This window comes from Hyla sarda, chromosome 5 (genome assembly GCF_029499605.1).
Source record: "Hyla sarda isolate aHylSar1 chromosome 5, aHylSar1.hap1, whole genome shotgun sequence".
In the NCBI taxonomy this organism is placed as follows: domain Eukaryota; kingdom Metazoa; phylum Chordata; class Amphibia; order Anura; family Hylidae; genus Hyla; species Hyla sarda.
The window spans coordinates 185984466-186128644 of record NC_079193.1 but is presented as its reverse complement, the minus strand read 5'-3'; the positions used below and the strand labels follow the sequence as shown (position 1 = coordinate 186128644).

At 44.0% G+C, this 144179-nt stretch overlaps 1 protein-coding gene across 1 annotated transcript; it reads left to right on the top strand.

The window, feature by feature from the left end:
• The first annotated feature begins 46605 nt into the window (after positions 1–46605).
• On the top strand, positions 46606–84004 carry SLC39A6 (solute carrier family 39 member 6). The gene is made up of 9 exons (XM_056520903.1): positions 46606–47242; positions 55721–55904; positions 57576–57745; positions 60825–61013; positions 62519–62618; positions 69789–70172; positions 72089–72169; positions 77373–77563; positions 82027–84004. Exons 1-9 carry the CDS (start codon positions 46802–46804, stop codon positions 82177–82179), a joined length of 1893 nt encoding a protein of 630 aa, XP_056376878.1. The 5' UTR covers positions 46606–46801; the 3' UTR covers positions 82180–84004.
• The last annotated feature ends 60175 nt before the right edge of the window (positions 84005–144179 follow it).

The window sequence follows — 144179 nt, the reverse complement described above, 5'->3', positions numbered from 1 at the left end:
CAAGCAAGCTTGGAACAGGGGGTCTTATCCCGGGCACAAACTGAACAAGATCAGACAAAATCAACGACATCCCGTTTTAGAGTGGGCCACCAATACTGTCGGGCGATGAGCTGTGTGGACTTAAGAATTCCAGCATGTCCAGCCAATAGAGAGGAATGACCCCATTTCAGGACTTTGAGTCTTAAACCGGGAGGTACATAAGTCTTCCCTGGTGGCAAGTGCTGAAGACACGCTAGCACTACTGAGATGAGACGATCAGGGGAAATAATGTCGGAAGATCTGGACAGAGCATCAGCACGAAGATTCTTCTCTGCAAGACGGAAGAGGATTAAGAAGTTAAATCTGGAGAAAAACAGGCACCAACGATCCTGTCGGGGGTTGAGACGATGGGCAGACTGGAAATAGAGCAAGTTCTTGTGGTTGGAATAGATAATAAGCAAGTGTACAGAGCCTTCCAAGGGGTAATGCCATTCTTCTAATGCCAACTTAATGGCCAAGAGCTCGCAATCTCCGATGGTATAATTTCTCTTGGCAGGGGAGAAGGTTTTGGATAAAAATCCGCAGGTTAAAGTTCTCCCCTTAGAAGACTTTTGCGTTAACACTGCACCTGCTCCAACTGAGGAAGCATCCACTTCCAAGATGAATGGCTTGCTAGGATCGGGTCTAGATAGAACAGGAGCCGAAGCGAAGGCAAACTTTAACTGTTGGAAAGCTTCTTCAGCATCAGGAGTCCAAACTCTTGGATTAGCAGTCTTCTTGATAAGGGAGACGATGGGGGCTACCAGAGTGGAGTAGTGAGGAATAAATTGCCGATAGTAATTGTCAAAGCCGAGGAAGTGTTGAATTGCTTTCAAGCCCGAAGGTTGAGGCCAGTCCAGTACTGCAGACAGCTTGTTGGGATCCATTTGTAGACCTTGACTGGTAATAATATACCCCAGAAATGGAAGGCTGTTTTTTTCAAAAGTCCATTTCTCTAGTTTAGCGTAGAGATTATTTTCACTGATACGCTGTAACATTTGGCAGAGGTGAGAACTATGAGACTGTATATTGGGCGAGTAGATGAGTATGTCATCCAAATAAACAACAACACAGGAGTATAGGAGGTCACAAAAAATATCATTGCCAAATTCCTGGAAGACTGCTGGAGCATTGCAGAGTCTGAATGGCATCACTAGATACTCGAAATGACTGTCATGAGTATTAAATGCGGTCTTTCATTCGTCCCCCTCTCGTATAGGAATCAAATTATAGGCTCCATGATGATCCAAATTAGAGAAGATTTTGGCACCTCGCAGGCGATCAAACAACTCAGAGATTAAAGGAAGTGGGTAGCGGTTCTTTACTGTAATTTTATTCAGACCTTGGTAGTCGGTGCAAGGTTGCAAAGACCCGTCTTTTTTTTTTTCCACGAAGAAACCGGCTCCGGCAGGGGAAGAGGATTTCCTGATAAATCCCTTCTGAAGGTTCTCCTGGATGTAATCAGACATGGCCAGAGTTTCTGGAACAGACATAGGGTAGATTCTGCCCCTAGGAGGTGTGGTGCCGGGTAGCAAGTCAGTTGGACAATCGTAGGGACCATGCGGTGGTAACACTTCGGCTTGCTTTTCACTGAAGACATCAGCATAGTCCTGGAGAAAGGAAGGCAGACCGGGCAGTGGACGAGAAGATGGTTCCAAGCATGGAAGCATGGAGTTGCAACCAAGGTAGGCCAAGCAAGAGATTAGAACATAGAAGAACAAGTTTTCCTTATGCGAGACTCCGACCTGCATAGTCAACGGTTCTGTGCAATACAGCACGGTAGAGTCCAGTCTTTCACAATTGACTGTAGAGATGTATAGGCAGGCGATGCCTATGTACTAGGGAAGCATCAATAAAATTTCCTGTGGTGCCAGAGTCCAAAAAGAGATGATCTCTTTGGAGGGTAGGAGGAGCTGGACCTTCATATTTAAGCATGGAGAGGTGATATTCACACCTAGGGAGGTCTCTCCCACAAACCCTAGGTGCATGCTTTTCCCTGTGAGTGGGGACACAGAGGACAATCTCTTAGGAAGTGATCCGCACTGGCGCAGTATAGGCATAGGTTCTCAGTTCGTTGGAGAGTCCTTTCCTGTGGGGTCAGGCAGGACCGATCCACCTGCATAGCCTCCACTGTGGGAGGCAAGGGAGGAGGTTGCGGTGGTTGCTGGAAGACAGGTGCCAGACGAGGAAAGCGCTGAGGTCCTGCAGACTCCCTTTCTTGGCTTAGTTCCTTACGTGGCTCAGAGAAACGAATATCAATCCAGGATGCCAACTGTATAAGCTCATTCAGATTAGATGGCTTTTCTCAGGCAGTGAGGACATCCTTGATTTGACTTGATAATCCTCTCTTGAAGGTGGTACAAAGAGCTTCATGATTCCATGCTAACTCCGATGCCAGGGTACAAAACCGAATGGCATACTCGCCCACAGAGGAGTTGCTCTGAGAAAGATTCAACAATGCCATCTCAGCGGAGGAAGCTCGAGCAGGTTCTTCGAAGACACAGAAATTCCTTCAGAAACGCCTCGAGATTGGTAGTGAGAGCATCACTGCGATCCCAAAGCGAAGTTGCCCAGGCCAAAGCCCTTCCCGTAGGGAACTAATCCGCCATGAGTTCATTGTGCATGGAGCACTGAGTTACGAAACCACGACAAGACTTGGGATGCCCCTCATATTTCTCGGGAAGAGACAGGCGGAGTTTTGATCCGGAGACGACTGCAGGAGCGGGATGTGCCACCGGAGCATGAGGAGGCTGTGGTTGTGGCAGTTGTTGCTGAGCAGTTAGCAACTGCTGCATCATGGCTGATAGCTGGCTCAACTGCTGTGCCTGCTGGGCCAACTGCTGTGACTGGAGCTCCATGATGGAAGCGAGATCCGGACTATCAGGCAGAGGAACCCCAGTGGGATCAATGGCCTGATCTTGCTGTAACAAAGCAGGATGTGGGTACTCTAACCTGTGTGGCTGATGACTCGGAACGTATTGGGGAGCGAAGTCTAAGGTGCTGCTAGTCTTCACCAGAGCAGGCCACAAGGCAGGATGGGCTTGCTGCGGCAGGCGACAACCAGGTCACTACTCCCGACATGGCTCGACCACACAGGTAGCTGGGAAACGGTGAGGTACCAAAGGATATGGCAGTAGCGTAGTCAAACGTAGCAGATGGTCAAGGCAGACTGCAAAGGTGCGAAGTCAAATAACGTAGCGGAAGATCTGGATACACGGGTAAGGCTAACAGGCTATAAGGGTCGCTTAATCTCAGTCTAGGGGCACTGAATATCCGGCAGGGAAGTGTGGGAAGTGCAGGGACTTATAATGTGGTGTCAGGTGCAACAAATAATTATGGGCATACTGGCCCTTTAAATTTCAGAGTTTCGGCACACCCTAGGAGAGTGGGACGCGCACGCCGGAGCTGAGACACAGAGGAAGAGGAGGCAGCAGCGTTGCATCCAAAGAACTCCATAACTACTGTGAAGCATACGGATGGAAACATCATGCTTTGGGGCTGTTTTTCTGCTATGGGGCCAGGACGACTGATCCCTGTAAAGGAAATAATGAATGGAGCCATGTATCCTGAGATTTTGAGTGAAAACCTCCTTCCATCAGCAAGGGCATTGAAGATGAAACATGGCCGATTCTTTCAGCATGACAATGATCCCAAACACACCGCCCGGGCAACGAAGGAGTGGCTTCATAAGAAGCATTTCAAGGTCCTGGAGTGGCCTAGCCAGTTTCCAGATCTCAACCCCATAGAAAACCTTTGGAGGGAGTTGAAAGTCTGTGTTGCCCAGCGACAGCCCAAAAACATCACTCCTGTAGAGGAGATCTGCATGAAGGAATGGGCCAAAATACCAGCAAAAGTGTGTGAAAACCATTTTTTTCTCCTCACCTTTTAAAAATCATAACCCTTTAAATTTTGCACCTAAAAATCCATATGATGGCTTATTGTTTTTGCGTCACCAATTCGACTTTACAGTGACATCAGTCATTTTACCCAAAAATCTACAGCGAAACGGAAAAAAAAAATCATAGTGCGACGAAATTGAAGAAAAACGCCATTTTGTAAATTTTGGGGGCTTCCGTTTCTACGCAGTACATTTTTCGGTAAAAATAACACCTAATCTTTATTCTGTAGGTCCATACGGTTAAATTGATACCCTACTTATATAGGTTTAATTTTGTCGTACTTCTGCAAAAAATCATAACTACATGGAGGAAAATGTATACGTTTAAAATTGTCATCTTCTGACCCTTATAACTTTTTTTATTTTTCCACGTATGGAGCGGTATGGGGGCTCATTTTTTGCGCCGTGATCTGAAGTTTTTATTGGTACCATTTTTGTATTGATCAGACTTTTTGATCGCTTTTTATACATTTTTTCATGATATAAAAAGTGACCAAAAATACGCTATTTTGGACTTTGGAATTGTTTTCCGCGTACGCCATTGACCCTGCGGTTTAATTAATGATATATATATTTTTTTTATAGTTCAGAAATTTACGCACGCGGCGATACCACATATTGTTATATTTATTTAAATTTACATGTTTTTTTTTTCATGGGAAAAGGGGGGTCATTTGGACTTTTATTGGGGGGCTAGAACATTGCATACACTTATTGTCAGCACTGTTCACTGCAAAGCCATCGCTTTGCATTGATCAGTGTTATCGGAGGTTGATTGCTCAAGCCTGAATCTCAGGCTCAGGCTGAGTAACCCTCCGCTCGCATCCTAGCTGATCGGGACACTGCATTTTCACTGCGGTGGTCCCAATCAGCCCCACTGAGCAGCCGGGAAGGTTTCACTTTCGTTTTAGACACAGCGTTCAACTTTGCCGCATCTAAAGGGTTAATAGCGCGCGGCACTGCGATCGCTGCCACGTGCTATTAGCCCTGGGTCCCGGCTTCAGATACTTGCAGAGACCGACCCTATATGACACGCGGTTACGGACGTAAATATGCTGATCACAAGTGTTTAACCATTTTAGCACTTGTTCTATTTCAATATTACATAAATAACACCAACTATTTTATATAACCACAGCTATTTATAGAAATGCCTTATAACTGCACACTTCGTTCATCCTTTTCGGTTCGATCGTTTCTAATTCCTTTATCCAATATTACTCACGTCTCAGTAGTGCTTTTTTATTCTCTTCCTTATTTTTTATTTTTTCTACTTCTTCAATTACTTGCTATCTGAGATCTGTTACTGTATTTCCAAATAATTTAAAATGACGTGCTACACTAGTTTCTCCATAGTGCGTTTCTTTTATTCCTTCTTGTTCCAAGTGTGAACACCTTCTTATCATTGATTTATGTTCACCAAGTCTCACTTTAATTTGTCTTGAAGTTTGGCCCACATAGGCTTTACCGCAAGGACATTTTAAGAGGTAGATCACATTGGAACTTAGACAGGAATAAAAACCTTTATTTTTTATTTTAGTACCTTTTGTAGGATGATAAATACAATCACTTCTTATGATACTATGGCATTGGGAACATGATAAACACGGATAAGTACCATTCTTTTTTTGTTGCTAAAAAATCCTTAACATCGCTTCTTATCAGTCTATCTCCAACAGTTTTACCTTTTTTAAACGCAAACATCTGTGGATCTTTAAATAGTTTACCATATTTTGCATCAGCTCTCAACACACTCCAATATTTTTTAATTATACTTTGTATTGTTTTAGACCGTTAATCATATCTCCCTGTATACATTATTCTGTCTGTTTTTCGTATTTTTTCTGTTCTCTGTCTAAATTTTTCTCTCGGTGCTTTTCCAATTTCTTCTGCTATTTTTTCCACTTCTCTCTTTTTGTTGCCTTTCGCTATGAATTTTTCTATCAACTTTCTTTTATTTTTGGTATATTCTTCATCGTTACTAGATATTCTTCTTACTCTTATGAATTGACTGTTTAGGGAGTCCTTTAAAGGTGGTGGGTGAATGATAAGACTTACGATTCTATCTGTGGTTTTATTATGTAGAGTGGTAATGATATCTGTACCCTTTTTATGAATTTCTACATCTAGAAAATGTATGACTTCTGTATTATATGTTAAAGTGAATTGTCTCATAACACTGATTTAATTTTTTCACAAATGCTAATAAGGATTCTTCATCACTCTCCCATAGCTTAAAGACATCATCCACGTAGCGAAGCCACATGGATGACATTTTCAGGCCACATGTACCAAAGACATGTATTTCTTCATAATTTGCCATAAAGGCATTAGCCAGGCTGGGGGCTACTCACGAGCCCATAGAAACTCCTCCTATTTGGAGAAAAAAATCATCGTCGAAGCGAAAATAATTTTTGGACAGAGTAAGATCCAACAGGGACATCAAAAAATTAAGTTTTTGATTATTAATACTAGTATTCCTTGCCAGAAGTTCCTGTACACATTGCATGCCCTCACTTTGGGTAATGTTTCTGTGCAAGCTTTGTTTTTTGACTTCTGAATCGAGAGAGGCTGTAACAGGGTCGCTGATCCGGAAACGATCGTTCATCCCGGTGGTCACTCTAGATTCTTGTGGATCAAGGTGTAAAAAAACGGCACTCTGGGGTTATCATTTATTAATGTTTTTGCTAATTTTTCAGAAATTATTCCTTCTGTAACACTTTCACTAATAAAACTATCAATGCCTTTATGGCAAATTATGAAGAAATACATGTGGCCTGAAGATGTCATCCACGTGGCTTCGCTACGTAGATGATGTCTTCATGCTATGGGAGAGTGATGAAGAATCCTTATTAGCATTTGTGGAAAAATTAAATCAGTGTCATGAGACTATCAAATTCACTTTAACATATAATACAGAAGTCATACATTTTCTAGATGTAGAAATTCATAAAAAGGGTACAGATATCATTACCACTCTATATAATAAACCCACAGATAGAAATAGTCTTATCATCCACCCACCACCTTTAAAGGACTCCCTAAAAGTCAATTTATAAGAGCAAGAAAAATATCTAGCAATAATGAAGAATATACCAAAAATAAAAGAAAGTTGATGGTAAACTATTTAAAGATCCACCGATGTTTGCGTTTAAAAAAAAATGTAAAACTAATGGGGATAGACTGATAAGAAGCGATGTTAAATCAAAAAAAATTAAAAAACAAGATTTTTTAGCAACAAAAAAGAATGGTACTTATCCATGTTTATCATGTTCCCAGTGCCATAGTATCATAAGAAGTGATTGTATTTATCATCCTACAAAAGGTACTAAAATAAAAAAAAAAAAAAAGGTTTTTATTCCTGTCTAAGTTCCAATGTGATCTACCTCTTAAAATGCCCTTGCGGCAAAGCCTATGTGGGCCAAACTTCAAGACTAATTAAAGTGAGACTTGAACATAAATCAATGATAAGAAGGTGTTCACACTTGGAACAAGAAGGAATGAAAGAAACACACTATGGAGAAACTAGTGTAGCACGTCATTTAAAATTATTTGGACATACAGTAACAGATCTCAGATAGCAAGTATTTGAAAAATAAAGAAGACAATAAAAAAGCACTACTGAGACGTGAGGCACATTGGATAACGGAATTAGAAACGATTGAACCGAAAGGGATGAATGAAGTGTGCAGTTATAAGGCATTTTTATAAATAGCTGTGATTATATAAAATAGTTGGTGTTATTTATTTAATGTTGAAATAGAACCAGCGCTTAAAGGGTTAAACACTTGTGATCAGCATAGTTAAAGGGGTATTCCTGTGGCCAATGTGTTTTTTCAGTTTCTACTTACCCTTGCAGGTGAGTTTTCTTCTTATCTCCTGTCTCATACTTGCTCTTTGATTGTCTTTCTTTTCCTTTCTTTGCACAAGTGTGTCCATGTAGTGTAGCATCTAATTCCGTTTTGCCTTTGCTTCAGAAACTACAGCTCCCAGCATGCCTTGTAGCCTGTCTCCTCATTCAGTGCCCTCCCCAACTTGTATTGCCGTCCAGCCTTGTTTGTGAGCGTTTTTTTTTTCTCTTTTATTTCCCCTTTAGCACTCGCTTTCCCCGCCCTGCTCATTGGTATAGTCCTCCCACCCTCACTGTCAGCTTCTTACTCCACAGTCCCAGCAGCGCGCTGTCCCCACAATGTGACACGCGGGCGCTGCTCTGCTTCCTTAAGCCCCCACCCCCCCAAGCTAAGTCCCCACAAGGGTCAACTGTGTGCAGCAGCAGCGCTGTACATTCTCCCCACGTCGGGGAATGAATGAATTATGAGCGCTGGCGCAGGGCTTCTGATCAGCTTCTGTTCTCTGTCACAGTTAATGGACATCTGTAATAATGAATGTGACATATTCCTGTTTTGACTTACCTTCTTACGTTCCCCCGTTGCTACAGGTAACGGCTTCGCGGTCCTCTGCTGCGATCCTCATGCTGTCACAGAGCTGTCAGCGGCCGCTGGCTCCTTACATGACAGTGTGCAGAGCCTATCACCGGCAGAGGCGGGACATCGCTGCGGCCGGTGATACGCTGACGGCTCTGTGATAGCATGAGGATCACAGCACAGAGGACCGCAAAGCCGTTACCTGTAGCAAAGGGGGAACGTAGGAAGGTAAGTCAAAGCTTATTTTGTTTATTTTTGCAGCCCCGGGCACAGGAATATGTCACATTCATTATTACAGATGTCCCTTAACTGTGACAGAGAACAGAAGCTGATCAGAGACCCTGCGCCCGCGCTCACAATTAATTCACAGTTAACCCTTGTAGGGACATTTCTTTGGGCGGTTATCAGGAAGCAGAGCAGCGCCCGCGGGTCACGTATGACTAGTTCCCTGATGTGGGGACAGCTGCAGCTGGCAATTCATTAATTCCCTGATGTGGGGGCTGCCGCGGGGGGAATCATGATAGCGCTGCGGCTGACATGTTACTAATTCCCCCACCATGTGGACGGTGCGCCCAAGGGGGGAATCATGTTAGCCGATTCCCCCCCGCGGGCGCACGGTCCCCATGGCGGGAAGGGGTTACATGTCAGCTGCAGCACTGATACAGGGTATTCAAGCCAGGTGCAGGGCAGGCTGACAGCGGGAGGAGACATCCATCCTCCTGCAACAATTCAATGAATATTCATTACAGGGGTGTGGAAAAGGGGCAAAACCATTGCAGAAGAAAAGAAAACAGCAACTCCTGCAGCTCTGACGTCTTGTCCACAACAGTGAACAAACATGTCCGCAGGTGTGGACAACAGTCAAAAGCAACCAGAAAAACTACTGAACTTCCTTCACAGAAAAGAGGTCAGTAAAAAACAGATATGCTGTGGACAGATGTATAACATGTGATTTACAAAAGTGCTAAACTCACTACAAGCACGCTAGATAACCATAAAACTGTGATACTGGAGTACCCCTTTCACCTAGCTAGAGCTCCACACCTGTGCACATGATTAAGGGGTTGTTCCCTGTAACGTAGCGTGGCAGGCTGGAGCAGGTATTCGTCATCATACTTGTTTGGGATGTAAACTATTGTACCCCATGATATTATCAAATATGATTGAAAATAAATATCTTACGTGACCAGAAAATAATCATGCAAATAAATAAGAAAATCTGCAAGAAGACCTGACTGTGTGGTCGTGAGTAATTCACTGAATGCATATTCATTTATATAGATATGTGCTCGCCACATGCTATCCAGGTATATCTAACTAAGCTTGTACTGAGGGTGAACGATAGCATCATTTACCTGTGATGGACTTATTACATGCCTAACAATACATCATATATACAAAAGTAACCTGTTGCCATTGAAGGTGACAAGTAACCAGGAAAGTTTGTCACCCTTTTGCACATCTCTCGCTCCCTCCGCACGACTAGAACTTCCAGCATGCCCTTACAGTAAAGACATGCTGGGAGTTGTAGTCATGCAGCCCTGGCAGGTGGGAGATGTTCGAGCGGGTGACAAGTTTGTCACCCGCGCACACATCTCCCGCACCTCTGCATCGCACGACTACAACTCACAGCATGTCCTTACTGTAAGGACATGCTGGGAGTTGTAGTCATGTGGCGAGGGTGGGTGTCAATCGGCATTGCATTGCTCCGCTCCCCAGCTTCCCAGCGGAGTAAATGAAGTTACGGCACTTAAACTTCATATTTTCCACCGGCAGCTGTGATTGGCCAAACATGGCTCCGCCCAGGAAGTATGAAATTACAGTGCTGTAATTTCATATTCCTGTCAGTCATCTGGCTCTGCTCTCCAGCCATCCATCTACCACCCGCCTGCATCTACCACCCGCCTGCAAGCTGTTGGAATTACAACTCCCAGCATGTCCTCACTGTAAGGGCATACTGGGAGTTGTAGTCCTGCAATACCTAGCATGCTGGTGGTAGACGAGGGCGAGTGGCCGGAGAACAGAGCTTTACACTTACACTTTTTAAGGGTGTTTGCGACTTTCTTTTTTTCTGCCTACGTGCAACATTCGCACTTGATAAATTCCTAACCTTCAAAGTGAAAACTGAACATTGTTTAGGTAGGCCTGATAGGTACTTTATGCTTACCCAAAAAAGTCACACCAAAAATTGCTTAAGCGCACATGCAACTTTGTGTGCAACTTTTGTAAGCTAAATCCCTTGATAAATCTCCCACATGATAAATAGATATAATGACAAAATACATTAGAGACTTCATTGTTCGTCTACTGCTTGGAATTTTACCCGTCGTGGGACACTATATGTACCTCATATAATCTGTCAAGCACCAAAGTATTCTTGAGTCATTGGTAGTGTATTTCTATATATAGGGCATTTTTTTGGTAGTGGCAGTAACCTCGGCAGGGTGTACCTGTACGCCCTGCACCCGGTCCCAGTATATAACGCGGGGTCACGCGGCTAATGACAGCCAGGACACCGATCGTTGTGCCGCGCGCTATTAACCCTTTAGACGCTGTGTTCAAAGTTGATCGTCGCGTCTAAAATGAAAGTAAAAGCTTCCCGGCAGCTCAGTCGGGCTGATTGGGACTATTGCGGTGAAATCACGATGTCCCAATCAGCTAGAACGCGAGCGGAGGTCCCCTTACCTTCCTCCATTGAGTCTGATCGGCGACTGATTGCTCCAAGCCTGAAATCCAGGCTTGAGCAATCGACCACCGATAACACTGATCTTTGCCGTGTCAATGCACGGCAATGATCTGTGTATGAGATCGGTATGAGCAGTGTAATAGCCACTAGGGTGGGCTATTACGCTGCAAAAAAAAGTGGGAAAATAAAGTTAATAAAGATCATTTAACCCCTTCCCTAATAAAAGTAAGAATCACCCCCCATTTAAAAAAAAAAAAAAACTGTGTAAATAAAAATAAACATATGTGGTATAGCCGCATGTGGAAATTTCCGAACTATAAAAATATATCATTAATTAAACCACACGGTCAATGGCGCAGAAAAAAAATTCCAATGTCTGAAATCGCGTATTTATGGTCACTTTTTATATCAGGAAAAAAGGAATAAAAAGTGATCAAACAGTCTGATCAATATAAAAATGGTACCAAAAAAAAAACTTCAGAGCTTCAAAAGTGTCAGAATATGACAATTTTAAACATATACATTTTCCTGCATATAGTTATGATTTTTTTTTATAAGTAATACAAAATAAAACCTATATAAGTAGGGTATCATTTTAACCATATGGACTTACAGAATAAAGATAAGGTGTCATTTTTACCAAAAAATGCACTGCGTAGAAACGGAAGTCCCCAAAAGATCCAAAATTGATTTTTTTTCTTCAATTTTGTCGCACAATGAAGTTTTTTTTACGCTTCGCCATAGATATTTTGGTAAAATGACTGTCACTGCAAAGCAGAATTAGTGTCGCAAAAAATAAGCCATAATATGAAATTTTTGGTGCAAAATTTAAAGCGTTATGATTTTTAGAAGGTGATGAGGAAAAAATGAAAATGCAAAAACCGAAAAACCCTGCATACTTAAAGGGGTACTCCGGTGAAAACCTTTTTTCTTTTAAATCAACTGGTGTCAGAAAGTTAAACATATTTGTAAATTACTTCCATTAAAAAATCTTAATCCTTCCAGTACTTATTAGCTGCTGAATGCTACAGAGGAAATTCCTTTCTTTTTGGAACACTGATGACATCACGAGCACAGTGCTCTCTGCTGACATCTCTGTCCATTTTAGCAACCATGCATAGCAGATGTTTGCTAAGGGCAGCATGGTGGCTCAGTGGTTAGCACTGCTGCCTTGCAGTGCTGGGGACTTGGGTTCAAATCCCACTAAGGACAACAATAAATAAAGCGTTATTATTATAATAACATCAGCAGAGAGAACTGTGCTCGTGATGTCATCAGAGAGCATTCCAAAAAGAAAATAATTTCCTCTGTCGTATTCAGCAGCTAATAAGTACAGGAAGGATTAAGATTTTTTAATAGAAGTAATTTACAAATATGTTTAACTTTCTGCCACCAGTTGATTTAAAAGAAAAAAGGTTTTCACCGGAGTACTCCTTTTAAAGGAGTACTCTGGTGCAGAGTATTCCTGCTCTCTCCTGCCCGGGCTGCAAAATAAATGAAAATAAACCATCTCTCACCTCCCTGGGTTCCCGCGGAGCGCCACTACAGCTGATCGGTCCTCTGGTCCATCCTCTTCATACTTCCGGGTGTAACGAAGCGTCACATGGCGCTCAGCCTATTATGGGCCGAGGCAGAACATTGCGGCGGCCGGAGATAGGCTGAGCGCCATGTGACGCTTCGTTACACCCGGAAGTATGAAGAGGATGTACCGGAGGACTGATCAGATGTGGTGGCGCTCCGCGGGAACCCAGGGAGGTGAGAGATGGTTTATTTTCATTTTTTTGCAGGCCGGGCAGGACGGAGCAGGAATACTCTGCACCAGAGTACTCCTTTAAGGGGTTAAAGGGGTATTCCAGGATTTTTTTTATTTGACTATGCCACAGGGGCTATAAAGTAAGTGTAGTTCATAATATAGTGTCCGTACCATAATATAGTGTCTGTACACAATTCTTCTGTGATTTTCACCCCAATATTTATTTTTAACAGCATACAAAATTACTGTTGTCTCAGATTTTTCCCAGGTTGCAATGCGGCCGAGACCTGACTCACTAGTCAGCGGATGACAGGGAGCCTGTCTGCTTCAATAGGTGTAGGGATCACTTGGAGGTAGAGAGATCAATCTGCAACTAATGCAACAGCTGTAGGCACCCTGATTGAAAACCATAGGTCTTTTTGAATGGATGCAACTCATTTATGTTTCAATGGGTGGGGTGGCTGATGTGTGGGAGGGAGGAAAATGGAATTGTGGGATTTGTAATCAGAAAAAGAAAAGTCAAACAGGAAATACCAGGTCACAAAAATCTAGCCACAGTGTTATGGTAATCTCACAACATAGCCATTTAGCCCCAAGACAAGTGCAGATCCTTCCTAAGCATGTCCATTACTGTCTGGCAGGTACGTACTAAAATCACCTTATGGTGGATAACCCCTTTAAGATATTTGATCAGTTTCAGGTGGTAATATTTGCTGATGTATAGGCAACAATGTTATATAATAAGAGTAATTTGTTATGGTCAGCGCTATAGGACTTAATTATATCTCTATATATAACATACCTAATTTGTATATATAGTACCGGTGTATGCTGTAGGTAATGTTCTACTGGATACTATTTATTGCACACTTGTTCAGATTAAGTTGATATCTACAGATAAAAATGGCAATTCTATGAATGCTATATAATGTATATGCTGGCACTAGGTTGTACTGTTTTTTTAGAAGTTTAAATGTACTTGCGTTTTTGGGTGCTGTACGGTATTTGCTGTTTTTGAATCCGGTGTCGCATAGCTTGCTTCTTGAATGGTAAGGCTCAGGGGGAGCTAGATGTGAGGAAAGTCCATAAATCAAACGGGAGCACGCCCCGGCCGGTGGCATCTCTACCGTTTCGTTGTCTCTCACTTCGCAGTTAATCCGGGGGTATGGGATGTGAGTGGTGATGTCACTACTACTGCTGTGGAGGTCCACACTTCTCTCCAACTGTAACACATATGGGATCATTTATGGAATTCAATGCCCCTGTAATAAAATATATATTGGTCGAACAAAGAGACAGTTGAAAACCCGTCTAGGAGAACATGTATATAATATTAAGAGAGGACACAAAGGCCACCCACTGTCACTTCACTATAGAGAAAAACACGATCAACAACTGAAAAATACATAATTTTTTGGCATAGAGAAAATAATACCTAATAAACGGGGAGGAAACTATATAGCCCAATTATCTAGGGCTGAATCCAGATGGATTTTTAATATGAATACCATAATTCCCCACGGTTTGAATTCTGAACTTGAAATTTTTGGATTTCTGTAGCTAACCATACATTTGAAATACAACTATTTATGAAGGAACTATTAACTTATCAGGAAAGTCCAAATCACTCTCAGGTTATATAAGGAATGAGGATCCAACACTTACCATTCCCCATGAAAGAAACAGTGTAAGAGTTTCCGAAACGCGTTGGAGAGAAGTGTGGACCTCCACGGCAGTAGTAGTGACGTCACCACTCACATCCCATACCACCGGATTAACCGCGAAGTGAGAGCCAACGAAACGGTAGAGACGCCACTGGCCGGGGCATGCTCCCGTTGGATTTACGGACTTTACTCACATCTAGCTCCCCCTGAGCCTTACCATTCAAGAAGCAAGCTATCCGACACAGGATTCAAAAACAGCAAATACCGTACCGCACCCAAAAACGCAAGTACATTTAAACTGCTAAAAAAAACAGTACAACCTAGTGCCAGCATATACATTATATAGAATTCATATAATTGCCATTTTTATCTGTAGAAATCAACTTAATCTGAACAAGTGTGCAATAAATAGTATCCAGTAGAACATTACCTACAGCATACACCGGTACTATATATACAAATTAGGTATGTTATATATAGAGATATAATTAAGTCTTATAACATTGACCATAACAAATTACTATTATCTTTTCAACAAATGTGTATGATTTGACGGGATTGCATACGTTTGGTCCAGCAGCTCCACAGGACGCATTTCCATTTCTATTTCCATAATTGTAGCACTCTTGTCATTTTTTGACTAATGTTATATAATAATTGTATGTATGTACAATTTCCCACAGAAAAGGATTGCAGTAACACATGTTTTGCTATACACATGTTTATTCCCTTTGTGTGTATTGGAACTAAACCTAAAAAGGGAGGAAAAAAAGCGAATTGGACATAATGTCACACCAAACACACCAAAATGAGCTGGACAAAATTATTGGCACCCTTAACTTAATATTTGGTTGCACACCCTTTGGAAAAAATAACTGAAATCAGTCGCTTCCTATAACTATCAATAAGCTTCTTACACCAGCCGGAATGTTGGACCACTCTTTCTTGGCAAACTACTCCAGGTTTCTCTTATTGGAAGGATGTCTTTTCCCAACAGCAATTTTAAGATCTCTCCACAGGTGTTCATTGGGATTTAGATCTGGACTCATTACTGGCCACTTCAGAACTCTCCAGCGCTTTGTTGCCATCCATTTCTAGGTGCTTTTTGACATATGTTTGGGGTCATTGTCCTGCTAGAAGACCCAAGATCTCGGATGCAAACCCAGCTTTCGGACACTTGGCTGTACAGTGCGACCCAAAATCCATTGGTAATCCTCAGATTTCATGATGCCTTGCACACATTCAAGGCACCCAGTGCCAGAGGCAGCAAAACAAGCCCAAAACATCATTGAACCTCCACCATATTTCACTCTAGGTACTGTGTTCTTTTCTTTGTAGGCCTCCATTCCATTTTCGGTAAACAGTAGAATGATGTGCTTTACCAAAAAGCTCTATCTTGGTCTCATCTGTCCACAAGACGTTTTCCCAGAAGGATTTTTGGCTTACTCAAGTACATTTTGGCAAAATGTAGTCTTGCTTTTTTATGTCTCTGTGTCAGCAGTGGGGTCCTCCTGGGTCTCCTGCCATAGCGTTTCATTTAATTTAAATGCTGACGGATAGTTTGCGCTGACACTGATGCTCCCTGAGCCTGCAGGACAGCTTGAATATCTTTGGAACTTGTTTGGGGCTGCTTATCAGGCGTTGATACCTTTCATCAAATTTTCTCTTCCGTCCACGCACAGGGAGATTAGCTACAGTGTCATGGGTTGCAAACTTCTTGATAATGTTGCAAACTGTAGACGAAGGCAAATCTAGATCTCTGGAGATGGATTTGTAACCTTGAGATTGTTGATATCCTCAGACAGTTCTCTTCTCCTCTTTCTGTTGTCCATGCTTAGTGGGGCACACACAGACATACAATGGAAAGACTAAGTGAACTTCTCTCCTTTATATCTGCTTTCAGGTGTGATTTTTATATTGCCCACACCTGTTACTTGCTCCAGGTGAGTTTAAAGGAGCATCACATGCTTAAAAAAATCTTATTTTTCCATAATTTTGAAAGGGTGCCAATAATTTTGTCCAGCCCATTTTTGGAGTTTGGTGTGACATTATGTCTAATTTGCTTTTTTTCCTCCCTTTTTTGGTTTAGTTCCAATACACACAAAGGGAATGAACATGTGTATAGCAAAACATGTGTTACTGCACTCCTTTTCTGTGAAAAACACTTAATTTTCTTGAAAAATTTCAAGTTTGCCAACATTTACGGCCTTTACTGTATATGTAACATATTTTCAGGCGTATAAGAAGATTTTTTAACCCAGGAAAATGTTCTCAAAAGTTGAGGGTCGTCTTATACACCGGGTGTCGTCTTATAGGGTGGGTGCTGCAGTCGATCGGGAGGCCCGGGGTATGGATAGAGACAGAACTGGGTGCCCAGGGTGTGGATAGAGAGAGTCTTTCTCTATTCACACCTTGGGCGCCCCGCTCTATCTCTATCCATACCTCGAGCGTCCCGGCCGACTGCAGCACCCGCCCCGTTGCCCCCCCAGAATTATTTCCCCCGTCACATTTGGGACAACCCTGTGTGATCTTTTCGGGACACAAGTTACCTTTCTGCTGCCCTACGTTAACTTTAAAAATGCAGGGGCAAACGGGAGGTAGCGCACGCAGGGACATTACTGACGTCCCGTGTGTGCGCCCATAGAAACAGCAGAGCGGAGCAGCGAGGAAGCGCATGGCAAGTTATCGTCATCTACTAGCGGAACGCAGTTACCAGCAGCATGCACCTCTGATCCGGGGCCATAGCAGTAGATCATGACCCTTGACCGGAGGTGCGGTGGTTGGAGCACTGAAGTGGGGCAGTACACAGACATACAGCCTCCAGTTATACACTGTATATGGCTTAAGGCTGTATGTCTGCGGGAGAACTATACTGCCAACCTAATGTGGGTGAACTATATTGCCAACCTAACGTGGGGGAAACTATACTGCCAATCTAATGTGGGGGAACATACTGCCTACCAAATGAGGAGGGGAACTATACTGCCAGCCTAATGTGTGGGGAAATATACTGCCATCCTAATGTGGGGGGGAACTATACTGCCAACGTTATGTGGGGGAACTATACTGCCAACCTAATCTAGGGGGAACTATACTGACAACCTAATGTGGGGGGGGGGGAACTGTACTGCCAACCTAATGTGGGGGGAACTATGCTGACAACCTAATGTGGGGGAACTATGCTGACAACCTAATGTGAGGGGAACTATAATGCCAACCTAATGTGGGGGGAACTATGCTGACAACCTAATGTGGGGGGGAACTATGCTGACAGCCTAATGTGTGGGGTGAACTATGCTGACAACCTAATGTGGGGGGGAACTATGCTGACAACCTAATGTGGGGGGAACTATGCTGACAACATAATGTGGAGGGAACTATGCTGACAACCTAGAGTGGGGGAACTATGCTGCGTACGTAAAGGGGTACTTCATTGCCCCAGTGTTTTGAACATTTTGTTCCTAACTCTGGGTGCGGGCTGCGGGGGTTGTGACGTCACAGCCAGGCCTCTTATGACATCTCACAGCTCCCCCTCAATGCAAGTCTTTGGGAGGGGGCATGTCGACCACCGCACGATACTCTGATAGTGCCCCTCCCAAGATTAGACTCTGGATCTGCCCCTGGAGAGAGAGCGGCACTGTGCCCAGTAAAACACGCATCTTTCACCCGTCCGGCCCGCCCTTGTATATATCCTATTACTGTACAGTGGTCCCTCAACATACGATGGTAATTCATTCCAAACGAGCCATCGTTTGTCGAATCCATCGTATGTTGAGGGATTCATGCAATGTAAAGTATTGGAAGCTGTATTCACCTGTCCCCGCCGCTCCCGATGGTGTCCCCGCCGCTCCCGATGGTGACCCCGGGCCTCCGCTGGGCTCTCCTGGTCATCTCCGGTCCTCCTCTGTCTTCTCCGGTCCTCTGCTGTCTTCTCCGGTCCTCCGCTGTCTTCCGCAAGGCCTTACTGGGCCTGCGTAGCGACATTATTACGCCACTGCATACGCCATTCCTATTGGATGACGTGTGCAGCAGCGTATTGACGTCATCGGAGAGGGCCGAGAAGACACCGGAAGACCAGCGCTGGACCCGGAGGGGTAATCGTGGAGGGGTAAGTAATACTTACCGCACCACACGGGGAACATTAAGCTGCTATCCGGCAGCAGCTTAAGCATTTTGCGCTGGTGGATAGCACTTAATGCGATGGCCCCGACATAAAAAAGCATTGTATGTCGATGCTGACATCGACATGCGATGGCCTCTGAGAGGCCATCGTATGTCGATTTGATCATATGTCGGGGACATCATAGGTCGGTGGGTCACTGTACCTCTTTCTCTGCCTTTCAGAGGTACGGTATTGGATACAGGGGCGGGCCAGACGGATGAAAGAGGCATGTACCACTCTCATAGTCTTGGAGACAGGGAGGGATGGGCAGGCAGGGAGAGCTGACCAATCCAAGCAGGCTTTGTATACAACAACCAGCCAATTACTGGTAAGGTACCGTACATCGCGGTAGAGGGGTAGTCTTATACGGCGAGTATATCCCAAACTCTATATTTTAGCTGTAAAAGTTGGGGGTCGTCTTATACACCGGAAAATACGGTATACATATTTTTTGTGTGTAGTGGGGAGATGTGTCTTGAGGCACTTGGGGGGCATAATACTGTGTGGGGGCACTAAAGGGGGCATAATACTGTGTGGGAACACTAAAGAAACATGCTGGGCCCCATATTCACTACATGCTTTCAAATCTTTTTTCCCATGATTCTTATTTAATCTCCTTATTCTTCACAGCAGTGATGTGATGGGAATAACCCCTTGGGTAAATAAATACTAAACAATTTCATCTTGCAGACATTATGGATTCAATAAAACACACTCTTTTACCCGTCCAATCCCTTAGCAACATATTTTCTCTTCTTGCAGAAGTGTATACCTTCTTTTAATTTATTCAACAACATATGGGAATAGAGGCGCCTGATTCTTTCTTCTCACTCCAATGTCCGTTGAAATATTATTGAAACGGGCTTCATCCATTTATGGTCTTAAATCAGCAATCTATGCCATACTCATACTCCCTTAGAACTCTCTTCAATCCGTTGCCCTTGGGCTAGGTTTCCACTCAGGTTTTTTTCTGGCATTTTTGGGAAAACAGCAGTTTTTGAGCCAATGTCAGGAGTGGATGAAGGAAGGAGAAGTATAAGTCCTTTTTTATATTTCCCATTCCTTTTAAAGGGGTACTCTGCCACTAGACATCTTACCCCCTATCCAAAAGATAGGAGGTACGATGTCTGATTGCCGGGGCTCAGGCCTCTGGGACCCCCGCGATCTTCCAGCTGGCACCCAGCAACATGTATGTTCATAATGCTAAATAAAAATAGATAGTGTCTAAAATATAGCTTTTAATAAGTATTTACTAAAATACACAAAAAAGAAAAAGTGAACTCATCACTATTAAAACATCTCAAATGACCGGCTATTTAATATCTGAGCTATTCCTACTCAGAATAAACAATGTCCATCAAATAGGTCCATCAGGATGGCAAAGAGCCGTACTGGAAAGTTTACAAGTAAATACAAGTAAATAGACTTTTTTTTCTTTTAAATCAACTGGTGCCAGAAAGTTAAACATATTTGTAAATTACTTCTATTAAAAAAATCTCAATCCTTCCAGTACTTATTAGCTGCTGAATGCTACAGAGGAAATTCCTTTCTTTTTGGAACACTGATGACATCACGAGCACAGTGCTCTCTGCTGACATCTCTGTCCATTTTAGCAACCGTGCATAGCAGATGTATGCTAAGGGCAGCATGGTGGCTTAGTGGTCAGCACTGCTGCCTTGCAGTGCTGTGGCCTTGTGTTCAAATTCCACTAAGGACAACAATAAATAAATAAAGACTTATTATTATTATAATAACATCAGCAGAGAGCACTGTGCTCGTGATGTCATCAGAGAGCATTCCAAAAAGAAAAAAATTTCCTCTGTAGTATTCAGCAGCTAATAAGTATAGGAAGGATTAAGATTTTTTAATAGAAGTAATGTAAAAATCTGTTTAACTTTCCGGAGCCAGTTGATTTAAAAGAAAAAAGGTTTTCACCGGAGTACCCCTTTAAATTGTGTTCTGTAGATACAGTGAATAAAGTATGCCATAAGCTTTATGGCATACTTTATTCACTGTGGGGGACATTTATCATTCAATATAGACGTTTTTTTCCGTCTATCCTTGGTGCTTGAATGTCACAGTCATGTAAATTTAGCAACTTATATGCGACTTTTTGAATAGAAGTTTCCTAGCGTTTGTGTAGCAGTACACCGTTTTCTGGTTTAGACAGCTCTGCACCCTTATTTATCATATGCAACATTTGTAATAAGTCGCAAAATATTGCGCTAATCCCGATTTCTAGGCGCAAAAGTACGTATAACAAAAGCACACGTACAAAACCTCTCTACCCTGCGCAAAACAAACAAACATGCACAGCCGCGGGGAATTCATTATCTAAGGTAGACACAGATGATAAATTACACGCTGCTAAGCAAAAAGTTAGAATGAAAAAAGACCGTTAAAAAAAGAGTAGGGTACACCTTTAATGATAAATGTCTCCCTGTATCTACAGGACACAATTTAAGTCTATTTACTTGTAAACTTTCCAGTACAGCTCTTTGCCATCCTGATGACATTGGTCGTGACAGACCAATTGAAACGCGTTGAAGGTGCGAGCGTTGGAATTTACCTGTCCCAATAGGAACTGACATATATGTGTGCCCATTATCTATAGTCCGAGATTGGACCTATTTGATGGCATTGTTTATTCTGAGTAGGAATAGCTCAGATATTAAATAGCCTGTCATTTGAGATATTTTAATGGTGATGAGTTCACTTTTACTTTTTGGTGTATTTTAGTCCCTATCTATTATTATTTAACAAATTTGATTTATTTGCCGGATAGTTTCCACTGAGTGGAGCGGATGGGACCAGAAACATCCTCTAATTATTTAAGATATGTTCATAATGCTGGCTTTTGGTGGCCGTGGTTGTGATGTCACACCATGCCCCCTTCATTAATGTCTATCGAAGGGGGGGTGACAGCTGTGGTCGCTCGTCATGCCCCCTCCCATAGACATGAATAGAAGGGGCATAGTGTCATGTCAGCCGGACCCTCCACAATCAGACATCATACCCCTATGTACAGTGGGGATCAAAAGTTTGGGCACCCCAGGTAAAAATTTGTATTAATGTGCATAAAGAAGCCAAAGAAAGATGGAAAAATGTCCAAAAGGCATCAAATTACAGATTAGACATTCTCATAATATGTCAACAAAAGTAAGATTTTATTTCCATCATTTACACTTTCAAAATAACAAAAAACAAAAAAATGGCTTCTGCAAAAGTTTGGGCACCCTGCAGAGTTAATATCTTATGCTGCCCCCTTTGGCAAGTATCACAGCTTGTAAACGCTTTTTGTAGCCAGCCAAGAGTCTTTCAACTCTTGTTTGAGGTATCTTTGCCCATTCTTCCTTACAAAAGTCTTCCAGTTCTTTGAGATTTCTGGTCTGTCACGCACTGCTCTTTTAAGGTCTATCCATAGATTTTCAAATATGTTTAGGTCAGGAGATTGTGAAGGCCATGGCGAAACCTTCAGTTTACGCCTCTTGATGTAATCCCCCGAGGATTTCAAGGTGTGTTTAGGATCATTATCCATGTGTAGAAGCCATCCTCTCTTTAACTTCAGCTTTTTCACAGATGGCATCAAGTTAGCATCCAAAATTTGCTGAAATTTTATTGAATCTATTTTTCCTTCTACTTGTGAGATGTTCCCTGTGCCACTGGCTGCAATACAAGCCCAAAGCATGATTGATCCACCCCCATACTTAACAGTTGGACAGAGGTTCTTTTCATTAAATTCTGTTCCCCTTCTTCAAATGTACCTTTGCTCATTCCGGCCAAAAAGTTCAATTTTAACCTCATCGGTCCACAGAACTTGTTTCCAAAGTGCATCAGGCTTGTCTATATGTTCATTTGCAAAGTTCAAACATTGATTTTTGTGGTGAGGACGTAGAAGAGGTTTTCTTCTGAGGACTCTTCCATGAAGACCAAGTATTTCTTTATAGTGGAATAGTGTACCACTATAAATCTTTCTGGAAGGATTGTGCAGTCAAACAAGGGTTTTGAATTGTTTTTCTCACAATCCTGCGAGCTGTTCTGTCTGATATTTTCTTGGTCTTCCAGATCTTGCTTTAACTACCACTGTTCCTGATGACTGCCACTTCTTAATTACATTCCGAACAGAGCATATTGACATCTGAAAATGTTTTGCTATCTTTTTATAGCCTTCTCCAGCTTTGTGAGCATCAACTATTTTCAGATTTCTAGACAACTGCTTAGAAGAACCCATGGTGCTGATTGTTGGGGCAAGGTCAGATGAGTCTGGGCATTTAAAACCTTTGAGATTGACATCACCTGGTCTTCCCAGATGATAATTGAGAACAATCCATGACACTGGCAGGTCTCAGCTTTGCAAAGGGAGGCAGTGCATGCTATAAATTCTGCAGGGTGCCCAAACTTTTGCAGATGCCATTTTTTTATTTTCTGTTACTTTAAAGTGTAAATGATGGAAATAAAATCTAACTTTTGTTGACATATGATAAGAATGTCTAATCTGTAATTTGATGAATTTTGGAGATTTTTCCATCTTTCCTTGGCTTCTTTATGCACATTAATACACATTTTTACCTGGGGTGCCCAAACTTTTGATCCCCACTGTATGCATCGTCAGGTTTCCAATAAAATGCCAGAAAAAAAAACTTATGGGTGAATGAGGCGGATGCCAGAGGTAGTTTAACCCCTTAAGGATATAGCGTTTTTCCACTTTCGTTTTTTCCTCCTTACCTTTTAAAAATCATAACCCTTTCAATTTTGCACCTAAAAACCTTTATCGCAATGTCCCGATCAGCCCGACTGTGCTGCCGGCATTAGCTATGGGACCTGGATGCTGCGGGTATGATGCGAGCTCGGCTCCTGAGCTCGCTTCATAACCCTCCCGTGCGGCAGCGCCATATTAACTCGGCGTTCTGCGGCAAGGGGTTAAATAATAAGACAGGATTACGCATTTCGGGAGGAGCCCTCCCTTCCTCAGATCAGGGTCCTGATCTGAGAAAGGGAGGGCTCCTCCCGAAACGTGTAATCCTGTCTTTTATTATTGGCTACCAATAAATTGTCCTGCTGAGGACTATTTAAACTACCTCTGGCATCCACCTCATTCATCCATTAGAGTCTGCTGCGTCGTACTACAAGGGTTTTTTCTTCGCTTCCACAGTCCTTTTACCATATCTCTCTGGGAATTGGTATTATACACCTGAGGTATTTCACCATTTCTTTTCAAAGTATCCCCACTCTGCTGGAGATGGAGACAAGACTTTTGTTCTTTGCCACATATATTTTGGGACTTTGATAAATGACCCCCTATATCTTTTTTTTTTCAGGTTACATGTGGACTGAGGTTGTAACTCGACCATAGCCTTATTGATGGTGAATTCTTGAAATAAGTCTAGTTTAGAACATACAAACCCTCATGTTGCTTCTTTATTTGCTTTCTATATACAGTGGGGATCAAAAGTTTGGGCACCCCAGGTAAAAATGTGTATTAATGTGCATGAAGAAGCCAAGGAAAGATGGAAAAATCTCCAAAAGGCATCAAATTACAGATTAGACATTCTTATAATATGTCAACAAAAGTTAGATTTTATTACCATCATTTACACTTTCACAATAACAGAAAACAAAAAAATGGCGTCTGCAAAAGTTTGGGCACCCTGCAGAGTTAACCCCTTCCCGACCTATGACATACCTGTACGTCATGAGTGGAAAGGTGTTCCCGACCCATGACGTACCAGGTACGTCATGAACATTTTTGCCGCTACTCGCGGCATCACGCAGCGCCCGGTAAGATGGTGGCTATCACTGATAGCCAGCCATCTTACCATGCGACCACGGGGGGGGGGGGTTTCATCCCCCACCCCCCTCAAATCTGACTAGCTGATAGCAGCGCGGTGTGTGAGTCCCGATCACGGGGATCGGGACACACACCGCTCTGCTAAGTGTCCCTTACCCGTCCCCTGGCATCACTTACCCGGCCATGCGGGGGTCCCGAGCGGTCCCGGCACGAGCGGCGTCCTCCAGGCGGTCCCGGAGGTGATGCGTCCCGGCGATGAGTTTGCAGCAGCAGGGCGGCATCTTCATTGGCAGCAGTGAGATCGCCGCTGCCTCTGGGAGTTTCAAAACTGCAACTCCCAGCATGCCCAGACAGCCTTTGGCTTTCTGTGCATGCTGGGAGTTGTAGTTTTGCAACATTTGGAGGTCCACAGTTTGGAGACCACTGTATGATGGTCTCCAATCTGTGCTCTTCCAGATGTTGCAAAACTACAAATCTCAGCATGCTCAGTCTGTCCAGGCATGCTGGGAGTTGCAGTTCTGAAACATCTGGAAGAGCACAGATTGGAGACCATTATACAGTGGTCTCCAAACTGTGGACCTCCAGATGTTGCAAAACTACAACTCCCAGCATACCAGACTGCCAAAGCATGCTGGAAGTTGTAGTTCAGCAACATCTGATCCTTCAGATATTGCCGAACTACAACTTCCAGCATGCCTGGGCATGCTGGGAGTTGTAGTTTTGCAACAACTGGAGGCACACTGGTTTGGAAACACTAAGTTAAATAATAAACTTTCAAGTGTTTTGCAACCAGTGTGCCTTCAGCTGTTAGATAACTACAACCCCCAGCATGCACGGACAGCCAAAGGGCATGCTGGGAGTTGTAGCAGTATGCCTCTAGCTGTTGCATAACTACAAGTCCCAGCATGCCCTTCTGCTGTAACTGCATGCTGAGATTTGTAGTTTTTGCAACAGCTGAAGGCACACTGGTTGCGAAACACCAGCTTGTTATCTAACTCCGTGTTTCGCAACCAGTGTGCCTCCAGCTGTTGCAAAACTACAACTCCCAGCATGCACGGACAGTCAAAGGGCATGCTCGGAGTTGTAGTTTTGCAACAGCTGGATGTTTGCCCCCTCCCCCCAATGTGAATGTACAGGGTACACTCACATGGGCGGAGGTTTACAGTGAGTGCTGCAAGTTTGAGATGGCGCAAATTTTGCGCTGCAGCTCAAGATCCCAGCGGCAAACTTGCTGTGAACCTCTGCCCGTCGAACTGTAATCTAAAAACACTACACTACACTTACCTAAAATAAAAAGTAAAAAACACTACATACACATACCCCTACACAGCCCCCCTCCCCAATAAAAATGAAAAACATCTGGTACGCTCCTGTTTCCAAAACGGAGCCTCCAGCTGTTGCAAAACAACAACTCCCAGTATTGCCAGACAGCCATTGACTGTCCAGGCATGCTGGGAGTTTTGCAACAGCTGGAGGCACCCTGTTTGGGAATCACTGGCATAGAATACCCCTATGTCCACCCCTATGCAAATCCCTAATTTAGGCCTCAAATGCGCATGGCGCTCTCTCACTTTGCATCTGGGTACTAATAACCTGCATGCATCGTATGTCTTAGGGGGGATTAAACTGGCAGAGTCACTGGTAGAGAAGGATCTGGGTGTACTTGTAGATCACAGACTACAGAATAGCATGCAATGTCAGGCTGCTGCTTCCAAAGCCGGCAGGATATTGTCATATATCAAAAGAGGCATGGACTCAAGGGACAGGGACATAATACTCCCCCTTTATAAAGCATTGGTACGGCCTCACCTGGAATATGCTGTTCAGTTTTGGGCACCTGTCCATAAAAGGGACACTGCGGAGTTGGAAAGGGTGCAGAGACGTGCGACTAAACTAATATGGGGCATGGAACATCTTAGCTATGAGGAGCGATTAAAGGAGTTACAATTGTTTAGTCTTGAGAAGAGACGTTTGAGGGGGCATATGATAAACGTATATAAGTATATTAATGGCCCATACAAAAAATATGGAGAAAAACTGTTCCAGGTTAAACCCCCCCAAAGGACGAGGGGGCACTCCCTCCGTCTGGAGAAGAAAAAGTTTAGTCTCAAGGGGCGACACGCCTTCTTTACCATGAGAACTGTGAATTTATGGAACGGTCTACCTCAGGAACTGGTCACAGAAGGAACAATTAACAGCTTTAAAACAGGATTAGATACATTCCTGGAACAAAATAACATTAATGCTTATGAAGAAATATAAAATCCCATCCCTTCCCCAATATCGCGCCACACCCCTACCCCTTAATTCCCTGGTTGAACTTGATGGACATATGTCTTTTTTCGACCATACTAACTATGTAACTATGTAACTTTGGAGCCCTGTCGTATTTCAGGGCAACAGTTTTGGGACACATATGGGGTATCTCCGTACTCGGGAGAAATTGCCTTACAAATTTTGGGGGGCTTTTTCTTCTTTAACCCCTATGAAAAGGTGAAGTTGGGGTCTACACCAGCATGTTAGTGTATAAAAATAAAATTTTTTACACTGACATGCTGGTGTTGCCGCATACTTTTCATTTTCACAAGAAGTAAAAGGGAAAAAAGACCCCCAAAATTTGTAATGCAATTTCTCCCGAGTACAGAGATACCCCATATGTGGGCGCAAAATGCTCTGGGGGCGCACAACAAAGCTCAGAAGGGAGAGTGCACCATGTACATTTGAGGTGATTTGCACAGGGGTGGCTGATTGTTACAGCGATTCTGACATAAACGCAAAACAATAAATATCCATATGTGACCCCATTTTGGAAACTACACCCCTCATGGAATTTAATAAGGGGTGCAGTGAGCATTTACACCCCACTGGTGTATGACAGATTTTTGGAACAGTGGACTGTGAAAATGAAAAATAAAATTTTTCATTTGCACAGTCCACTGTTTCAAATATCTGTCAAATGCCAGTGGGGTGTAAATGCTCACTGTACCCCTTATTAAATTCAATGAGGGGTGTAGTTTCCAAAATGGGGTCACATGTGGGGGGATCCACTGTTCTGGCACCATAGGGGCTTCCTAAATGGGACATGCCCCCAAAAACCCTCAGAAAAACTCACTCTCCAAAATCCCATTGTCGCTCCTTCCCTTCTGAGCCCTCTACTGCGCCCGCCGAACACTTTACATACGCATATGAGGTATTTACTTACTTCAGAGGAATTGGGTTACAAATTTTAGGGTGACTTATCTCCATTTACCCCTTGTAAAAATAAAAAAAATTGGGTCTACAAGAACATGCGTGTGTAAGAAATGAAGATTTTGAATTTTCTCCTTCACTTTGCTGCTATTCCTGTGAAACACCTAAAGGGTTAAAACACTTACTGAATGTCAGTTTGAACACTTTGGGGGTGCAGTTTTTATAATGGGGTCATTTATGGGGTATTTCTAATATGAAGACCCTTAAAATCCAATTGCAACCTGAACTGGTCCCTGAAAAAGTATGAGTTTGAAAATCTTGAGAAAAATTGGAAAATTGCTGCGGAACTTTGAAGCCCTCTGGTGTCTTCCAAAAGTAAAAACACGTCAATTTTTTTATGCAACATAAAGTAGACATATTATATATGTGAATCAATATGTAATTTATTTGGAATATCCATTTTCCTTACAAGCAGAGAGTTTCAAAGTTAGAAAAATGCAAAATCTTCATGAAATTTTTAGATTTTTTACCAAGAAAGGATGGAAATATCAGTGAAATTTTACCAATAACATAAAGTAGAATATGTCACGAAAAAAACAATCTCGGAGTCATAATGATAAGTAAAAGCATCCCAGAGTTATTAATGTTTAAAGTAACAGTGGTCGGATGTTCAAAAAATGCCCAGGTCCTGAAGGTGAAAAAGGGCTGGGTCATGAAGGGGTTAATATCTTGTACTGCCCCCTTTGGTAAGTATCACAGCTTGTAAATGCTTTTTGTAGCCAGCCAAGAGTCTTTCAGTTCTTGTTTGAGGTATCCTTGCCCATTCTTCCTTACAAAAGTCTTCCAGTTCTTTGAGATTTCTGGTCTGTCTGTCCATTTTTCCTTCTACTCGTGAGATGTTCCCTGTGCCACTGGCTGCAATACAACCCCAAAGCATGATTGATCCACCCCCATGCTTAACAGTTGGACAGAGGTTATTTTCATTAAATTCTGTTCCCCTTCTTCTTCAAACGTACCTTTGCTCATTCCGGCCAAAAAGTTAAATTTTAACCTCATCGGTCCACAGAACTTGTTTCCAAAATGCATCAGGCTTGTCTATATGTTCATTTGCAAAGTTCAAACGCTGATTTTTGTGGTGAGGACGTAGAAGAGGTTTTCATCTGATGACTCTTCCATGAAGACCATATTTGTGCAAGTATCTCTTTATAGTGGAATAGTGCACCACAACTCCAGTGTCTGCCAGATCTTTCTGGAGGGATTGTGCAGTCAAACATGGGTTTTGAGTAGTTTTTCTCACAATCCTGCTTGTGTGTCTTGGAGCTAAACCAAAAAAGGGAGGAAAAAAAGCAAATTGGACATAATGTCACACCAAACTACAATAATGGGCTGGACAAAATTATTGGCACCCTTTCAAAATTGTGGAAAAATAAGATTGTTTTAAGCATGTGATGCTCCTTTAAACTCACCTGGAGCAAGTAACAGGTGTGGGCAATATAAAAAGGAGAGAAGTTCACTTAGTCTTTGCATTGTGTGTCTGTGTGTGCCACACTAAGCATGGCCAACAGAAAGAGGAGAAGAGAACTGTCTGAGAACTTGAGAACCAAAATTGTGGAAAAATATCAACAATCTCAAGGTCACAAGTCCATCTCCAGAGATCTAGATTTGCCTTTGTCCACAGTGCGCAACATTATCAAGAAGTTTGCAACCCATGGCACTGTAGCTAATCTACCTGGGCGTGAACAGAAGAGAAAAATTGATGAAAAGTGTTGACGCAGGATAGTCCGAATGGTGGATATGCAGCCCTAAACAAGTTCCAAAAGATAGTCAAGCTGTCCTGCAGGCTCAGGGAGCATCAGTGTCAGCGCAATCTATCCGTCAACATTTAAATTAAATGAAACCTAATGGCAGGAGACCCAGGAGGACCCAACTGCTGACACAGAGACATAAAAAAGCAAGACTACATTTTGTCAAAATTAACATGAGTAAGCCAAAATCCTTCTGGGAAAACGTCTTGTGGACAGATGAGACCAAGATAGAGCTTTTTGGTAAAGCACATCATTCTACTGTTTACCGAAAATGGAATGAGGCTTACAAAGAAAAGAACACAGTACCTACAGTGAAATATGGTGGAGGTTCAATAATGTTTTGGAGTTGTTTTTCTGCCTCTGGTGCTGGGTGCCTTGAATGTATACAAGGCATCATGAAATCTGAGGATTACCAACAGATTTTGGGTCACACTGTACAGCCCAGTGTCCGAAAGCTGGGTTTGCATCCGAGATCTTGGGTCTTCTAGCAGGACAATGACCCCAAACATACATCCAAAAGCACCCAGAAATGGATGGCAACAAAGCGCTGGAGAGTTCTGAAGTGGCCAGCAATGAGTCCAGATCTAAATCCAATTGAACACCCGTGGAGAGATCTTAAAATTGCTGTTGGGAAAAGGCGCCCTTCCAAAAAGAGAGACCTGGAGCCGTTTGCAAAGGAAGAGTGGTCCAACATTCCGGCTGAGAGGTGTAAGAAGCTTATTGATGGTTATAGGAAGCGACTGATTTCAGTTATTTTTTCCAAAGGGTGTGCAACCAAATATTAAGTAAAGGGTTCCAATAATTTTGTCCAGACCATTTTTGGAGTTTGGTGTGACATTATGTCCAATTTGCTTTTTTTCCTCCCTTTTTTTGTTTAGTTCCAATACACACAAAGGGAATAAACATGTGTCTATCAAAACATGTGTTACTGCAATCCTTTTCTTTGAGAAATACTTCAATTTCTTGAAAAATTTCAGGGGTGCCAACATTTACGGCCATGACTGTATATAGATATATTTAACATTCACATTGTTACATTTTTTTTGGAGACTCTGAAGAAACGCATTTAGCTGACCAATACACAGACCACCTTAACGAAAGACTTGTATTTGCATTTGCAACAGCTGGAAACCCCTTGTTAAGGGACCATTGTCCAGGCACGCTGGATCCAAGAGGACGCCGCCTGCCTGCATCTCCAATCACCGCATCCCACAGCATCCATCTGTTGGCCAGACGCAAGTCTGTTCCACTCCGGAAAGGCATCGTGACTTTACACATTGCGCGGATACCATCCTCGAGCCGTCTGCATAGTTGTGCCAGTCTGCGGAAGCGAAGTTCGGCACTGTACAGCGTCCATCTGTACAGCGGTGCGGTGAGTGGTGCAGAGCACCAAACTATGCTATAAACTATCTACAAAGTTTATTTGTATAAACTACTAAATGGGCCCTGTCTCTCTGAGCGAAGCACCCTCTGGGGATGGCATGCGCTACGGTGGGGCTCCCATAGAGAATAAATACAGCACTGTCTCCAGCACGCGCTCCTGTGGATAGGGGATAAGTTACTTTTCACTGCATAACCCCTTTAAAGGGGTACTCCACTGGAAAACATTTTCTTTTAAATTTACTGGTGCCAGAAAGTTAAACAGATTTGTAAATTACTTCTATTAAAAAATCTTAATGCTTCCAGTACTTATCAGATTCTGTATGCTCTAGAGGTAGTTCTTTCCTTTTTGAATTTCCTTTCTGTCTGACCACAGTGCTCTCTGCTGACAACTCTGTCTGTATCAGGAACTGTCCAGAGCAAGATAGGTTTGCTATGGGGATTTGCTCTTACTCTGGACAGTTCCTGACAAGGACAGAGGTGTCAGCAGAGAAATTCTAAAAGAAAAGAACTTCCTGTGGAGCATACAGCAGCTGTTAAGTACTGGAAGGGTTAAGATTTTTAAATAGAAGTAATTTACAAATCTGTTTAACTTTCTGGCACCAGTTGATTGAAAAAAAAAAATGTTTTCCAGAGTACCCCTTTACCAAAAAACTTATGTGTGTGACACCAACCTTAGGGTATGTTCAACGGCAGATTTTTTGAGGCATAAGGATTTTTTGAGAAATTTCAGTGGACATTCCGCAGACAGTGGGCCCTGTCAGAAAATGTGTAGGAGTAAGCGGTCGGCACTGTAGCTCGGGTGCACGTGGATTGGGTCAATCCAGATATCTGTGAAAGAATCCCTAAACATCAATAGTTCATCCAAAGGTTTTTATTTGTATTTTAAAGGAAATCTGTCATCAGAATCACCCGCACTAAACCTGTTACACAGGCTTGTAGTGCAGGTGATCCTGATTAAAATGCTTCTTACCTGGTTAAAAATGGTTCAGCGGTTCTTAAGATATCTTTATTTTTAGTTTTCTGTTTTTCCCTGGCTTGGGACTCAGTGGGAGGTGTTATCATCTGGGACTCAGCCACACGTTATTCTAGCTGGGCGGAGCTGAATATTCATGAACTTAGACCGAGAAAGAAGAATTAGACCAGGAGGATAATTTCATGAATATTCATGAGCCGGGCGGCAGCTCCGCCCACCTATAATGACGTGTGGCTGAGTCCCAGATGATAACACCTCCCACTGAGTCCCAAGCCAGGGAATAATAGAAAACTAAAAATAAAGATATCTTAAGAACCGCTGAACCATTTTTAACCAGGTAAGGAGCGTTTTAATCAGGATCACCCGCACTACAAGCCTGTGTAACAGGTTTAGTGCGGGTGATTCTGATGACAGATTTCCTTTAACACTGCATTAACAAGCAAGCAGGGTTGCTTGATAATGCAGTCTTAAAACGCAAATAAAAACCTTTGGATGAACTATTGGAGTGCCGGGATTCTTTTACAGATATCAGGCCCTGTCAGAAAAGGCTGACCACAATGACATGCCAATTGACATGTCATGAAAATTCTGCTGTGTGCACATTGCAGCCTAATCCCATTAAAAGCAATGGGTCTCTACTGTAATGGAATTCCCAAGTGGAATCTTTTCACCTTATTAGGCCTTAGGGTTTTTCAGAGATAAAAAATGGCTAATGCAGAGAAATCACAAAAACAATTCCCAAACATTGATTACTTACCTGACCCTACTGCTCAAGCACCGCCATTCCAGAGACCCGGTGTGATCACAACTATTGACATGTCTGACCAACATGTCCAAAGTTGTTTAAAGGTAAATCCAGCTCAGGTGCATGCTGGGAACAGCAGTACACAGACCGTACTGCTGACGTTATGTCTTCAAGAGCCCTTAATGGGGTACTCTAGGGAAGTTAAGAAAAATAAAAAATGCCCCAAAGCCACCACAATACCTGTTCTGTATCTCCTGTAGTTATTCATGTGGTTTTGACAGCTCCTTTGGCCCCTGATGTCTCCTAAATACTTTTTACTCGTTTGCAGCACAGACTACAACTCCCAGAAGTCAGTGCAGCTCTGTGTAATGGCTGCCAGCCAACTGCTTTCACTATCTGTGTGCAGGCTTACACTGCAGCTCACACATACTGTATTTGTCTTTTCTTTCAGACTTTCCTTACCCCAGCAATAAATCGTCCTGTGCTCTGAATACCAGAAGTCAGTGATTAGATTTTCAGCGGAAAAACAGCAGCTATGTGCTCAGTTGTGACTATAAATCTTCACTGCTTTTCTCTCACAGCTCACAAGCTCTCACGCGGGAGGGGAGGTGTGGCTGTACAGCCAGGGCTCTAGACCAAACAGAAATCAGACAGAAATCAGGTGGTGTTGTCCTGAAGGGTGGGGGCTAGTCTCAGTGAGGGGTTTACACGAGGACAAGGCGGATTTGAGAATTACATTTTTCTCTCATTTCCTGCCTGTAAGTGACAGCTGAAAGAGGCAGGGCCAGATCATCATTGGCACTCATGGAGCACCTGCTCCGGGCCCCGTGCCCGCAGGGGGCCCCTGTCACATTTGGGACATCCCTGTGTCCCAAAAAATCTTTTCAGGACACAAGGATGTCGCTGCTACCTCTCTGCGGCCCCGCATTAACTTTATAAATGCAGGGGCTGCCGGGTGGTAGCACATGCAGGGACGTCACTGACATCCCATACGTGCGCCCATAGAAGAGCGGAGCAGTGAGGAGGACACGCAGGTATGGTAAGTCACCACTCACCAGCACAACATCTTCAGTGTTCTGACCACCGCTCCTATCCGGTCCCGAGACCTACTGCTATGGCCCATAGGCTATAGCAGTAGATCGTGACCCCGGACCGGAGGAGTGGTGGTCGGAACACTGGGGCAGTAAACAGGCATACAGCCTCCAGCCATACACTGTATATGGCTGAAGGCTGTATGTCTGTGGGGGAATTGTACTACACCTAATGTGGGAGAACTATACTGCACCTAATGTGGGGAACTATACTGCACCTAATGTGGGGGAACTATACTGCACCTAATGTGCGGAACTGTACTGCACCTAAAGTGGGGGAACTATACTGCCAACCTAATGTGGGGGAACTATACTGCCAACCTAATGTGGGGAACTATACTACACCTAATATGGGGGAGCTATACTGCACCTAATGTGGGGGAGCTATACTGCACCTAATGGGGGGAACTGTGCTACACTTAATGGGGGGAACTGTACTGCACCTAATGGGGGGGGGACTATACTGCACCTAATAGTGGGGAGCTATACTGCACCTAATGTGGGGAACTATACTGCACCCCTAATGTGGGGGAACTGTACTGCACCCCTAATGTGGTGGAACTGTACTGCACCCCTAATGTGGTGGAACTGTACTGCACCCCTAATGTGGGAAAACTGTACTGCACCCCTAATGTGGGGGAACTGTACTGCACCCCTACTGTGCGGGGAACTGTACTGCACACCTAATGTGCGGAGAACTGTACTGCACACCTCATGTACGGGGACTTATACTGCACCTAATGCGGGGGAACTGCACTATACTGCCAACCTCATGCGGGACAACTATACTGCACCTAATGCGGGGGAACCATACTGCACCTAATGTGGGGGAACTGTCGGGGGGGGGGGGGTGGCCCCATCATAATGAAGTGCTCCGTCTTCCATGCAGCCTTAATCTGGCCCTGGAAAGAGGGAAACTGCTGTATATGCTAATGAACGATATTTAGACAAATACATAGGTTGGTGAGAGGGAAAGGATGGGCTATGGGTTTAGTTCCCCGGAGTACCACTTTAAGTTTCATCAAGAAACTGCAAATCGCTCTTGACACTATTCATGGCAAAGTATAAGAGCCTACCATGAAAGAGAGGTGGAACTACCGTAATTAGATCTACAAGGGAGGCAATGTTTTAACTTAAGTTGGGTAAAGGGACTTTTTGACTGCACTCGCAAATCAGAGTTTTCAAGATCACATCTGTTTTTTTTGCTTAAATGTGAATATGGGCAGGCAGCAAAAGCATAATCTCTTCCGGGCATGTTACAGGCAGTGTAAAGAGTGAATCATTTATTTACATGTAAGGTGTGTCCATGATATCAGTTAAACTGTTTTACTTGCCTATTAAATATCCTCATTGTATGCTGGCACCAAGCACTATGGCCCAGATTTATCAAAGAATGTCTACGGTAGAGCTATTTTCCCACGTTTATTTGGGTGGTGGGTTTGACTAGCGTGCATCTTATTTATCAAGAAGGTGCAGCAGGATGATGAATTTTGCGCAGCTCTGCTGTGGTGGGAAAAGCTCTACCACATACACTTTTTCTAGACACTTGTGAGGGAGAGAAGTAATCACTTTCCCGGGTCCTGAATTTGGCAGGTTAGGTGTTTTTACTTACTTTCACAGAGCTGCAGGGACATTTTTACTTGCATTTTAGTGTTACACTCAAATTTGATTGTGGTGTCTAAGGCGTGATCGGTGATGTCTGGCATTCGAGTTGGGTCCTGTTGGCAGATAGCCACCAGGACCACCCAGCTATGACCCCCGCTTAGCTCCTGAGCGTGTGTCATAGAAGGGGAATGGGACGCTGTCGTCCACAAGAGGTTAAAGGTTGAATTGCGGAAGGGAGAAGTGATTCTCACGCCTACTGGTAGGGGGTGTAGCTTTGCGCCTAAAAAAGTACCTTTGCACACAAAATAGCGACTTTTGTCAAAAGTCGCAAATGATAAATACGTGACCACTGCATGGTCAAAAAGAAAAAGTTCTAGGCAGAGGCAAAAAGAGTAAAACTGTCTATATCAAAAGGCGCATAAAAGTCTCAAAATATGTTGCTTGCACCTGAACTGCGCCAAAACATAGACAAAAAAAATGCTCTAGGAGCAATGATAAATCTCCCCCTATATGTAACATAATTGGTGTAATTTCCAGACCATTCTGTTTGTTGGATTAGATCCATAGTATGAATTCTACTATGTATATCTGTCCTATATACAGTCATGGCCATAAATGTTGGCACCCCTGAAATTTTTCTATAAAATTAAGTATTGCTCACGGAAAAGGATTGCAGTAACACATGAAGTAAGGTTTGCAGTAACACATGTTTTGCTATACACATGTTTATTCCCTTTGTGAGTATTGAAACTAAACTAAAAAAAGGAAGGAAAAAAAGCTAATTGGACATAATGTCACCAAACTCCAAAAATCAGCTGGAGAAAATTATTGGCACCCTTTCAAAATTGTGGAAAAATAAGATTGTTTCAAGCATGTGATGCTCCTTTAACCCCTTAAGGACGGCAAGCGTATCCATACGCCCCCGTTTTAGAGTACTTAAGGACTGAGGGCGTCTGGGTACGCCCGTGGGAATTTCGGTCCCTGACACTAGCCGTGGGGGACCGGACCAGGATGACTGCTGATATCAGCAGGCATACCGTGCATATGGGCAGGGGGGGTCCTGAGATCGTCAATCTGCGGCGATTCCGGGTCAAACGGGTCTCCGGTGACACGGAAAATAAGGTACCCCTGAAGGAATAGGAGTGAGGTGGCAGGGGTGCCACCCCTTCTATCCCTGCTATTGGTAGTGTAGAAGCGACGACCAATAGCAGATCGGGGACGGGGGGGGGGGGGGGGGGTTAACGTTCGGTTCCCCCGGTCTGCCCACCCACTGTGGTCCGGACAGAGTGGGCGAACCGACGGGGACCGGCTCCGAAGGTCACTTACCCATCGGCGGGGGCAGCGGGCGGCGATTGGTGGGCGGCGATGACATGCAGCTGGCTCCCTGCTGTAGATGGAAGCCGGTGAGTTGCCTAGCAACATCTGGAGGGCTACAATTTGAGACCACTATACAGTGGTCTCTAAACTGTAGCCTTCCAGATGTTGCAAAACTTCTGTGTGGGCATGCTGGGATTTGTAGTTTAGCAACAGCTGGAGGGCTACAGTTTGGAGATCACTGTGTGGTGGTTTCTAAACCGTGGCCCTCTAAATCTTGCAAAACTACAACTCCCAGCATGCACGAACAGCAAACAGCTTTCTCGCCATGCTGGGAGTTCTAGTTGCGTACCTCCAGCTGTTGCATAACTACATCTCCCAGCATGCCCTTCGGCAATCAGTACATGCTGGGAGCTGTAGTTTTGCAACAGCTGGAGGCACACTGGTTGGAAAATACTGAGTTAGGTAACAGAACCTAACTGAAGGTTTTCCAACCAGTGTGCCTCCAGCTGTTTCAAAAGTACAACTACTAGCATGCACGGTCTGTCAGTGCATGATGGGAGTTGTAGCTTTGCAACAGCTGGAGGTTTGCAACCCCCCCCCCCCCCCCCCCCCAATGTGAATTACAGGGTACATTCACCCGGGCGGATTTACAGTGAGTTTCCTGCTTCAAGTTTGAGCTGCGGTAAATTTTCTGCTGCAGCTCAAACTCCTAGCGTGAAACTCACCATAAACAGCGCCAGTGCGAATGTGCCATAAAAACACTACACTTCACTACACATAATAAAGGGTAAAACACTACATACAATAGAAATTGCACTCGTACAACCAAAATTGTGTTCAAAGTTTCAACACTTTTACTTCCCATGTTTTTCTTCATACAAAAAACTTCTTTTACAAGGAAACAGTGTACAAGAACACACAAATATTCACCCAGTGCTCGTTCGCTGATGCGGTTTTGCAGCCTTGGTTTAACTTCTTACGTTCCTGCCGGAGCTCTATGTTGGAGTGTCCATATTAACCTGTTCAGGACACAGGGCGTATGCATCTGGAGGGTCACAGTTTGGAAATCACTGTATAGTGGTCTCAAACTGTAGCCCTCCAGCTGTTGAAAAACTACACATCCCAGCATGACCAAACAGCTGTCTGGGCATGCTGGGAGTTGTAGTTTTGCAACATCTGGAGGGTCACAGTTTGGAGATCACTGTATAGTGTTCTCAAACTGTAGCCCTCCAGATGTTGCTAAGCAACTCACCGGCTTCCGTAGGATACAGGGAGCCAGCCACACGACATCGCCGCCCGCCGATCTCCACCGTCGATTGACGCCTCCGCCGCCGGTCCTCTATCGTTTCCCCGTTCTGCCCTGCCTATTGTGGGTGGGCAGAACGGGGAAACCAAAAGTAAGCCCCCCCCCCCGATCTGCTATTGGTCATTTAGTCTATAGGACCAATAGCAGGGATAGGAGGGGTGGCATCCCTGCCACCTCACTCCTATCCCTTCAGGGGGGTCGTAAGTGTCTTGGACAACCCCGATCCCCCTGATTTTCAGGGTCACCAGGTCACCATAGACCCGTATGACCCAGAATTGCGCAAATCGCAGGTGTGAATTCACCTGCGATTTGCCGCGATCACCGACATGGGGGGGGGTCATCCCTGTCCGACCCCGGCGGGGACCGGAATTGCCCATGACGTACATGTACGTCATGGGTCCTGTAGGGGTTAAGGACCATGGGTTTTTCCGTATTTGCACTTTCGTTTTTTCCTCCTCACCTTTTAAAAATCATAACCCTTTCAATTTTGCACCTAAAAATTCATATGATGGCTTAGTTTTTGCATCACCAATTCTACTTTGCAGTGAAATCAGTCATTTTACCCAAAATTCAACGGCGGAATGGAAAAAAAATCATAGTGCGACAAAATTCAAGAAAAAACTCCATTTTGTACATTTTGGGGGCTTCCATTTCTACGCAGTACATTTTTCAGTAAAAATGATACATTCTCTTTATTCTGTAGGTCCATACGATTAAAATGATACCCTACTTATGTAGGTTTGATTTTGTCGTACTTCTGGAAAAAATCATAACTGCATGCAGGAAAATTTATACGTTTAAAATTGTCATCTTCTGACTATAACTTTTTTATTTTACCGCATATGGAGCGGATTGAGGCCTACTTTTTTGCGCCGTGATCTGAAGTTTTTAGCGGTACCATTTTTGTATTGATCGGACTTTTTGATCGCTTTTTATTCATTTTTCCATTATATAAAAAGTGACCAAAAATATGTTATTTTGGACTTTGGAATTTTTTTGCACGTACGTCATTGACCGTGCGGTTTAATTAATTATATATTTACCACATATGTTTATATTTATTTACATGTTTTTTTTTTTTATTGGAAAAGGGGGGTAATTTGGACTTTTATTAGGGAAAGGGTTAAATGACATTTATTAACTTTTTTTTTTTACATTTTTTTTTTGCAGAGTTATAGCTCCCATAGGGGGCTATAACACTGCACACACTGATCTTTTACACTGTTCACTGCAAAGCCATAGCTTTGCATTGATCAGTGTTATTGGCAGTCGATTGCTCAAGCTTGCATCTCAGGCTTTGAGGAATCAATCGCCGAAGGGACGCGCCGGAGGAAGGTAAGAGGACCTCCGCTTGTGTCCCAGCTGATTGGGACACCGCATTTTCACTGCGATGGTCCCGATCAGCCCCATTGAGCAGCCGGGAAGCTTCTACTTTCGTTTTAGACTCGGCGTTCAACTTTGAACGCCGCGTCTAAAGGGTTAATAGCGCGCGGCACCGCGATCGCTGCCGCACGCTTTAGCCCTGGGTCCCAGCTTCAGATACATGCAGGGACCGACCCAATATGACACGGGGTCACCGCGTGACCCCGCGTTATATCGCGGGAGCCGGCCAAGGACGTAAATATACGTCTTTGGTCCTTAAGGGGTTAAGGTAAGACTATATTGGTAATAATTTACTAATAAACTTGTACACTAGGGATCGACCGATTATCGGTATGGCCGATATTATCGGCCGATAATCACGATTTTTGGCATTATTGGTATCAGCAATTATCTTGCCGATAAGCCGATAATGCCCCGCCCCCGCACCACGACCGCCACCCCCTCGACCCGCCGCACCGCACCTCCGACCCACCGCACCGCGTCGCACCCCCCACCGTGATGCTAGGCGGTATACCGGTATGGATTTTTTCCCATACCGCTATACCGGTCGGGCCCCTCCCCCACCCTCCGAGTGAATAAAAAAATTAAACTTACCCGTAATGGGGGTGGTTCAGGCCATCCTTCCTTTATGTAGTGTCCGGGGGCGTTCCGGGTGGAGGGTGGTCCGGTCCGGGCTGTCCTTCTTCTCCCACGGTCTTCTTCTCCACTCCGGGCAGGCTCCGGCCTAGTACGCTGCATAGACGCCGCTACGCCGTGACTTCAGGTGCGTCGCTGCACACGGGCGTCACTGCGCAGCGACGTCTATGCAGCGTACTAGGCCGGAGCCTGCCCGGAGTGGAGAAGAGGCCCGCCGGAGAAGAAGGACAGCCCGGACCGGACCACCCTCCACCCGGAACGCCCCCGGACACTACAGGAACGATGGATGGATGGCCCAGAGCACCCTGGCAGGTAGGGGAGAGAAGCGGGTGGTGGCGGCGGCGGCCTATGGCCCCGCAAAAGCCACTGCAGATCATTGATTTAAAGCGCCCGCTTTAAATCAATGATCTGAAGCGGTGTCGCAGGGGGTTAAATAGCCGATAACTTATACCGGAATATCGGTATAAGTTATTGGCTATCGGCCCTAACCTGCACCGATTATCGGTATCGGCCCTAAAAAAACGATATCGGTCGATCCCTATTGTACACTATATGCATCAATCATAATAGAAGTCGCAATTGATAAATCTATTACCACTTTATGACTACTAAGGTACATATGGGACCTAAACTTATGTAAATCAAAAGTCGCATGAAAAGTCGCAAATTTTACATTGCGATAAATTCAGCAACAAATCAACACAAAAAAATGTAAATCCAATAATAAATTCATGCCAATATTCTCACATACATTCACCGTATGGGTATGTTCACATGGGCATATTTCCTTTCAAACTCGCAGCGTGTTTCCCACTGCGAGTTTGAAAGGAGGCAGGATCTCCGCTGGCTGTCTGCAGGAGTTGTTCGGCAGCAGAATCTCCACTGCGGACAATCTGACACATACTCTATTGAAGTCAATAGGGTCTGTGGCGGATTTTCAACAGCATAAATCCGCAGCTAAAAATCTGCTGCTGACAGCCTGTGGAGACTCTGCCCCCTTTCAAACTCGCAGTGGGAAATAAGCCCGTGTATAGGTATATACCAGCTGTGTTAAGGATTTGTATACCATATAAGTGATTATATACAGTACTATATAGAGGTAGATACCAGCTGTACACAGGATCTACGGACCATAGAAGTGATTACAGTTACATATAGTGACTCACATTTGACGTCTTTTCCTCTCCATCCAAATCCCACCACCATGTCAACTTCTTCCAGCCAAAACTCATCTGCAAAACAAATATTTTACAATCTCCCCTTTTATAGGCCCTGGACTGTAATAATGCCCCTCTTTGTGTCCTGTACAGTAAAAGGCAGGTAGGTAGGTAGTCAGGTAGGTAGCTAACTAGGTAGTTCGGTAGCAAGGGAAGTAGGTAGGTATCTAGCCAGGTAGTTAAGTACCGTATATACTCGAGTATAAGCCGACCCGAATATAAGCAGAGGCCCCTAATTTCACCCCAAAAACCCAGGAAAAAGTTACTGACTCGACTATAAGCCTAGGGTGGGAAATACATCATCCCCCCATGTAATCATCCAGACCCCCGTCATTAACACCCTCATCATCATCACCCTGTCATCATCACCGCTTGTCATAATCCCCCCTTCATCATTACCCTGTCATCATCCCACACCCCCCCTTCATCATCCCCCTGTCATCATCCCACACTCCCCTTCATCATCACCGCCTGTCATCATCCCCGTCATCATCCCACATTCCCCTTCATCATTACCGCCTGTCATCATCCCACCCCCCCTTCATCATCACCGCCTGTCAATATGCAGTGGTCTTCAACCTGCGGACCTCCAGATGTTTCAAAGCTACAACTCCCAGCATGCCCGGACAGCCGATTGCTGTCTGGGCATGCTGGGAGTTGTAGTTTTGAAACATCTGGAGGTCCGCAGGTTGAAGACCACTGAGGGCGGAGCGTTCACTCGAGTATAAGCCGAGGGGGGTGTTTTCAGCACGAAAAATCGTGCTGAAAAACTCGGCTTATACTCGAGTATATACGGTAGCCAGGTACGTAGCCACCCTGTTCCAAATTATTATGCAAATTCTATTTAAGTGTCACAAAGATTTAATATTTTAGTTTTCAGTTTAACTCATGGATGGCAGTGTGTCTCAGGGCTCTTTTGATCACTGAAAATAATCTCGGACACCTGTGATAATTAGATTGCCAGGTGAGCCCAATTTAAGGAAAAACTACTAAAAGTGGGTGTACCACATTATTAAGCAGGGCACTAGTTTCAAGCAATATGGGGAAGAAAAGGGATCTCTCTGCTGCCAAAAAGAGTGATATAGTTCAATGCCTTGGCCGAGGTATGAAAATATTAGATATTTCATGAAAACTTAAAAGGGGTACTCCTGTGGAAAACTTTTTTTTTTTTTTTTTTTTAAATCAACTGGTGCCAGAAAGTTAAACAGATTTGTAAAATATATATATCCTATAGAATAAGTCAAAATAATTTACAACACAATTTATTATAAAAAAAATAAATTTTTATTTTAACAAAGTTTTACCCAAAATTATCCCATGAAAACACATACACATAAGACTATTAAAATATTTTCTGTAGGATGGAAGGGTACAGTGCAGGGCAATTCATCAAGATAATTATTCTATATACACATATCAAAAATAAATAGATAATTCATCAACTGAAATAATAGATGTGTATATATACAAAAATGGAGGAGCTACATTAATCAATTATTCAATATCCATGGCATGTAAACAAATGATATTGCACTGTACATAAAGTGCTTACCTAGGACAGCCATATATATTGCACTATCCCCAAAGACTTAGAGACAAAGCTGCAAGGTCCATAGTTAAATTGCACAACAAGCTATATTGCACTAAAGATGTAATATTATTGCACTGAATGTAAAGTGCAACAAATAAATACATAAGCAGCTTTGTCAAATAACAAAGTTAGAATGCCATGCAGGTCACACGTACCTATATTGGTGCCTACAAATAAAGGCTCATAACAGACAATAAGAGTGTACTCAGCTACTGCACCGGACCCAGTAGATGACCAGTAGAAACACAGCGGTCGCCATTATATAATGAATATAAGGATGATGTGATAAAGAAAGGTGTGTGTGTATAATAAGAATGATGTGATACTAGTATAGTATAGTGTAGTATCACATCATTCTTATTATACACACACACCTTTCTTTATCACATCATCCTTATATTCATTATATTATGGCAAGGGCAACTTTTCCCTTGCGTAAGATGGCGGCGAGTGGCTGTGCGCTTCGGTGCGCATGCGCATCGCGGCCCTGCAGGATGTCGCGTCACCGGGCTCCCGCAACGGCGCTTCCTGCGCATTTGCTGGCGCTCTAGTGACGTGTGTCCGGTGGGGCAGCGATGTGTGGCATGCGCGAAGCGCCCAATAATGGTGACCGCTGTGTTTCTACTGGTCATCTATTATTGGATCAAGGTATTTAAACCCCCTGGCATCCCCCCACCTCACCGCTCCTGGATAAAGCAGCAGTGAAACGCGTTGGAGGGTGAGGTGGGGGGGGGGGGGGGGGGGGGTCCAGTGCAGTATCTGAGTACACTCTTATTGTCTGTTGTGAGCCTTTATTTGTAGGTACCAATATAGGTACGTGTGACCTGCATGGCATTCTAACTTTGTTATTTGACAAAGCTGCCTATGTATTTATTTGTTGCACTTTACATTCAGTGCAATAATATTACATCTTTAGTGCAATATAACTTGTTGTGCAATTTAACTATGGACCTTGCAGCTTTGTCTCTAAGTCTTTGGGGATACTGCAATATGTGTATATAGAATAATTATCTTGATGAATTGCCCTGCACTGTACCCTTCCATGCTACAGAAAATATTTTAATAGTCTTATGTGTATGTGTTTTTATGGGATAATTTGGGGTAAAACTTTGTTAAAATAAAAATTATTTTTTTATAATAAATTGTGTTTTAAATTATTTTGACTTATTCTATAGGGTATATGTATGATCTTTAAGTCTTGTTTTGTTTAACTTTGAGGTGTATTAACCTACCTTTTTTTGGGTATAGATTTGTAAATTACTTACAAAAAATCTTAATCCTTCCAATACATTTTATGGGCTGTATACTACAGAGGAAATGCTTTTCTTTTTGGATTTCTCTGATGTCATGACCACAGTGCTCTCTGCTGACCTCTGCTGTCCATTTTAGGAACTGTCCAGAGCAGCATATATTTGCTATGGGGATTTTCTCCTGCTCTGGACAGTTCCAAAAATGGACAGCAGAGGTCAGCAGAGAGCACTGTGGTCGTGACATCAGAGAAATACAAAAAGAAAAGCATTTCTTCTCTAGTATACAGCCCCTAAAAAGTACTGAAAGGATTAAGATTTTTAAATAGAAGTAATTTACAAATCTGTTTAACTTTCTGGCACCAGTTGATTTAAATAATAAAGTTTTTCACGGGAGTACCCCATTAAGCATTATCATCGCACTATTAAGATAATTGTGGCTGATTTAGAGCACAGACGGGTTCATGCAGAGGCACATTGAGGAAGAATTCTGCCAGATCCATGCATCGGATCAAGAGAGAAGCTGCTAAAATACCAATTAAATAGCTGCAAACATTTGACTGGAGTCCCACAGACATCAAAGTGTAGCGTCCTCAGAGTCTTGCAACTGTGCATAAACCACACTGCTCACAAGCAGAAACGGCTGGAATGGGCAGAAAAATAAACGATGAGTGCCGTGCAACCCTGGATGGTCCAGATGGATGAAGTAGTGGATGGTTGGTGGACGGCCACCCTGTTCCAACAAGGCTGCGACTTCAGCAAGAAGGTGGTGGAGTCAGGTTTTGGGCCAATCAAGGGAATGCAGCAGGTCGGCCCCTTTAGGATCCCCAAAGGTGTAAAGACGACCTCTGCAAAGTATGTGGAGTTTCTGACTGAACACTTTCTTCCCTGGTACAGAAGGAAGAACTATGCTTTCCGTAGTAAAATCATCTTCATGCATGACAATGCACCATCTCATGCTGCAAAGAATACCTCTGCATCAATGGCTGCTATGGGGATAAAAGGAGAGAAAGTCATGTGTGGCCTCCATCCTCCCCTGACCTCAATCCTATTGAGAACCTTTGGAGCATCCTCAAGTAAAAGATCTACGAGGGTGGGAGGCAGTTTACATCCAAACAGCAGCGCTAAGAGGCTATTCTGACATTGTGCAAACAGATTCAAGCAGAAACTGTCCAAAAAGTCACAAGTTCAATAAATGCAAGACTTGTGAAGCTGCCATCAAATAAGGGGTCCTATGTTAAAATGTAACGTGACCTGTTAAAATGTTTAAAAAGTTAAAATGTTAAAAGTTTGATTTCAGTAAATTTGCTTCAAACACAACAAATGACAATTTTCAGTCCATTACAACCTATAAAGTGTTTTGAAACTTACTGTGCATAATAATTTGGAACAGTGCATTGTAAGTTTTTATGTTTAAAAAAAATACTGTTATCATCAGGAGGTTTGTTCAATAAAATTTCAATTGTACTCTTAATAGTTGATAACATGAGAATTATTCTGACTGTTATTTACATCAATTATTTAGGTAAATGAGAAAAATATAATTTGCATAATAATTTGGAACAGGGTGTATGTAGGTAGGCAGGAGGTAGTTAGGTAGCTGGATATGTAGGTAGGTAGCCAGGTACGTAGCATGGTAGTTAGGTAGCCATGTATGCAGGTAGGTAGTTATGTAGGTGGGTAGATAAGTAGTTAGGTAACCAGGTATGTAGTTAGCTATCCAACTACCTGCATACCTATTTATAGAGGTATTTAGGTAGCCAGGTATATATGCTAATTAATTAGGTAGCCAGGTAAGTTGTTAAATTGCCAGGTATGTAGGCTAGGTAGCTATGTATGGAGGTATCCACATAGAGTTGTAGTTGGCAGCACAACCCAAGATAAAAAAAATGTGGAGTGGGTGCCGGCGGAACAGACCCGGTCACGGTCTGCCCAGACAATGCATACACAGAAACTCCGCAGCACTCCAGGAACAGTTCAAGTGTGATTTATTGTCCCATGCAACAAAAAGTGATATGACGTTTCACTGGTCTCTCACCGGCTTTTTCAAGCATGCTTGAAAAAGCCGGTGAGAGACCAGTGAAACGTTGGATCACTTTTTGTTGCATGGAACAATAAATCACTCTTGAACTGTTCCTGGAGTGATGCGGATTTTCTGTGTATGTATGTATGGAGGTAGTTAGGTAGCCAGATATGTAGGTAGGTAATTAGATACTAGGTATGTAGGTAGGTAGCCAAGTAGTTAGGCAGGTAATTAGGTAGCCCGGTATGTAGCTAGGTAGTTAGGTAGACTTCAGCTACCCCATCCCCTTGTTCCAAGTAAAAAAAAAAGTAAAAAACAAAACAAAAACAGTACTTACCTAATATCAAGCAGCACAGAAGCCCAGCTGCGTCCTTCTTCCTCCACTGCGCAGGCGGCGATGAGTGACATCATCACTGCTTGGGGGCATTGGTTACAGGTAAGACTGACAGACAGATTTCACCTGTATACACGTGTGCACATCCGGGGCAAATGTTCCTGGATGGCCACTACCTATTCGTTTTGTCATACTACTACTATCACCCCCTTTACACTATATACTAGTGCAGCAGTGCTATATGTGTCGTCATATTACTACCACCTTTATATTATAAACAGTGCCATATGTCAGTAGGGGCCGTGCATAGTAAGGGGAGTCCTGATCCAAAACGGTTTGGAAACCTCTGGCTTTTAGAATAGTATATACGCAGACAGCTTGTGTATGACGTCACTATAGAGCTTCAGGCATTAAATAAATATAGCTGCAGCCAAGGCGCTGATATACCACGAGCCGGTTGGAGGGGTGTGGTCAGGGGAGGCCACGCCTCTACCCCGTGACGTTCCCGTTTGTGCGGGTTCATCCCATGTAGTGCGGCAGAGAAAGAGCTGCACGAGGGTAGGATGGGGCCCGTCTACGTGGTACTTGTGGCCGCCATTCTCTACCGACCGAGCACCGGGAGCGAGGCGACCATTACCGTCACACTACCTCCGCAGGCCAGCGACCGGTTCAGCCCGAGCAGCGCTGCCTCCAGCACGGTCCTTTCCGGGGCAGACCCGGTACTGGCGCGGAGGACTCAGCGCCACAATCTACTTCTTCTTTTCCATCGCTACGGCGAGAATAACCAGAGCCTGACCGTGGACGGATTGCGGCAACTGCTGCACAACCTCGGGGTGGAGAGACTAAAGAGCATCGCCAGCGAACACCCGCCACACCCCCAGCATCATGATCACCATCCGCATCATCACCCCCATCATCCGCACAACCAGCGGACGGCTGCTACTTGTCCGGAGAGCAGGAAGAGGCGGCATGTCACCTCTGCCGACACATCTACCGGGACGGAGGTGAGTATTGCCCTGGAGAAGGCTGTGGGCTTGGAGGGTGCACCGGGTACTGCTGGGCACAGGCCTGGTTTCGTGTTGCAGAGAGGAGCTGGCACTTCCCTACACATCATCACTGCTGTCACTACAGCTGCCAGGCATCAGCAGAGGTCACCGGGGTGTCACCAGATCTGTGCACTGCTGCACATGCATTGGAATCCCAGTGTTTCTGATCATTAGGATCCAATGTGTGTATAGAGGATACCCAGCCCAGGACCCCCTCTCCTCTTCTGTAATGATTGTTATTGAGGATACCCAGCCCAGGACCCCCTCTCCTCTTCTGTATGTATGATTGTTATAGAGGATACCCAGCCCAGGACCCCCTCTCCTCTTCTGTATGTATGATTGTTATAGAGGATACCCAGCCCAGGACCCCCTCTCCTCTTCTGTATGTATGATTGTTATAGAGGATACCCAGCCCAGGACCCCCTCTCCTCTTCTGTATGTATGATTGTTATAGAGGATACCCAGCCCAGGACCCCCTCTCCTCTTCTGTGTGTATGATTGTTATAGAGGATACCCAGCCCAGGACCCCCTCTCCTCTTCTGTGTGTATGTTATAGAGGATACCCAGCCCAGGACCCCCTCTCCTCTTCTGTATGTATGATTGTTATAGAGGATACCCAGCCCAGGACCCCCTCTCCTCTTCTGTGTGTATGTTATAGAGGATACCCAGCCCAGGACCCCCTCTCCTCTTCTGTGTGTATGATTGTTATAGAGGATACCCAGCCCAGGACCCCCTCTCCTCTTCTGTATGTATGATTGTTATAGAGGATACCCAACCTAGGACCCCCTCTCCTCTTCTGTATGTATGATTGTTATAGAGGATACCCAGCTCAGGACCCCCCTCTCCTCTTCTGTAATGATTGTTATGGAGGATACCCAGCCCAGGACCCCCTCTCCTCTTCTGTATGTATGATTGTTATAGAGGATACCCAGCCCAGGACCCCCTCTCCTCTTCTGTGTGTATGATTGTTATAGAGGATACCCAACCTAGGACCCCCTCTCCTCTTCTGTATGTATGATTGTTATGGAGGATACCCAGCTCAGGACCCCCCTCTCCTCTTCTGTAATGATTGTTATGGAGGATACCCAGCCCAGGACCCCCTCTCCTCTTCTGTGTGTATGATTGTTATGGAGGATACCCAGCCCAGGACCCCCCTCTCCTCTTCTGTGTGTATGATTGTTATGGAGGATACCCAGCCCAGGACCCCCTCTCCTCTTCTGTGTGTATGGATGTTATAGAGGATACACAGCCCAGGACCCCCTCTCCTCTTCTGTAATGATTGTTATGGAGGATACCCAGCCCAGGACCCCCTCTCCTCTTCTGTAATGATTGTTATGGAGGATACCCAGCCCAGGACCCCCTCTCCTCTTCTGTGTGTATGATTGTTATAGAGGATACCCAACCTAGGACCCCCTCTCCTCTTCTGTAATGATTGTTATTGAGGATACCCAGCCCAGGACCCCCTCTCCTCTTCTGTATGTATGATTGTTATAGAGGATACCCAACCCAGGAGGACCCCCTCTCCTCTTCTGTGTGTATGGATGTTATAGAGGATACCCAACCCAGGATCCCCTCTCCTCTTCTGTAATGATTGTTATTGAGGATACCCAGCCCAGGACCCCCTCTCATCTTCTATGTGTATGATTGTTATAGAGGATACCCAATCCAGGACCCCCTCTCCTCTTCTGTATGTATGATTGTTATAGAGGATACCCAGCCCAGGACCCCCTCTCCTCTTCTGTATGTATGATTGTTATAGAGGATACCCAGCCCAGGACCCCCTCTCCTCTTCTGTGTGTATGTTATAGAGGATACCCAGCCCAGGACCCCCTCTCCTCTTCTGTATGTATGATTGTTATAGAGGATACCCAGCCCAGGACCCCCTCTCCTCTTCTGTGTGTATGTTATAGAGGATACCCAGCCCAGGACCCCCTCTCCTCTTCTGTGTGTATGATTGTTATAGAGGATACCCAGCCCAGGACCCCCTCTCCTCTTCTGTATGTATGATTGTTATAGAGGATACCCAACCTAGGACCCCCTCTCCTCTTCTGTATGTATGATTGTTATAGAGGATACCCAACCTAGGACCCCCTCTCCTCTTCTGTATGTATGATTGTTATAGAGGATACCCAGCTCAGGACCCCCCTCTCCTCTTCTGTAATGATTGTTATGGAGGATACCCAGCCCAGGACCCCCTCTCCTCTTCTGTGTGTATGATTGTTATGGAGGATACCCAGCCCAGGACCCCCCTCTCCTCTTCTGTGTGTATGATTGTTATGGAGGATACCCAGCCCAGGACCCCCCTCTCCTCTTCTGTGTGTATGATTGTTATGGAGGATACCCAGCCCAGGACCCCCCTCTCCTCTTCTGTGTGTATGATTGTTATGGAGGATACCCAGCCCAGGACCCCCTCTCCTCTTCTGTGTGTATGGATGTTATAGAGGATACACAGCCCAGGACCCCCTCTCCTCTTCTGTAATGATTGTTATAGAGGTTACCCAGCCCAGGACCCCCTCTCCTCTTCTGTAATGATTGTTATGGAGGATACCCAGCCCAGGACCCCCTCTCCTCTTCTGTAATGATTGTTATGGAGGATACCCAGCCCAGGACCCCCTCTCCTCTTCTGTGTGTATGATTGTTATAGAGGATACCCAACCTAGGACCCCCTCTCCTCTTCTGTATGTATGATTGTTATTGAGGATACCCAGCCCAGGACCCCCTCTCCTCTTCTGTATGTATGATTGTTATAGAGGATACCCAACCCAGGAGGACCCCCTCTCCTCTTCTGTGTGTATGGATGTTATAGAGGATACCCAACCCAGGATCCCCTCTCCTCTTCTGTAATGATTGTTATGGAGGATACCCAGCCCAGGACCCCCTCTCCTCTTCTATGTGTATGATTGTTATAGAGGATACCCAATCCAGGACCCCCTCTCTTCTTCTGTATGTATGATTGTTATAGAGGATACCCAGCCCAGGACCCCCTCTCCTCTTCTGTATGTATGATTGTTATAGAGGATACCCAACCCAGGAGGACCCCCTCTCCTCTTCTGTGTGTATGGATGTTATAGAGGATACCCAACCCAGGATCCCCTCTCCTCTTCTGTAATGATTGTTATAGAGGATACCCTGCCCAGGACCCCCTCTCCTCTTCTGTGTGTGTGTATGGATGTTATAGAGGATACCCAGCCCAGGACCCCCTCTCCTCTTCTGTGTGTATGATTGTTATAGAGGATACCCAACCCAGGATCCCCTCTCCTCTTCTGTAATGATTGTTATTGAGGATACCCAGCCCAGGACCCCCCTCTCCTCTTCTGTAATGATTGTTATAGAGGATACCCAGCCCATGACCCCCTCTCTTCTGTATGTAATGATTGTTATAGAGGATACCCAGCCCAGGACCCCCTCTCCTCTTTTGTATGTATGATTGTTATAGAGGATACCCAACCTAGGACCCCCTCTCCTCTTCTGTAATGATTTTTATTAAGGATACCCAGCCCAGGACCCCCTCTCCTCTTCTATGTGTATGATTGTTATAGAGGATACCCAATCCAGGACCCCCTCTCTTCTTCTGTATGTATGATTGTTATAGAGGATACCCAGCCCAGGACCCCCTCTCCTCTTCTGTATGTATGATTGTTATAGAAGATACCCAGCCCAGGACCCCCTCTCCTCTTCTGTAATGATTGTTATAGAGGATACCCTGCCCAGGACCCCCTCTCCTCTTCTGTATGTATGATTGTTATAGAAGATACCCAGCCCAGGACCCCCTCTCCTCTTCTGTAATGATTGTTATAGAGGATACCCAACCCAGGACCCCTCTCCTCTTCTGTGTGTATGGATGTTAGAGGATACCCCACCCAGGACCCCCCCCCCCCCTCTCCTCTTCTGTGTGTATGATTGTTATGGAGGATACCCAGCCCAGGACCTACTCTCCTGTGTGTATGGATGTTATAGAGGATACCCAGTTCAGGACCCCCTCTCCTCTTCTGTGTGTATGGATATATAGAGGATACCCAGCCCAGGACCCCCTCTCCTCTTCTGTGTGTATGTTATAGAGGATACCCAGCACAGGACCCCCTCTCCTCTTCTGTATGTATGATTGTTATAGAGCAGTGATGGCGAACCTGTGGCACGCGTGCCACAGGTGGCACGCCGAGCCCCCTCTGTGGGCACGCGGCCATAGTTCGCCATCTGACCAAATCTGGCAATTACTTGGTTAACCCGTCACCGGCTCATGCAGCAGCTCGGCCTGGCTTTCCACGGTGGCTCTGCCCGGCATCACGCGGCTCCTCGGCAAGGCATTTCACTTTCACAGCCCTGCGGTGGATGCCGGCTCCCGTACAGTACGCCAGGCTGTGGCTTTCTCCCAGCAGTGCTTAGTGCTGGCAGGAAGTCTCTTCCTCCCAGCTCTCTATGGTAAAGCAGGAGCCGCGTGGGAGGAAGTAACAAAGTGCAGGCCAGGTACCTGAAATGGGAGGGAGAATTAAGATTATTCCTCCCCATTTCATATTCAAATATTTAATAATGACAAGGAGAGGATTAGTTGTATGAAGGGAATGGGCTGTATGAGGGGGGAACAGGGACTGTATGAGGGGGAACATGGGCGGTATGAGGGGGGACAAGGACTGTATGAGGGGGGGAACATGGGCTGTATGAGGGGGGGGGGAACATGGGCTGTATGAGGGGGGGGGCAGGGACTATATGAGGGGGAACATAGGCTGTATGAGGGGGGACAGGGGCAATAAGAGAGGGGAACATGGGCTACATGAATTTCATATAGCTGGTGCCTCTCCTATAGTCTTTATTCCCCATCATATGACTGTGTCCTCCCCCTCCTTGTCCAAAGGTAAGAAGAAGAAAGGAGGGGGGGATAACTGTTAAAAATAGATTAGCATGTCTAAATTTATTAAAAATAACCTGCAGCACCCCTAACCCCCCCCCCCACACACACACACACACAGCACCTACCCCACACAGCACCCCATCCCCCCACACACCTACATAAACACAGCAGACCCCCACACAGCACCCCTCAAACACACAGCACAGTTGTTGTGTTCTTCTTTTAAAACAAAAGATGTTAATTAGTTATGACAACTGTATGAGTTGTTTTTTCTAAACTTAAACCTCAGTATTCTGATTTATATTGCTGTACTGGCACGGAAAAAAAGTTGGCGTGCATTATGGTTTGGGCACTTGGGCTCAAAAAGGTTTGCCATCACTGTTATAGAGGATACCCAGCCCAGGACCCCCTCTCCTCTTCTGTAATGATTGTTATTGAGGATACCTAGCCCAGGACCCCCCTCTCCTCTTCTGTGTGTATGATTCTTATAGAGGATACCCAGCCCAGGACCCCCTCTCCTCTTCTGTAATGATTGTTATAGAGGATACCCAGCCCAGGACCCCCTCTCCTCTTCTGTGTGTATGATTGTTATAGAGGATACCCAGCCCAGGACCCCCTCTCCTCTTCTGTGTGTATGATTGTTATAGAGGATACCCAGCCCAGGACCCCCTCTCCTCTTCTGTGTGTATGATTGTTATAGAGGATACCCAGCCCAGGACCCCCTCTCCTCTTCTGTGTATATGATTGTTATAGAGGATACCCAGCCCAGGTGGGTTCACACCACATTTTGTTAAATACGGTTCCCTTATACGGTTGGGAGGAGGGGGGGCGGGGCTTAATCGCGGCGCCCGCACTCAGCCGTATTCGGGAACCGTATTTAATGTATGTCTATGAGCCGACCGGAGTGAACCGCAGCCTCCGGTCGGCTTCGTTTTCGGCTGTATGCGGTTTCCCGACCGCAGGCAAAAACGTGGGGTGTGAACCCAGCCTTATCCTGTGTATATGGATGTTATAGAGGAATATACCCTGTTTAGGATCCCCTCCTCATCCTGTGTGTATGCTATTCATGTTACAGAGGATTATGCCCTCTTTAGGACCCCCTCTCATCCTCTGTATGGATGCTATAGAAGAAGTGACCCTCTTCAGGATCACCTCTCAATCTTTTGTGTATGGATGTTGTAGAGGAGTATACCCTCCTTTAGGACCCCCCCACAGATTATTTTTTCTGGTAATGGCAGATGTTTGGATTTTAAGATTCCCCATTCCCTTTTCTTTTTTTTTCTTCTTCAGGGAGATGTGTTGACAGCTGTCCAAAATGCTTGGCTAACTTTTTCCACATCCAAATTTGCCATATTTTATTACATATTTTACTTCAGGTTATTTTCATGATGTAGAATAACTTTGCAAATGCAAAAAAAAACCTTTAAAACGGATTTTACATGCAGTATTTCTACCCAAAAACTAGTAACGAAACAGACACTGACTAACGATAATGAAAAGATTTGCACCTTTTACTGTGTTTGCAAACCATTCCTAGTTTTGTGAGTTTGCATGAAACTTAGTGGCTTTTGTCCGGTTTAGGGTGCATTCACACCACGATTCTTTAATACGGTGACCGGATCCGGCTGGGAGATGTGAAAAATGGGCACTCCCGGACCCGGTCTGCATCTCATTTATTTGAATGAGCCGACTGGAGTCACACTGTCTCATTTTAGTATACCACGGTTTTCAGTCCGGTCACAAAACTGGATACTGGGCAAAAATGAGCCGACAGGAGTCACTATCTGAACTATATGAATGAGATGCAGACCGGTATACGGTAGCACCCGGTTTTCTTGTCTCCCAGCCGGATCCGGTCACTGTATTAGAGAATCATGGTTTGAATGCACACTCATACTGCCCTCACCAAGTAAAGGGGTAGGCTTCTTGTACCCACCAGATTGATTGTAATTTATGTCAAAGAACTGGCATAAGTTGTAACGCACCTCCCTGCAAACACCCCGGGTACTCCTGCTTTGGCAGGGTACCTACCGTTATCGGCTCTGCAGGCAGATATCTTGGCTAACGCCAAGGGGGATGCCGGGAACATTTGTGGTGCCTTAGTAGCTTCGGCGAAAAGGGACATCAAACCTGGAATCTCGCAGGTACCTTTTGGTCCGGAGGTGAAGGGTAAGGGTTGTTGGGGGGGGCCTCTCTCCTGTCAAAGAAGGGCTTGCGATAGACCGCATCCTTTGTGCACGTTTTTTTGTGTGTAACAGGTTTGCACTTATTCTTGCACTTTGGGTGATTCGAGAGCACGTTCCTCGGCTCTTAAAAAAATAAAAGCTCTTGGTTAGTGAAGATTTCTAAGCTTGGTGCGGACGCTAAAGTGGCACATTTATTGGGAGGTGTGTGCTCTTTAATAAATCTGCCTTTTAGATAGCATCCAATTAGCACAGGAAGGAGGGGACAGGATCTATATGGTGGTTTGTTGGTAAATCCTGGTGTTTGGCAGTTTCTCAGTTATTGATATAACACAAGTTAGGATTAAAGGGGTACTCTGGGAGAAAACTATTATTTTCTAATCAACTGGTGCCAGAAAGTTATACAGATTTTTAAATGACTTCTTTTAAAAAATCCAGTACTTACCAGCTGCTATATACCACAGTGTATAGCACAGTGCTCTCTGCTGACACCTCTGTACGTGTCAGGAACTGTCCAGAGCAGAAGAGGTTTAATATGGGGATTTGCTCCTACTCTGGACAGTTCCTGACATGGACAGAGGTGTCAGCAGAGAGCACTGTGGTCAGACAGAAAAAAACTCAACTTTCTCTGAAGCATACAGCAGCTGATAAGTACTGGAAGGATTAAGATTTTTTTTAATATAAACCAGTTGACCCCTTTTTAAAAGAGGTTATCCAGGAAAACTTTTTTTTAGAGATATCTCTCTCTCTCTCTCTCTCTCTCTCTCTCTCTCTCTCTCTCTCTCTCTCTCTCTCTCTCTCTCTCTCTCTCTCTCTCTCTCTCTTCTCTATTTCAACAGATTTTTAAATACTTCTATTAAAAAAATCCTAATCCTTTCAGTACTTATGAGTTGCTGAAGTTGAGTGGTTTTCTGTCTAAGTGCTTTCTGATGACACCTGTCTCGGGAACTGTCCAGAGTATAAGCAAATCCCCATAGCAAACTTCTTCTACTCTACTACTGCAGTTCCTGAGACAAGCAGAGATGTCAGCAGAGAGCACTGTGGTCAGTAATAGAAGTAATTTACAAATCTGTTTAACTTTCTGGAGCCAGTTGAAAAAAAAAATTCCTGGAATACCCCTTTAAGGCAAGGTTTCCACACAGGTTTTTTTTTCTGCCATTTCTTTTGGCATACTGCCACCACTGTTTTTGAGACAAACTCAGAAATGGATTCAATAGGAATCAGAAATATTAAGGATGGACTAACCCTTCTCCTTCCGGCTTGGATTCAAACACTGCTGAGTTAGTTTTCCAAAAAACGGCAGATAATAAAACAGGGAATGTGATTAACCACCAGACTCATGTTTCTAATCGGTGATGTAACACCATTATTTTTGCTGTACATGTAACCTATCTCATTTGATTCCAGTGTTTAAATGCCTCCAGACTTCTGACAGTACATGGTATGGACACTCATACGCTGCTTGGTGTGGGCGAGTTTAGCTACATATGTCCAGCGATCATCAATCAGATTGACAGGAAGTCCTGCCTGATTAATGTTAATGAAGAACTGGTGGCAGAAAGTAGCCAGGGTGTATACTCCAAGAAAGTAGGTAAGAATATACTCTAATGTATGCAGCTGTCTGTCGAATCCCACTCATTCACTCCAAAGACTATAATAAAGTTAAGGAGCTGGAAATGGCCAGACAGGCAGTAAAGCATTGTGCTGTGCACTTATAACTCGTGGTTGCAGCCCGACCGCTGGGACACCCGCAGTCTCCCTCCAGCACGGCTCCCAGGCTCTCCTTGTGCATGGAGCAACAACTGTTCTGTGCGTGAAGTGGTGTCAATTCGTTGTATCTCTGGTTCTCCCATACAGATACATGGAGGGGGCGTATCGACCACCAGGTGTACTGGTCGACACCGCTCCATACACACAGCGGTTCTTGCTTTGAGCATGAGCAAAGTCAGACGGGAGATCAGACACTTATCCCCTATCCTGTGGATAGGGGATAAGAAGTAAAATAGGCACTGTCAGATTAAAAAACTTATTATAAGTTGAACATCTTTGCAAAACATTAACCTTTCTAGTATACTTCATTTATTTTTATTTTTTTTATAGAAATCATGGCTTATAAAATCATGGCTTTGTCCAAGCTGAAGCAGCGGCATGGGCAAAGTCCAGTAAGTGAGAGTGGGCTAGCATTCCTCTGTGCTCTCTCTCCTGTCTGACAGTATTCCTCTGTGCTCTCTTCTGTCTGATAGCACTCCTCTGTGCTCTCTCTCCTGTCTGATAGCACTCCTCTGTGCTCTCTCTCCTGTCTGATAGCACTCCTCTGGGCTCTCTCTCCTGTCTGATAGCACTCCTCTGGGCTCTCTCTCCTGTCTGATAGCACTCCTCTGGGCTCTCTCTCTCCTGTCTACAATTTTTTTTTGACTTATATCAGAAAAATTAAAGGGGTAGTCCAGTGCTGAAAAATGTATCCCCTATTCTAATGGTAGGGGATAAGTTTCAGATTGCGGGGTTCTGACCGCTGGCGCCCCCCGCGATCTCCTGTACAGGGCCCCGGCATCCCACGGGAAGGGGGCATGTTGAACACCGCAGGAAGCGGCACCTGACATTCCCCCTCAGTTGAACTCTATGGCAGAGCCGGAGCGCTGCCTTCGGCTATCTCCGGCTCTGCCATAGCGCTGTATTGAGGGGGCGTGTCAGCCGCTGCTTCGTGTGGACCCCCCGCAATCTGAAACTTATCCCCTATCCTTAGAATAGGGGATACATTTTTCAGCACTGGACTACTCTTTTAATGTTTTGCCAAGATGTACAGCATATAAAAGTTTTTGTATCTGACTGTGCCCATTTAAATAATCAGACTTCCCCATTTAACTACTACTGAAATAGTGGCAAAAAAATGTGATATTGAGCTACTTTATTACTGATGCTAAAATCACTATGGTATGTGGTTGTAAAGATGTTATGATGGGGTCTAACTGCCTAGAACAGTGTTTTCCAACCAGAGGGCCTACAGCTGTTGCAAAACTACAACTTCCAGCATGCACTGACAGCCAAAGGTTGTATGCACCCTGGTTGGTAAACAGTGACCTAGACGCTGCAGTTGACATTGAATGTGACATTTAAAAGGTTAAATCATTGAAAATGTGAGGGGCAGTGAGGAGGCAGTCTAGGCTCAATGTCCATGGTCCTGTAAACCCAGACTAAGCATTACCTTTCACTGCAGATAAAAGGATTGTACCACTAACCTATGTTGTTTTTTTCTGTTTGACAGCATGGATTGGTGGATTTATCGCTATCACTATTATTAGTGTGCTGTCCTTACTTGGAATCATCTTAGTTCCTCTTATGAACAAAGTTTTCTTCAAGTTTCTTTTAAGTTTCCTGGTGGCACTGGCAGTTGGCACTTTAAGCGGAGATGCATTTTTACACCTTCTTCCACATGTAAGGGATTCTTTATTTCATGTAGTTTTCTGTGACTATTGTGCATAGTATGTGTGCCTGTAAAATGTTTTTTGGGGGGGTTTGGCACCAAAGAAAGTACTGCATTGGTGGTATTCTCCCTAAGGCATTGTGGTGCATCCTCATGGAGGCAACTATATAGCAGCTCATGATGTCTGCCACTATACAGGGTTGATTTACATTGCTATGTTATGTTCTCAGACGTAGAAATTAAACATAAATGAGACTTCTGACGTTCCATGTTGATCCCATTGGTGCGTATCTGATGATAACTCACTTCAGGATATTTTAGAATTTCCCCTCTCCATAATGGTACTGTTCTCATTTTTGGTAGCAGGCAGCATGAAACCCTGAAAGGCTTCCGTATTACAACGATCTATGACTTACTCTGGATTAGAGCGTCAAAGATTAATCGATAAAATCGATTAAATTTAATAACTGGATTCGTTGTTGACAAATCCAGTTATCGAATAATCTCCTGATTCTTTGTCCACAACCAGAAGGCTGCTGCGGTCAGGCGCGAGTCCCAAAAATCCCGCAGCAGCCTCAGGGACATTGTCACTATAGCAATTGACATGCAGTTCCGGGCAGATGAATCCTTCAGCCATTTAGCCCTGCTTCGGGCGAGCGGGGCCAAATACCTGATGAGTTCACATATAACGGGGCAATCTGTTTTGCCCTGTAACTAAACTCCTATGGGCGACAGCTGTGCGCTGCAGCCTATAGCGAGCCCTGCAGGACGACTGTGTCCCAGCGTAGGTTCGTGCGATGACGTCACTCCATCCGGACCGAGGATGCGATCCGGTAACAACAATGACCACCGACCCCTGAGCCTGCCAGAGCACACATGGGGGCGGAGTACAGGTAGCAGGGGATCAGAGAGGAGGGGAGGCTTGGTAATAATGTTGTACAGGAGATAGAAGTTGGTTGGGCTGAAATATCATGACACGGGGGGCATTAGAGGAGGAGTATAATGACACAGGGCATAAGACGGAGGAAAGAATATAATGACACAGGAGTCATTAGAGGGGGAGAGGGTATAATGGCACAGGGGGCATCAGAGGGGGGTAATATAATTGCCCTACTTAATAAAGTGTGTGCCTGTAGTACAGACACAAGGGTGCAATGCTCTGCACATACCCCTATGGGTAATGCAGTGTGTATGTAGTACATAATTAGTTACATATACACTGCTATACACATGGTAGTATGTGCAGAGCATTGCATCCTAGTGTTTGTAGTACTACAGAGTCTGTACTACAAACATGGGTCGGATGCAGTGCTCTGCAGTCTGCACATGCCCCCATGTGTATAGGAGTTCTGTATAAAAAATTATCTCCCCCCCCCCCCTTTTCCTATTGCTATACAATAAAAGTAAAAAAAAAAAAAAAAAAAAAAAAATGTTTACATATCTGATACTGCCGCACGGCTAATTGTCTGAACTATTAAAATTAAATGTTAATAAATCATTAACATTTCACCTTAATAGTTCAGACAGTTACCCATGCGGCAATATAAAATTGACGCTGGTTTCTTTACAGGATCATTAAGCAACCGGCGTAAACGTAAAACAAAACTACACTCAAATTGCTGCTGTTTGGTCACAGCACAAGCTAGAAATTTTTAATATGGCCATTGTACATAATTTTTCAAGTAGAATCAGCTGAACACCTTTTTTCGGCATTTTTCCGTTCGATGAATTATTAAAATAATAGTTAGCTGCAGCCCTCCTCTGGATAGCTATGCTATTTCAGAGTAAATATAGTAGTATCTTTGGCCCATTGGGTTAGTCACTGGTCCTAATAGACCTCTCCCTATAGGCGAATAGTCCGTTAGGACTTGTGGACTGCCCAGATTACCTGGAGCCATGTTCCTTGGCAAGGATACAGCTATGATTACACCATAGCAATGAATTATAGATCATTGTGATAGGGAAGCCTTTCAGTCTTGCTGCCTGTGATTTGAGTAGCATGAATCTAGTGACAGTGGCGCCTCCTAAAAGCAAGTATGCATGCAGGTTTAGGCATGACACTGCAGGCTAGCGGTGTGGATACCATATCAATTCGCGGTACAACACGAGTGGGCAGCATTTTTAAAACCACTTTGACAGGAAAAAAAATTGTGGAAATTCGAGCTATGGGTTTGCAGCCTGCCTATTCTATTATGGTAATTCCATGGATTTTCAGTGGATTTCACACTTTGCGGTGCATGGGGTAGAAATCTGCATCAAAGTTGCAGATCTTGCAGTTTGCGCATGGATTTTGCTACAGACCTTGCAGTCTGTTTATGCATGAGGTACTGTTTAGGCTGAATGAAAGTTTGGCCAACAGCTACAGCTATCAAAAGGGAATGAGCACCTAAAAATGAGGGTAAAAAGGTGATAAGAATGTGAATAAAAAAAAAAAAAAAAAAAATGCTGCTTAGAGATCCTCTTTAGATACTGCATTAACAGAAGTAATGTCCTACTGTAGGAGTCAGTGTGTATGCTTTTTTACCCATCAAGCATGGCCGGTAAATATGCAGACAGCAGATGTATCTTTTGTGGTCCTAATTTCCATTATTTATAGTCTTGGCTTCTTTAATAGCATTCCTTAGTAACTTAAGCAAAGCTGCATTAAATGCCATTGGTGAACAAGTGTTACCCTAAGGGTATGTTCACACTACGGATTAGTAGCTGAATCTCCGCTTACGGAATTCAGCAAGCAGAGATTCAGCCTGGCAGGTGGCAGTAGTACCGCATGGCACTGCGCCGTCACCATTGACTGACTGCTTTGCAGTGCTTGCGGACTTCCATGCAAAGAATGAACATGTTCTTTCTTTGCGCGGAACAATTTCAGTGGCGGAATTTTCCGCCGCTGAAATTCCGCAGTGTGAACGGGTATCGCGGAACATCTGTTCACACGGATGCTAACGTTCACTGTGCGGAATTTCACTAGCAGAATTCTGCTCACAGAATTCCGCAGTGTGAACATACCCTAAAGATGGGATGCCCATAAAAAGACAAGCTGCTGATGCTGACAACTTTTTATTTTTTATTTTTTTATTTTTTCCCCCTCTCCAGTCCCATTCAAAACATTACCATAGCCATGGTGGATATGTGAATAAAACTCATGAAGATGAAAATGAAGACGAAAGCGCTCACTTGGATGCAACATGGAAGGGTCTGACTGCTCTGGGTGGTCTCTATTTTATGTTCCTTGTGGAACATTTGATCACATTGATCAAGCAATATAAAGACAAAAAACAGAAGGTACACTTATTTGACAACTATATTTTTACTGTGCATTACTTAAAATACTTTAAAAAATAAACTAGGTCTCCTGTGTAAGATTAGAGAAGGCATTGGCAACTGTTCTTGAGGTAGAGACTCCAGGAGGTAGACGGCATGGGTATAGGAGTCAGTGCTATCTTTGGGTGACACACTTGTTTAGAGAGAGATAAGAATATTTCCGAAGTGGCAGCAGACTCTGACAAACTCAGCCTCGTTCATTTTTAGGAAGTGGAAAAACCTAAAAGGGCAGATGACTGGCACTATGGTGTCTAGGTTTAGTGCAAAGGATATAAAAAGTCACCTGCATACACAGTGGTCCCTCAACATACGATGGAAATCCGTTCCAAATGGACCATCGTTTGTTGAAACCATTGCATGTTGAGGGATCCGTGCAATGTAAAGTATAGGACAGTGGTCTACAACCTGCGGACCTCCAGATGTTGCAAAACTACAACACCCAGCATGCCCGGACAGCCAACGGCTGTCCGGGCATGCTGGGAGTTGTAGTTTTGCAACATCTGGAGGTCCGCAGGTTGAAGATCATTGGTAGAGGAAGCTGTACTCACCTGTCCCTGCCGCTCCGGACCGTCACCGCTGCCCTGGATGTCTCCTTCCATCGCTGTCGCCGCGTCACCGAGGTGTTTCCGACGCTCCGGCAAGGCCTCTGCTTCCCCAGCATCCTCGCACTCCGTCGCCGCCATCACGTCACTACGCACGCTGCTCCTATTGGATGACGGGACGGCGTGCGCAGCGACGCGATGACTATGCAGGGGATCCCGAAGAGGACACGCCGGAGCCCCGAGGACAGGTTAGTGATCGTCAGCGGACCACACGGGGCACCGTAAACGGCTATCTGGTGGCAGCTGAAGCAGTCTGCGCTGCCGGATAGCCGTTTATGCGATGGCCCCGACATACAAAAGCATCGTATGTTGATGCTGCCTTCAACATGCGATGGCCTCTGAGAGGCCATCGCATGTTGAAATGATCGTATGTCGGGGTCATCGTAGGTCGGGGGGTCACTGTAGATGGTATTGAAATCTGAACAAATTGTTGGCCAGAATATATGAGTAGATCTAGTGAGAGAGGGCAGAATACTAAGCCTTGAGGTACACCAGTACACAGAGGACATGGATAAGAGATGATCTGAGACCCCCTACATGCCTTGTGAGAAATAGTGCAGGAGATCCAAGAGAGACCAGGCCTGGAATGTCTAGTGAGGAAAGCTTCTGGAGTAGAGTAAGTGACAGTGTTAGGCTGTTACGGGGCAATCCACACTCAATATATAGATTGAAATAGCCGCTACTCCATGGAGCACGTCACTAAAGTTATCATTTTCATTGATCCACGCTGAGGATACTGATCCGAGTCTTTAAATGCAGAGCTGCCAAAGTAACTCAGAGAAGCCAGTGCCAGGGTCATCTGCTTAATGTGCTGTATTTAACCTTTTGGTAATTTACATTTGAGTCACCTTGTCTTTCTTGAAGAATCAAAAAAAAACTGAAACTGAAGAGGAATTAGAAATTAAGAAGCAGTTGTCAAATCATTCACATATTGAAGAAAAGGACGCATCTGAATCTAGTTCCCGTAAGTGTAAAAAGCTTTTTATGTACCAAAAGAAATTGTTGATTTCCAAGAGGTACTGTGGTTGCCTGCAGACACTAAATTTATAAACGCAATGCGTTTTAGTCCGTTAGTTGGGTAAAACAAGAAAATGGTGGACTGGCATATGGTAAAATTGTGCAACTGAGAATTTAAAGGGCCTCGCAGTAGCTTGACTTCTGGACATGTGACCCAAATAAATCCGCAGATCTCCCAGCTTATATCTGATGTAGATATTTCTATACATGATAAAAGACTCATGGCCAGATGTGAAGTTGGTGTACAATAGGTTAAAATGACTCCTAAGAAGAACCGTCCCAGAGAAGGATTAGTAAAGCTACATGACTGGTTTTAATCTGATTTGTGTTTGTAGCGCACTGTACTTTAATACAAAGTATATTAAAGGTGGCGTGTCCTCAGTTGACAAGATTGTGTTTAAATTTTGGCAGTGTCCAATGTTAGTTTTGTTACTGTATAACCTGGATTATGGTAGAAAAACTAACATTGGACATTGGACACTTGTTGATTATCTGTTAATGGGCTTTCTCCCAGAATACACAAACTTTGCTGTTTTCATTTAAGTGGATAATGTTCTTGCTTAAATAAAGTGTTGGTTCACCTACATACACTCATGGCCAGCCTTAGCTATGGGCAAGCTGTTCAGTTACACAGGGCATCTGTTTCTAGACTGTAAAGGGGGCAACAACAGGTCAAGCATCTTACTGCCCTGTTGCCAAGAAAGATGAAACTTTTTGGGCACTAGTGGCCAGTTTTGCCATTTGATACAGGCTTGAGCATTGACAACATTACACCAGTCTGTATCAGAATTGAGTATGCAAGATTGGGTGGGGACGCCATAAGGAGGACCTCTGTCCAACCCTTTTAAAGCTGCGCGCATCCATATTGCCTCTATATAGACGCAACCTGACCTCTCTTTTGACACTTGTTTCTTGGGTTAACACATTCGTTTTAATGGAGAAGCTCTTTGCTATGAGGGAGGATAGAGTTGAAACCCTTGAAGACCTCCTCCCACTGTCTGGACCTTCGTTATTGTATGTCTTTGTATTCATATCCCTCACTTTGCTCATTCTTTCTTATGTGTAAAAGATTTATTGAGTTTGTGCAGGTTTGATTTTATATATATTTTTTTCTACGTGTGCTGTTGCTGGGTAGCGTCCTGGACACACATATGCTATTGTTTGCTTGTATTACAACTGACAGCTGGAAAGAGCTACACACTGCCGCAAACTTCCCAGCCTATAACTTCTGATCACGTCGGGTCTCAGGAATGAGAACCACCTTGATCACAACTTTTGGCATGTCTGGGCAACTTGTCAATTTCTTTTAAATGACTGCAAGCCTCTAAATTTATGATGCAGACCTCCCTTACCGAGGGGTCATGAAAAGATGGATTTCTCACCATCCACAACCCTGAGCCAAATCCTCGTGGCACTGTTAAACTGAGCCAAATGTCAACCTAGACTTGGAATATAGAACCTGTAGTACCATTAATTGAGATTAGTGGTAATCTTTTGCTAGGCGGAGGGCCAAGTCTTGGTCTTTACAGTTGAGAAAACAGTGGCTGCAGCGGGTACCCAGAAGTGGTAGTTTGGCAGGTACTCTGTTAGGGCTTTCCGTTGGAGAATTTTGGAGGTCGGTAACAAGTCCTTCCTTCACTCTGTTCGTCCATTATCTTCCTTACTTCCTTATCCAGGCGAAAGGCTTTGTGCACAGGCAGCACTCCAGAAGCATGCTAATGTCATAGCTGCAGCTTTCTCAAGCCTGCTCTCAGCTGGGCCGAGTGAGGAAGCAGCAGGGGTGGTTTGAGCTGGAGTTCCGCCCATGCACCAAGCCTGACGCCTGGATGAAGAGCTTACCAGGCAAACAGAGCGACTGATTGTGGATAGGTAGGTAAGTATTATCATTATCATCAGTGTCACCTGCACTACAAGCTTGTACCAACAGATTAGTTTGGGTGAAACTGATGAGATTCCCTTAACCCCTTAAGGACACAGGGTGTACCTGTACGCCCGTGGGAATTCCGGTCCCTGTGCACCTGTACGCTGTGGGAACCCCTGGGGAGGTCCTGAGACCCAACCCACCCCCCCCCCCTGGCAGTAATCGCCGGTCAATTCAGACTGGTGATTAGAGCCGATTCTGGGTCACCCGGGAAAAAAGGGTGATAGGTGCTGTCTCGGACGCCACCTATCACCCTTTACCAGCAGGAGTGAGGTGGCACGTGTTCCACCTCACGATCACGTGATCGGTCAGAACAACCGACTAATCACTGTCCTGCTGTGCGGTGACCACCGGTGATATGGGCGGCGATTGGGGCTTTACTTACCTCAGCGGGGGTCCCCTAAGGCAGCGGCCGGATCGGGACAGTGGAGGTGGCAGGATATAGCAGGAGATTAGACCTGTTTGCCTCCTGCTGTTGCTAAGCAACAACTCATGGGGCAAGGGCATGAGTTGTACTTTGGCAACTCATGGGGCATGCTTGGAGTTGTAGTTTTGCAAAATTCAATTCAGACCGGTGATTAGCGGCGATTCCGGGTCAATCGGATCTCCGGTGACCAGGAGAAAAAGGGTGAGAGGTGCTGTCTCGGATGCCACCTATCGCCCTTTACCACCCAAAACGGAGCCTCCAGCTGTTGCAAAGCAACTCCCAGTATTGCCGGACAGCCATTGACTGTCCAGGCATGCTGGGAGTTATGCAACAGCTGGAGGCACCCTGTTTGGGAAACACTGCCGTAGGGTAATTTTGGTATCGGAGGAAAGTGTAATTCTTGCATCTGGGCCCGTCCCTATGCAAATCCCTAATTTAGGCCTCAAATGCGCATGGCGCTCTGTCACTTCAGAACCCTGTCTTATTTCAGTTTAGGGGCACATATGGGGTATTTTCATACTTGGGAGAATTTGTGTTACAAATTTTGGGGGCTTTTTCTCCTTTTACCCCTTATGAAATGGTGAAGTTGGGGTCTACTCCAGCATGTTATTTAAAAAAAAATTAATTTTTTTACGCTAACCTGCTGGTGTTGCCCTATACATTTCATTTTAATAGAGGTAAAAGGAAACGCAACGCAATTTCTCCTGAGTACGGAAATACCCCATATGTGGACATAAAGTGCTTTGCGGGTGCACAACAAGGCTCAGGAGTGAGAGCGCACCATGTAGAGGCCTAAATTGGTGATTTGCACAGAGGTGGCTGATGTTACAGCGTTTCTGAGGCAAACGCAAAAAAATACCCACATGTGACCCCACTACCAAAATGTGTAACCCCATTTCTTAAGAACATACCCCATATCTTTTAGAGAGAGAATGTGTCTGGAATTTAAGTCCATGTGTGTTAGAACAGTGGACCCCCCCCCAATATGTGACCCCACTCGGTAGAGATGGGGTTACAAATTTTGGGGGGCATTTTCTCCTATTACCCCTTGTAAAAATGTAAAATTTGGTGAAAAAAACAGCATTTTAGTGAAAGAAAATAATTTTCATTTACAAATATGCATATACATATCCAAATTTTACGAAAAGTCGTCAAACACCTGTATGGTGTTAAGTCTCACTGTACCCCTTGTTACGTTCCTTGAGGGGTGTAGTTTCCAAAATAATATGCCATGTGTTTTTTTTTTTTTTTTTTTTGGTTTATTTACCATTTCAGCAAAATTCTCTGAATCGGGATGAAAAGTTAAAGCATCCCAGAGTTATTAATGATTACAGTGACAGTTCTCAGATTTGAAAAAAGAATGGACTTGGTCCTTAAAGCGTACCCATCAGATTCAACAAAAACATTTTTTTAAATATAGCACTCAGTACCTAATCCTGACCACGTACATCAAATTTTTGTGTCTAGCACCTTTTATTTTTTTTTATTACACTTATAATTTAGCTCTCTAGTCTGAATTCCTCTCAAAGGGAGGGGGCGTGGCCTCACTGTGCAGGTCTCCGCCCCCTCCCTCAGTATACTGTCTGCTCACATCTACCCTAGCATTAACAAAACTACAACTCCCAGCTTGTCCTCACTGACAGTAACAGGACACAAGCTGACAATGGGAGGATTCTTCCTCCAGCTGAGAGCCCTGCGCTCACAACTGTCAATCAAGGAAGTATGTCCATGACATAGGTGATGACGCATGGACACAGCAGGACTAGTATGTGTCCAAACAGGCAGGGGGGGCAGTTGTTTGACTAGAACATTTTCAGTATTGCATACTGAAAAAAAACAATGAAAGCAATTGCAAAACCTATTGGTTAATCATGCATTGCAACATATCAAAAGTTTTTCTATCTGAAAGTGCCCATTTGAGGGGTTAAATTCACTGCTCCACAAATGTGCCAGGGCCTTGTCCGTCAGCTTGCTCTGGGAGACCGAATACTCTGATGATATTGTGAAATAGCCAGTTTTCCAGAGTTTAGCAACCGTCTTTAGTTCAGCCACGGAGGTAAAGAGTATAGCCACTCTTTCTTCTTCGTAAGATATGTGGTTCTCTACATAACACACCTAGTCTCAGGTTTTACATATCTTGCCTGAGAAGACCAAGATCTGTCTTAACCTCCTTTAGCATCCTGGTAAGTAAGGCTTTGCAGGCAGAAATTGCAGACATGTACTGGACAAAGACATCGAAGTTTAGTTTCCTCATCAGCTGCAGAGGAATGGAATGAGGAATCTGCAGGCTGCCAGGTCTTTTAGCGCTGGCCGGTGTAGAATGGACCTGTGCCATCTTGAGCTTCCAAGCATGCAAAGGCCTGTAGTTTCTTAGCTGCCATCTGACCTGGTTGGCCTGATGGCAGGGAAACCAGATCAGGACCTGCCTCTAAGGCATAGGGCAGAATTAAGGGGTCCATAAGTAATTAGACAGTCTCAATTCAGAGATCATGCCTCTGCTTAGCTTTACATACAAGCCAAGCCCCACACATAAAGCAGCAAAGTTCCACTTTTATGACCATTGATTAAAGGGTTTTCCACCATTAGGTGACTTTAGTACTTACCTGCCAGACTCTGCTGCTTTCTTTTTGTAAAATGGCTAGTTCCTGTTGGAGTTCCCTCCCTCCAACTAAAAGTCCCAGGATTCCTTGCTTATAAGTGTAAGGTCACTTTAATCTCTCCCACACATGCCACCCCACTCTTTGCAGCGCACTTGAGCTACAATTCCCTGAAGAGCTTTGGAGCTGTAGATTTACACCCCAGTCTTTAGCAATGCTATTTTAGATTTTTAGCACCTTTTTCTAGCTTCACACATCTCTATTACCTGTCTCTTGAAAATTGTTTTCATCGAGGCATTGTTCACACCAACCAGTTTTTCTTAAAGGGGTACTCCACTGGAAAACTTTGTTGTTTTTTTTATCAACTGGGGCCAAAAAAGTTAAACAGATTTGTAAATTATTGTACTTCTATTAAAAAATCTTAATCCTTCCAGTACTTATCAACTGCTGTTATGATCCACAGGAAGTTCTTTTCTTTTTGAATTTCCTTTCTGCCTGACCACAGTGCTATCTGCTGACACCTGTCCATTTTAGGAACTGTCTGGAGCACGATAGGTTTTCTTTGAGGATATGCTCCTACCCTGGACAGTTTCTAAAATGGACAGAGAGCACTTGTGGTCAGGCTGAAAGGAAGTTCAAAAACTAAAAAAGAACTTCATGTGGATCATACAGCTTAGGAATAAGGAATAAGATTTTTAATAGAAGTGATTTACAAATCTGTATAACTTTCTGGCACCAGTTGATTTAAATTTTTTATTTTTTTTTATTTTCTTTCTTTTCTTCCAGTGGAGAACCCCTTTTAAAGGGGTACTCTGGTGGAAATTTCAATGAAGCTGGGCGTGCAGGGAGACGACAGGTGAGGGAGATATTCACGGACTACAGAACAGTGTTGCGCTACTTGCGCTTCATCAGGCCCCTACTTAGTCCTTCCAGAACTTATCAGCTTCTGTATACTACAGAGGAAGAAGTTGTGTAGTTCCTTCCAGTCTGACCACAGTGCTCTCTGCTGACACCTCTGTCCAGAGCAGGAGAGGTTTGCTATGTGGATTTGCTCCTACTCTGGACAGTTCCTGACATGGACAGGGTTGTCAGCAGAGAGGACTGTGGTCAGACTGAAAAGAACTGTACAACTTCCTCTAGAGCTTACAGCAGCTGATAAGTACTGGAAGGATTAAGATATTTAAATAGAAGTAATTTACAAATCTGTTTTAACTTTGGCACCAGTTGATTAGAATTTTTTTTTTCCACAGGAGTACCCTTTTAAGAAGACCAGATTTGTTAGTAACTGGGCTTTGTGTACTTTTCTTCTGTAAGCAAAGCAATTGTAAAACACACTTCTGGTTGCATTTACATTAATTTCGATATATCACCCGTAATCAGATAGTGACTCTGCTCAGGTCATTTTTCCAACCATATTCTGTTTCATTCAGACTGAAAACCGTGCTCTGCAGTATTTTTCAATCTAATAAAAAAATTGGATGCAGTGGGAAAATTACTCCGGTTGGGTGCAAAGAATGAATTGGGTATGGCAGAGATTGAGCAGGGATATGACAGGAGGTGATTTTGAAATGCTTCCCCTTGATTCCGCTTCTGGAGAGTGAAAACAAGATGTGAATGCACCCTTAGGGTATGTTCACACTGCAAAATTCAGTGCGCAGAATTCCGCACTGTGAACATTTATTAGTGTGAATGGTTCTTCCGCGAGACCCCTTCACCTTGCTGAATTTCCGCGACGGACAATTCTGCTGCTGAAATTGTTCTTTCTGCGCAAACAAAGAACATGTTCAGTCTTTGCGCGGAATTCCGGGAGTACTGCATAGCAGTCAATATTGATGGCGCAGTGCCCCGCAGTCCTTCCTCCCTTATTAGGTCTCAATATAGGTAATCCAGCTAGGCCCAAAGGGTTCACTTTCTTTTTCTTGCAACTGTATGTAAATGTTGAACCTGTCTGAACAGTACTTGGAATTGGGAGAAAACTCCTTATGGTTTTTGTATAATTTTTTTACCTTCCTTGAAATGAAGGTAGGAAAAAAAAACATTTCATAAGTTAACCTATATATCTCCTGTTCTTCTGCATCCTTTCCCTTGGTTGAAATTCATGGACATAGATCTGTTTTTATCTGTACTAATCCATTAAACTACATTTTTTTTTCTTCTTACCCATAAACCTAGATCATGAGAGCTACACAGAGGGTGAAGCACAAGATGGGAATCACTTCCAGACCATACAACCTGATGCTCCAGAAGAGGAGGAGGAAGAAGTAATGATTGCTCATTCCCATGATGAAACTAGTTACCAGGAATATGTGTCTAGAGGATGTGAAAACAAATGCCATTCCCATTTTCATGACACACTAGGCCAGTCTGATGACCTGATTCATCATCACCATGATTATCATCATATCCTGCATCATCATCATCACCAAAATCACCATCCTCACAGCCATTCACAGCGGTACTCTCGGGAAGAGCTGAAAGATGCCGGAATTGCTACTTTGGCCTGGATGGTTATCATGGGTGATGGGCTACACAACTTCAGTGACGGCTTAGCAATTGGTTAGTTTTAAAATCTTGGAACATGACTTGATTTTTTATTTTTAATAAACAATATATCGGAATGTCAACTTTAACCCCTAGAGGTACGCCCTGGTTTCCTGGGGCTTAGCGCACCAGGAAGTACATGTACGTACTGTGTCCCAATGTGGCTATGAAGTGAGTGCAGGAGCTGCGCTCACATTATAGACCACGGGTCCCCCGCTGCTTTCAGCAGCCAGGTACCTGCTGGTAATGGCAGACATCAGCGATGGTGCTGATGTCTGCCATTAACACCTCAAATGCCATCAGATAATTTAATTCTTGATTAGACCTAATGAGTCGAGGTGCATTGGCTGGCCACCTCAATATCTTTGGTATAAGGAATGGCTAAGGAAAAGTTTAAACATATCAATGTGTCTCTTGCAGAACTGATGGTCATGTAGCCTAAACCCATAGGGGAGGTTTATCAATGAGGTTGTTTTGTATGTATTTTCGTGGACATGCGCATAATTTATCATATGTGATAGGTGCAAATTCATCATAACTAACAAAATGGCTTTTTAAGCAGGTTTTCTAAAGCAGCACTGAAGGGGGGGGTCTATATTATTATTATTATTATTATTTTTATTTTTTTTCATTGCCTTGTAATTTTGCATATTTAAAAAAAAATATATAGCAAATGATAAATTAGTGACCAATGCATGTAAAGTTGCCTACATACACATGTCATAAGAAATGTTATATTGTTAGTTAAAAATAATGTGCAGAAAATGCGCAAATCCAAAATAAAAATAAAAATAAAAAAAAATTATAATAATCTCCCCCAAAGTGTCTGCAAAATATGTGCTTCATTTTTTTTTTTGGTCTTTGTGCTCAAAGTTTGCTTTCAGATATTGGTGACACTTCTAACTTTTGACTGCAGTGAAGCATAGATTACCTCTGTAACTTATTTTTTTAATGGTCCTACCTGGCAAAATGTATTCTAATGACAGCAGAATTTTTAGTTTTTTTGTTTCTGTTCTGTTTTTTTGTGCCAAACAAACATAAATGGTGTTTAAATGGGCACTGTCATGGACAGGCAGGTATGGACAAAGTCCAGTAAGTGAGGGTGGGCTTGCACTCCTCTGTCCTCTCTCCTGTCTGATGGCACTCCTCTGTCTACTCTCCTGTCTGATAGCACTCCTCTGTCCTCTTTCCTGTCTGATGGCACTCCTCTGTGCTCTTTCCTGTCTGATGGCACTCCTCTGTCCTCCCTCCTGTCTGATGGCACTCCTCTGGGCTCTCTCCTGTCTGGTAGGACTCCTCTGGGCTCTCTCCTGTCTGGTAGGACTCCTCTGGGCTCTCTCCTGTCTGGTAGGACTCCTCTGGCCTCTCTCCTGTCTGGTAGGACTCCTCTGGCCTCTCTCCTGTCTGGTAGGACTCCTCTGGCCTCTCTCCTGTCTGGTAGGACTCCTCTGGCCTCTCTCCTGTCTGGTAGGACTCCTCTGGCCTCTCTCCTGTCTGGTAGGACTCCTCTGGCCTCTCTCCTGTCTGGTAGGACTCCTCTGGCCTCTCTCCTGTCTGGTAGGACTCCTCTGGCCTCTCTCCTGTCTGGTAGGACTCCTCTGGCCTCTCTCCTGTCTGGTAGGACTCCTCTGGCCTCTCTCCTGTCTGGTAGGACTCCTCTGGCCTCTCTTCTGCCTGATAGGATAGGAGAGGGCACAGAGGAGTGTTAGCCCACCCTCACTTACTGGATTTTTTCCATGACTGCTTCAGCTTGGACAAAACCATGATTTTATAAGACATAATTTCTACAAAAAGGAAATACATTTTAATTAGCAGGTTATTCCTTAAAATGTAATGCAATCCACATACACACTTAGATGTATATGATAGCATATTATGGTTATATTTGCCTATACTACAACATGGTTGTAACAATTGTCTTTATATCACAGGGGCAGCATTCACTGAAGGGCTATCCAGTGGCTTAAGCACTTCTGTTGCAGTTTTTTGTCATGAACTTCCACATGAGTTAGGTAAATCTAAAATTGGATCTTGAAGATATGTGAATGTATAAAAAAAAAAAAAAGTTTAGTGACATATAATTACCGTATTTTCCAGGGTATAAGACAACTGGGCGTATAAGACGACCCCCAACTTCTACAGTTAAAATATAGAGTTTGGGATATACTCGCCATATAAGACTACCCCTCTAGGTACTACCCACATTGGGTTGGCAGCATAGTTGCCCCACATTAGGTTGTCAGCATAGTTCCCCCCCCCACCCCCCATTAGGTTGTCAGCATAGTCGTCCGCCCCCCCCCCCCCCCCCCCCCCATTAGGTTGTCAGCATAGTTTCTCCCCCACATTTGGTAGGCAGTGGCCCCCACAGACATACAGCCTTCGGCCATATACAGTGTAAGGATGGAGGCTGTATGTCTGTGTACTGCCCCACTTCAGTGCTCCGACCACCGCTCCTCCATTCCGGCATCATGATCTACTGCTATGGCCTATAGGCCATAGCAGTAGGGACCGGAGGTCGGCGCACCGAAGATGAAGTGCTGCAGGTAACTTACCATGCGCATGTCCTCGCTGCACCGTTCCGCTCTGCTGTTTCCATGGGCGCATGCACAGTGACCTCCCTGCGTGTGCTACCTCCCTGCGCCCCCTGAGTTTTTAAAGTTGAGGGGGAAATGAATCTGTCGGGGGGGGGGGGGGGGGGGGCAACGCGGTGGGGTCGGTAGTCCTGGCCGACTGAGACAGAGACCTGGCCGACTGAGACCTGTGAACTTATCCCTAAAGGGGTACTCCAGCGTTAAGACATCTTATCCCCTATCCAAAGGATAGGGGATAAGATGCCTGATCGCGGGGGTCCTGCTGCTGGAGACCCCCGTGATCCTCCACACCGCACCATGTTAGAATCAGCCCCCGGAGCGTGCTTGCTCTGGGTCTGATTACTGGCGATCATGGGGACGGAGCATAGTTACGTTAGTGCTCCGACCCCTCCCTAGGCTTGCATTGAGGGGGCGGAGCGTGATGTCACACAGGGGCGGAGACGTGACATCACTATGCTCCGTCCCTGTGATCGCCAGTAATCAGACCCGGAGCAAGCACGCTCCGGGGGCTGTTTTTTCTAACTGGGTGCGGCGTGGAAGATCACGGGGTCCCCAGCGGCGGGACCCGCGGGATCAGGCAACTTTTCCCCTATCCTTTGAATAGGGGATAAGATGTCTTAGCTCCAGGGTACCCCTTTAAGCATGGTTACGTAATTAACAAAAAAGAAAATAGGACCATGACGTCCAACCTAAAAGCCTACTGTTTAATTTCAATTGCCCCATGCTAGGGGAAAAATGCCTTCCTGACCCCATGTATGGCAATTAAAGGAGTAGTCTACTGAAAAGTATCTTCAGTCCGTTGTGCCCGGGATGCAAAAAAACAAACAAACCCCAAAACAAACTTTAACTCGCCATCCTCCATTTCCCCGGAGTGCCGCTACAGCTGTTCAGTCCTCCAGTCCAGTCTCCTTCCATGTGTACGGATCGTCACACTGCGTATCACCAGCCACAGTGATGTCCTGCCTCAGCTGGTTATAGGCTGAGTGCAGTGTGACGATCCGTGCACATGGAAGGAGACCAGACCAGAGGACTGAACAGCTGTAGCGGCGCACGGGGAAAAGGAGGAAGATGAGTTAGAGGTTTTTTTTTTATTTTTATTTTTTTTTGCAGCCCGGGCACAACGGACTGAAGATACTTTTCAGTAGACTACTCCTTTAATCTAAGTCCCTGGATCAACATCCTATCTCCATAAATGTTGTCACCATAGCTTGTATGATTATTTTTCGAAAAGGGCATCCAGGTCCCTCTTGAACGTATTCAATGAACCAATCTTCACATCTTGTGGCAAGAAGTTTCATAGAACTGGTGTCTAAAATTTATTTTACAGTCCCCAAGTATGCCCTAGTCCTTTTCAGTAGACTTTTTTTTTTTTTCTTAATCTATTGTTTTACTATGCAGTACATACTTCTACGTTTTGTTTCCTCGGCCCCAGTGCATAACCTTACATTTATCCACATTAAAGGGGTACTCCGGTGGAAAACCTATTTTTTTTTTAACTGGTGCCAGAAAGTTAAACAAATTTGTAAATTACTTCTATTAAAAAATCTTAGATTCTGTAGTATTCAGCAGCTAATAAGTACTGGAAGGATTAAGAGTTTTAAATAGAAGTAATTTACAAATCTGTTAACTTTCTGGCACAAGTTGATTAAAAAAAAAGATAATTCCACCGGAGTACCCCTGTAACCCCTTAAGGACATAGCGTTTTTGCACTTTTGTTTTTTCCTCCTTACCTTTTAAAAATCATAACCCTTTAAATTTTGCACCTAAAAATCCATATGATGGCTTATTTTTTGCACATCAGTCATTTTACCCAAAAATCTATGTCGAAACTGGAAGAAAAAAAATCATTGTGCGACAAAATGGAAGAAAAAACGCCATTTTGTAAATTTTGGGGGCTTCTGTTTCTATGTAGAAAATTTTTCATAAAAAATGACACCTTATCTTTATTCTGTAGGTCCATACGATTAAAAGGATACCCTACTTATATAGGTTTGATTTTTTTTTTTATTACTTCGGAAAAAAATCATAACTACATGCAGGAAAAATTGTCCTTCTGACACCTATAACTTTTTATTTTCCACGTACAGGGTGGTATGAGGACTCATTTTTTGCGCCATGATCTGAAGTTTATATTGGTAGAATTTTAGTTTTGATCGAACTTTTTATAACATAAAAAAAAATGAATAAAATGTGACCAAAAATACACTGTTTTGGACTTTTTTTGCGTGTACGCCATTGACTGTGCAGTTTAACCCCTTAAGGACCGGAGGTTTTTCCGTTTTTGCATTTTCGTTTTTTGCTCCTTGCCTTTAAAAAATCATAACTCTTTCAAATTTACACCTAAAAATCCATATGATGGCTTATTTTTTGCGCCACCAATTCTACTTTGTAATGACGTCAGTCATTTTGCCAAAAATCTATGGTGAAGCGGGAAAAAAAATCATTGTGCGACAAAATTGAAAAAAAAACGCTGTTTTGTAACTTTTGGGGGCTTCCGTTTCTACGTAGTACATTTTTCGGTAAAAATGACACCTGATATGTATTCTGTAGGTCCATACGATTAAAATGATACCCTACTTATATAGGTTTGATTTTGTCGGACTTTTGGAAAAAATCATAACTACATGCAGGAAAATTAATACGTTTAAAATTGTCATCTTCTGACCCCTATAACTTTTTTATTTTTCCGTGTATGGGGCGGTATGAGGGCTCATTTTTTGCGCCGTGATCTGAAGTTTTTAACGGTACCATTTTTGCATTGATAGGACTTATTGATCACTTTTTATTCATTTTTAAATGATATAAAAAGTGACCAAAAATGCACTATTTTGGACTTTGGAATTTTTTTGCGCGCACGCCATTGACCGAGCGGTTTAATTAATGATATATTTTTATAATTCGGACATTTCCGCACGCGGTGATACCACATATGTTTATTTTTATTTTTATTTACACTGTTTTTTTTTTTTTATTGGAAAAGGGGGGTGATTCAAACTTTTAATAGGGGAGGAGTTAAATGATCTTTATTCACTTTTTTTTTCACTTTTTTTTTTTTGCAGTGTTATAGGTCCCATAGGGACCTATAACACTGCACACACTGATCTTCTATGTTGATCACTGGTTTCTCATAAGAAACCAGTGATCAACGATTCTGCCGCATGACTGTTCAGGCCTGGATCTCAGGCACTGAGCAGTCATTCGGCGATCGGACAGCGAGGAGGCAGGAAGGGGCCCTCCCGCTGTCCTGTCAGCTGTTCGGGATGCCGCGATTAGCCGCGGCTATCCCGAACAGCCCGACTGAGCTAGCCGGGAACTTTCACTTTCACTTTTAGCCGCGCGGCTCAGCTTTGAGCGCGCGGCTAAATGGTTAATAGCGCGCGGCGCCGCGATCGGCGCTGCGCGCTATTAGAGGCGGGTCCCGGCTTCACTATGACGCCGGGCCCGCCATGATGTGACGCGGGGTTACTGTGTAACCCCGCGTTATATCAGAAGAGCAGGACCAATGACGTACCGGTACGTCATTGGTCCTTAAGGGGTTAATTAACAATTTTTATAGTTTGGACATTTACGCGTGCGGCGATCCCACATATTTTATTTTTATTTTTTTTTTTAATTTTTTATGGGAAAAGGGGGGTGAGTCAAACTTTTATTAGGGAAGGGGTTAAATGATCTTTAATAACTTTTTTTTTTTTTGTTCACTTATTTTTTTTGCAGTGTTATAGCTCCCATAGGGGGCTATAACACTGCACACACTGATAACTGCAAAGCCATAGCTTTGCATTGAACAGTCTTATCGGCGGTTGATTGCTCAAGCCTGGATTTCAGGCTTGCAGAAATCAATCGCCGTTTGGATGCGCAAGAGGCAGGTATGGCACCCTCCTACTGCATCCTAGCTGATCGCGACATTGCGATTTTATCTCGATGTCCCGATCAGCCCGACTGAGCTGCCAGGATACTTCTACTTTCCCTTTTAGACGCGGCGATCAACTTTGCGTCTAAAGAGTTAATGCCGGACATCTGCCGGAACGCCGATGTCCAGCATTAGCCATGGGTCCTCGCTGCTGATAGCAGCCGGGATTGTGCGGGTAGGATGAGAGCTCAGCTCCTGAGCTCGCTTCATAACCCTACCGTGCCACAGCGCCGTATAAACCCGGCGTTCTGCGGCAAGGGGTTAACCTTCATTTTCTATTTCTCTGCCCAATCCTCTAGCCTCCCCACAGCCCTCTGTAGTATATTATCCTTCTGTGTTCATAACCTTACGGTACAGAGCTTAGTGTAACCTGCAAATACGGAAATTTTACTCTGAACACTGTCTACAAGATTACGAATAAACATATTAACAGAACAGTGTTTAGAGTTTATTAATTAATATTGTTGAGAAATGATTTCTAGCCTTGAATTCGTCCATGGGGTAGAAAACCTTCCATAGACTGATAAAACAATGTAAACTTTTGCAGGACAGACTTAAGTCCCAGTGCCAAGCTTATCGACCTGTATTGTGAATTCTTGTCTGAAGACTGGTTTGTCTGGTGATTGACAAAAATGTTAGGAATTCAGATGTAAGATTATACTGCAAATTGTCTGGATTTAAATAGGTAATGGTATTTTATTTTTTTTCTCCTAGGTGATTTTGCAGTTCTTTTGAAAGCTGGTATGACTGTAAGGCAAGCAGTGCTGTACAATGCACTGTCTGCCATGTTGGCTTACCTGGGTATGATCACTGGCATTCTCATAGGACACTATGCAGAACATGTTTCAATGTGGATCTTTGCTCTTACAGCAGGGTTATTCATGTATGTCGCGTTTGTTGACATGGTAAGTACCTAAGATATTTTTACCTTGAATATTGCAGGCCAAATGTGTAAGTGGAATCAAAACAAAGCTCTCCAGGAATGTGGTGGTTGGTTTCCAGCCAATTATTTCTATTTAACCAGCAATAACCCCCTGACTTATAAATACGGTATGTCATAGGGTGTTTGGACCCAAGCCCACTTCATACCCAGCAGCTCACAACTGCTATCAGTAGCTGAGGGCCACCACTAAAAGCCAGTGCTAAGCAATCTCCATGGCTGGCTATTAACCATTAAGGGTTACCTTTCATCAAAAAAACTTTTGATATGTTATAGATTAATGTATGTAGAATAACTTTCCAATAGCATGTTATTAAAAAATATGCTTCTTTCTATTTAATTTTCCACTTTGAAAAAATGACCACTATAGATTTCAGACTCGTGCTGGAGTCCTAAATCTCAGACTGTATCCAGAACACAGACAAACTCACCACTGCCCACTGCCAGGGAGCAATGTTGCGCTTGTCTGTGTCCCGGATGCAGTCTGAGATTTAGGACTCCAGCATGAGTCTGAAATGCTTGCTGCCAGGACTGGTAGGGAGAACCCTAGTGGTCATTTTTTCAAAGTTGAAAATTAAATAGAAAGAAGCATATTTTATAATAACATGCTATTGGAAAGTTATTCTGCATACATTAATCTATAATATTTCAAAAGTTTTTTTGATGAAAGGTACCCTTTAAATGCCATTGTCAAAGTTGACAGCGGCATTAAATGCCCTTTGAGTCATTGGTGGTGCAATGGTTTATTTCGCCTCCTGGTGCCTGTTAAGACATTGATATTAAGGCAGGCTCTACCAACTACACGTGGAATTGTCTGACCTGATAAAATACAACATTATTTGATCCCGAACAGTGAATGGGGTATATGGAAAAAAAAATACCAAACTCCGTTTTAGTGGTGTGTGTGTGTGTGTGTGTGTGTGTGTGTGTGTGTGTGTGTTTTTTTGTGTCACATCACATTCCAGAAAGTGGAATAATGGGGGGAAAAAAAGTCTAAAAGTCCTCCCTCTGGTAAAGATAAAAACTACATATCAGGGCACAAAAAACAAGCTCAAACATGGCTCCATAGATGGAAGAATAAAGTCAAAAGGGCCAGCCCCTAGTCTTGTTTGACGAATAGGTTTGTGTCTCTAGAGCTATAGATTAGCTCGGTTATGATATTTTCCCAGCTGATGCCCCCTCTTTGCAGTTCTCTATTTAACAATAGACAGAACCCTTTCTGCCAGCACTGCTCTATTCGAGACTTCCTACCCTCAATTCTCATACTGCCCTAGACTATAGCTTGGCTGTATGAGTAGACAGGAACATTGATAAATATTGCTTCTCCCCCACTTGCAGTCTCACTTAGTTCCTCTGTCACAAAAGTTGTACTTAGCCTAACATGCAGTAAGCAACACGTAAAAGTGAGACCTCCTTGCGGCTGAAAATTAAAAATTGCTCTTACCTTAAGGACTCAGGGCGTACAGGTACTCCCTGCCTTTCTCCGGACAGGGATGCCTGCTAAAATCATTCAGCAGGCACCCCCCAACCAGAAGCGACCGGCCGATAGCAGATCTTTGGCAGGGGGGGTTAAAGTTCGGTTCCCCCGCTCTGCCCACCCACGGTAGTCCGGGCAGAGAGGGGGAACTGTCCTGCAAGCAGCACCGGAGGTCCCTTACCCAGAGCAGGCGGTGATCGGCGGCAGGCGATCCTCCTCTGCAAGCGGCGGCGATCCTGCAACTAAGCGGTGAGTTGTTGCCTAGCAACGTTTGGATGGCCACAGTTTGGAGATCACTATACAGTGGTCTCTAAACTGTAGCCCTCCAGATGTTGCAAAACTACAAATCCCAGCATGCCCACACAGCAGTTTACTATGTGGGCATGCTGGGATTTGTAGTTTTGCAGCATCTGGAGGGCCACAGTTTGGAGCTTACTGTGCAGTGGTCTCTAAACTGTGGTCCTCCAAATGTTGCATAACGCCAACTCCCAGAATGCACGAACAGCAAACGGCTGTCTTGGCATGCCGGTAGTTGTAATTGCATGCCTCCAGCTGTTGCATAACTACAACTCCCAGCATGCCCTTCAGCGATCAGTACATGCTGGAAGTTATAGTTTTGCAACAGCTGCAGGCACACTGGTTGGAAAATACAGAGTTAGGTAACAGAACCTAACTGAAAGATTACCAACCAGTGTGCCTCCAGCTGTTGTAAAACTACAACTTCCAGCATGCACGGTCTGTCAGTTTGCCCCCCCCACGGTTTACGGTGAGTTTCCTACTTCAAGTTTGAGCTGCTCAAACTCCAAGCGGTAAACTCACCGTAAACCTCCTCCAGTGCTAATGTACCCTAAAAACATTACACTACACTAAATAAAGAGTAAAACACTACATATACACTCACCCTGCTGAATTGGTGCAGAATCCAAGCAGAAATTCTGCAGAAGTGTGAATGGGAGTGTGAACTCCCATAGAAGTGTATTAAGCTTTCATTTGAGGAGGAATTCTGCCGTGTGAATAGGGCCTAACGATTGGATCCTGGTCCGCCCCTATGCAAATCCATAACTTAGGCCTCAAATGCGCATGGCACTCTCTCGCTTCGGGGCCCGGTCGTATTTCAAGGAAACAGTTTAGGGCCACATATGGGGTATTTCTGTACTCAGTCCCACAAAACTTAACTTAACAATTTCTCCTATTTCTCTTTTTACCCCTTATGAAAAGGAAAAGTTGGGGTCTACACCAGCCTGTTCGTGTAAAAAATGTTTTTTTTTTTGTTTTGTTTTTTTACACTAACATGCTGGTGTTGCCCCATACTTTTTATTTTCACAAGAGGTAAAAGGAAAAATAGACCCCATACGGCAATACCCCATATTCCATAAAATGCTCTCCGGGCGCACAACAAGGCTCAGGAGTGAGAGCTCACTATGTACATTTGAGGCCTAAATTGGCGATTTGCACAGAGGTGGCTGATTTTACAGCAGTTCTGACATATAAACGCAAAAAATTTTAATACCCACATGTGACCCCATTTTGGAAATTACACCCCTCATGGAACGTAACAAGGTTTATAGTGAGCCTTAACACCGCACAGGTGTTACGCAACATTTTTCATTTTCACAAGAGAAAATAGGAAAAAAGCCCATCAAAATTTGTAACCCCATTTCTTCAGAGTAAGAACATACCCCATATGTGGATGTAAAGTTCTCTGCGGGCAAACTACAATGCTCAGAAGAGAAGAGAAAATTAGTCCGGAAATGAAGGCCACGTGTGTTTACAAAGCCCAAATAGTGCCAGAACAATAGACCCCACCACATGTGATCCCATTTTGGAAACTATTCCCCTCACGGAATGTAATAAGGGGTACAGTGAGCATTTACGCCCCACAGGTGTCTGACAGATTTTTGTAACAGTGGTCCATGAAAATGAAAAATGTGATTTTTCATATGCACAGCCAACTGTTCCAAAGATCTGTCAAACGCCAGTGGGGTGTAAATGCTCACTGCACCCCTTATTAAATTCTGTGAGGGGTGTAGTTTCTAAAATGGGGTCACATGGGGGTGGGGGGGGGGTTTCCACTGTTCTGTCACCACGCACATGGTCCCCGACTTCCATTCCAAACAAATTCTCTCTCCAAAAGCTCAATGGCGCTCCTTCTCTTCTGAGCATTGTAGTTACATGCCCTTTGGCTGTACGTGCATGCTGAGAGTTGTAGTTTTGCAACAGCTGAAGGAACAGTGGCTGCGAGCTGTTGCAAAACTACAACTCCCAGCATGCACGGACAGCCAAAGGCCATGCTGGGAGTTGTAGTTTTGCAACAGCTGAAGGTTTGCCCCCTAAGTGAATGTACAGTGTACATTCACATGGGCAAGGGTTTACAGTGAGTTTCTGCTGGAAATTGAAAGGGTTATGATTTTTAAAAGGTAAGGAGGAAAAAACGAAAGTGCAAAAACGGAAAAACCCTGAGTCCTTAAGGGGTTAAATAATATTTATAGACTGGGGACCTGTGTCTAGTTTTTGGTAGGGGAGTAATGCCTTAACCATCATTACATTTCAGCAGGTTCCATTAGGCTATTGAATGACTTTATAGTGTAAAATAAGCAACATTTAGTATAAGGCTAAGTTTCCGCAGTTTTTGGAATACTGTCACTGCAGTTTTTGAGCCAAAGTCTGAAGTGGATCCATAAGGGAGGAGAAGTGTAAGTCCTTCCTTTATATGTCCTATTCCTTTTGAATACATTTCTGACTTTGGCTCATAAACTGAAGTGGCAGTATTCCAAAGTCTGCCAGAAAAAAAACCAAGTGGAAACTGTTTTACGGTCCTGTAGACCAACGTGTTCTCAAACTTCTTTCCATCTATTGATTCAAGTAAAGGAAACTACTGATCTTTTTTTTTTTTTTTTTTTTTTTACTCAGAGACAAATGTGACATTGCTGAATTTTCTTTTCTTTCCTTAGGTACCAGAAATGTTGCACAATGATGCAAGTGATCATGGCTGCAGTCGCTGGGGGTATTTTCTGTTACAGAATGCAGGGATTCTTTTAGGTTTTTTCATTATGTTGGTCATTTCCATATTTGAACACAAAATTGCCTTTAAAGTGAACTTATAATGTTAGGTCACCTTGGCCATACTTGTCCTCATGCTGTAGAATAACTAATGTATATGTGTTTTTATTATTTAATTTTTTTAAGCAGCCAGCGTGTATATTTAATAGCAATTGTAAAAAAAAACAAAAAAACAGCACTTAGTGATGTTACCATTGGGGCAGTAAGACTGCAAGGAGCTGCCATAACATGAAGGGCTCTTGTGCCAAACCATTTTTTAATGTATTCAATTAACTTTTTTAATTTTAATTTTTTATTAGTTTTCTACAGAAAATCTTTACCAAACTTCTATGGTAGATCTCATTAGGAGGGTATTCAGATGACATTGATGAACTACACTTAAAACGCCCCAGCATACACTAGTTCATCTATAGGGCTCCATTAGCCTGATGAAGGTAGTTGGACTAGCATTCTACTGTATACTACAAATAATTAAGTGACATAATGTAGTAAACTACCCTGTTCCATAGAACAGTTGGTCCCAAGCAATGATGAATTTGTCTGTATGCCTACACGATGGAAATGCCGCAGTCCTATTGTTTTTGCTGACATATGAGTATAAAAAATCCTGATCTTGTATGTTACATAATGTCCTGCAGGTTTCATCTTCTTTCATGAAAATGTCCTTTCAGACCATTGAGCATTTCTTTTACTTATTTTTAAAAGTTTATGCTGGAGGTCAGTATTAGTCTATACAGTATAGAAAATAGGGTTTATTTGTTTGTGGCTGTATTCATACAGTATGATAGTGAGGTACTGTTTTTTTTTTATTTTTTTATTGAAATGAAAGGAGGAAAACATTTTGTGATAAATAGAATACTAAAAACTTTAAGGGTCCGTCTACACTGCTGAATTACCAGGTGGAGATCCTGTGTGCCACCAAAATCTCGTAGGACCAAGTTTATATTTGCCGTCTCCATAGACGGCAATGCAGCCCGGTGACATTCTGCCAGAAGAATAAACATGTTCATTCTTTTGGCTGGTGCTGAATCTTGAAATTTTTAAGCGGAAATTCCGCAATATGAATGGTGCAGCAGAATCCTATTGAGAACAATGAGATTCTGCTGCAAGCAGGAGAAAATTTTGCAGTTTTCACTGGCCCTTTTAAGATGGCTATGTTGTAGAAAATCCACCAGCACTTTGTGTGAGATTTACAGATTTACATGAGGCTACGATATAGATTTTTCACAGAAAATCTAACTCCGTACAGGTACGCTGCAAAGTACCATTAATAAGCAAGACGCTTGTTTTGTCAAGGGGCAAAACAAGTGTTTTCTCCGGTTGTAAATTAATAAATGGTTGTATTACCTAGTCAGTAACTTATCCTAATATTCAGAGCGTATGCTGTAGGATGGGTTACAAGAGTACACACCTGCATAGAAGTGACATAAGACCTCCCTCCAGCACTGACATATTACACATACCTGAGTGTGCACATAGGGCTTAGTCACTGTTATCCATGACTGGGTAGTGGTTGTAACATCTGATCCTAAATATGGAACAGTACAAAACTGTTGTGTTGTGCTTCTTAGGGATGGTCGTTCACATTGCACTTATTACCGTATATACTCGAGCATAAGCCGACCCGAATATAAACCGAGGCCTCTAATTTCACCCCAAAAACCCAGGAAAAGTTATTGACTCGACTATAAGCCTAGGGTGGGAAATAAATCATCCCCCCCCCCCTTGTCATCATCCAGACCCCTGTCATTAACACCCCCGTCATCATCACCCTATCATCCAAACCCCCGTCATAATCACCCTGTCATCATCCAGACCCCCGTCATCATCCCCCTCGTCATCATCACCCCCCCCCCCTTCATCATCACCCCCTGTCAATCCCTTCAATCAGTGGTCTTCAACCTGTGGACCTCCAGATGTTGCAAAACTACAACTCCCAGCATGCCCGGACAGCCATCAGCTGTCCGGCATGCTGGGAGTTGTAGTTTTGAAACATCTGGAGGTCCGCAGGTTGAAGACCACTGCCAGGCCTTCGTCATCATCCAGAACCCCCCCCCCCCCCTTTAGTTTTCTACTCACCTCCCCTCTGTGGGAAGGAAGGGTGAGCTGGTCCGGGCCATCTATGCTGCAGGGACCGTGTGGTGGGGAGTGTTAGTCGTTCCAGGCTGTCCATCTTCACCGGGAGGCCCTCTTCTCCTCTCCGCGCCCGGCCCCACACTAGTGACGTTGCCTTGACGACGAAGCACAGGGACGTTCATGCACAGGGACGTCCCTGTTCATCGTTGTCAAGGCAACGTCACTAGTCCGGGGCCGGGCCCGGAGAGGAGGGCCTCCCGGTGAAGATGGACAGCCCGGAACAACTAACCCTCCCCACCAGACGGTCCCTGCAGCATAGATGGCCCGGAACAGCTCACCCTTAATTCCCACCGAGGGGAGGTGAGTAGAAAACTAAAAGGGGGGGGGGTCTGGATGATGACGAAGGCCCGGCATTGGTCTTCAACCTGCGGGTCCGCAGGTTGAAGACCACTGAGAAGGGATTGACAGGCGGCGAGTTCACTCGAGTATAAGTTGAGGGGGGGGGGGGGCGTTTTCAGCACGAAAAATTCTGCTGAAAAACTCTGCCTATACTCGAGAATATACGGGGGATGTGGCGCAAGATCTCCATCCTGCTCTGACCAAGTGGTGCTCCCTCACACCATCAATCTTATTTCATGCACTCTTCATTCTGGGACAGGTTCTGAAAGAATGTGGAGGTGGTCATTTTAGTTTACCCCCAATGAAGACCCTATAGAAAAAAAAGGAGCGTGTTTTGTTCCCTAAAGTAATTTATCATTTTATTTATATTGATGCTTTTTTCTTTTCCCAGCTATCCCCTTTAAGCCACAGTAAATAGAAAAGCTGCCAGTCTGCATTTGTGAATGTGTATTTACACATTGGGGGATATTTATCAAAGGATTTAGACAGTTTTTTCCTGTCTAAATTTGTCGCACAGAAAGTCGCAGTCTAAATATGTGCGACTTTTCTGCAACTTTTGCTCTAGAGGATTTTTAGAACATGATGCATGCAAGTCTATTTTAGACTGAAATGCATTGGAAAATGCATTGGTGCTGAATTTATCAAAAGCGACTTTTCAGCGACAAGTCGTATCAGCTGAAAGTACGCCGAAATGTCAGACCATGCTGGAGCAGGTTTATATACAGTCTAAAGCATAGATCACGAAGTCTGTACACAGAATTTATCAAGAGCATTGCGCCATTTGATAAATTAGGCGCACAATAGACCAGCCTAACCCTCTGTAGTTTGGTCTAAATTGATGCGGGACATAGACAACTTTAATAAATATCCCCCATTGTGTGTGTTCAGTGTTTTAGTTTTTAGACTTTTTAAAAGATAAACCAAAGGATTGAATACATATAATGCAGTGTTTCTCAAGTCCCCCCAACAGGTCATGTTTTCAGGATTTCCTTAGTCTTTCACAGGTGATATAACTGTGGTGATGCCTGATTCACTGACCAGAATTATATCAAAGACTAAGGAAATCCTGAAAACATGACCTGTTTGGGGGGACTTGAGGACCGCGCTTAAGAAACACTGGTATAAGGGACAAAGTACAATAAGCTTGTATAGCGCATCTGCTTAAAATTGAGGGCTTGACTAAAACTAAAGTTGGCATTCGAGACAGAGAATGCTTTAAAGGGAACCAATCATCAGATTTTACCCTATATAACGCTTGGTAAAGCGTTCTATAGGGTAAAATCTTTATTTTCACCATTCCCGGGGGACGCTCCTGCCCCCAGGGATGGTGAAGATATGAAGTTATAAACTAGTAATCGCCGCCACCGTAAGTAGTCACCTGGGCGGGGAACTCTTCTCACCTACTCCCGTTCTTCGGCCGGGAGCGACGCCTCCTCCGCTTGATTGATGGGCCGCGTCATCACTCTGCTTCGTCTGTTCAGTGAGTGGAACAATGACGCTGCTTGCGGCGGCGGCGGTGACTAGTTTATAACTTCATATCTTCACCATCTCTGGGGGCAGGAGCATCCCCCGGGAATGGCGAAAATAAAGATTTTACCCTATATAACGCTTTGCCAAGCGTTATATAGGGTAAAATCTGATGATTGGTTCCCTTTAAGATTCAGGGTCCCCATCTTGAAAGACTAGTTGATCTGGCCCTCTGCTGATGAAGGGGGGAATACTATACTATATAGTATCATGTTAAACACATAATCATGCAGTATCTATTTAGACAAACGGGCAAAAACAAAGATCCAGATGCCAAATATTCAAGGGAAAGAGTACTATAGTAAACATGGACGCAAACGTCAAAATTCCTGATCAAAAAGGAAGAGTGGCAAAGTTTTCATTCGGCTGGATTCACACGTGCAGTTTTTGAAGCAGTCTTTTATGTCAAACACTTGAATGGGTTAAAAAGGTGAGTTATTTTTTGCCATTTTTATTTAATTTTTTATCTAAAAAATGAACAAATCTTGCCCTTAAAACTATATAGAAAAACTTAATATGTAAGGAAAGAGTTGCTTCGTTATTTTTGCATGTTATAGTGCCTTTTTTTATTTTATTTTTGAGCTTTTTCAAATGATCCAATAGTTTAGCAAAATTTAAGGGGTGTAGAATACTATTGCCCAGCAGGCCCATGTTTGAGGAAAACTATGGATGCTCTAAACTTATCCTGACTACAGAAAAGTATAGGTGAACAAGTGCCTTTTGTTGAAGTTGTTAGAAAGAGATGTGCTGTGGAATTTTTAAGTGCAATGAGATAATTCCACACAAGTCTTGAAGCAAATCTGCAGCAGAAAATATGCATGTGTTTGGGCACCCTAAGGGCTCGTTCACACGGGTAGATCCACAGCGTATTTTGTGCTGCGGATGAGCCGACCATGGATCCCTAAAGTGTGCCTCAGACGTGCCTGCTCGGAGCAACAATCCACCGCTGCTATGATGTGCGAGTCACGGCACGCATGCGCGGTGTACTCTCACACATCACGGCTGCTCCACCTGCTCCCTGAACGAGGCAGAGGGCAGCCGTGTTGTATGCGAGTCCACTGCTCATGCACAAGGCAACTCGCACATCACAGTGTGTTTGCTCGTAGCGGCGGATTGCTGCTCCAAGCAGGCACATCTGAGGCACACTGTAGAGGTCCATCGTCGGCGGGTCCGCAGCGTAAAATACCCATGTAAACGCCAGGTGCTGCACGGAGATCGCAGGAGTCCCAGAGGCTGGACCCACACGATCAGACATCTTATCCCCTAACCTTTGGGTAGTGGCAAAGTACCTCTTTAAGTGTGGCCTTAATTTCTTTAGAGGAGAATTATCTACAATTTCTCAGACTATGAAGGTTGTCTCTTTCCAATTTTGGCTCCAAAGACTGCATTTGGGACTCCAACCTAGCTCCTGTTTTGCTAAACATTCTTCTTTATATAATCCACTAGTTGCCTTAATTCTTTGGTTGCCTGTCTGCTCTAGTGTAGTTATGTCCGTTTAGATAATATTCTGGTTGGAAAAAGTTGAAAATGAGAAAGACATGACTTTTTGCTAGGGAAAACATTATTTTACAGGAAAAAGCAAAAGCAGTCCCCTATAACTAGGGCCTGCATAAAACAGCCCAAATATCTGCTTCTTAGGCCCCAGGAAGTATGACTTAAAGATAAGAGCGTTAAAGCACTTAAAGCTTAATGTTGATGCTGTTAACCATCGGTACTTTTATGGCGCAGCCAAGGAGCACTTCTTGCAACAAATGTTTTCAAGTATTTTCTCGTATTTATAAATGTGGTTTCACAGTTTGTCACACAAATATTGATCACTCAGAGTGTATTGTGTATGTATTTCCATAATATACACTATATAATATGCACCATAATCAATGAGGCCCAATAAATTTATAAGTAATAAAAATTGTGTGTGTGTATAATATATATATATATAATATATATATATATATATATTTGGCATACATTCCCTGAATACCCCACAAAAACTACAGCCTCATTTGTTTAAATAGGGGTGTGAGCTTTAACTGGACACAGCCGATGGACTGATTATTTCTAATCCTATACAACCATTCTGAATAGGTCAAGTTTTAGTATTTTTTGTTTTTGTTGTCTGTAATGAGTTTTGCTGCTCCTTTAACTGTTGAACCAAGTTTTGATTGTTTACATCAGTTGCTGCTCATGTATACAAGGTCATGTGTGCATGTTGTATTTGTAACATGCTATTTTCTATTTTATTTTTCATACTGTATTTGTAGATCAATAAAAAAAATCAACATCAAGCAAATAGTGTTTTGTCTTTTATATTCTGTTTCATTGTGAAAGGATGTCTAATAGAAGTCTATAGTATACCTACTCTAAATCAATTGGGTCTCTTAGAATATCTGAGAGGTTCTTTTGTAAGGTAAATCACTTTTATATATCTCATTCAGCTTTGTTTTTTTAAATCAAAGAAATAAAACAACCTCAACCCCCCTGACTTCATCTAGTATCTTAAGTATGTTCAATGCCTCAACACTTTAACATCAGAAAAACCTTTCACTTTAAAAAATATAGTTTTGTCATAGCTGTAGCTTAAAGGATCAGTAGTGGGAAAAATTCCTTAAATGTCTAAGAAAAACTAAAATGAAGTACTGTTGTCATATATTATGCAGCACTTTTCCCACATTTAAGTCAGAGGGGAGGTGAAAAACATTTGGAAAACTCATACACAGGAATTTGCTAAGTCTGACAGACATTTAGGCTAGGTCTACAATACATATTATAGGCAAAATTCATACACCTTTATATTTACCTTATACCAGGGGTCCTCAAACTACGGCCTGCGGGCCACATGCGGCCTGCGAGGACATTTATCCGGCCCGCCGCTGCCTGGGACATCCCTGTGTCCCGAAAGGTGTTTTCGGGACACGGGTGCACTCTCGGAGACCCCGCGTTTACTTTAAAAATGCAGGGGGCGCTGGGAAGGTGGCGCTCGCAGGGACGTCACTGACGCCGTGCGTGCGCCCATAGCAACGGAGCGCGAAGGAGCAGGGCAGCGATGAGGATGTGCGATGGCCAGCTAGGTAAGTGTTACCAGCGGCACGTCAGCTTCGGTGCTCCGACCACCGCTCCTTCGGTCCTTACTGCTATGTCCGGACCGGAGGAGCGGTGGTTGGAACACTGAAGTGGGGCAGAACACAGGCATACAGCCTCCAGCCATACACTGTATGGCTGGAGGCTGTATGTCTGTGGGGGAACATACTGCACCTAATTTGGGGAATCTATACTGCACCTAATTTGGGGAATCTATACTGCACCTAATTTGGGGAATCTATACTGCACCTAATTTGGGGAATCTATACTGCACCTAATGTGGGGGAACATGCTGCACCTAATGTGGGGAGCTATACTGCACCTAATGTGGGGGAACATTATACTGCACCTAATGTGGGGTACTTGTACTGCACCTAATGTGGGGGGACTTGTACTGCACCTAATGTGGGGGGACTATACTGCCAACCTAATGTGGGGGAACTGTACTGCACCTAATGTGGGGGGACTTGTACTGCACATAATGTGGGGGGACTTGTACTGCACCTAATGTGGGGGGGACTATACTGCCAACCTAATGTGGGGAACTGTACTGCACCTAATGTGGGGGAACTGTACTGCCAACCCTAATGTGGGGGAACTACAACCTAATGTGGGGGGAACTGAGCTGCGTACTTAAAGTGATAGTCCACTAATAAGATATATAAGTGTGCATAGGAATTGGTTCATGTTTTGTTATCTATAGTCTGACCCTCCAACAGTCTGAGGGACCATGAAAAAGTTTGAGGACCCATGCAGGAAATACAGGTGTGTAGGGTTTCCTATGCTATCAACTGCAGTATAGCTCCAAAAAGCATTGTGCATAAAAGAGACCAAATAAGCATAAGCTTTGCCCAAAAAAACCTCAAACGGCCGCATGGCATCTTTCCGAGGGGAAAAATGCCACATCTAGATGTTAGCAGGAAGTCAATAGGAAAACTCCAAACCCACTTTGCGTGTTTGGGTTTTGCGGCTTTTCTTCCCTGTGACCCCGACATTTTGTCATAATCTGGCAGTTTTGCCATATTGCAGCATGCAGAGACTGGCGTTTTTTTAACCCCTTAAGGACTGAGCCCTTTTTTGCAATTCTGACCACTGTCACTTTATGCATTAATAACTCTAGGATGCTTTTACCAATTATTCTGATTCTGAGATTGTTTGTTTGTTTGTTTTTTCATGACCTATTCTACTTTATTTTAGTGGTAAATTTTCGTCGTTACTTGCATCATTTCTTGGTGAAAAATCCCAAAATGTCATGAAAATTTTGAAAATGTTGCATTTTTCTAACTTTGAAGCTCTCTGCTTGTAAGGAAAATGGATATTCCAAATACATTTTATATTGATTCACAAATACAATATGTCCACTTTATGTTGGCATCATAAAATGGACATTTTTTATTTTTTGAAAAAATTTGAAGGCTTCAAAGTATAGCAGCAATTTTCAAAATTTTCATGAAAATTGCAAAATCTGAAGAACTACAACTCCCAGCATGCCTGGGTAGTCTAGGCATGCTGAGAGTTGTAGTTTTGAAACATCTGGAGGGCTACCATTTGGGCACCACTGTAATAGTGGTCTCTAAACTGTGACCCTCCAGATGTTGCAAAACTACAACTCCCATTCATTGCTGACTAATGGCAGGGGATAGGAGGAGATCGCAGCACTGCAACCTCGCTCCTATCCCTCACTGACAGCTCTGATCATCCCTATTTTCCGTGCAATCGGGTCACCAGAGACCCGATTAGCCCGGAAATAGCAGAAAATCGCATGTCTTAATTGACATGCAATTTCCTGAGATCACCGACATGGGGGGGTCTAAGGACCACCTACCCCCCCCCCCCAGCGATGTGTCGGGATGCCTGCTGAATGATTTCAGCAGGCATCCCGGTCCGGTGCCCAACCGGCTAGCAGTGGGGACTGGAATTGCCACGGGCGTATCCATACGCTCTACGTCCTTAACCCCTTAAGGACTCAGCCCATTTTGGCCTTAAGGACTCAGACAATTTAATTTTTACGTTTTCGTTTTTTCCTCCTCACCTTCTAAAAATCATAACTTTTTTATATTTTCATCCACAGACTAGTATGAGGGCTTATTTTTTGCGTGACCAGTTGTCCTTTGTAATGACATCACTCATTATATCATAAAATGTATGGCGCAACCAAAAAACACTATTTTTGTGGGGAAATTAAAACGAAAAACGCAATTTTGCTAATTTTGGAAGGTTTTGTTTTCACGCCGTACAATTTATGGTAAAAATGACGTGTGTTCTTTATTCTTAGGGTCAATACGATTAAAATGATACACATTATTATATACTTTTATATTATTGTTGTGCTTAAAAAAAATCACAAACTTTTTAACCAAATTAGTACGTTTATAATCCCTTTATTTTGATGACCTCTAACTTTTTTATTTTTCCGTATAAGTGGCGGTATGGGGGCTCATTTTTTGCTCCATGATCTGTACTTTTTTTTTGATACCACATTTGCATATAAAAAACTTTTGATACACTTTTTATAATTTTTTTTTTAATAAAATGTATTAAAAAAGTAGGAATTTTGGACTTTTTTTTATTTTTTTTCGTTCACGCCGTTCACCGTACGGGATCATTAACATTTTATTTTTATAGTTCGGACATTTACGCACGCGGCGATACCAAATATGTCTATTAAAAAAGTTTTTTACGCTTTTTGGGGTAAAATAGGAAAAAACGGACGTTTTACTTTTTTATTGGGGGAGGGGATTTTTCACTATTTTTTTACTTTTACTTTTACATTTTTTGACATTTTTTTTACACTTGAATAGTCCCCATAGGGGACTATTCATAGCAATACCATGATTGCTAATACTGATCTGTTCTATGTATAGGACATAGAACAGATCAGTATTATCGGTCATCTTCTGCTCTGGTCTGCTCGATCTCAGACCAGAGCAGGAGACGCCGGGAGCCGCACGGAGGAAGGTGAGGGGACCTCCGTGCGGCGTTATGAATGATCGGATCCCCCCAGCAGCGCTGCGGGCGATCCGATCGTTCATTTAAATCGCGAACTCCCGCAGATGCCGGGATCTGTATTGATCCCGGCACCTGAGGGGTTAATGGCGGACGCCCGCGAGATCGCGGGCGTCGGCCATTGCCGGCGGGTCCCTGGCTGCGATCAGCAGCCGGGATCAGCCGCGCATGACACGGGCATCGCTCCGATGCCCGCGGTTATGCTTAGGACGTAAATGTATGTCCTTGTGCGTTAAGTACCACCTCACCAGGACGTACATTTACGTCCTGCGTCCTTAAGGGGTTAAGGACTTGGGATGCAGGGCGTATGCATACGCCCTGCGTCCTGAACAGGTTAAGCATGAACTCCAAAGTTTCAGCATCCCTGGAGGGAAGTAGTGATGCATAGCATCCCTACCTCCCTCCACAGCCAGACAGCTTCCAGTGCTGCCCTAGGAGCTGTCCCTGCAGATATAGGGACTTCAGCAGCTACAGTCCCGGGAGAACAGCTGATGCTGAGCAGTAGATATGTCCTATATCTACTGCCCAGCAAGAATTTACAGTGAGCCTGCAATGTGTATACTTCTATATATTCTATACTTCTATAAGTTTAATATATTTGTTAAACTTTTACCCACATTGCCTTTGTAATATCCTGCATATTTTCTGCACTCAAATCCACTGAAGAAAATCCATAAGTATAAGAAACTTAAAGGGGTACTCTAACGCTAAGACATCTTATTACCTATCCAAAGGATAGGGGATAAGATGCCTAATCGCAGGGGTCCCGCCGCTGGGGACCCCCGTGATCTTATACGCAACACCCCGTTACCATCAGCCCCTGGAACATGTTCGCTCCGGGTCTGATTACTGCCGATCACGGGCCGGAGTATTGTGATGTCACTGCTCCCTCCCCGGGTGTGACATCACGCTTCGCCCCCTCAATGCAAGCCTATGGGAGGGAATTCAGCATGAGCCCTTAGACTTATTAGTAGTACAAATGTCTTCTCTAGAACAGAGGTCCCCAGAATGCTGTTGGGCCTGGAGAACTGGTTTGGGGGCCACTGCTCTAGAGTAAAGCTTTACTAGAACAGTTTAATGACGTGTGTGATGACACACATCTATATGTCCTGCCATACCAGGGTTGAATGTGTCCAGCCTGCCTGCAGACTGTGCTGAAATCACGTGACAGCGGGGTGACACATTAAACACGGGCAAGGCAGCACATACAGATGCACTACACACATCATCAGGGTGCTGGCTTGTCAGGCAAGAGGAATAGCAGCCTATCCCCCAGGGCACATAAATACATAAATTAAAAGTAATACGAACTTTGAATACCCCTTTAAGGCAGAAGCAGAGGTGCTGCTTTGAGAGAAACAGCCTGTACGTCATGGACTGCTGCAGATAAATAGGGACAGGCCATAGAAGTCGATGACTTGCTGTGTGAACTCCTGCTGAAGTGATGTAGGCTGAGTGCATTGACAAAACTAGTGTGAGGGACTAAGCTCAGTTTGGCCAACCTGTGAGAAGTGTGTGGAGAAATCCAGGGAAGGCTGGAGTTTAATCCATTTTGGGAGCTGAAAGGATATCCCTAGTCCTTGTGGACAGCTACTGTATGAACGGTAATAGTGTTATCTGCATTAGCCTGGCTTCACATCACTGCTGAGGGACTGCTCGATCTTGTTGGTTAGGAGGGGTCCGGGGGAACACAGCGGTGCTCAAGTCACAAAAGTAATGCCTCCAGTGCCTCAAAGACCTAAGTGGCATAATAAGTAAAAGATCTTTTTCTTCACAACATCTCAGTGCATCGGCATAACAAAGGTACCGTTTAAAACTGCACTACAAGCTCCAATTAGCAGTGCCAGTAGTTTTATGTAACCAACAGTGGCAGTAGATTACCTTTACTAATCCTTACTGTTACGCCGAGCGCTCCGGGTTCCCGCTCCTCCCCGGAGCGCTCGCAGCGTTCTCCTGTTCGCAGCGCCCCGGTCAGACCCGCTGACCAGGAGCGCTGCGATAATGCCCCTAGCCGTGATGTGATCCGCGATGCGGGACGCGCCCGCTCGCGATTCGCATCCCGGCCCCCTTACCAGACTCGTTCCCCGTCTGTGCTGTCCCGGCGCGCGCGCGGCCCCGCTCCCTAGGGCGCGCACGCCGGCTCTCTGAGATTTAAAGGGCCAGTGCACCAATGATTGGTGCCTGGCTCAATCAGTCTGATTAGCTTCCACCTGCTCCCTGTCTATTTAACCTCACTTCCCCTTCACTTCCTTGCAGGATCTTGTTGCCATTGTGCCTTGAGAAAGTGTTCCTTGTGTATCCCAAGCCAGTGTTCCAGACTTCTTGCCGTTGCCCCTGACTACGATCCTTGCTGCCTGCCCTGACCTTCTGCTACGTCCGACCTTGCTCTTGCCTAATCCCTTGTACCACGCCTATCTCAGCAGTCAGAGAGGTTGAGCCGTTGCCGGTGGATACGACCTGGTTGCTACCGCCGCTGCAAGACCATCCCGCTTTGCGGCGGGCTCTGGTGAATACCAGTAGCAACTTAGAAGCGGTCCGCCGGCACGGTCCACGCCAATCCCTCTCTGACACAGAGGATCCCCCTCCAGCATGCCGAATCCTGACACTTACCCAGCAGTGGTGCAAGCTCCAATCTTGGGCCCAGTTCACGCCATGAGTGTGCCTTTCATTGCACATATATGTCGACATCCTGTTGGGCCCCATAGACTTTAATTGCTGAAATCCTGTCAGCTACTGCTATAGCTTGGATCATTTTCTGAACATATACCATACATATTCAGGCTCAAACAAGTATATGTTCTAGAAATTACCCAAACATAGTCATTAGCTGACTACATTCAGGCCATTAAAGTCTTTAAGGGCCTATGACTGTGCCCATATATGTTGGCCTCCTATTTTGACAGGTTGTAGACATATCAGTGCCATGTGGTGTGAATGCACCCTTATCTATGCAGTTTTTATATATATATCTTTCATTTGAATTACCTGTAATGTTTTAGAAACAGTGTCCCCTAGTGTGAAAGCTAAGCCTTTGCACCTCTTTGGATAGAACACCATATTCCATTTTGAAAATGGGATGTCCAACAAACTCATTTTGGGGTGATGGTTGGGGTTTAGCATACTTTTGGCCATAGAATAAACATTGTTCTCTTACATCATTCTCTTACAGACACGTATACTAGTCAGCAACAGGATGCAGATGGATACAGAAGTATTCTATATGGTTCTGTAAACTAGGTGGAACAGAGGATTTCACAATAGCCATACTTTATAAAACTAGGACTCTATCAGGACATTGTGTACTATCATAATAAACCACACAGTGGCAGCATTTTACCATATTTATGTAATGTGTCAGTCTTAAAGGGAATAAAAACTCCAAATATTAATTTTACATTGATGAACAGGCTTGTTGTTGCATAATATGAAGCATCATTTGCATCTATTATATAATCTAAAATATACACACACACACACACACACACACACACACACACAGTGTCATGGCCGTAAATGTTGGCACCCCTGAAATGTTTCAGGAAACTTAAGTATTTCTCTCAGAAAAGGATTGCAGTAACACATGTTCTGCTATACACATGTTTATTCCCTTTGTGTGTATTGGAACTAAACCAAAAAAAGCAAATTGGACATAATGTCACGCCAAACTCCAAAAATGGACTGGACAAAATTATTGCAACCCTTAACTTAATATTTGGTTGCACACCCTTTGGAAAATATAACTGAAATCAGTCGCTTCCTATAACCATCAATAAGCTACTTACACGTCTCAGCCGGAATGTTGGACCACTCTTCCTTTGCAAACTGCTCCAGGTCTCTCTTATTGGAAGGGCACCTTTTCCCAACAGCAATTTTAAGATCTCTCCATAGGTGTTCAATGGGATTTAGATTGGACTCATTGCTAGCCACTTCAGAACTCTCCAGCACTTTGTTGCCATCCATTTCTGGGATCTTTTTGATGTATCTTGGTGGTCATTTTCCTGCTGGAAGACCCAAGATCTCGGATGCAAACCCAGCTTTCTCACACTGGGCTGAACAGTGCGACCCAAAACCCGCTGATAATCCTCCGATTTCATGATGCCTGGCACAGATTCAAGGCACCCAGTGCCAGAGGCAGCAAAACAACCCCAAAACATTATTGAACCTCTGCCATATTTCACTGTAGGTACTGTGTTCTTTTATTTATAGGCCTCATTCCGTTTTCGGTAAATAGTAGAATGATGTGCTTTACCAAAAAGCTCAATCTTGGTCTCATCTGTCCACAAGATTTTTTCCCAGAAGGATTTTGACTTACTCAAGTTCATTTTGGTAAAATGTAGTCTTGCTTTTCTATGTCTCTGTGTCAGCAGTGGGGTCCTCCTGGGTCTCCTACATAGCGTTTCATTTCATTTAAATGTTGACGGATAGTTTGTGCTGACACTGATGCTCCCCGAGCCTGAAGGACAGCTTGAATATCTTCAGAACTTGTTTGGGGCTGCTTATCCACCATCTGGAATATCCTGCGTTTACACCTTTCATTTAGCTACAGTGCCATGGGTTGCAAACTTCATGATAATGTTGCGCACTGTGGACAAAGGCAAATCTAGATCTCTGGAGATGGACTTGTAACCTTGAGATTGTTGATATTTTTCTACAATTTTGATTCTCAAGTCCTCAGACAGTTCTCTTTCTGTTGTCCATGCTTAGTGTGGCACACACAGACACACAATGCAAAGACTAAGGGAACTTCTCTCCTTTTTATCTGCTTTCAGGTATGATTTTTATATTGCCCACACCTGTTACTTGCCCCAGGTGAGTTTAAAGGAGCATCACATGCTTGAAACAATCTTATTTTTCCACAATTTTGAAAGGGTGCCAATAATTTTGTACAGCCTAGTTTTGGAGTTTGGTGCGACATTATGTCCAATTTGTTTTTTTTCCTCCCTTTTTTGGTTTAGTTCCAATACACACAAAGGGAATAAATATGTGTATAGAAAAACATGTGTTACTGAAATCCTTTTCTCTGAGAAATACTTCATTTTCTAGAAAAATTTCAGGGTTGCCAACATTTACGGCCATGACTGTATACACTGCTCAAAAATTAAAGGGAACACTAATATAACGCATCCTTGATCTGAATGAACTAATCATATGAAATATGATTACATAGTTGAATGTGCTGACAACAAAATCACACAAAAATTATCAATGGAAATCAAATTTATCAACCCATGGAGGTCTGGATATGGAGTCACACTCAAAGTGGAAAAGCACACTAAAGACTGATCCAACTTTGATGTAATGTCCTTAAAACAAGTCAAAATGAGGCTCAGTAGTGTGTGTGGCCTCCACGTGCCCGTATGACCTCCCTACAATGCCTGGGCATGCTCCTGATGAGGTGTCGGATGGTCTCCCTGAGGGATGTCCTCCCAGACCTGGACTTAAGCATCCGCCAACTCCTGGACAGTCGGTGGTGCAACGTGGCATTGGTGGATGGAGCGAGACATGATGTCCCAGATGTGCTCAATAGGATTCAGGTCTGGGAAACAAGCAGGCCAGTCCATAGCATCAATGCCTTCCTCTTGCAGGAACTGCTGACACATTCCAGCCGCATGAGGTCTAGCATTGTCTTGCATTAGGAGGAACCCAGGGCCAACCGCACCAGCATAAGGTCTCCCAAGGGGGTCTGAGTCTCTCATCTCGGTACCTTATGGCAGTCAGGCTACCTCTGGCAAGCACATGGAGGGCTGTGTGGCCCCCCCAATGAAATGCCACCCCACACCATTACTGACCCACCGCCAAACCAGTCATGCTGAAGGATGTTGCATGCAGCAGAACGTTCTCCACTGTGTCTCCAGACTCTGTCTCGTCTGTCACATGAGCTCAGTGTGAACCTGCTTTCATCTGTGAAGAGCACAGGGTGCCAGTGGTGAATTTGCCAATCTTGGTGTTCTCTTGCAAATGCCAAACGTCCTGCACGGTGTTGGGCTATAAGCACAATCCCCACCTGTGGATGTCGGGCCCTCATACCACCCTCATGGAGTCTTTCTGACCATTTGAGTGGACACATGCACATTTGTGGCCTGCTGGAGGTAATTTTGCAAGGCTCTGGCAGTGCTTCTCCTGCTCCTGCTGGGTTGTTTCCTCCACGTCTCCTGATATACTATAGACAAAGGGAGACGGCGCTCCTAGTGTGATACCGTAAATAAATAAGGTACAATTTAAGCAATATTGCTCACCGATGTAGGTTGTACTGTGACCAAGTACAACAATGGTGTAGGCATAAACCCTATGCGGGCGAGACTCGGCAGCCGCTCCTGGCAACACGAAGTGAAGCAAAGACAGATCCCTCCAGGACAGCACAGGATAGAGCTGGCGCACAAGACTTCAAGGTAAAAACAGATTTATTTTACCCGGCATGCTAATATAACCAGCTTCATCATGCATGTTCCAGATGTACTGGCCTGTCTCCTGGTAGCGCTTCCATGCTCTGGACACTACGCTGACAGACACAGCAAACCTTCTTGCCACAGCTTGCATTGATGTGCCATCCTGGATGAGCTGCACTACCTGAGCCACTTGTGTGGGTTGTAGACTCCGTCTCATGCTACCACTAGAGTGAAAGCACCGTCCGCATTCAAAAGTGACCAAAACATCAGCCAGGAAGCATAGGAACTGAGAAGTGGTCTGTGGTGACCACCTGCAGAACCACTCCTTTATTGGGGGTGTCTTGCTAATTGCCTATAATTTCCACCTGTTGTCTGTTCCATTTGCACAACAGCATGTGAAATTGATTGTCAATCCGTGTTGCTTCCTGAGCAGACACTGTGATTTCACAGAAGTGTGATTGACTTGGAGTTACATTGTTTTGTTTAAAGGGTACCTCTCATCAAAAAAACTTTTGATATATTATAGATAAATGTATGCAGAATAACTTTACAATTGCATGTTATTAAAAAATATGCTTCTTTCTATTTAATTTTCCACTTTGAAGAAATGACCACTAGGGGTCTCCCTACCAGTCCTGGCAGCAAGCATTTCAGACTCATGCTGGAGTCCTAAACACTACGAGCTGCCAGTATGCTTTGTTCACAAAGGAGAACACTCAGAGCTGCCAGCCTGCTTTGTTCACAGCCTGTTTGGCTGTGAACAAAGCAGGCTGGCAGCTCTGAGTGTTTAGGACTCCAGCACGAGTCAGAAATGCTTGCTGAGAGGATTGATCGGGAAAAATACAATGGAAAGAAGCATATTTTTCATTAACATGCTATTGGAAAGTTATTCAACATTCATTAATCTAAAATATGTCAAAAGTTTATTTGATGAGAGGTACCCTTTAAGTGTTCCCTTTATTTTTTTGAGCAGTGTATATTGTGCTCTATGCAAAGCTAATCTGGTGAAAGACTTATTTGCATGATTGCAACAATGAACAAAGAAGTTTATTTCTGTTAAAGAAGTTGATAAAAGTTCATACTAATGTTCGTACCTGTGTATAGGATGTTGACCATATTCTAGTTTGAAAACCGTGCTATACTACGGTTTTAGGTCTGTCACAAAACCCGATATGGGGCAAAAATTAGCCAACCAGAGTCACTATATGACTCCGGTCGGCTCATTCAAATGAATGAGATGCGGGCCGGGTCCGGCCGGAGTACGGGAGCGCCTGGTTTTCCAATCCCCCAGCCAGATCTGGTCCCTGTATGGACAAAGGGCCTGAAGAATTGCTAACGCATGACACGGTCCGTTGCCGTAGGTCTCACCTGCCGCCCGCTCTCCCCTTCCATATGGATTGCCGTATGAAGTGAATAAAGAATTCTGCAGCTACAGACTGGTCAGTGCTCCGTTCTTTTCTTTCATGATGAAGTTATAGAAGTGACTGTTGCACGTTGTAGCACTGACCCATAGCGCATACACCAGCGTTACATCATAGTGTCCATACCTGCTGAAATTGTCTACTCACAGTGATGTAGAAAAGTGCAACTGTTCCTATCTTCTCAGAGATCATTTTACCTTTTTCTAGTTTGTATTAGAGACACTAAGACTAGGTTCACACAGCCCTTTGCATCCAACCTGTTCAGGGTCCGATCGCCTCATTTTTTTTCCTCCGCTATTTTTTTTCTCCGCTAAACTCCTGTCCCTCTGGCCGGACTACTGACGGAACTCTGAATAGCGGAGTCAGATGACAATGTGAACGAGGCCTAAGTCACATAAGGTTTGTGGGCATGATGATGAACTTGGTATCTCTTTCATTGGTGAAACAAATAAATATTTCTGAATAAAAGCAGAAGGCTGCAAATATACAAAATGTATGCCATACATCACTAACTAATAATTCCTGATAATATATAGGTAAATAGGTAAACTTAAGTTAGCTGGGCAAAATGTATTTTCTTTTATCTCTATAATGAGGTATTGGTCACCTCATTTTCTACTGCAAATGTATGTAAGGGGTCTAAACTTTACCAAAATAATCATATGATCAATAGGGATTACTTTATTTTTCCTTTACCTAACTGCGTGATATTAATAAACTCCCATGAGAAACCATTAATGGCATGACATTTTTACATTAGCCATGTACTAACAGATTGCTAGTGAAATAAGCTTATATACTAAGCCTAATCAAGTGCACTGCCATCTTTTGTTTAAACATGGTATTGCATCCCTAAGTAATACACAAATAGCACATATAGTATTCTCACACAGTAAGTACACCCTTCACATTTTTGTAAATATTTTATTATATCTTTTCATGTGACAACAATGAATAAATGACTCTCTGCTACAATGTAAACTAGTGAGTTCAAAGCCTGTATAAGGGTGAATTCACACCACGTTTTGTCCATAAGGTCACCAGATCCTGCTGGGGGTTGGGAAAACCGGGCGCTCCCATACCCTAGCCGGACCCGGACCACATTTAATTCATTTTAATGAGCCAACGGGAGTCAGATAGTGACTCCGGTCGGCTCATTTTTGCCTCGTATCCGGTTTTGTGTCCAGACCTAAAACCGTGATATACTACGGTTTTAGGTCTGTCACAAAACCGGATATGGGGCAAAAATGAGCCAACCGGAGTGACTATATGACTCCGGTTGGCTCATTCAAATTAATGATATGCGGGCCGGGTCTGGCTGGAGTACGGGAGCGCCCGGTTTTCCCATCCCCCAGCCAGATCCGGTCCCCGTATGGACAAAATGTGGTGTGAACCCAGCCTTACAGTGTTTACTGTTATGTCCCCTCACAATAATTCAACATACTCCATTAATGTCTAAACGTTGAAAAAAATGAATACACCCCTAAATGGAAATTCTCAAATTGGTCCCAAGTAGTCATTTTCCCTCCACTGTGTCATGTGACTCATAATTGTTACAAGGTCACAGGTGTAAATGGGTTGCAGGTTTCTTAAAGTTGGTGTTATCGCTCTTTCACTAATATTGGTCACTGGAAGTTCAACATGGCACTTCATTGGAAAGTACTCTCTGTGGATCTGAAAAAAAGCTACTAAAAACTGAGCTACAGCATGCTGAGCAAGACCATACAGTGGTTTTACATGACAGGTTCCATTTAGAAAGGCTTCGTCATGGTCGAGAAGTTGAGTTCACGTGCTTTACGTCATATCACTAGGTTGTCTTTAGAAAATAGAAGCAGCTAGCATTGGTGCAGAGGTTGAAGGGGGGTGTCAGCCTGTCAGTGCTCAAACCATACACTGCATCAAATTGGTCTGCATGGCTGTCGTACCAGATTGAAGCCTCTTCTAACGATGAAGCACAACAAAGCCAGCAAACAGTTTGCTGAAAACAAGCAGACTAAAGATATAGATTACTGGAACAATGTACTGGTGTCAAGCGTGTGCGGTGGCAACCAGGTGTACAAAGACAAGTGTGTCTTTCCTACAGTCATGCATAGTGGTGGGAGTGTCATGGTATGGGCCTTCATTAGTGCTGCCGGCACTGGGCAGCTACAGTTCATTGAGGGAACCATTAATGCCAACATGTACTGTGGTGTACCGAAGCAGAGCACGCTCCCCTTATGTCAGAGACTAAGCCGCAGGACAGTATTCCAACATGATAAAGACCCCAAACATACCTCCAAGAAGACCAATGCCTTGCTAAAGAAGCTGAAAGTAAAAGTAATGGACTGGCCAAGCATGTCTCCAGACCAGACCTAAACCCTATTGAGCATCTGTGGGGCATCCTCAAATAGAAGGTGGGGAAGCGCAAGGTCTCTAACATCCATGAGCTCTGTGATGTCATCCTGGAGTAGTGGAAGAGGATTCCAGTGGCAACATGTTAAGCTCTGGTGAACTCCATGCCCAAGAGGCTTTAGGTTAGGTTTCCACTTGTTTTTTTTCTGGCAGTTTTTGGAAAACTGCCACTGCAGTTTGTGAGCCAAAGTCAGAAGTGGATCCATAAGGGAGGAGAAGTGTAAGTCCTTCCTTTATATTTCCCATTCCTTTTGAATACACCTCTGGCTTTGGCTCAAAAACTGCAGTGGCAGTTTTCCAAAAACTGCCAGAAAAAAACCAAAGTGGAAACCTAGCCTAAAGGAGATATCCAATAGTGAAAAATCTGAAAATAAGTACCTGCCAAAGGTTAGACCTTGACTCCATGGTGCCACCGTACTTTTCATTATATGTCTGCCCCATCCCGTTTGTATGCTATGCCACTGGGAAAATATCAGCACTTCCTGGTTATGGAGCCTGAGCTCCCATCATCCTCTTCACTCTGAAAAAAATTACTTCCTCTCAAGTCTGTAACATAATGTACACCCCCAAAGCCTGCCCATATCACGCCCTACTGTGCTAAATCTCTGCCCTTCTTATTGCTTACAGCTCCCCCCTCCCCCCCTGCTCTGTTTACACAGGACCTAACTTATCATGGGGAGGTTTCAAGTTTGCACAGGGAAAGCACTGAGCAGGAGATGTGTGAGGAGACATACTGCACTGCACGGGCTGGGGATGATTTCTATATGTGAGGAGACATATTACACTGCAGGGGCTGGAGATGATTTCTATATGTGAGGAGACATACTGCACTGCACGGGCTGGGGATGATTTCTATATGTGAGGAGACATATTACACTGCAGGGGCTGGGGATGATTTCTATATGTGAGGAGACATATTACACTGCAAGGGCTGGGGATGATTTCTATATTTGAGGAGACATATTACACTGCAGGGGCTGGGGATGATTTCTATATGTGAGGAGACATATTACACTGCACGGGCTGGGGATGATTTCTATATGTGAGGAGACATACTGCACTGCACGGGCTGGGGATGATTTCTGTATGTGAGGAGACATACTGCACTGCACGGGCTGGGGATGATTTCTATATGTGAGGAGACATATTACACTGCAGGGGCTGGGGATGATTTCTATATGTGAGGAGACATATTACACTGCAGGAGCTGGGGATGATTTCTATATGTGAGGAGACATATTACACTGCACTGCACGGGCTGGGGATGATTTCTATATGTGAGGAGACATATTACACTATAGGGGCTGGGGATGATTTCTATATGTGAGGAGACATATTACACTGCAGGGGCTGGGGATGATTTCTATATGTGAGGAGACATACTGCACTGCACGGGCTGGGGATGATTTCTATATGTGAGGAGACATATTACACTGCATGGGCTGGGGATGATTTCTATATGTGAGGAGACATACTGCACTGCACGGGCTGGGGATGATTTCTATATGTGAGGAGACATATTACACTGCAGGGGCTGGGGATGATTTCTATATGTGAGGAGACATATTACACTGCAAGGGCTGGGGATGATTTCTATATTTGAGGAGACATATTACACTGCAGGGGCTGGGGATGATTTCTATATGTGAGGAGACATATTACACTGCAGGGGCTGGGGATGATTTCTATATGTGAGGAGACATATTACACTGCGTGGGCTGGGGATGATTTCTATATGTGAGGAGACATATTACACTGCAGGGGCTGGGGATGATTTCTATATGTGAGGAGACATATTACACTACAGGGGCTGGGGATGATTTCTATATGTGAAGGAGACATATTACACTGTAGGGGCTGGGGATGATTTCTATATGTGAGGAGACATACTGCACTGCAGGGGCTGGGGATGATTTCTATATGTGAGGAGACATATTACACTGCAAGGGCTGGGGATGATTTCTATATTTGAGGAGACATATTACACTGCAGGGGCTGGGGATGATTTCTATATGTGAGGAGACATATTACACTGCAGGGGCTGGGGATGATTTCTATATGTGAGGAGACATATTACACTGCACAGGCTGGGGATGATTTCTATATGTGAGGAGACATATTACACTGCAGGGGTTGGGGATGATTTCTATATGTGAGGAGACATATTACACTGCATGGGCTGGGGATGATTTCTATATGTGAGGAGACATACTGCACTGCACGGGCTGGGGATGATTTCTATATGTGAGGAGACATATTACACTGCAGGGGCTGGGGATGATTTCTATATGTGAGGAGGCATACTGCACTGCACGGGCTGGGGATGATTTCTATATGTGAGGAGACATATTACACTGCAGGGGCTGGGGATGATTTCTATATGTGTGGAGACATATTACACTGCAGGGGCTGGGGATGATTTCTATATGTGAGGAGACATACTGCACTGCAGGGGCTGGGGATGATTTCTATATGTGAGGAGACATATTACACTGCAAGGGCTGGGGATGATTTCTATATTTGAGGAGACATATTACACTGCAGGGGCTGGGGATGATTTCTATATGTGAGGAGACATATTACACTGCAGGGGCTGGGGATGATTTCTATATGTGAGGAGACATATTACACTGCAGGGGCTGGGGATGATTTCTATATGTGAGGAGATATACTGCACTGCAGGGGCTGGGGATGATTTCTATATGTGAGGAGACATATTACACTGCAAGGGCTGGGGATGATTTCTATATTTGAGGAGACATATTACACTGCAGGGGCTGGGGATGATTTCTATATGTGAGGAGACATATTACACTGCAGGGGCTGGGGATGATTTCTATATGTGAGGAGACATATTACACTGCAGGGGCTGGGGATGATTTCTATATGTGAGGAGATATACTGCACTGCAGGGGCTGGGGATGATTTCTATATGTGAGGAGATATATTACACTGCACGGGCTGGGGATGATTTCTATATGTGAGGAGATATACTGCACTGCAGGGGCTGGGGATGATTTCTATATGTGAGGAGACATATTACACTGCAGGGGCTGGGGATGATTTCTATATGTGAGGAGACATATTACACTGCAGGGGCTGGGGATGATTTCTATATGTGAGGAGACATATTACACTGCAAGGGCTGGGGATGATTTCTATATTTGAGGAGACATATTACACTGCAGGGGCTGGGGATGATTTCTATATGTGAGGAGACATACTGCACTGCACGGGCTGGGGATGATTTTTATATGTGAGGAGACATACTGCACTGCACGGGCTTGGGATGATTTCTATATGTGAGTAGACATACTGCACTGCAGGGGCTGGGGATGATTTCTATATGTGAGGAGACATATTACACTGCAAGGGCTGGGGATGATTTCTATATGTGAGGAGACATATTACACTGCAGGGGCTGGGGATGATTTCTATATGTGAGGAGACCTATTACACTGCACGGGCTGGGGATGATTTCTATATGTGAGGAGACATACTGCACGGGCTGGGGGTGATTTCTATATGTGAGGAGACATATTACACTGTAGGGGCTGGGGATGATTTCTATATGTGAGGAGACATATTACACTGCAGGGGCTGGGGATGATTTCTATATGTGAGGAGGCATACTGCACTGCACGGGCTGGGGATGATTTCTATATGTGAGGAGACATATTACACTGCACTGCAGGGGCTTGGGATGATTTCTATATGTGAGGAGACATACTGCACTGCACGGGCTGGGGATTATTTCTATATGTGAGGAGACATATTACACTGCAGGGGCTGGGGATGATTTCTATATGTGAGGAGACATATTACACTGCAGGGGCTGGGGATGATTTCTATATGTGAGGAGACATATTACACTGTAGGGGCTGGGGATGATTTCTATATGTGAGGAGACATATTACACTGCAGGGGCTGGGGATGATTTCTATATGTGAGGAGACATACTGCACTGCACGGGCTGGGGATGATTTCTATATGTGAGGAGACATACTGCACTGCACGGGCTGGGGATGATTTCTATATGTGAGGAGACATATAACACTGCAGGGGCTGGGGATGATTTCTATATGTGAGGAGACATTACACTGCAGGGGCTGGGGAGGATTTCTATATGTGAGGAGACATACTGCACTGCACGGGCTGGGGATGATTTCTATATGTGAGGAGACATATTACACTGCAGGGGCTGGGGATGATTTCTATATGTGAGGAGATATACTGCACTGCAGGGGCTGGGGATGATTTCTATATGTGAGGAGATATATTACACTGCACGGGCTGGGGATGATTTCTATATGTGAGGAGATATACTGCACTGCAGGGGCTGGGGATGATTTCTATATGTGAGGAGACATATTACACTGGAGGGGCTGGGGATGATTTCTATATGTGAGGAGACATATTACACTGCAGGGGCTGGGGATGATTTCTATATGTGAGGAGACCTATTACACTGCACGGGCTGGGGATGATTTCTATATGTGAGGAGACATACTGTACGGGCTGGGGATGATTTCTATATGTGAGGAGACATATTACACTGTAGGGGCTGGGGATGATTTCTATATGTGAGGAGACATATTACACTGCAGGGGCTGGGGATGATTTCTATATGTGAGGAGGCATACTGCACTGCACGGGCTGGGGATGATTTCTATATGTGAGGAGACATATTACACTGCACTGCAGGAGCTTGGGATGATTTCTATATGTGAGGAGACATACTGCACTGCACGGGCTGGGGATTATTTCTATATGTGAGGAGACATATTACACTGCAGGGGCTGGGGATGATTTCTATATGTGAGGAGACATATTACACTGCAGGGGCTGGGGATGATTTCTATATGTGAGGAGACATATTACACTGTAGGGGCTGGGGATGATTTCTATATGTGAGGAGACATATTACACTGCAGGGGCTGGGGATGATTTCTATATGTGAGGAGACATACTGCACTGCACGGGCTGGGGATGATTTCTATATGTGAGGAGACATACTGCACTGCACGGGCTGGGGATGATTTCTATATGTGAGGAGACATATTACACTGCAGGGGCTGGGGATGATTTCTATATGTGAGGAGACATATTACACTGCAGGGGCTGGGGATGATTTCTATATGTGAGGAGATATACTGCACTGCAGGGGCTGGGGATGATTTCTATATGTGAGGAGACATATTACACTGCAGGGGCTGGGGAGGATTTCTATATGTGAGGAGACATACTGCACTGCATGGGCTGGGGATGATTTCTATATGTGAGGAGACATATTACACTGCACGGGCTGGGGATGATTTCTATATGTGAGGAGACATATTACACTGCACGGGCTGGGGATGATTTCTATATGTGAGGAGACATATTACACTGCAGGGGCTGGGGATGATTTCTATATGTGAGGAGACATATTACACTGCGTGGGCTGGGGATGATTTCTATATGTGAGGAGACATATTACACTGCAGGGGCTGGGGATGATTTCTATATGTGAGGAGACATACTGCACTGCAGGGGCTGGGGATGATTTCTATATGTGAGGAGACATATTACACTGCAAGGGCTGGGGATGATTTCTATATTTGAGGAGACATATTATACTGCAGGGGCTGGGGATGATTTCTATATGTGAGGAGACATATTACACTGCAGGGGCTGGGGATGATTTCTATATGTGAGGAGACATATTACACTGCACAGGCTGGGGATGATTTCTATATGTGAGGAGACATATTACACTGCAGGGGTTGGGGATGATTTCTATATGTGAGGAGACATATTACACTGCATGGGCTGGGGATGATTTCTATATGTGAGGAGACATACTGCACTGCACGGGCTGGGGATGATTTCTATATGTGAGGAGACATATTACACTGCAGGGGCTGGGGATGATTTCTATATGTGAGGAGGCATACTGCACTGCACGGGCTGGGGATGATTTCTATATGTGAGGAGACATATTACACTGCAGGGGCTGGGGATGATTTCTATATGTGTGGAGACATATTACACTGCAGGGGCTGGGGATGATTTCTATATGTGAGGAGACATACTGCACTGCAGGGGCTGGGGATGATTTCTATATGTGAGGAGACATATTACACTGCAAGGGCTGGGGATGATTTCTATATTTGAGGAGACATATTACACTGCAGGGGCTGGGGATGATTTCTATATGTGAGGAGACATATTACACTGCAGGGGCTGGGGATGATTTCTATATGTGAGGAGACATACTGCACTGCACGGGCTGGGGATGATTTTTATATGTGAGGAGACATACTGCACTGCACGGGCTGGGGATGATTTCTATATGTGAGTAGACATACTGCACTGCAGGGGCTGGGGATGATTTCTATATGTGAGGAGACATATTACACTGCAAGGGCTGGGGATGATTTCTATATGTGAGGAGACATATTACACTGCAGGGGCTGGGGATGATTTCTATATGTGAGGAGACCTATTACACTGCACGGGCTGGGGATGATTTCTATATGTGAGGAGACATACTGCACTGCACGGGCTGGGGATGATTTCTATATGTGAGGAGACATATTACACTGTAGGGGCTGGGGATGATTTCTATATGTGAGGAGACATATTACACTGCAGGGGCTGGGGATGATTTCTATATGTGAGGAGGCATACTGCACTGCACGGGCTGGGGATGATTTCTATATGTGAGGAGACATATTACACTGCACTGCAGGGGCTTGGGATGATTTCTATATGTGAGGAGACATACTGCACTGCACGGGCTGGGGATTATTTCTATATGTGAGGAGACATATTACACTGCAGGGGCTGGGGATGATTTCTATATGTGAGGAGACATATTACACTGCAGGGGCTGGGGATGATTTCTATATGTGAGGAGACATACTGCACTGCACGGGCTGGGGATGATTTCTATATGTGAGGAGACATACTGCACTGCACGGGCTGGGGATGATTTCTATATGTGAGGAGACATATAACACTGCAGGGGCTGGGGATGATTTCTATATGTGAGGAGACATATTACACTGCAGGGGCTGGGGAGGATTTCTATATGTGAGGAGACATACTGCACTGCACGGGCTGGGGATGATTTCTATATGTGAGGAGACATATTACACTGCAGGGGCTGGGGATGATTTCTATATGTGAGGAGATATACTGCACTGCAGGGGCTGGGGATGATTTCTATATGTGAGGAGATATATTACACTGCACGGGCTGGGGATGATTTCTATATGTGAGGAGATATACTGCACTGCAGGGGCTGGGGATGATTTCTATATGTGAGGAGACATATTACACTGCAGGGGCTGGGGATGATTTCTATATGTGAGGAGACATATTACACTGCAGGGGCTGGGGATGATTTCTATATGTGAGGAGACCTATTACACTGCACGGGCTGGGGATGATTTCTATATGTGAGGAGACATACTGTACGGGCTGGGGATGATTTCTATATGTGAGGAGACATATTACACTGTAGGGGCTGGGGATGATTTCTATATGTGAGGAGACATATTACACTGCAGGGGCTGGGGATGATTTCTATATGTGAGGAGGCATACTGCACTGCACGGGCTGGGGATGATTTCTATATGTGAGGAGACATATTACACTGTACTGCAGGAGCTTGGGATGATTTCTATATGTGAGGAGACATACTGCACTGCACGGGCTGGGGATTATTTCTATATGTGAGGAGACATATTACACTGCAGGGGCTGGGGATGATTTCTATATGTGAGGAGACATATTACACTGCAGGGGCTGGGGATGATTTCTATATGTGAGGAGACATATTACACTGTAGGGGCTGGGGATGATTTCTATATGTGAGGAGACATATTACACTGCAGGGGCTGGGGATGATTTCTATATGTGAGGAGACATACTGCACTGCACGGGCTGGGGATGATATCTATATGTGAGGAGACATACTGCACTGCACGGGCTGGGGATGATTTCCATATGTGAGGAGACATATTACACTGCAGGGGCTGGGGATGATTTCTATATGTGAGGAGACATATTACACTGCAGGGGCTGGGGAGGATTTCTATATGTGAGGAGACATACTGCACTGCACGGGCTGGGGATGATTTCTATATGTGAGGAGACATATTACACTGCAGGGGCTGGGGATGATTTCTATATGTGAGGAGATATACTGCACTGCAGGGGCTGGGGATGATTTCTATATGTGAGGAGACATATTACACTGCAGGGGCTGGGGAGGATTTCTATATGTGAGGAGACATACTGCACTGCATGGGCTGGGGATGATTTCTATATGTGAGGAGACATATTACACTGCACGGGCTGGGGATGATTTCTATATGTGAGGAGACATATTACACTGCACGGGCTGGGGATGATTTCTATATGTGAGGAGACATATTACACTGCAGGGGCTGGGGATGATTTCTATATGTGAGGAGACATATTACACTGCACGGGCTGGGGATGATTTCTATATGTGAGGAGATATACTGCACTGCAGGGGCTGGGGATGATTTCTATATGTGAGGAGACATATTACACTGCAGGGGCTGGGGATGATTTCTATATGTGAGGAGATATATTACACTGCAGGGGCTGGGGATGATTTCTATATGTGAGGAGACATATTACACTGCAAGGGCTGGGGATGATTTCTATATTTGAGGAGACATATTACACTGCAGGGGCTGGGGATGATTTCTATATGTGAGGAGACATACTGCACTGCATGGGCTGGGGATGATTTTTATATGTGAGGATACATACTGCACTGCACGGGCTGGGGATGATTTCTATATGTGAGTAGACATACTGCACTGCAGGGGCTGGGGATGATTTCTGTATGTGAGGAGACATATTACACTGCAAGGGCTGGGGATGATTTCTATATGTGAGGAGACATATTACACTGCAGGGGCTGGGGATGATTTCTATATGTGAGGAGACCTATTACACTGCACGGGCTGGGGATGATTTCTATATGTGAGGAGACATACTGCACTGCACGGGCTGGGGATGATTTCTATATGTGAGGAGACATATTACACTGTAGGGGCTGGGGATGATTTCTATATGTGAGGAGGCATACTGCACTGCACGGGCTGGGGATGATTTCTATATGTTAGGAGACATATTACATTGCACTGCAGGGGCTTGGGATGATTTCTATATGTGAGGAGACATACTGCACTGCACGGGCTGGGGATGATTTCTATATGTGAGGAGACATATTACACTGCAGGGGCTGGGGATGATTTCTATATGTGAGGAGACATATTACACTGCAGGAGCTGGGGATGATTTCTATATGTGAGGAGACATATTACACTGCACTGCACAGGCTGGGGATGATTTCTATATGTGAGGAGACATATTACACTGTAGGGGCTGGGGATGATTTCTATATGTGAGGAGACATATTACACTGCAGGAGCTGGGGATGATTTCTATATGTGAGGAGACATATTACACTGCAGGGGCTGGGGATGATTTCTATATGTGAGGAGACATATTACACTGCAGGAGCTGGGGATGATTTCTATATGTGAGGAGACATATTACACTGCACTGCACGGGCTGGGGATGATTTCTATATGTGAGGAGACATATTACACTGTAGGGGCTGGGGATGATTTCTATATGTGAGGAGACATATTACACTGCAGGAGCTGGGGATGATTTCTATATGTGAGGAGACATATTACACTGCAGGGGCTGGGGATGATTTCTATATGTGAGGAGACATATTACACTGCACGGGCTGGGGATGATTTCTATATGTGAGGAGACATACTGCACTGCACGGGCTGGGGATGATTTCTGTATGTGAGGAGACATACTGCACTGCACGGGCTGGGGATGATTTCTATATGTGAGGAGACATATTACACTGCAGGGGCTGGGGATGATTTCTATATGTGAGGAGACATATTACACTGCAGGAGCTGGGGATGATTTCTATATGTGAGGAGACATATTACACTGCACTGCATGGGCTGGGGATGATTTCTATATGTGAGGAGACATATTACACTGTAGGGGCTGGGGATGATTTCTATATGTGAGGAGACATATTACACTGCAGGAGCTGGGGATGATTTCTATATGTGAGGAGACATATTACACTGCAGGGGCTGGGGATGATTTCTATATGTGAGGAGACATATTACACTGCAGGAGCTGGGGATGATTTCTATATGTGAGGAGACATATTACACTGCACGGGCTGGGGATGATTTCTATATGTGAGGAGACATATTACACTGTAGGGGCTGGGGATGATTTCTATATGTGAGGAGACATATTACACTGCAGGAGCTGGGGATGATTTCTATATGTGAGGAGACATATTACACTGCAGGGGCTGGGGATGATTTCTATATGTGAGGAGACATATTACACTGCACGGGCTGGGGATGATTTCTATATGTGAGGAGACATATTACACTGCAGGGGCTGGGGATGATTTCTATATGTGAGGAGACATATTACACTGCACGGGCTGGGGATGATTTCTATATGTGAGGAGACATATTACACTGCAGGGGCTGGGGATGATTTCTATATGTGAGGAGACATATTACACTGCAAGGGCTGGGGATGATTTCTATATTTGAGGAGACATATTACACTGCAGGGGCTGGGGATGATTTCTATATGTGAGGAGACATACTGCACTGCATGGGCTGGGGATGATTTTTATATGTGAGGATACATACTGCACTGCACGGGCTGGGGATGATTTCTATATGTGAGTAGACATACTGCACTGCAGGGGCTGGGGATGATTTCTATATGTGAGGAGACATATTACACTGCAAGGGCTGGGGATGATTTCTATATGTGAGGAGACATATTACACTGCAGGGGCTGGGGATGATTTCTATATGTGAGGAGACCTATTACACTGCACGGGCTGGGGATGATTTCTATATGTGAGGAGACATACTGCACTGCACGGGCTGGGGATGATTTCTATATGTGAGGAGACATATTACACTGTAGGGGCTGGGGATGATTTCTATATGTGAGGAGGCATACTGCACTGCACGGGCTGGGGATGATTTCTATATGTGAGGAGACATATTACACTGCACTGCAGGGGCTTGGGATGATTTCTATATGTGAGGAGACATACTGCACTGCACGGGCTGGGGATGATTTCTATATGTGAGGAGACATATTACACTGCAGGGGCTGGGGATGATTTCTATATGTGAGGAGACATATTACACTGCAGGAGCTGGGGATGATTTCTATATGTGAGGAGACATATTACACTGCACTGCACGGGCTGGGGATGATTTCTATATGTGAGGAGACATATTACACTGTAGGGGCTGGGGATGATTTCTATATGTGAGGAGACATATTACACTGCAGGAGCTGGGGATGATTTCTATATGTGAGGAGACATATTACACTGCAGGGGCTGGGGATGATTTCTATATGTGAGGAGACATATTACACTGCAGGAGCTGGGGATGATTTCTATATGTGAGGAGACATATTACACTGCACTGCACGGGCTGGGGATGATTTCTATATGTGAGGAGACATATTACACTGTAGGGGCTGGGGATGATTTCTAAATGTGAGGAGACATATTACACTGCAGGAGCTGGGGATGATTTCTATATGTGAGGAGACATATTACACTGCAGGGGCTGGGGATGATTTCTATATGTGAGGAGACATATTACACTGCACGGGCTGGGGATGATTTCTATATGTGAGGAGACATACTGCACTGCACGGGCTGGGGATGATTTCTGTATGTGAGGAGACATACTGCACTGCACGGGCTGGGGATGATTTCTATATGTGAGGAGACATATTACACTGCAGGGGCTGGGGATGATTTCTATATGTGAGGAGACATATTACACTGCAGGAGCTGGGGATGATTTCTATATGTGAGGAGACATATTACACTGCACTGCATGGGCTGGGGATGATTTCTATATGTGAGGAGACATATTACACTGTAGGGGCTGGGGATGATTTCTATATGTGAGGAGACATATTACACTGCAGGAGCTGGGGATGATTTCTATATGTGAGGAGACATATTACACTGCAGGGGCTGGGGATGATTTCTATATGTGAGGAGACATATTACACTGCAGGAGCTGGGGATGATTTCTATATGTGAGGAGACATATTACACTGCACTGCACGGGCTGGGGATGATTTCTATATGTGAGGAGACATATTACACTGTAGGGGCTGGGGATGATTTCTATATGTGAGGAGACATATTACACTGCAGGAGCTGGGGATGATTTCTATATGTGAGGAGACATATTACACTGCAGGGGCTGGGGATGATTTCTATATGTGAGGAGACATATTACACTGCACGGGCTGGGGATGATTTCTATATGTGAGGAGACATACTGCACTGCACGGGCTGGGGATGATTTCTGTATGTGAGGAGACATACTGCACTGCACGGGCTGGGGATGATTTCTATATGTGAGGAGACATATTACACTGCAGGGGCTGGGGATGATTTCTATATGTGAGGAGACATATTACACTGCAGGAGCTGGGGATGATTTCTATATGTGAGGAGACATATTACACTGCACTGCACGGGCTGGGGATGATTTCTATATGTGAGGAGACATATTACACTGTAGGGGCTGGGGATGATTTCTATATGTGAGGAGACATATTACACTGCAGGAGCTGGGGATGATTTCTATATGTGAGGAGACATATTACACTGCAGGGGCTGGGGATGATTTCTATATGTGAGGAGACATATTACACTGCAGGAGCTGGGGATGATTTCTATATGTGAGGAGACATATTACACTGCACTGCACGGGCTGGGGATGATTTCTATATGTGAGAGACATATTACACTGCAGGGGCTGGGGATGATTTCTATATGTGAGGAGACATATTACACTGCAGGAGCTGGGGATGATTTCTATATGTGAGGAGACATATTACACTGCACTGCATGGGCTGGGGATGATTTCTATATGTGAGGAGACATATTACACTGTAGGGGCTGGGGATGATTTCTATATGTGAGGAGACATATTACACTGCAGGAGCTGGGGATGATTTCTATATGTGAGGAGACATATTACACTGCAGGGGCTGGGGATGATTTCTATATGTGAGGAGACATATTACACTGCAGGAGCTGGGGATGATTTCTATATGTGAGGAGACATATTACACTGCACGGGCTGGGGATGATTTCTATATGTGAGGAGACATATTACACTGTAGGGGCTGGGGATGATTTCTATATGTGATGAGACATATTACACTGCAGGAGCTGGGGATGATTTCTATATGTGAGGAGACATATTACACTGCAGGGGCTGGGGATGATTTCTATATGTGAGGAGACATATTACACTGCACGGGCTGGGGATGATTTCTATATGTGAGGAGACATACTGCACTGCACGGGCTGGGGATGATTTCTGTATGTGAGGAGACATACTGCACTGCACGGGCTGGGGATGATTTCTATATGTGAGGAGACATATTACACTGCAGGGGCTGGGGATGATTTCTATATGTGAGGAGACATATTACACTGCAGGAGCTGGGGATGATTTCTATATGTGAGGAGACATATTACACTGCACTGCACGGGCTGGGGATGATTTCTATATGTGAGGAGACATATTACACTGTAGGGGCTGGGGATGATTTCTATATGTGAGGAGACATATTACACTGCAGGAGCTGGGGATGATTTCTATATGTGAGGAGACATATTACACTGCAGGGGCTGGGGATGATTTCTATATGTGAGGAGACATATTACACTGCAGGAGCTGGGGATGATTTCTATATGTGAGGAGACATATTACACTGCACTGCACGGGCTGGGGATGATTTCTATATGTGAGGAGACATATTACACTGTAGGGGCTGGGGATGATTTCTATATGTGAGGAGACATATTACACTGCAGGAGCTGGGGATGATTTCTATATGTGAGGAGACATATTACACTGCAGGGGCTGGGGATGATTTCTATATGTGAGGAGACATATTACACTGCACGGGCTGGGGATGATTTCTATATGTGAGGAGACATACTGCACTGCACGGGCTGGGGATGATTTCTGTATGTGAGGAGACATACTGCACTGCACGGGCTGGGGATGATTTCTATATGTGAGGAGACATATTACACTGCAGGGGCTGGGGATGATTTCTATATGTGAGGAGACATATTACACTGCAGGAGCTGGGGATGATTTCTATATGTGAGGAGACATATTACACTGCACTGCACGGGCTGGGGATGATTTCTATATGTGAGGAGACATATTACACTGTAGGGGCTGGGGATGATTTCTATATGTGAGGAGACATATTACACTGCAGGAGCTGGGGATGATTTCTATATGTGAGGAGACATATTACACTGCAGGGGCTGGGGATGATTTCTATATGTGAGGAGACATATTACACTGCAGGAGCTGGGGATGATTTCTATATGTGAGGAGACATATTACACTGCACTGCACGGGCTGGGGATGATTTCTATATGTGAGGAGACATATTACACTGTAGGGGCTGGGGATGATTTCTATATGTGAGGAGACATATTACACTGCAGGAGCTGGGGATGATTTCTATATGTGAGGAGACATATTACACTGCAGGGGCTGGGGATGATTTCTATATGTGAGGAGACATATTACACTGCAGGAGCTGGGGATGATTTCTATATGTGAGGAGACATATTACACTGCACTGCACGGGCTGGGGATGATTTCTATATGTGAGGAGACATATTACACTGTAGGGGCTGGGGATGATTTCTATATGTGAGGAGACATATTACACTGCAGGAGCTGGGGATGATTTCTATATGTGAGGAGACATATTACACTGCAGGGGCTGGGGATGATTTCTATATGTGAGGAGACATATTACACTGCACGGGCTGGGGATGATTTCTATATGTGAGGAGACATACTGCACTGCACGGGCTGGGGATGATTTCTGTATGTGAGGAGACATACTGCACTGCACGGGCTGGGGATGATTTCTATATGTGAGGAGACATATTACACTGCAGGGGCTGGGGATGATTTCTATATGTGAGGAGACATATTACACTGCACGGGCTGGGGATGATTTCTATATGTGAGGAGACATATTACACTGCAGGAGCTGGGGATGATTTCTATATGTGAGGAGACATATTACACTGCACTGCACGGGCTGGGGATGATTTCTATATGTGAGGAGGCATATTACACTGTAGGGGCTGGGGATGATTTCTATATGTGAGGAGACATATTACACTGCAGGAGCTGGGGATGATTTCTATATGTGAGGAGACATATTACACTGCAGGGGCTGGGGATGATTTCTATATGTGAGGAGACATATTACACTGCAGGAGCTGGGGATGATTTCTATATGTGAGGAGACATATTACACTGCACTGCACGGGCTGGGGATGATTTCTATATGTGAGGAGACATATTACACTGTAGGGGCTGGGGATGATTTCTATATGTGAGGAGACATATTACACTGCAGGAGCTGGGGATGATTTCTATATGTGAGGAGACATATTACACTGCAGGGGCTGGGGATGATTTCTATATGTGAGGAGACATATTACACTGCAGGGGCTGGGAATGATTTCTATATGTGAGGAAACATATTACACTGCAGGGGCTGGGGATGATTTCTATATGTGAGGAGACATATTACACTGCACGGGCTGGGGATGATTTCTATATGTGAGGAGACATACTGCACTGCACGGGCTGGGGATGATTTCTGTATGTGAGGAGACATACTGCACTGCACGGGCTGGGGATGATTTCTATATGCGAGGAGACATATTACACTGCAGGGGCTGGGGATGATTTCTATATGTGAGGAGACATATTACACTGCACTGCATGGGCTGGGGATGATTTCTATATGTGAGGAGACATATTACACTGTAGGGGCTGGGGATGATTTCTATATGTGAGGAGACATATTACACTGCAGGAGCTGGGGATGATTTCTATATGTGAGGAGACATATTACACTGCAGGGGCTGGGGATGATTTCTATATGTGAGGAGACATATTACACTGCAGGAGCTGGGGATGATTTCTATATGTGAGGAGACATATTACACTGCACTGCACGGGCTGGGGATGATTTCTATATGTGAGGAGACATATTACACTGTAGGGGCTGGGGATGATTTCTATATGTGAGGAGACATATTACACTGCAGGAGCTGGGGATGATTTCTATATGTGAGGAGACATATTACACTGCAGGGGCTGGGGATGATTTCTATATGTGAGGAGACATATTACACTGCACGGGCTGGGGATGATTTCTATATGTGAGGAGACATACTGCACTGCACGGGCTGGGGATGATTTCTGTATGTGAGGAGACATACTGCACTGCACGGGCTGGGGATGATTTCTATATGTGAGGAGACATATTACACTGCAGGGGCTGGGGATGATTTCTATATGTGAGGAGACATATTACACTGCAGGAGCTGGGGATGATTTCTATATGTGAGGAGACATATTACACTGCACTGCACGGGCTGGGGATGATTTCTATATGTGAGGAGACATATTACACTGTAGGGGCTGGGGATGATTTCTATATGTGAGGAGACATATTACACTGCAGGAGCTGGGGATGATTTCTATATGTGAGGAGACATATTACACTGCAGGGGCTGGGGATGATTTCTATATGTGAGGAGACATATTACACTGCATGAGCTGGGGATGATTTCTATATGTGAGGAGACATATTACACTGCACTGCACGGGCTGGGGATGATTTCTATATGTGAGGAGACATATTACACTGTAGGGGCTGGGGATGATTTCTATATGTGAGGAGACATATTACACTGCAGGAGCTGGGGATGATTTCTATATGTGAGGAGACATATTACACTGCAGGGGCTGGGGATGATTTCTATATGTGAGGAGACATATTACACTGCACGGGCTGGGGATGATTTCTATATGTGAGGAGACATACTGCACTGCACGGGCTGGGGATGATTTCTGTATGTGAGGAGACATACTGCACTGCACGGGCTGGGGATGATTTCTATATGTGAGGAGACATATTACACTGCAGGGGCTGGGGATGATTTCTATATGTGAGGAGACATATTACACTGCAGGAGCTGGGGATGATTTCTATATGTGAGGAGACATATTACACTGCACTGCACGGGCTGGGGATGATTTCTATATGTGAGGAGACATATTACACTGTAGGGGCTGGGGATGATTTCTATATGTGAGGAGACATATTACACTGCAGGAGCTGGGGATGATTTCTATATGTGAGGAGACATATTACACTGCAGGGGCTGGGGATGATTTCTATATGTGAGGAGACATATTACACTGCAGGAGCTGGGGATGATTTCTATATGTGAGGAGACATATTACACTGCACTGCACGGGCTGGGGATGATTTCTATATGTGAGGAGACATATTACACTGTAGGGGCTGGGGATGATTTCTATATGTGAGGAGACATATTACACTGCAGGAGCTGGGGAAGATTTCTATATGTGAGGAGACATATTACACTGCAGGGGCTGGGGATGATTTCTATATGTGAGGAGACATATTACACTGCAGGAGCTGGGGATGATTTCTATATGTGAGGAGACATATTACACTGCACTGCACGGGCTGGGGATGATTTCTATATGTGAGGAGACATATTACACTGTAGGGGCTGGGGATGATTTCTATATGTGAGGAGACATATTACACTGCAGGAGCTGGGATGATTTCTATATGTGAGGAGACATATTACACTGCAGGGGCTGGGGATGATTTCTATATGTGAGGAGACATATTACACTGCACGGGCTGGGGATGATTTCTATATGTGAGGAGACATACTGCACTGCACGGGCTGGGGATGATTTCTGTATGTGAGGAGACATATTACACTGCAGGAGCTGGGGATGATTTCTATATGTGAGGAGACATATTACACTGCACTGCACGGGCTGGGGATGATTTCTATATGTGAGGAGACATATTGAACTGCAAGGGCTGGGGATGATTTCTATATGTGAGGAGACATATTACACTGCAGGGGCTGGGGATGATTTCTATATGTGAGGAGACATATTACACTGCAAGGGCTGGGGATGATTTCTATATGTGAGGAGACATATTACACTGCAGGGGCTGGGGATGATTTCTATATGTGAGGAGACATATTACACTGCACGGCCTGGGGATGATTTCTATATGTGAGGAGACATATTACACTGCACTGCACGGGCTGGGGATGATTTCTATATGTGAGGAGACATATTACACTGTAGGGGCTGGGGATGATTTCTATATGTGAGGAGACATATTACACTGCAGGAGCTGGGGATGATTTCTATATGTGAGGAGACATATTACACTGCAGGGGCTGGGGATGATTTCTATATGTGAGGAGACATATTACACTGCAGGGGCTGGGGATGATTTCTATATGTGAGGAGACATATTACACTGCACGGGCTGGGGATGATTTCTATATGTGAGGAGACATATTACACTGCAGGAGCTGGGGATGATTTCTATATGTGAGGAGACATATTACACTGCACTGCACGGGCTGGGGATGATTTCTATATGTGAGGAGACATATTACACTGTAGGGGCTGGGGATGATTTCTATATGTGAGGAGACATATTACACTGCAGGAGCTGGGGATGATTTCTATATGTGAGGAGACATATTACACTGCAGGGGCTGGGGATGATTTCTATATGTGAGGAGACATATTACACTGCAGGAGCTGGGGATGATTTCTATATGTGAGGAGACATATTACACTGCACTGCACGGGCTGGGGATGATTTCTATATGTGAGGAGACATATTACACTGTAGGGGCTGGGGATGATTTCTATATGTGAGGAGACATATTACACTGCAGGAGCTGGGGATGATTTCTATATGTGAGGAGACATATTACACTGCAGGGGCTGGGGATGATTTCTATATGTGAGGAGACATATTACACTGCACGGGCTGGGGATGATTTCTATATGTGAGGAGACATACTGCACTGCACGGGCTGGGGATGATTTCTGTATGTGAGGAGACATACTGCACTGCACGGGCTGGGGATGATTTCTATATGTGAGGAGACATATTACACTGCAAGGGCTGTGGATGATTTCTATATGTGAGGAGACATATTACACTGCAGGGGCTGGGGATGATTTCTATATGTGAGGAGACATATTACACTGCACGGGCTGGGGATGATTTCTATATGTGAGGAGACATATTACACTGCAGGGGCTGGGGATGATTTCTATATGTGAGGAGACATATTACACTGCACGGGCTGGGGATGATTTCTATATGTGAGGAGACATATTACACTGCAGGGGCTGGGGATGATTTCTATATGTGAGGAGACATATTACACTGAAGGGGCTGGGGATGATTTCTATATGTGAGGAGACATATTACACTGCAGGGGCTGGGAATGATTTCTATATGTGAGGAGACATATTGCACTGCAAGGGCTGTGGATGATTTCTATATGTGAGGAGACATATTACACTGCAGGGGCTGGGGATGATTTCTATATGTGAGGAGACATATTACACTGAAGGGGCTGGGGATGATTTCTATATGTGAGGAGACATATTACACTGTAGGGGCTGGGGATGATTTCTATATGTGAGGAGACATATTACACTGCAGGAGCTGGGGATGATTTCTATATGTGAGGAGACATATTACACTGCAGGGGCTGGGGATGATTTCTATATGTGAGGAGACATATTACACTGCAGGAGCTGGGGATGATTTCTATATGTGAGGAGACATATTACACTGCACTGCACGGGCTGGGGATGATTTCTATATGTGAGGAGACATATTACACTGTAGGGGCTGGGGATGATTTCTATATGTGAGGAGACATATTACACTGCAGGAGCTGGGGATGATTTCTATATGTGAGGAGACATATTACACTGCAGGGGCTGGGGATGATTTCTATATGTGAGGAGACATATTACACTGCACGGGCTGGGGATGATTTCTATATGTGAGGAGACATACTGCACTGCACGGGCTGGGGATGATTTCTGTATGTGAGGAGACATACTGCACTGCACGGGCTGGGGATGATTTCTATATGTGAGGAGACATATTACACTGCAAGGGCTGTGGATGATTTCTATATGTGAGGAGACATATTACACTGCAGGGGCTGGGGATGATTTCTATATGTGAGGAGACATATTACACTGCACGGGCTGGGGATGATTTCTATATGTGAGGAGACATATTACACTGCAGGGGCTGAGGATGATTTCTATATGTGAGGAGACATACTGCACTGCACGGGCTGGGGATGATTTCTATATGTGAGGAGACATATTACACTGCAGGGGCTGGGGATGATTTCTATATGTGAGGAGACATATTACACTGCACGGGCTGGGGATGATTTCTATATGTGAGGAGACATATTACACTGCAGGGGCTGGGGATGATTTCTATATGTGAGGAGACATATTACACTGAAGGGGCTGGGGATGATTTCTATATGTGAGGAGACATATTACACTGCAGGGGCTGGGAATGATTTCTATATGTGAGGAGACATATTGCACTGCAAGGGCTGTGGATGATTTCTATATGTGAGGAGACATATTACACTGCAGGGGCTGGGGATGATTTCTATATGTGAGGAGACATATTACACTGCACGGGCTGGGGATGATTTCTATATGTGAGGAGACATATTACACTGCAGGGGCTGGGGATGATTTCTATATGTGAGGAGACATATTACACTGCAGGGGCTGGGGATGATTTCTATATGTGAGGAGACATATTGCACTGCAAGGGCTGTGGATGATTTCTATATGTGAGGAGACATATTACACTGCAGGGGCTGGGGATGATTTCTATATGTGAGGAGACATATTACACTGCACGGGCTGGGGATGATTTCTATATGTGAGGAGACATATTACACTGCAGGGGCTGGGGATGATTTCTATATGTGAGGAGACATACTGCACTGCACGGGCTGGGGATGATTTCTATATGTGAGGAGACATATTACACTGTAGGGGCTGGGGATGATTTCTGTATGTGAGGAGACATATTACACTGCACGGGCTGGGGATGATTTCTATATGTGAGGAGACATATTACACTGCAGGGGCTGGAGATGATTTCTATATGTGAGGAGACATATTACACTGCAGGGGCTGGGGATGATTTCTATATGTGAGGAGACATATTACACTGCACGGGCTGGGGATGATTTCTATATGTGAGGAGACATATTACACTGCAGGGGCTGGGGATGATTTCTATATGTGAGGAGACATATTACACTGTAGGGGCTGGGGATGATTTCTGTATGTGAGGAGACATATTACACTGCACGGGCTGGGGATGATTTCTATATGTGAGGAGACATATTACACTGCAGGGGCTGGAGATGATTTCTATATGTGAGGAGACATACTGCACTGCAGGGGCTGGGGATGATTTCTATATGTGAGGAGACATATTACACTGCAGGGGCTGGGGATGATTTCTATATGTGAGGAGACATATTACACTGAAGGGGCTGGGGATGATTTCTATATGTGAGGAGACATATTACACTGCAGGGGCTGGGAATGATTTCTATATGTGAGGAGACATATTGCACTGCAAGGGCTGTGGATGATTTCTATATGTGAGGAGACATATTACACTGCAGGGGCTGGGGATGATTTCTATATGTGAGGAGACATATTACACTGCACGGGCTGGGGATGATTTCTATATGTGAGGAGACATATTACACTGCAGGGGCTGGGGATGATTTCTATATGTGAGGAGACATATTACACTGCAGGGGCTGGGGATGATTTCTATATGTGAGGAGACATATTGCACTGCAAGGGCTGTGGATGATTTCTATATGTGAGGAGACATATTACACTGCAGGGGCTGGGGATGATTTCTATATGTGAGGAGACATATTACACTGCACGGGCTGGGGATGATTTCTATATGTGAGGAGACATATTACACTGCAGGGGCTGGGGATGATTTCTATATGTGAGGAGACATACTGCACTGCACGGGCTGGGGATGATTTCTATATGTGAGGAGACATATTACACTGTAGGGGCTGGGGATGATTTCTGTATGTGAGGAGACATATTACACTGCACGGGCTGGGGATGATTTCTATATGTGAGGAGACATATTACACTGCAGGGGCTGGAGATGATTTCTATATGTGAGGAGACATATTACACTGCAGGGGCTGGGGATGATTTCTATATGTGAGGAGACATATTACACTGCACAGGCTGGGGATGATTTCTATATGTGAGGAGACATATTACACTGCAGGGGATGGAGATGATTTCTATATGTGAGGAGACATACTGCACTGCAGGGGCTGGGGATGATTTCTATATGTGAGGAGACATATTACACTGCAGGGGCTGGAGATGATTTCTATATGTGAGGAGACATATTACACTGCAGGGGCTGGGGATGATTTCTATATGTGAGGAGACATATTACACTGCAGGGGCTGGGGATGATTTCTATATGTGAGGAGACATACTGCACTGCACGGGCTGGGGATGATTTCTATATGTGAGGAGACATATTACACTGCAGGAGCTGGGGATGATTTCTATATGTGAGGAGACATATTACACTGCAGGGGCTGGGGATGATTTCTATATGTGAGGAGACATATTACACTGCAGGAGCTGGGGATGATTTCTATATGTGAGGAGACATATTACACTGCACTGCACGGGCTGGGGATGATTTCTATATGTGAGGAGACATATTACACTGTAGGGGCTGGGGATGATTTCTATATGTGAGGAGACATATTACACTGCAGGAGCTGGGGATGATTTCTATATGTGAGGAGACATATTACACTGCAGGGGCTGGGGATGATTTCTATATGTGAGGAGACATATTACACTGCACGGGCTGGGGATGATTTCTATATGTGAGGAGACATACTGCACTGCACGGGCTGGGGATGATTTCTGTATGTGAGGAGACATACTGCACTGCACGGGCTGGGGATGATTTCTATATGTGAGGAGACATATTACACTGCAAGGGCTGTGGATGATTTCTATATGTGAGGAGACATATTACACTGCAGGGGCTGGGGATGATTTCTATATGTGAGGAGACATATTACACTGCACGGGCTGGGGATGATTTCTATATGTGAGGAGACATATTACACTGCAGGGGCTGAGGATGATTTCTATATGTGAGGAGACATACTGCACTGCACGGGCTGGGGATGATTTCTATATGTGAGGAGACATATTACACTGCAGGGGCTGGGGATGATTTCTATATGTGAGGAGACATATTACACTGCACGGGCTGGGGATGATTTCTATATGTGAGGAGACATATTACACTGCAGGGGCTGGGGATGATTTCTATATGTGAGGAGACATATTACACTGAAGGGGCTGGGGATGATTTCTATATGTGAGGAGACATATTACACTGCAGGGGCTGGGAATGATTTCTATATGTGAGGAGACATATTGCACTGCAAGGGCTGTGGATGATTTCTATATGTGAGGAGACATATTACACTGCAGGGGCTGGGGATGATTTCTATATGTGAGGAGACATATTACACTGCACGGGCTGGGGATGATTTCTATATGTGAGGAGACATATTACACTGCAGGGGCTGGGGATGATTTCTATATGTGAGGAGACATATTACACTGCAGGGGCTGGGGATGATTTCTATATGTGAGGAGACATATTGCACTGCAAGGGCTGTGGATGATTTCTATATGTGAGGAGACATATTACACTGCAGGGGCTGGGGATGATTTCTATATGTGAGGAGACATATTACACTGCACGGGCTGGGGATGATTTCTATATGTGAGGAGACATATTACACTGCAGGGGCTGGGGATGATTTCTATATGTGAGGAGACATACTGCACTGCACGGGCTGGGGATGATTTCTATATGTGAGGAGACATATTACACTGTAGGGGCTGGGGATGATTTCTGTATGTGAGGAGACATATTACACTGCACGGGCTGGGGATGATTTCTATATGTGAGGAGACATATTACACTGCAGGGGCTGGAGATGATTTCTATATGTGAGGAGACATATTACACTGCAGGGGCTGGGGATGATTTCTATATGTGAGGAGACATATTACACTGCACGGGCTGGGGATGATTTCTATATGTGAGGAGACATATTACACTGCAGGGGCTGGGGATGATTTCTATATGTGAGGAGACATATTACACTGTAGGGGCTGGGGATGATTTCTGTATGTGAGGAGACATATTACACTGCACGGGCTGGGGATGATTTCTATATGTGAGGAGACATATTACACTGCAGGGGCTGGAGATGATTTCTATATGTGAGGAGACATACTGCACTGCAGGGGCTGGGGATGATTTCTATATGTGAGGAGACATATTACACTGCAGGGGCTGGGGATGATTTCTATATGTGAGGAGACATATTACACTGAAGGGGCTGGGGATGATTTCTATATGTGAGGAGACATATTACACTGCAGGGGCTGGGAATGATTTCTATATGTGAGGAGACATATTGCACTGCAAGGGCTGTGGATGATTTCTATATGTGAGGAGACATATTACACTGCAGGGGCTGGGGATGATTTCTATATGTGAGGAGACATATTACACTGCACGGGCTGGGGATGATTTCTATATGTGAGGAGACATATTACACTGCAGGGGCTGGGGATGATTTCTATATGTGAGGAGACATATTACACTGCAGGGGCTGGGGATGATTTCTATATGTGAGGAGACATATTGCACTGCAAGGGCTGTGGATGATTTCTATATGTGAGGAGACATATTACACTGCAGGGGCTGGGGATGATTTCTATATGTGAGGAGACATATTACACTGCACGGGCTGGGGATGATTTCTATATGTGAGGAGACATATTACACTGCAGGGGCTGGGGATGATTTCTATATGTGAGGAGACATACTGCACTGCACGGGCTGGGGATGATTTCTATATGTGAGGAGACATATTACACTGTAGGGGCTGGGGATGATTTCTGTATGTGAGGAGACATATTACACTGCACGGGCTGGGGATGATTTCTATATGTGAGGAGACATATTACACTGCAGGGGCTGGAGATGATTTCTATATGTGAGGAGACATATTACACTGCAGGGGCTGGGGATGATTTCTATATGTGAGGAGACATATTACACTGCACAGGCTGGGGATGATTTCTATATGTGAGGAGACATATTACACTGCAGGGGATGGAGATGATTTCTATATGTGAGGAGACATACTGCACTGCAGGGGCTGGGGATGATTTCTATATGTGAGGAGACATATTACACTGCAGGGGCTGGAGATGATTTCTATATGTGAGGAGACATATTACACTGCAGGGGCTGGGGATGATTTCTATATGTGAGGAGACATATTACACTGCAGGGGCTGGGGATGATTTCTATATGTGAGGAGACATATTACACTGCACGGGCTGGGGATGATTTCTATATGTGAGGAGACATATTACACTGCAGGGGCTGGGGATGATTTCTATATGTGAGGAGACATACTGCACTGCACGGGCTGGGGATGATTTCTATATGTGAGGAGACATATTACACTGCAGGGGCTGGGGATGATTTCTATATGTGAGGAGACATATTACACTGCAGGGGCTGGGGATGATTTCTTTATGTGAGGAGACATATTACACTGCAGGGGCTGGGGATGATTCCTATATGTGAGGAGACATACTGCACTGCAGGGGCTGGGGATGATTTCTATATGTGAGGAGACATATTACACTGCAGGGGCTGGGGATGATTTCTATATGTGAGGAGACATATTGCACTGCACGGGCTGGGGATGATTTCTATATGTGAGGAGACATATTACACTGCACGGGCTGGGGATGATTTCTATATGTGAGGAGACATATTACACTGCAGGGGCTGGGGATGATTTCTATATGTGAGGAGACATACTGCACTGCACGGGCTGTGGATGATTTCTATATGTGAGGAGACATATTACACTGCAGGGGCTGGGGATGATTTCTATATGTGAGGAGACATATTACACTGCAGGGGCTGGGGATGATTTCTTTATGTGAGGAGACATATTACACTGCAGGGGCTGGGGATGATTCCTATATGTGAGGAGACATACTGCACTGCAGGGGCTGGGGATGATTTCTATATGTGAGGAGACATATTACACTGCAGGGGCTGGGGATGATTTCTATATGTGAGGAGACATATTACACTGCAGGGGCTGGGGATGATTTCTATATGTGAGGAGACATATTACACTGCAGGGGCTGGTGGTGTATAGACTACAAGGAATAAATATCATACTGGGATGATTTCTATGTGTGAGGGGGGGGGGGGGGGACTCCTGAATGACATGCTGGGAGTTGTAGTCCCTGTTATGTGTGTGTATGCTAGTGTTTCCCAACCAGGGAATGCTGGTAATAGTAGTTTTGCAACATCTGGAGGCACCCTGGTTGGGAAACACTGGTGTAACATGATGTGTATGCTGAATAGGCTAGAACAGTGTTTCCCAACCAGTGAGCCTCCAGCTGTTGCAAATCTACAACTCCCAGCATGCCCAAAGACTGTCAGGGCATGCTGGTAGTAGTAGTTTTGCAACAGCTGGAGCCACACTGGTTGGGAATCACTGGTGTAACATGATGTGTATGCTGAATAGGCTAGAACAGTGTTTCCCCACCAGTGAGCCTCCAGCTGTTGCAAATCTACAACTCCCAGCATGCCCAAAGTCTGTCAGGGCATGCTGGGAGTTGTAGTTTTGCAACAGCTGGAGGCACACTGGTTTGGAAACACTAGCATACACACACATAACAGGGACTACGACTCCCAGCATGTCATTCAGGAGTCCCCCCCTCACACATATAAATCATCCCCAGTATATTTATTCCCCTGCAGTCTATACATTCCCAGCCCTGTATTATGTCTCCTTCACACACGTCCTCCCTCCCCTCCCTCCATGCAAACTTGAAACCTCCCCATGATACGTTAGGTCCTGTGTAAACAGAGCTGGGAGGGGAGGGGCTGTGTACGTCCTCATTCTCCCCCTCACACTTCTCCTGGCTTACAGCAAGGCACCCACGTGACCAGGCTCAAGCAGGACTGCTGTGATTGGTTCAATGTGTGAGTGCTGTGATTGGTTCAATGTGTGAGTGCTGTGATTGGTTCAATGTGTAAGTGCTGTGATTGGTTCAATGTGTGAGTGCTGTGATTGGTTCAATGTGTGATTGCTGTGATTGGTGAGCACTCACATATTGAGAACTATGAGGAAAGGAATGAGGAGCTGACCACAAAATGGCTGCGGCTGTAGAAGAAGTGTAGGTCGAGATGCTGGATTATGCAGCGCTTCCTGTCTAGAGAGAAATCACTGAAAAGGTACTTTCCGTTCCAGATGGGTTATGTGAGTATATTACAAAGTTATATAACTTTTTAAACTGTTCCTAACTGTATAGAATTTTTCACCATTGGACTACTCCTTTAAGGCAGTGCTGGAAAATAATAATGGCCAGATAAAATACTGGCCCTTTGGGCCCAATTACTTGGATATTTCCATTTATACTCCTAGAGGTATATATTCACTTTTGTTGCCAAGGTTTAGACATTGAAGAGTACTCCAGTGAAAAACACTTATTTCTTATCAACTGGCTCCAATAACTTAAACAGATTACTTTTATAAAAAAAAAATCTTAATCCTTTCAGTACTTATCAGCTGCTGCATACTACAGAGGAAATAATACAGAGTTGTTCTTTTCAGTCTGATCACACCCCTGGCATCCTTGTCATGAACTGTCCAGAGTAGGAGCAAATAGCAAACCTCTCCTGCTCTGGACAGTTCCTGACATGGACAGAGGTGTCAGCAGAGAGCACTGTGGTCAGACAGAAAAGAAATTAAAAAAGAAAAGAACTTCCTGTGGAGTATACAGCAGCTGATAAATACTGGAAGGATTAAGATTTTTTAATAGAAGTAATTTACAAATCTGTTTAAGTTTCTGGCACCAGTTGATTAGAATTTGTTCTTCTCCACCGGAGTACCCCTTTAGTGGCTGTGTTGAGTTATTTTGAGGGGACACAACATTAAACACTGTTACACAGGCTGTGCGCTCACTACTTTACATTGAAGCTGAGTGTCATTTCTTCAGTGTTGTCACATGGACAGATATAATAACATATTTACAGAAATGAGAGGGATGGACTCTGTTTTATGATATATTGTAGAATCTGAACTCTGTTTTGATATTTTACAGGAATCTATGCAGCTTTCATGTGCATTATAGTGATTGCCGAAAACAGTCACCGCACAACCAATTAATGATGGAGGCTAAGACCTGAAACGTATTCTGCACTTGTTGTACTTTGAAGAATGCTGCTGTTACTTTTTTTGGGGAAGAAAGACGTGAATGCCACAACTTGCTCTAATTTGCATGTACAGGTAATGTTTTATTGATATTCTTTAAATTCATATATCTGACATCATATATCTGTGTTTGTTATTCACTCCTTTATCTTTAGTGCATGGGCGGACACAGACAGCATAGGGCCCCTGTGCAAAGAACGTGCCCCTCCCCCCCCCCCCCCCCCATACATCAATTGTTCAGGTAGGAGATAAATATGGGTTATGAGATAGATAGATATGAGATAGATAGCTAGATAGATATGAGATAGATATGAAATAGATAGCTAGATCTGAGATAGATAGATAGATAGATAGATATGAGATAGATAGATAGATAGATATGAGATAGATAGCTAGATAGATATGAAATAGATAGCTAGATCTGAGATAGATAGATAGATATGAGATAGATAGATGATAGATAGATATGAGATAGATAGATGAGATAGATAGATATGCGATAGATAGATATGAGATAGATAGATATGAGATAGATATGAGATAGATAGATATAAGATAGATATAGATATTAGATAGATATGAGATAGATAGATATGAGATAGAAAGATATGAAATAGATAGATAAATAGATAGATGGATAGATATGAGATAGATAGATAGATAGATATGAGATGGATATAGATAGATAGAAAGACAGATAGATATGAGATGGATGGATAGATAGATATGAGATTGATATATGAGATAGATAGATAGATATGAGATAGATAGATATGAGATAGATAGATAGATATTAGATAGATATGAGATAGATATGAGATAGATATGAGATAGAAAGATATGAAATAGATAGATATTAGATAGATAAATAGATAGATGGATAGATATGAGATGGATATGAAATAGATAGATAGATAGATATGAGATGGATATAGATAGATAGAAAGACAGATAGATATGAGATGGATGGATAGATAGATATGAGATAGATAGATAGAAAGATATTAGATGGATAGATAGATGATAGATAGATATAAGATAGATATGAGATAGATAGAAAGATATTAGATGGATAGATAGATAGATATGAGATGGATATAGATAGAAAGACAGATAGATATGAGATAGATAGATAGAAAGATATTAGATGGATAGATAGATGATAGATAGATCTAAGATAGATATGAGATAGATAGATAGATAGATAGAAAGATATTAGATGGATAGATAGATATGAGATAGATAGATAGATATAAGATAGATAGATAGATATGAGATAGATAAATATGAGATAGATAGATAGATATAAGATAGATAGATATAAGATAGATACAGTAGATAGATGATAGATATAAGATAGATACAGTAGATAGATAGATAGATAGATAGATAGATAGATAGGACATGGATATCTTTTTACCAACCAGGGTGCCTCCAGATGTTGAAAAACTAAAAAAAACTACAACTCCTGGGCCTTTGGCTGTTGAGGTATGCTAGGAGTTGTAGTTTTGCAACAGCTGGAGGCACCCTGTGGGATGGATAGATAGATAGGTAGATAGATAGTGTTTTCCAACCAGGGTGTCTCCAGCTGTTGCAAAACTACAACTCCCAGCATGCCTGGACTGTAGTTTTGCAACAGCTGGAGACACCATGTTTGGAAAACACCGATCTATGCCCAGTCAATCTATCTATCTGAGTGTTTACCAACCAGTGTGCCTCCAGCTGTTGCAAAACTACAATTCCCAGCATGCCCTGACAGTCTTTAGCTGTCTGGAAGTTGTAGTTTTGCAACAGCTGGAGGCTCCCTGGTTGAGAAATACTGCCTTAATGGATTAATGATAAATAAACAAGCAGTGTGTCCACATGTTGTGGCCCCAGTGGAGTCACTTTCCCTCCTCCGGGGTCCACAGGTCACCTACAGGTCACATTACAAGATCAATTTTTTGAAAAAATCGCGGCAAAAATGGCGGTTTTACCGCGATTTCGAAAAATCGCGGTAAAACCGCACGATTTTTGCCGCATTTTTTCCCAAAAATAGTTCTTGTAATGTGACCTGTAGGTGACCTGTGGACACCGGAGCAGGGAAAGTGACCCCACTGGGCTGCTACCCCCCCAGCCCCAGGTTATACTGCTAGTGAGAAGAGAGGCAGTACAGGGGACATAACTTCCCCTCACAGCCATTGTGCTCCTGGGAGGCCTGTCAGCTCTCGGCCTCCGTCCTCTTCCTGTGCTGGGGGCGGAGCCATGAATAAGGTGCCTTCATCCCTGCGCTACTGCCTGTCTCCCTAATGATACCGGAGCAGGAGCAGCGCAGGGGTTGTAAAAAAAAAAATAGCGCTTGTCTGAGTGGGGATTGGGACAACTGTCCTGGATCCTCACCAGCTGCACCTCTCTCTCAAGGGGGCCCTTGGCCAGTGCCTGAGGGCCCATGTGTAGTGGCGGGCCCCTGTGCGGCTGAACATGTGATTTGTCCGCCCCTGCTTTATTGATTATCTTTTTAAATTATTTGTTACCAATAAATCTGGATATTTTATTAATCTCTGTGTTTATATTATTATATTACAAAGGTTATTTACTAGTACCAAAACATCAAAGAACCCATATCTGAGTATTATTTTTGTCCGCCTAGATAATAAGAACTGACATATTTTTAGCAATTTATAAGGGTCACATTTATTATCTTATACTTTTTTTTTTTATCTGACCATAATTTATAATTGAATTATGACATTACACCCCACAATACAATAATGTTTGGATGTCATGATGTCACAGTAGTGTGTATGTATTTACAAACTGTACTTTGTTGGGGTGATGTTATTACGTGGATTTGTAGACTATACTCTATTAGGTCACACCACTGTTTGTATGTTAAAAGGTTATTTCTTTATAGTAATGATGTCACAATGCTATTTGTTAAAGGCTGATGGCCCAGATTTACCATTGCATAGAATAGTGCTGTTTGAGCCTAGACTGTCGTGGATAACACGCGCAGGTCGTGGCATTGTTAAAAGTGGCGTAACATAATGGCAAAACATCCTGTGGAAGTTTAAAGAAGTATTCCAGGCCAAAACTTTTTTTTATATATCAACTGGCTCCAGAAAGTTAAACAGATTTGTAAATTACTTCTATTAAAAAATCTTAATCCTTCCAATAGTTATTAGCTTCTGAAGTTGAGTTGCTGTTTTCTGTCTAACTGCTTTCTGATGACTCACGTCCCGGGAGCTGTGCAGTTCCTATGGGGATATTCTCCCATCATGCACAGCTCCCGGTACGTGACATCATCATTGAGCAGTTAGACAGAAAACTTCAGAAGCTAATAACTATTGGAAGGATTAAGATTTTTTAATAGAAGTAATTTACAAATCTGTTTAACTTTCTGGAGCCAGTTGATATATATAAAAAAGTTTTTGCCTGGAATACCCCTTTAAGTCAACTTTATCCATCAACCAGAGCCACTATGATAAATATAGCACATTTGCAAACTGTCTATCCTAAGTTTTCAATGTCTAAGAATTATATGGTTTAAGCAAAGTCATAATAGTGTACGGTGCTTAATGACAAGACTGAATAAGGCTGCCTCACAGAACAGGAAACGTTGTGGGGGCACATAATCCATAGAAGCTGTAGTCATATGGCCTGTAACAAGTTGGCTAATGAAAAACTACCGTATTTTTCGCCATATAACATGCTCCGGCATATAAGAGGCACCCAATTTTAAAGGAGGAAAATCTAGAAAATAAAGATTCTGAACCAAATACAATGTAAAGTATAGGACAGTGATCTTCAACCTGCGGACCTCCAGATGTTGCTGTTGCAAAACTACAACTCCCAGCATGCCCGGACAGCTGTTTGCTGTCCGGGCATGCCAGGAGTTGTAGTTTTGCAACATCTGGAGGTCCGCAGGTTGAAGACCACTGGTATAGAAGAAGAAAGAGAAGAGGCGGAGGCGCTCCTTGTGGAGTAAATTCACTTCAATATGGAAGGAATGGGGGGAAAATCAACGCTCACCCGATATAGTTGTGTAGCCCATACACAACAATGGTAATCCGGAATATGCAGCCTTCCTGATGTGAACAGTAATGACAGGGTGGGCTTCTGGTTCAGGAATTAATCGTCGCTAACCGGGATAAGGACACCAACAAGGTAGTATACCTTAAAGGAGGGATTTATTGTAGAAAATGCAACGCGTTTCACCACGCATGCGTGGCTTCCTCAGACAGCCACGCATGCGTGGTGAAACGCGTTGCATTTTTTACAATAAATCCCTCCTTTAAGGTATACTAACTGGTATAGAAGGTAATACTCACGTGTCCCCGCCGCTCCGGACCCGTCATAGCTCGTCACCGCTGCCCTCGATGTCGCCCTCCTTCGCTGTCGCCGCGTCCCCGGGGTGTCCCCGTCACTCTGGAATGTCTCTGCTGCCCGGTATCCTCGCTCTCCGTCGCCGCCATCACATCGCTACGCACGCCGCTCCTATTGGAGGACGGGACGGCGTGCGCGACGTAGTGATGACGACGAAGGAGAGCGCCGGCCATGCAGGGGATCCCGGCACGGAGCAATCATTCGCCGATCGGACACCGAGGAGGCAGGAAAGGTCCCTCCTGGTATCCTGTAAGCTGTTCGGGATGCCGAGATTTCACCGCGGCGGTCCCGAACAGCCCGACTGAGCAGCCGGGTTAGTGTCACTTTCGCTTCAGACATGGCGGTCAGCTTTGATCGCCACGTCTGAAGGGTTAATACAGGGCATCACCGCGATCAGTGATGTCCTGTATTAGCCGCGGGTCCCGGCCATTGATGGCCGCAGGGATCGCCGCGATAGGACAGGGTTTTAATGTGTATTTGCCGTATAAGACGCACCAACTTTTCCCCTGCAGTTTTGGGGAAGAAAAAGTGTGTCTTATACGGCGAAAAATACGATACATACATATTTTTTATGTACCTTAAGAATTTTTAGATAACAGTTCCGGTAGTTCTCCTTTAAACACTAATATGAAGTTGCAAATTGAAGAAGAAAAAAAAATCCAGGAGGAAATATACAGAAAATCAGTTACTTTATAAAAAATAAAAAAAATTGTAAAAAAAAAAAATAAAAGATCTGTTCCTACTTTTTATGCTTATTATGCTTATTACAATACAACCATAAATTATGGTACAGAGACTTTATGCTGGCTGGATTCATAGCGAGAGTACATGTACATGCATTTGCATATTTCCTGTAACTAATATTATTGTTTATGGCTTTTCTATGGAAGTAGGTAGCTATTGTTACAATTCGAATGGTGTATTACAGTTGAAGGTCTTAACTAGCAAATAACCGGTATTGTTATTTTTATGAAATAACACTAAGTATCATGATATCTCTGATGAAAGGACAAGAGTGCATTTAAGAACGTGTGGAATCATGCTTTTACTGAAATGTTTCCCATTTCCATGACAGTGAACAGCTTGTTGGTAGGTGTCATGCAGTGATAAAACTGTAGAGTTTCATTTGCATTATGGATAATAGGGAACAATGAATTATGTCAATGTATGGCCATGATCACACTGCAAGAGCCTTCCCAAGGTTATTAAAGACTTCTAGTAACATAGCTGACTATAGGGAGCCCTACGGAACAGACTGATGGATGAAAGCCTGCCTTCAATAAATTGTTACCATTGTTTTAAAATATAGAAAGCTTGAAATGTGTTTTGTGAGATATCTAAAACTTAAAGGCAATATTTTAGGCCAGGATATTCCGATTGTAGCTGTTTGGCATGAATAGGCCCCAAATTAAAAAATAAAAGACTTTGTACTTGGCTTGGTTCGTCATCTGACCTTCTCATCTTCATTGTTGTCTTCTTGTTGCCTAGGAATACGTCCATAGAAGAAACAGATAGGGGGGCTCAGCTAAATCATATAGATAACGTAAAGAGGGGTGCTATTAAGTGCAAACCAACAAATGATCCAAAGAAAACAAAGCAAACGCACTATAGACAATGCACATCCTTATAGTACAAAAATAAATGGAAATTTTAGGGCAACACAAAAAAAAGGCACACAATTTAGAACACTTAAAAAGCTCAAAAGAGCCTACCAACAACGGAAGAGGACCAGTAATGGTCTCCCTCTGGACAAGCGCATAATGGAATAATAACAATAATATCACAAAGCTACATTCTCCATAGTACATCCGTAATCAAAAATATATATACACAAGTAATGTTAAATGATGTACCCTCACAAATAAAGTGCAAGTGCTATGAAAAGTGCTGTGAAAAAAAGAAATTAGGAATACATCCATCACTGCAATATTTCTGTGATGGCCGTGATTGTGCAGTGCCCTGTCTTTTCTTCCTGGCTGGGTTGATGGGAGCATCCATTATGACACGTGAGCATCAGCTCCCATCCCCATCCATCCCCTACACAGTGTCGGCACTGTTATAATATAATGTTACTTATATAATTCCTTTATTGCACCCAAATAGCAAAGAGTGCTATGCTAGCTTTAACAGCACCATTCTGCCTTTTGCTTTTAGCAGTAGAGGCTAATATACCGGATATCTGTAGATTGGGTACCAAACCGAGTGAGAAATATGAGTAATACATAATTTTAATCCAATTAACCTGCACTGTAACCCTGTTTATTGGGTCTAGTGTGGGTCTAGCTGTCAGTTTCCCTGTCTTTAGTTTTCCTCTTCCATCAAACTACAAAAAATTCTATCCATAACAGAAAAAAAAAAAAAGGCGGAGCACTCACGAATCACTTGGTCTTAGTAGTGGTGCAGAAGCTTTCTTTATTCAGGATCTGTATAAAACGAGCTGGACGCCAGGAACACTGGCGCTCCTGGCGTCCAGCTCATTTTATACAGCACCCTAATAAAGAAAGCTTCTGCACCGCTGCTAAGACCAAGTGATTCGTGAGTGTTCCTCCTTTTTTTCTTTCTTTTATGGACTGTCACTGTTTTGCATACACCTTCCTGTAAGGGGGTAGAGCACCGAAGATTGGTGTCTGGTGCACCGCTTGTGGTTAGCCATTCGGGAGCATTATCCAGCACTCGGCACGGACTTGAGTAGTCGCCATTGCAAGCCTGGTTTAAGTAGTGCCGATCGCTGTTTCTACTTTGCAGTCACTAAAAATTCTATGCTTCCTAGATTATCTACTTGTTATTATTATTCGGATTACTTGCTAGTCAGGAGCAAAATAGAGAAGGAGGATATACACTACTGCCGCTATTTGCCTATCTGACCCTTTTTAGTTCCAGCCTGTGCAGATCAGCTCTTGGTAATCAACTTTACTTGAACCCCCCATCAGGCTTTTTTCAGTTCTCCCTTCCTCAATTCTAAAAAAGGGAAATAAGGTGGCAATGTATGTCTTTTCTTTTTTCCCCCCAGATATTTAAGGTTTCATTTAATTACATATATTAAATGTTGTTATTACAAGAAAGTTTACATAGAGGCTTTCTCAAACTTTAGTTAGCTACGAAAAGCCTCCATTTTTGATTATTTAGATTAAATGCCAAATTGAAGGCAGCCTAGAACTGATCTTTTTGTTTTTGATTTCTTTGGAAAATAAAAAGGCAAAAAAATACATATACGGTATATATACTTCTAATCCCATTGTTCTCTTACTGTGCACACTGGCCCTTTGATAATAAGAAGGACTAATGGGCACTGTCAGATTCAAAAACTTTTTATATGTTGTACATCTCGGCAAAACATTCACTTTTCTAATATAACTTCATAAGATAATGTTATTTTCTTTTTATAAAAATCATGGCTTATAAAAAAAACACCCCATACCATCAAGAACATAATCCTGTCTGGCTGCAGCATCAAGCTGTCCAAGCTGAAGGTGGGACTAGCACTCCTCTGTGCTCACTTCTGTCCTATCAGACTGCAGCATGCAAAAAAAAAAGGGGAGGGGGTTTCAGAGAAGCCCGTTGTGGATGAACAGACCCAGCACTCAGGGAGAAAGATGAGTAATGCAGTGTGAGGACACGCCCCCCTCCAAAGCACAGAATGACACACCAAGTAAGCAACAGAAGGTATTTGTAAGAGAAATAAAGGTACTAGACATATAAAAAAATTATATGTACATGATTAGGATTAGGTACCAAGTAACATATTTTTTGTGTGATATAACAGGTATGCTTTAGGTATATGCATTTCTTTACCTCACTAAAATATGGCACTCAATGGATAGCTTTGCCTCTGCTGCTAGCTCCATCTCATTTGCACGCTCTGCGTACACTCTCTTAGACTCTATAGCCTTGGAAATGTTTTGGGATGACACCCCTAGAGTTATTTCTGCTTCTTTAAATAAAATCTTGAAGGATACAGAAATAAAAACATCTATGAGTTATTTACTTTAATGCACAACCTAGAGACACTCTCTGGAGTTTTTCTATTTACGCTGAAGCTGTCAATCTCCTGTCTTCCTACACAGAAAAGTAACTATGATACATGATTGAAAACCATTCATCATCTGGTGTGTAGGCTGCAAAATGATTTTCTTGCGATTCAAAGCACTGGATATTATATTAAAATGAAGTATTTTGGGATATCTCGCTGTTACCTGAACTAAGATATTTTTTAAGGAAGACATCTTTATTTGATTTGTCAATTTAGGGGGAGAAAAGACAAAAATTGCTTCTCTAATAGAAATCATAAATTGGTAGAGAAATTACAAAAGGGACTCAATATATAAAAGCTTAGTAAAAAATCTATCCACACTCCACTTGTCAGTCAGAAGTATTTCAATAATGTTGAGTGGGTACTTTTTTACAGACCACCTCTATAATCTGATTACAGTGGTCACCTCCTGAGTGATGCAGAGCTACAGAAATGGAAGAAGTTTACCTGCATATCAATGGGTGACAAAATGTGGGTCTCCATTCTTGACATAAAGTGAGTACACCCATCACATTTTTGTAAAATATTTTATTATATCTTATCATGTGACCACACTGAAGAGATGACACTCTGCTACAACATAAAGTAGTGCACAGCCTGACAGGAAAACTGTCAGTAAACTCCCCCCACACTAACCAGAGGTACTGGCTGGTAGTGCGGGGACGCCGATCAATATGCTGACTACCATTATCTTCATTGTTCTGGATATGCAAATGAGCTACTAACTGGCATGGACAGGGTTACAAGGCTCCTTCTGGCACTCTAATGTCAGCGCCACTCATCCGCAGCACCGCCCGGCTTATGAATATTCATTCCCTCCCTCCAACTGTTCCTCCCCGCTCTGTACTGGACTCCACTGAGGAGGGAGGGAATGTATATTCATAAGCCGGATGGCGCTGCGGACAAGCGGTGCTGACGTCAGAGTGCCAGAAGGAAGCCTTGTAACCCCGCCCATGCCAGTTAGTAGCTCATTTGCCTATCCAGAAGAATGAAGATAACGGGTGAATGGCGGGGCGGATCCAGGCATGGGAGGCAGCATATTGATCAGTGTCCCCCGCACTACCAGACAGTACCTTTGGTTAGTGTGGGGAGGGGGGGAAGTTTTACTGACAGTTTTCCTATAAATTGTGTTTCCCTTCAAAATAACTCAGCACACAGTCATAACTGTCTACACCCTGGCAACAAAAGTGTGTACACTCCTAAGTTGAAATGCCCAAATTGGTCTGAATTAGCCATTTTCCCTTCTTGGTGCCAAGTGACTTGTTAGTGTTACAAGGTCTCAGCTGTGAATGGAGAGCAGGTCTGTTAGTTTAACCTCTGTCGTACCTAAATAGTTTGAGATGCTATTTTGGAGTATCGCAATGAAAATAAAGGTATGACTCCATATCAGCATTGGCTTATGAGGGATCAGTCCTGTCAAAATAACCTGATCAGCTTTTTTGAGGAGGTGAACTCCAGAGTGGACCAGAGGGAATTGCTGGATGTCTTATATATTGATTTTTTCAAAGCATTTGATACAGTGACACATAAAAGTTTGGTACACGATGGATGAAAGCAAAAAAGCTTGGAAAGCCAGCTCCCTCATCCAATGCACATGGGGAAATTTACATATTAGCAATGGGGTTATAATTCTGGAAGCGTACCAAGGATCTTAGTAGGTAATACCTCTTTCTAATCTGTTCACTGGCACTATAACTCTGTGTATTGGGTTTAGTGTCGGTGAACCAGCTGTCAGATTCCCTTTAAAAAATGTATGATTTCTTGTTAAATATGTTACACCAGTATTTTACGTAATATCAGAAGTGCACAAAAACCTAGCAACCCCTCAGGGACATCCATGGTTTCCTGAGTTGATTCCTTATTATCTCCATTATCTATTGTGTTAGAGACAGCATTGAAAGCATTGTTAGATAAAAAGACAGAAGCATTTCTCTTGGATACCTCTGACTTTTTACATGTTCTATCTGAAGTCAGGGGAATCACTGAGGAAACATGGTTAGTGACAAAAGATCTGAAGAGTTTATACACATCTATTGAACACAAGAGGGGAATTTAAGTGACCAAATGGCTTTTACAATATTGCACCTATACTGAGGTACAGAAGGAATATTCACTGGATCTATTCTCTGTAAAAACTACATTTCAAAGCAGGTGATGGGGGTGAAAGTAGCCCCCCAATATGAAAATGAAATGTTCATATACTCTCTTCGCCTGGCAGAGATTTATTGACGACATGATTTTTATATAGGCGGGGCCACGTTCAACACTAGAGGCTTTCTTTGATGAACCAAACAGAGTAAGGAAAGAGTGAACGGTCATGATGACTTGTGACCAATCGAGTGTCCTTTATGCTGTAAAACAACCAATGTACTGATTTATACTGTAAAACAACCAATAGGAATAGCCTTCTGCACTTTCACATCCGATGCCAGTTAAATATGACATTTAATATTCCCAGAGACCAAGAATCACCAGGATAGTAACAGATCCTTAGGTTAGAGAAGAAAAACTAGCAGAATTAGAAAAATAATTTTGAGATCTGGGTTTTTCTCAGTCAGTGCTGAAAGTGGCAAGGAACAAGTGGTTTGCATTAGATCACTAATAAGAGTAATAAGCATATGCCGTTTGTAATGATTTTCACCCTCTAGGGTATAAAGTTAATAACTGAATTTTGGGATATTGGAATATTCTAAAAAAAATCCTACCCACAGGTACAGGAGTTTCCTAAATAGACCTTTTTAAGAAGTAAAAAGAATGGTACATATCCCCGTCTTCACTGCATGCACTAGGATACTGTGATCAAAGGGAATAGGTTATTTACATGATTGATCATGTCTCACTCCTGAGATGGGGACATTAAAAGAATGCCACTTCAGAAGGAAACTTTTTTGATCAATAGGTTAATCACAAAAGGGTTAAATTAAGATTGTGACTTGACACAACTGACTAATAAAGTAAATTATTTTAATGTAACTGTAACATGTAACACATGTTTCAGTAGACAGGAACACCGGTGGATGTGGATCCCCTGGACCTGTGAGGCAGATGACACAAATCGTACCAGATAGCGGAGTCTAAGGTGCCGCTGGTTTTCACCAGAGCCCACCGCAAAGCAGGATGGACTTGCTGCGGCAGACGACACCCAGGTCGCTACCCCTGGCACAGCTCAACCGCACAGCCGGTCGTGCCAGGGCACAGGTAGGATATGGTAACTCGTGGTCAGGATAGCAGAAGGTCAGGGCAGGCGGCACAGTAGCATAGTCAGGAACATAGTAAGAGGTCAGTAGGCGGGCGGCAAAGGAGCAAGGTCAGGTCACGGAGCAAAGGGTATGATACACGGCAAGGCAATACACAGGAACGCTTTCTCTCAGGCACTAGGGCAACAAAGATCTGGCAAGGAAATGTGGGAGGAGGAGGAATTTATTTACTGAGCCACAGGTGATCATTTAATTAATGGGTGCAATTAAATCTGAGAGCTCCAGTGGGTGCACCCTAGGGGACGGAGACACGCGTGCCGGAGTGCAGAGGAAGAGGCAGGAGGAGCATGGGGTGAGTGACAGGCTGGGATTCGCATGCAGGAGCGTCCCGCGATAACAGTACCCCCCCCCCCTCTGGTCTCCCCCTCCTTTTACGGTTCAGAAAACTCCTGAGAAGGTCACAGTTCAGAATATTCTCCTCTGGCTCCCAAGATGCTCCTCAGGATCGTAACCCTCCCAGTCAACCAGAAAAAAATTGTTTACCTCTCACGGTTTTTGTGGCAAGAATTTCTTTAACCTTATAGACATCAGAAGAGCTGGAGACAGGTGTGGGGACAAGATTCTTTTGAGAAAACCGGTTTATGACAAGAGGCTTGAGAAGAGAGATGTGGAAGGAATTGGGAATACGTAACGTAGCAGACAGATGGAGTTTGTAGGAGACAGGATTCATTTTTTGCAGAACCTGATAGGGACCAAGGTAGCAAGGACCAAGCTTGTAGTAGGGGATCTTGAAGCGGATGTACGAGGAGGAAAGCCACACCATATCACCAGGAGAGAAGGATGGAGGAGGTCTTCTACTCTTATCAGCCGGCGCCTTCATGCGTGAGGAAGCCTGAGATAACGACTGTCGGGTTTGTTGCCAGATTGTGGAGAAGTCATGAGCCAGCTCATCAACAGCAGGCACATTGGAGGAAACTGGGAGTGGAAGAGGAGAACGGAAATGGAGTCCATAGACAACAAAAAAGGGAGACTACCTTGTGGACTCGGAATCCTTATGATTATATGACAATTCAGCCCAGGGGAGAAGGTCAACCCAATCATCTTGGCGTGCTGAAACAAAATGCCGAAGATAAGTCTCAAGAATCTGGTTAACCCTCTCCATCTGACCATTGGGCTAAGGGTGATAGGCCGAGGAGAGGTCCAAATGGGTACAAAGGGCTTGCCAGAACTTAGAGACAAACTGCACTCCACGATCCGAAACGATATGCTGAGGAAGACCATGTAAGCAAAAGATATGCAGCAAGAAGTACTTTGAGAGCTGTGGGGCAGAAGGAAAACCTGGTAGGGGAATGAAAGGAGCCATCTTGGAAAACCGATCTACAACGACCCAAAAGACAGTGTTATTATGAGATGGTGGCAAATCGGTGATAAAATCCATGGGATCCCATGGGATATGGGACCAGGGGGTCTCCGGAATGAATAAAGGCTGTAGTCTCTGCTGAGGAGTTGTGTCATGGGCACAAATATCACAGGAACGGACAAAATCAGAAACATTACGTTCAAGCAGGAGAGAAGGTCTTGGAGAAGAACCCACAAGTTACAGTCTTACCCTTGGTGTTTTTCTGAGTAAGAATGGCACCGGC

Coding starts and splice junctions, on each gene's coding strand:
- SLC39A6 (XM_056520903.1), top strand. CDS start 46,802: ATGGGGCCCGTCTACGTGGTACTTGTGGCCGCCATTCTCTACCGACCG. Junction 55,905..57,575: donor TGTATACTCCAAGAAAGTAG/GTAAGAATATAC, acceptor TCTGTTTGACAG/CATGGATTGGTGGATTTATC. Junction 70,173..72,088: donor CAGTGACGGCTTAGCAATTG/GTTAGTTTTAAA, acceptor TTTATATCACAG/GGGCAGCATTCACTGAAGGG.